Source organism: Pristiophorus japonicus, chromosome 7 (assembly GCF_044704955.1).
Source record: "Pristiophorus japonicus isolate sPriJap1 chromosome 7, sPriJap1.hap1, whole genome shotgun sequence".
NCBI classification, from domain to species: domain Eukaryota; kingdom Metazoa; phylum Chordata; class Chondrichthyes; family Pristiophoridae; genus Pristiophorus; species Pristiophorus japonicus.
In genome coordinates this window covers 122,849,369-122,993,547 of record NC_091983.1, presented here as the reverse complement: position 1 = coordinate 122,993,547, position 144,179 = coordinate 122,849,369, and the positions used below count along the sequence as shown (strand labels likewise).

Sequence of the window (144,179 nt, the reverse complement as noted above, 5' to 3'; positions counted from 1 at the left end):
ACCAGTAAGGTGTGTACAGTACAAGGATACATTCGATGTTGCATGACAGTGTTACAGACATCACACAATGAACAGGCATACCTACACAACAATACTCCCCCCTGAGCATTTTTCATATCCTAGTTGTCATGACCAGGGGAGGTGATCAGAGGTGGGCTATGGGAGGTTGTGGTGAGGGTTATGTGGTTGCCAGGTGTGACCCCTGTGCTTGAGGCTGGCCTCGTACGTTTCCCCTCCCTCACACACAGACCAAGTGGGTCTCACTGTTGTGGGATCCCTCAGGGAGGTAGCCACAGCAGCAGTGGGTGGTGTGTATACACGGTGATGTGGGTAGTTGTGGGGTGGTGGGCAGGGCCACAAGACTAGGTGGGCTCCTTGTCCACCAATGGGGATGAGGGTCAGGTCATCCCAGGGTTTGCCAGGGAAGCTGGAGGGTATTGGCCTCATGCTCCTGGTGTTGGCCCTGGTGGCCAGGGGGCTGTAGGGCTGGTCTGTTGCAGGTTGCCATTGGCTGCCCATTGACCACTGTCCCTGTCGTGGGTCTGCTCCCACTGCCTGTGTGTGTGTCCTGCAAGGGGCATCACATTCGTTCCAAAGGTCCAGCATACATGGTCAGGTAGCCTGCTGGATCTGGGGGTCTCCCGCAGGGGGATTCCATTGGGATTAGCATGGTCCCTGTAGGACCCAATGTCCTTTGGCAGTGTCCTACCGGTATACATGACACCTTGGCTCTGATCACACAAAGTCGAGCATTATACATTCTAGCACTTGCATCACTTTTGGGTGTCCTGGTTTCAACAGACATGGTTACATTAGGCATTTCAAAATCTCTATCATTATTGTTTAGCATAATAAACTTGCTCTTAACCTTACTGACATCTGCATTCATCTCATTAGTCACATTAGTTAAACCAACATCACAATTCATGGTAACATTGCATACATTTTCATACTTGCACCCTTTAATTGCATCTTTAGCTTTAAAGTCCGTGTACTCAAATAGTTGGAACTTCCCCTTTAAAATTTTTTAGTTACCGGTCTCCTTTGAGGGAGCCTTCAAATCCGATTGGCTGCTCGATGTCACATGATGCTCCTCCATGTTGACTCGTGGCATGGAGGAGGCCATTTTGAATGCAGGTCTGCTGCTTGTGGTGCTGCAGCCATTTTGTGATCTTGCTGCAGGCAGGCTGTGGTGCTCTTTTCTTCCACAGCACCACTTCGCCTGATGTGGACCTGGTTCATCCAATTCCTGCCCAGCAACGTGGGACCATCGCCAGCTACAATCCACAGGGGGAGTTTGTTCAACACGCCGCCCTGGGAGACCTGGATGTCTACACTGCCAACGATTTGGATTTTACCTTTGGTATAGGTGAGCAGCTTTGCCTGGACAGGAGACAGTTTTGGTCGAGTGGCAGGATTTCTCCAAATTTTTTCAAGGTCTTTTGGCTCATCACAGACTGGCTCGCCCTTGTGTCGATCTCCATGGAGACTGGGACCTCGTCTATGTCCACTTCCATCATTCACGGAGAACTTCTGGTGGAGTAGGTAAAGATTCCATACTCTTCTCCCAGGGTTAGAGCAGCTTCATCTTCATCTGTGTTGAAGCCCCGGTGATTAGCCAACTCATCAGAGACACAGTGAGTACAGCCTTTTCTGCACATTATCTGAAGGTGCTCTTTTTCTTTGCAGCCTTTGCATGCATAGTCTTTGTAGCAGCACTGGTGGGCCCTGTGGTTTCCTCCACAGCGCCAGCACGGGGCCATCCGGTTTGCCCCATGAGGCGGACTCAGGGTTGTGGGACTCGGGGCAGCATTTCTGCCTTTAGAAGTGTCCATGTCGTGCACTGCGCTTGCCGGTTTAGAGTCCTGGGTTAGTAATCGCCTGGAGTCGCTGGCCGAAACCATATAGGCCTGGCTCACTTGAATTGCTTTCTGCAGGGTGACCGTGATGTCAGTCGTGAGCAATTTGTATAGGAGGCCTCCGTGGCCGATTCCAATTACAAATATGTCACTTAGTGCTTCATTAAGGTGTTCACCAAACTCACACGGTGCAGCTAGTCTTCTTAACTGTGCAGCATACTTGGCAATTTCTTGGCCCTCGGGTCGCCGGTAAGTGTAGAACCGGTGCCTGGCTGTGAGGATGCTTTCTTTTGGTTTTAATTGTTCCTGTATGATTGTTACATAGCTCTTGGTGGTTGTCTTCTCCGGGGCTAGTACGTCCCTGACGAGACCGTAGATGGTGGGCCCACAACTGCTAAGCAGGATGGTCGTGCGTTTTTTCGGTAGTGTGGCCGGTGTGTCCCCGTCCAGGTCATTGGCGATAAAGATGTGTTCCAATCTTTCCACAAAAGCATCCCAATCTTCCCCCTTTGTAAAATGCAGAAAGTTGCTGAGGTTAGACATGTTGAGCATGTAGTTCGTGATCCCGTATTCCCGTCGCCAGTTGTGGTGTATGTAGGCACCTTTAGTAATGACTCCACGACACAGTGAATGGTATTTAAACTGTGCAAACTTGTAGTCCTTTATTAGCAGCTCCTGAGTGACAACAACAAGCTCTGTGTTCCTTTTTGTACTGGGTTACCTGCCGTGTGCAGGCAACCCCTGGGTCTCCTACAACAGCACCCTCTAGTGTACCGGTAAGGTGTGTACAGTACAAGGGTACATTCGATGTTGCATGACAGTGTTACAGACATCACACAGTGAACAGGCATGCCGACACAACAACAAGCCCCTCATATCCCTGTTCGCTGAAAACAAGGGGATAAATACTAATGCCTCAGCCCGCATACAAAGGTGGGCACTCGCGCTATCAGCGTAAAACTATACCATCCACCACAGGCCAGGCACCGAGAACTGTGCGGATGCTCTCAGTCGGCTACCATTTCCCACCACGGGGGTGGAAATGGCGCAGCCTGCAAACTTGTTGATGGTGGCGCAGCCCGCAGACTTGTTGATGGTCATGGAAGCATTTGAAAATTATAAATCATCTGTCACGGCCCGCCAGATTCGGACTTGGACCAGCCAACATCCTCTGCTGTCCCGAGTAAAAAAACTGTGTACTGCATGGGAGCTGGGCCAGCATCCCCGTGGAAATGCAAGAGCTAATCAAGCCGTTCCAGCAGCGAAAGGACGAGCTGTCCATTCAGGCAGACTGCCTGTTGTGGGGTAACCACGTAGTGCTACCCAAAAAGGGCAGTGATACATTCATCTCGGATCTCCACAGCACACACCCAGGTATAGTAATGATGAAAGCGAGAGCCAGATCCCACGTGTGGTGGCCCGGTATCGACTCTGACTTAAGAGTCCTGTGTACGGCAATGCAGCGTGTGTGCTCAGTTGAGCAACACGCCCAGAGAGGTACCACTAAGTTTGTGGTCCTGGCCCTCCAGACCACGGTCGAGGATCCATGTCGACTAGTCGGGCCCATTTCTCGGTAAAATGTTCCTGGTGGTGGTGGATGCTTTTTCAAAATGGATTGAATGTGAAATAATGTCGGGAAGCACTGCCACCGCCACCATTGAAAGCCTGAGGGCCATGTTTGCCACCCACGGTCTGCCTGACATACTGGTCAGTGACAACAGGCCATGTTTCACCAGTGCCGAATTTAAAGAATTCATGATCCGCAATGGGATCAAACATGTCACCTCGGCCCTGTTTAAACCAGCCTCCAATGGGCAGGCAGAGCGGGCAGTACAAACAATCAAACAGAGCCTTAAACGAGTGACAGAAGGCTCACTCCAAACCCGCCTGTCCCGAGTACTGCTCAGCTACCGCACGAGACCCCACTCGCTCACAGGGGTACCCCCGGCTGAGCTACTCATGAAAAGGACACTTAAAACCAGACTCTTGCTGGTTCACCCCAACCTGCATGATCAGGTAGAGAGCAGGCGGCAGCAACAAAATGTAAACGATGGTCGCGCCACTGTGTCACAGGGAATTGATCTGAATGATCCTGTGTATGTGCTAAACTATGGACATGGTCCCAAGTGGATCGCGGGCACGGTGACAGCTAAAGAAGGGACTAGGGTGTTTGTGGTCAAAGTAGACAATGGACAAATTTGCAGAAAGCAACTGGACCAAACGAGGCTTGGGTTCACAGACTGCCCTGAACAACCCACAGCAGACACCACCTTTTTCGAGCCCACAGCACACTCCCAAAGGATCAACGTCACCACCCCAGACCAGGAAATCAGAGAAACATAGAAAATAGGTGCAGGAGTAGGCCATTCGGCCCTTCGAGCCTGCACCACCATTCAATAAGAACATGGCTGATCATTCACCTCCGTACCCTTTTCCCGCTTTCTCTCCATAACCCTTGATCCCTTTAGCCATAAGGGCCATATATAATTCCCTCTTGAATACATCCAATGAACTGGCATCAACAACTCTCTGTGGCAGGGAATTCCACAGGTTAACAACTCTCTGAGTGAAGAAGTTTCTCCTCATCTCAATCCTAAATGGCTTACCACTTATCCTTAGACTATGTCCCCTGGTTCTGGACTTCCCCAACATTGGGAACATTCTTCCCGCATCTAACCTGTTCCGTCCCGTCAGAATTTTATACGTTTCTATCAGATCCCCTCTCATCCTTCTAAATTCCAGTGTATAAAGGCTCAGTTGATCCCTCCTCATATGTCAGTCCAACCATCCCTGGAATCAGTCTAGTGAACCGTCACTGCACTCTCTCAATAGCAAGAATGTCCTTCCTCAGATTAGGAGACCAAAACTGAACACAATATTCCAAGTGAGGCCTCACCAAGACCCTGTACAATTACAGTAAGATCTCCCTGCTCTTATACTCAAATCCCCTAGCTATGAAGGCCAAGGTGCCATTTACCTTCTTCACCGTCTACTGTACCTGCATGCCAACTTTCAATGACTGATGAACCATGACACCCAGGTCTCATTGCACCTCCCCTTTTCCTAATCTTCCGCCATTCAGATAATATTTTGCCTTCGTGTTTTTGCCACCAAAGTGGATAACCTCACATTTATCCACATTATACTGCATCTGCCGACTCACCTAATCTGTCCAAGTCACCCTGCAGCCTCTTAGCATCCTCCTCACAGCTCACACCGCCACCCAGTTTAATGTCATCTGCAAACTTGGAGATATTACACTCAATTCCTTCATCCAAATCATTGATGTATATTGTAAAGAGCTAGGGTCCCAGCACTGAGCCCTGCGGCACTCCACTAGTCACTGCCTGCAATTCCGAAAAGGACCCATTTATCTCGACTCTCTGCTTCCTGTCTGCCAACCAATTCTCTACCCACGCCAGTACATTACCCCCAATACCATGTGCTTTGATTTTGCACAAAAATCTCTTATGTGGGACCTTGTCAAAGGCCTTTTGAAAGTCCAAATACACCACATCCACTGGTTCTCCCTTGTCCACTCTACTAGTTACATCCTCAAAGAATTCCAGAAGATTTGTCAAGCATGATTTCCCTTTCATAAATCCATGCTGACTTGGACTGATCCTGTCACTGCTTTCCAAATGAACTGCTATTTCATCCTTAATAATTGATTCCAACATTTTCCCCACTACTGATGTCAGGCTAACCGGGCTATAATTACCCGTTTTCTCTCTCCCTCCTTTCTTAAAAAGTGGTGTTACATTAGCTACCCTCCAGTCCATAGGAACTGATCCAGAGTCGATAGACTATTGGAAAATGATCACCAATGCATCCAATATTTCTAGGGCCACTTCCTTAAGTACTCTGGGATGCAGACAATCAGGCGCTGGGGATTTATCGGCCTTCAATCCCATCAATTTCCCCAACACAATTTCCCGCCAAATAAGGATATCCTTCAGTTCCTCCTTCTCACTAGACCCTTGGTCCCCTAGTACATCCGGAAGGTTATTTGTGTCTTCCTTCGTATTTGTTCAATTGGTCTGCCATTTCTTTGTTCCCCATTATAAATTCACCTGCGTCCGACTGCAAGGGACCTACGTTTGTCTTCACTAATCTTTTTCTCTTCACATATCTATAGATGCTTTTGCAGTCAGTTTTTATGTTCCTGGCAAGCTTCTGCTCGTACTCTATTTTCCCCCTCCTAATTAAACCCTTTGTCCTCCTCTGGTGAATTCTAAATTTCTCCCAGTCCTCTGGTTTGCTGCTTTGTCTGGCCAATTTGTATGCCTCTTCCTTGGATCTAACACTATCCTTAATTGCCCTTGTTAGCCATGGTTGTGCCACCTTCCCTGTTTTATTTTTGCTCCAGACAGGGATGTACAATTGTTGAAGTTCATCCATGTGATCTATAAATGTTTGCGATTGCCTATCCACCGGCAACCCTTTAAGTATCATTTGCCAGTCTATTCTAGCCAATTCACACCTCATGCCGTCGAAGTTAGCTTTCCTTATGTTCAGGACCCTAGTTTCTGATTTAACTGTGTCACTCTCCATCTTAATAAAGAATTCTACCATATTATGGTCACTCTTCCCCAAGGGGCCTCGCACAACAAGATTGCTAATTCATCCCTTCTCATTACACATCACCCAGTCTAGGATGGCCAGCTCTCTAGTTGGTTCCTCGACATATTGGTCTAGAAAACCATCCCTAATACACTCCAGGAAATCCTCCTCCACCGCATTGCTACCAGTTTGGTTAGCCCAATCTATATGTAAATTAAAGTCGCCCATGATAACTGCTGTACCTTTATTGCACACATTCCTTCTTTCTTATTTGATGCTGTCCCCAACCTCACTACTACTGTTTGGTGGCCTATACACAACTCCCAGCAGCGTTTTCTGCCCTTTGGTATTCCGTAGCTCCACCCATACTGATTCCACATCATCCAAACCAATGTCCTTCCTTATTGTCGCATTAATTTCCTCTTTAACCAGCAATGCCACCCCGCCTCCTTTTCCTTTCTGTCTATCCTTCCTAAATGTTGAATACCCCTGGATGTTGTGTTTCCAGCCTTGGTCACTCTGGAGCCATGTCTCCATGATGCCAACTACATCATATCCATTAACTGCTATCTGAGCAGTTAATTCATTCATCTTATTCCGAATACTCCTCGCATTGAGACACAGAGCCTTCAGGATTGTCTTTTTAACACACTTTGCCCCTTTAGAATTTTGCTGTAATGTGGCCCTTTTTGTTTTTTGCCTTCGGTTTCTCTGCCCTCCACTTTTCCTATTCTCCTTTCTATCTTTTGTCTCTGTCTCCCTTTTATTTCCCTCTGCCTCCCTGCATAGGTTCCCATCCCCCTGCCGTATTAGTTTAACTCCTCCCCAACAGCACTAGCAAACACTCCCCCTAGGACATTGGTTCCGATCCTGCCCAGGTACAGACTGTCCGGTTTATACTGGTCCCACCTCCCCTAGAACCGGTTCCAATGTCCCAGGAATTTGAATCCATCCCTTCTGCACCACTCCTCAAGCCACGTAGTCATCTGAGCTATCCTGCGATTCCGACTCTGACTAGCACGTGGCACCAGTAGCAATCCTGAGATTATTACTTTTGGCGTCCTACTTTTTAATTTAGCTCTTAGCTCCCTAAATTTGTCTCGTAGGACCTCATCCCGTTTTTTACCTATATCGTTGGTAGCTAGATGCACCACGACAACTTGCTGTTCTCCCTCTCTTTTCAGAATGTCCTGCACCCGCTCCGAAACATCCTTGACCCTTGCATCAGGGAGGCAACATACCATCCTGGAGTCTCGGTTGCGGCCGCAGAAATGCCTATCTATTCTCCTTACAATTGAATCCCCTATCATTATCGCTCTCCTGTGCAGCAGAGTCACCCACAGTGCCATGAACTTGGCTGCTGCTGCCTTCCCCTGATGAGTCATCCCCCTCAACAGTACCCAAAGCGGTGCATCTGTTTTGCAGGCGGGTGACCGCAGGAGACCCCTGCACTACCTTCCTTGCACTGCTCTTCCTGTTGGTCACCCGTTCCCTATCTGGCTGTGTACTCTTTACCTGTGATGTGACCAACTCACTAAACGTGCTATTCACGTCATTCTCAGCATCGTGGATGCACCAGAGTGAATCCACCCGCAGCTTCAGTGCCGCAATGCGGTCTGTCAGGATCTGCAGGCGGCTGTACTTCCCACACACGTAGTCGTCAGGTACATCGGAAGTGTCTCTGAGTTCCCACATAGTACAGGAGGAACATAACACGTGTCTGAGCTCTCCTGCCATGAATTAACCCTTGGATTAACTTAATTGGGCAACAACAATGTTAAAAGGTTACTTATTGATAAAGAAAGAAAAAGAAAAACTACTTACCAATCACCAGCCAATCACTTATCCCCTTGGCTGTGACGTCACCTTTCGATTTCTTTCTACTTCTTTTTTGCCTTCTCCCTGTAGCTGCACCGGCTGGCCTCAGCGAAGCACCTCCCGAGCCTCTCCACGCACCTGGAACTCCCAAACCCATCACGCCCAACAGCCCCACAAGGCCAGGCTCACCCAGCAGCCCTGCAAGGCCAACAACATGCCAGCCCAATGAGGGCACAGCCAACACACCTGAACAGACATTTGTACTGAGGTGGTCCACCAGGGAAAGAAAGGCTCCCGACTACCTCACCTTGTAAATAGTTTTCACTTTGACTTTGGGGGGGGGGGGGGGGGGGCAGTGATGTTGTCTATCTGTAAAGCATGCACTCCCATGTTCCGCCACCAGGGAGTGCATCCCCTGAAGTCCCAAGGGATCCTAGCATCCCTTGGGAGCACTGTACATAAGCCGGCCCCTAAGGCCTGTTCCTCACTCTGGAGTGTCTTAATAAAGACTGAGGTCACTGTTACTTTAACCTCCCTGTGTGCAGTCTTATCTGTGTTAGGAACACAATACTTTGCCCCTTTAGAATTTTGCTGTAATGTGGCCCTTTTTGTTTTTTGCCTTAGGTTTCTCTACCCTCCACTTTTACTATTCTCCTTTCTATCTTTTGCTTCTGCCTCCATTTTATTTCCCTGTCTCCCTGCATAGGTTCCCATCCCCCTGCCATATTAGTTTAACTCCTCCCCAACAGCACTAGCAAACACTCCCCCTCGGACATTGGTTCCAGTCCTGCCCAGGTGCAGACCGTCCGGTTTGTACTGGTCCCACCTCCCCCAGAACCTGCTCCAATGTCCCAGGAATTTGAATCCCTCCCTTCTGCACCACTCCTCCTATTCATCTGAGCTATCCTGCGATTCCTACTCTAACTAGCATGTGCCACTGGTAGCAATCCTGAGATTACTACTTTTGAAGTCCTACTTTTTAATTTAGCTCCTAGCTCCCTAAATTCGTCTCATAGGACCTCATCCCTTTTTTTAACCTATAATCATTGGTATCTATATGCACCACGACAACTGGTTGTTCACTCTCCCTTTTCAGAATGTCCTGTACCCGCTCCGAGATAATCCTTGACCCTTGCACCAGGGAGGCAACATATCATCCTGGAGTCTCAGTTGTGGCTACAGAAACGCCTATCTATTCCCTTTACAATAGAATCCCCTATCACTATCGCTCTCCCACTCTTTTTCCTGCCCTCCTGTGCAGCAGAGCCACCCACGGTGCCATGAACTTGGCTGCTGCTGCTCTCCCCTGGTGAGTCATCCCCCTCAACAGTACCCAAAGTGATGTATCTGTTTTGCAGGAGGATGACTGCAGGGGACCCCTGCACTACCTTCCTTGCACTGCTCTTCCTGTTGGTCACCCATTCCCTATCTGGCTGTGTACCCTTTACCTGCGGTAAGACCAACTCGCTAAACGTGCTTTTCACGTCATTCTCAGCATTGTGGAGCAGACCGGCAAGACACTTGGGGCTGCGGGGAGGTGGGGTGGTGACGGGGAGTGGACCGGAAGGTAACTCAGCCAGGACTAGGGACGGCAAAGCAGACCGGCAAGCCACTCTTGGCTATGGGCGGGTGGGGGAATGGGCCAGGTGGCCCTTCGACCTGAGATAGGGTGGGGATCGGCACCGGCATCGGGAAGAGGGGTGACACTTTAATAATTGGAGGTAAGTTGCTGCAATGTATTTTAACGTATTTTTAAGTTGCTGCAATGTATTCTACTGTGTTATGAGAGGGCTGTATATTTCACTTTGCAGCCTCAGCCCGCACTGTGTCCTTGGTTACCGTGGCAACCCGATCTTTATGGCACCGATCAAGGCTCAATCCCCAAAATTAAAGGACAGGTTAGGCTGCGCCAAAATGAAGAAATCAAAAGGGGAAACTTAGAACATTTTTTTTGCCGTACTTGGACCCCAGAAAAATGGGCGTAACTCTTCAAGTACGGCAAAAAAAAGTTTTGGGGAAAATTGAGCCCAGTCTATTTTATCAATCACCAAGAGTGCCCATCCAGGATTTTGCACACCAGCAGAAACCTGCCATAAAGGTGGAAGGATAGGTTCCGTGCCTGTCCCATGGTTGTGCTCCAGATGGCGATTCATTTTCTGGGTTAAGTTTCATTGGAATTTTTTCAGCAGGCTCTCAGAGTGGGTCCCATCTCCAACTGGAAACCTGCTTTGAGGGGAAGTGATGATAAAACTGGTTTCTAGCAGATCTTGCAGAATGTGGCCGACTACCTCTGCAGTTGACTTAAAGGGGAAAGATATCAAGTTGACCTTTTAAATTTCATGGGGCTGGATTTTTGGCTTTGATGTTTTTGGGGCGATAATGATGGCAAGGTGGGAAAGTTAGCGCCCGGGAATAGTTTACGCCTCAGTAAGTAAGTTTGGGCAGCTGGGCCCTGATTCAGGGGGCGCAGAGCTAAGGGAGGCGTTGTACAACTCTCTTAGGATATTAGGGTGGGAAACTCCTGAGCTAAAGAGCTGGGCCGGGAGCACTCCGAGAGATGCCGTGCGGGGGGGGGGGGAACTAAAATAAGCCATAAAAACATTCACAAAACATTGCCCACGCCACCATAACATAAATCGCAAAAAAAAAATTAAAGAAAAAGCAATCACACTTACCTTGGGAATGCATAACTTACCTCTCCTCTGTCGGGATGGTTGGACTGCCTGATTTCCTAGGCGGTCAGTGTGAGGCGTGCTTTGTGGCGTACGGGTCGGGCTGAAGTTCAAACTTGCGCTGGTGTCGCAACCGGGCACATTGTACACTGGACGCAGCTCGACCGGGCGGTGCTGTTCCGCGCCGCCGCTAAACCGGACCCGAAAATTGCTGCGGGGTGCTGGAGGCTGACCACCCGGCCAAAACATCTCACCGCCGCCATTGCCGTCATTCTGGGGCAAAAAAAACGGAATGTAGAAGACCCGAAAATCCAGCCCTAATCCCTGTCTGCCACATAAAAATCTTACACACAATGAACATAATGATGGTGAAATTCTGCAACCCCTCTCACTTCGGGTGGAAAGTCCCTGAAGTGTCAGGATCCACGGGGAGTCAGCTTACTGACTCCGCACCCGATTTCTTGTCCCTGCCCACTTCTGCTATTGTAGGAAACAGCTAAAAACACCTCCTCCTATTTCCACCTCTGCAACACCATCCATCTTCACCCTACCGCTTTCACCACCACTGCTGAAATCCATATCCACCCCTTCTGCACCTCCAGGCTCTACTTCTTCAATTATCTACAGTGTTCGCCCCACCAGCCTCTGAGCAGTGTTACAAAGTTTGAGTCTACATTAAATGTACTCCTGCGCTCAGTGTCACTGGTCGCTCTAATAAATGGACCACACTTCCCCTATGCACCTTTGCTGCTAATATCTAGTTACATGATAGCACAACCTGGGGTCCATAAAATTAAGACCCCTCCTCGTGTGTACTGGATTCTGCAACCTCGTATGTGTGCATTTCTCCTATCTTCTGGAATACATGATTGAACTTGTCATGTATGTAGACCATGTATATTAACTGTATAGTCACATAAGATGTGCCACCAGAGGGCACTGCAGTGGGAGACCTGAGCATCACCTGCATAGGTGTGCAGGGCCCAGTATAAAAGGCTGCCCACCATGCTTGTGCCTCACTCTGAAGTTACAATAAATGGGACTAAGATCACAACAGCTCAAGTACAATACTAGACCTGATGGAGTCATTCATAAGAGCATTAAAGAGCAGGAAGGACAGACAGGAAGGAAAAGGAGGTGGGGTAGTGTTACTGGTTAAAGAGATTAACACAATAGTAAGGAAGGACATTAGTGTGGATGATGTGGATTCTATATGGGTAGAGCTGCGAAACACCAAAGGACAGAAAACATTAGTGGGAGTTGCATACAGACCACCAAACAGTAGTAGGGAGGTTGGGGATGGCATCAAACAGGAAATTAGGGACGCATGCAATGCAGTTATCATGGGTGACTTTAATCTACATATTGATTGGGCTAACCAAACTGGTAGCAATACTGTGAAGCAGGATTTCCTTGAGTGTACAAGGGATGGTTTTCAAGACCAATATGTCGAGGAACCAACTAAAGAGCAGGCCATCCTAGACTGGGTCTTGTGTAACGAGAGAGGATTAATTAGCAATCTGGTCGTGCGGGGCCCCTTGGGGAAGAGTGACCACAATATGGTAAAATTCTTCATTAAGATGGCCCCATGGCATCTTGCGCAAAACATGGGCTAAACCGGGATTGAAGTATATTACCCCATCTCGGCCAGTTCTTTACTTCTTTAGCGCCGAAGGTATTTGGCCAAAATCGCCCCTTAAAATTTTAATGCACACCCAATGGGTTGATCCTTCCCTGTGATACAAATCATCTTCAGGTCAACGTACAACAGTTAACATAGCTGTATGACAGCCTCTCTTCTAAAGTGGAGGTGGATAGGGCAAGCCTCCTTTGATGTGCAGGCAGCTTCATGGGATCTGCAACTGGGCAGCCTGGTGTTATGATAGATTCAGATAAAATGTCTCAGGTGTTATTGCACTCCCATTTGTTACCCTCTCCTGAACTTGTCTTCCACATCTAAATACATAGAAATGCATGGAAGTTACAACAAAGAAATAGGACATTTGGCCCATCCAGTGTTGCTGTTTACCCTACTCGTGAGCAAATAATACTAATTACATTTGCTCACCCTCTTCCCATATCTCTTCAGCTCCTTTTCCTTCACCAACCTATGCAATTTAATCTTGAATGTTACATAGGATTACATAGGATATATGGCATAGAAACAGGCCATTCGGTCCAGCCAGTTCATGCCGGCATTTATGCTCCACTCGAGCCTCCTCTCGTCTTTCCTCATCTAAATCTATCAGCATAACCCTTTATTCCCTTCTCCCTCATTTGCTTGTCTAGTCTCCCCTTAAATGCATCTTTACTATTCGCTTCAACCACTCCCTGTGGCAGCGAGTTCCACATTCTCACCACTCTTTGGGTAAAGAATTTTCTTCTGAATTCCCTATTGGATTTCTTGGTGACTATCTTATATTGATGGCCTCTAGTTATGCTACATTCAGTCCGTATCCACTCTATCAAAACCTTTCTTGATATCTATACACTCACATTTCATCCTCGTAAATCTTATAGAATCATAGAAATTTACAGCACAGAAGGAGGCCATTTTGGCCCATCGCGTCCGCGCTAGCCGATCAAGAACTATCCAGCTCTGCACCCTCTCCAGTGCCTCTATGTCCTTTTTATAATATGGTGACCAGAACTGCATGCAGTACTCCAAGTGTGGTCTAACCAAGGTTCAATACAGGTTAAGCATAACTTTCCTATTTTTCAATTTTATTCCTCTAGAAATAAACCCTAGTGCATGGTTTGCTTTTTTATGGCATTGCTAACCTTTGTCACAACTTTTAGTGATTTGTGTATTTGTACTCTGAGATCCCTTTGCTCCTCTACCCCACCTAGACTCGCACTATCCATATAATAAGCGACCTACCTATTCTTCCTTCAAAAATGTAATACCTCACATTTATCTATGTTGAACTTCATTTCCAATTATATGCCCATTCTGCAAGTTTATGAATGTCCTCCTGTAATTTGATACAGTCCTCCTCAGTATTGACTATTTCCGCCACCCTCCCCATCCCCCCCGCAATTTTGGGTCATCCACAAATTTAGAAATTGTGTTTTTGATTCCAAAGCCTAAATCATTAATATCAATTCTGAACAACAGTGGTCCCAGCACTGATCCTTGTGGAACACCACTTCCCACCTTCTGCCACTGTGAATAGCAACCTTTGACCCAACTCTCTGCTTTCTTTCTTGAAGCCAGCTAGCTATCCATTCTGCTGCTTGTCCCGTGACTCTGCATTCTCGGACCTTGTTTATCTATTATGGGGTACCTTATCGAAGGCCTTTTGAAATCTTGAATGTTGATATAGTTTCTGACTCAACCACGAACCCTGGGGATGATTTTCATCCTCCTTGATGGAATGGTACAGGTGTTTCAAAAAGCAGCATAGCATTTACAGCCACATTCCGGCTAATGTTATTTTGTTTGAGGCTTTGAAATGGGCATCTCAGGGACCAGCCAGAAACAGATGAGAGCCTCATTAGCCAATACAAATCAGGGTCCTATAATAACAATAAGATCCCAGTGAAATTTCGACGTACCAATGGGCAGAATGTGCACCACACACCACCATTGTTACTTAACATAAAGCCATCTCACAAATGCTCCGTAAAAGAAGTGCTGTAAGCTGCTCCACAAAGCTTAGAAAAAGTATTTTTTAAATGTTTCTTTTTGATCCCAGCTGCACATTTTGGAGTTTTGCATCTATAATTCTGGATTGGGTTCATTCATTGAACACAGCAGGAGTCCTAGCTAGTCACATAGTGTGGCTGATGTGCCACCCACACGAAGGGGTTGGGATGGAAGTTAAACCATTGGCTCTCTCCCTATCTGTGTTGAGAAAAAGCAGTCTGCAGGAAGTTTTGGTCCAAGAACAGTTTGAGATGGCAGATAAGTCTTGTTTTCTAAAGTTAGTGGCATTCTGTTCAGCAATACTGATTTGTAAAGTAAAGGTCAATATAAAGAGCAAAGTTTAAATCATTTATTATTTTTGATGTTATGAGGAGGGATAGGAAATAAGTAATCTCACTATGAAAGCAATATTCTGTTCTATTATAGAAATATAGAAACATAGAAAGAAGGTGCAGGAGTAGGCCATTCAGCCCTTCGAGCCTGCACCACCATTCAATAAGATCATGGATGATCTTGCAACTTCAGTACCCCATTCCTGCTTTCTCTCCATACCCCTTGAACCCTTTAGTCGTAAGTGCCACATCTAACTCCCTTTTGAATATATCTAACGAACTGGCCTCAACAACTTTCTGTGTTCCACAGAGAATTCCACAGGTTCACAATTCTCTGAGTGAAGAAGTTTCTCCTCATCTTGGTCTTAAATGGCTTACCCCTTATCCTTAGACTGTGACCTCTGATTCTGGACTTCCCCAACATCGGGAATATTCTTCCTGCATCTAACGTGTCCAATCCCATCAGAATTTTATATGTTTCTATGAGATCCCCTCTCATCCTTCTAAATTCCAGTGAATATAAGCCTAGTCGATCCAGTCTTTCTTCATATGTCAGTGCAGCCATCCCGGGAATCAGTCTGGTGAACTTTCGCTGACTCCCTCAATAGCAAGAATGTCCTTCCTCAGATTAGGAGACCAAAACTGCACACAATACTAAAGATGTGGTCTCATCAAGGTCCAGTACAACTGCAGTAAGACCTTCCTGCTCCTATACTCAAATCCCCTCGCTATGAAGGCCAGCATGCCATTTGCCTTCTTTACTACCTGCTGTACCTGCATGCCTACCTTCAATGACTGATGTACCATGACACCCAGGTCTCGTTGCACCTCCCCTTTTACTAATCTATCACCATTCAGAAAATAATCTGCCTTGCTGTTTTTGCAACCAAAGTGAATAACCTCACATTTATCTACATTATACTGCATCTGCCATGTATTTGCCCACTCACCTAACCTGTCCAAGTCCCCCTGCAGCCTCCTAGCATCCTCCTCACAGCTCACACCGCCACCCAGCTTAGTGGCATCTGCAAACTTGGAGATATTACATTCAATTCCTTCGTCTAAATCATTAATGTATATTGTACAATATAATAATGTATATTATACTGGACCTGCACAAGCCGGACAAGTTGCACCTCAACAGAGCCGGGACCAATATCCTTGCAGGGGGGTGGGGGGGGTTTGCTTGTGCTGTTGGGGATGGTTTAAACTAGCTTGGCAGGAGAATGGGAACCTGAAAATAGTTTCAGTCAGGAGGGAAGCTGGAATTAGAAAGCAAAAATAAAAAAAATGAGTTTGAAGATCCGAGGAAACAAGCAGGAAAAAAGTGAAAAAAAAACAAATGTAAAGGCTCCTTGTCTAAATGCACGTAGCATTCCTAACAAAATGGATGAGTTGACGGTACAAATAGATACAAATGGGTATTTTTATGTATTTAACCCCTTGTAACCTGTATGACACCTGACCACCAGAGGGCCCACCTGTTGGAGATCCAAGGGATCCCAACATCCCTTGGGGGCATGGTATATAAGCAGGCCACCCACGAGGTACCTGCACTCTGGAGTCTTATTAAAGGAGCTAAGGTCACACTGCTCATTGTACACAGTACTCAGTTTCATCCTTTATTATGAGTGTACCAATTGGCAATGAGGTAACGAACAACCGCGCGAAAATGCAAAGAACAGTTAGTATCCTGGAGAAGTTCTCAGATGGGGACCATTGGGAGGTCGTCGTGGAGAGACTCGACCAATACTTCATGGCCAACGAGCTGGAGGGGAACAAGAATGCTACCAAACAAAGGGCGATCCACCTAACTATCTGTGGGGCAACAACCTATGGCCTCATGAAGAATCTCCTGGCTCCGGCAAAACCAACAGAGAAATCCTACGAAGAATTGCGTATGCTGGTCCGGGAGCACCTAAATCCTAAGGAAAGCATTTTGATGGCGAGATATCGGTTCTATACATGTCAACAATCGAAGGGCCAGGAAGTGGCGAGCTATGTCGCCGAACTAATGCGCCTCGCAGGACATTGTGAGTTTGAAGGATTCCTAGAACAAATGCTCAGAGACTTTTTTGTACTGGGCATTGGACATGAGGTAATCCTTCGCAAACTGTTGACTGTAGAAACTCCGAATCTAAGTAAAGCCATAACGATAGCCCAGGCATTTATGTCCACCAGCGACAACACCAAACAGATTTCACAGAGTAAAGAAGTTTCGGCCAGTACTGTGCATAAAGTAACGTCAGTCTTGAGCAGAAATGTACATGGCAGAACGTACACGCCGGCCGCTGCTGCCCGACCTCAGTTGGCCCAGAGTCCGCCATCAATCGTTAATGCGAGGCAGTTAACACCTTGTTGGCATTGTGGAGGTGATCATCGGCCCCATCAATGCCGCTTCAAGCTCTATGCGTGCAACGGTTGCAGAACAATGGGACACCTCTAGCGAATGTGCAGGTGAGCTGCAAACCCTGCAAACCACCACGTTGTAGAGGAAGATCAATCCATCGATCCTAGATCAGGCTGAATTGGAGACTGGTACCGAGGAGGTAGAAGTGTATGGGGTACACACATTCACTACGAAATGTCCACCAATAATGTTGAAGGTTGAACTGAACAGTTTTTCAATATCTATGGAACTGGACACGGGTGCAAGTCAGTCCATAATGAATAAAAAGGCCTTCGACAGGCTGTGGGGAAAAAAGGCACACAGGCCCAAGCTCAGCCCCATTCACACCAAACTAAGGACTTACACCAAGGAACTAATCCCTGTAATTGGCAGTGCAGAAGTCAAAGTCTCCTATGACGGAGCAGTACACGAACTCCCACTGTGGATTGTGCCAGGGGATGGCCCCACGTTGTTTGGCAGAAGCTGGCTGGGAAAAATCCGCTGGAACTGGGATGACATCCGAGCGCTTTCGTCTCTCGATGACGCCAGGTTCTGAGCAAGTTCTCATCATTGTTCGAGCCAGGCATTGGAAGCTTCTCGGGGGCGAAAGTGCTGATCCATTTGGTTCCCGGTACGCGACCCATCCACCACAAGTCACGGGCAGTACCGTACCTGATGCGTGAAAAAGTGGAAATTGAGCTGGACAGACTACAGCAAGAAGGCATCATCGTGCCAGTGGAATTCAACAACGGGGCTAGTCCGATTGTCCCGGTACTTAAAGAGGATGGCATGGTTAGAATTTGTGGGGACTATAAAGTAATGATTAACCGTTTTTTGCTACAGGACCAGTACCCGCTACCCAAGGCAGACGACCTATTTGCGACCCTGGCTGGAGGAAAGACGTTCACCAAGCTGGACCTGATCTTGGCCTACATGACGCAGGAGCTGGAGGAGTCTTCGAAAGGCCTCACCTGCATCAACACGCACAAAGGTCTGTTCATCTATAACCGATGCCCGTTTGGGATTCGGTCAGCCGCGGCTATCTTCCAGCGGAACATGGAGAGCCTGCAAAAGTCAGTTCCTTTCACCTTGGTTTTCCAGGACGGCATACTGGTTACAGGTCGGGACATCATGGAGCACTTGAAGAATCTGGAGGAGGTTCTTAGTCGGTTGGATCGCGTGTGGCTCAGGTTGAAACGCTCGAAGTGTGTTTTCCTGGCGCAGGACATCGAGTTATTGGGAAGAAGAATCGCAGCAGACAGCATCAGACCCACCAAGACAGAGGCCATCAAGAACTAGCCGAGACCACAGAACGTGATGGAGCTGCGGTCGTTCCTGGGACTCCTTAACTATTTCTGTAATTTCCTACCTGGGTTAAGCACCCTGCTAGAACCCCTACATGCGCTACTGCGCAAAGGAGATGACTAGGTATGGGGGAATTTACAAGAGGCTTCCTTTAAGAAAGCCAGAAATCTGTTGTGTTCAAACAAACTGTTTGTCCTGTATAACCCTTGTAAATGATTAGTGCTAGCTTGCAATGCGTCGTCATATGGGGTTGGGTGTGTGTTACAAAAGGCTAACGAATCGGGGATTTTGCAACCGGTCGCTTATGCATCCAGGAGTTTGTCCAAGGCTGAAAGGGCCTACAGCATGGTTGAAAAAGAGGCTCTGGCATACGTTTACAGGGTAAAGAAAATGCACCAGTACTTATTTGGCCTCAAGTTTGATCTTGAAACTGACCATAAGCTGCTCATATCGCAGTTCTCTGAGAGCAAAGGGATTAACTCCAATGCCTCTGCCCGCATCCAAAGATGGGCGCTCACGCTATCGGCATACAACTATGTAATCCGCCACAGACCGGGCACAGAGAACTGCGCTGATGCTCTCAGTCGGCTGCCATTGCCCACCACCGAGGTGGAAATGGCACAGCCAGCGGACTTGCTCATGGTCATGGAAGCATTCGAGAACGAGAAGTCCCCCGTTATGGCCCGCCAGATCAGGACCTGGACAAGCCAGGATCCCTTACTGTGCTTGGTAAAAAACTGTGTCCTCCATGGGAGCTGGTCCAGTGTCCCAGCGGAAATGCAGGAGGCGATTAAGCCTTTTCACAGACGCAAAGATGAGTTGTCCCTGCAGGCGGACTGTCTATTGTGGGGCAATCGCGTGGTCTTGCCCAAGAAAGACAGAGATACATTCATATATGAACTGCACAGCATCCACCCAGGCATTGTAATGATGAAAGCCATAGCCAGATCCCATGTGTGGTGGCCTGGCATCTACTCAGATTTAGAGTCATGCGTGCGCCAGTGCAACACTTGCTCTCAGCTGAGCAATGCACCCAGAGAGAAACCGTTAAGTTTGTGGTCATAACCCTCCAAACCGTGGTCGAGGATCCACGTGGACTATGCGGGCCCATTTCTAGGCAAAATGTTTTTGGTTGTTATGGACGTTTACTCAAAATGGATTGAATATGCAATAATGTCTGTAAGCACGTCCATGGCCACTATTGGAAGCCTACGAGCCATGTTTGTCATGCACGGCTTGCCTGATGTCCTAATCAGCGACAATGGGCCGTGCTTCACCAGTGATGAATTCAAGGAATTCATGACCCACAACGGGATCAAACACGTCACATTTGCCCCGTTCAAGCCCGCATCCAACGGCCAGGCAGAACGGACAGTTCAGACCATTAAGCAAAGCTTGAAACGAGTGTCGGAAGGCTCCCTGCAGACGCGGCTGCTCAGCTAATGCACCAGACCCTTTTTGCTACAGTTATACAGGATATTGGTGAGGCCACACCAGGAATACTGCGTACAATTTTGGTTTCCATATTTAGAAACTTAGAAACGTAGAAAATAGATGCAGGAGTATGCCATTCGGCCCTTCGAGCCTGCACCACCATTCAATAAGATCATGGCTGATCATTAAGAAAGGATATACTTGCTTTGGAGGCAGTTCAGAGAAGATTCACTAGGTTGATTCTGGAGATGAGGGGGTTGACTTATGAGGAAAGGTTGAGTAGGTTGGGCCTCTATTTATTGGAATTCAGAAGAATGAGAGGTGATCTTATTGAAACGTATAAGATTATGAGGGGTCTTGACAAGGTGGATGCAGAGAGGGTGTTTCCACTGACAGGGGAGACTAGAACTTGGGGGCGTAATCTTAGAATAAGAGGCCACCCATTTAAAACTGAGACGAGGAGGAATTTCTTCTCTCAGAAGATTGTAAATCTGTGGAATTCGCTGCCTCAGAGAGCTGTGGAAGCTGGTTCAATGAATAGATTTAAGACCGAGATAGACAGTATCTTAACCAATAAGGGAATAAAGGGTTATGTGGAGCGGCCCGGGAAGTGGACCCGAGTCCATGATCAGATCAGCCATGATCGTATTAAATGGCGAGCAGGCTCAAGGGGCCATATGGCCTACTCCTGCTCCTATTTCTTATGTTCTTATGTAACAATTGTGCCAGAGGGTCAAGCTCAGCAGCCACAAGAGTAGGAGGAGGAGGAGGAAGAGAAAAAAGAGGAGTAAGAGGAGGAGGAGCACCACAGATTCACAGGTTGACATAACACACCTGGGAGGGACACTCGCCGTCATCTAATTGAAGAGCGCTTTTGAGAGACGTGCTCCACCATCAGACTCTGGACCACTGTGGTGACATGATGTACCTTCACGACTTGACTTAGGATCCATCAGGCAGTCCATCATCTGCACTCAATCCTTTCAAAAGATCATGATAAAAAAGATCACCAATTCCAACAATACCCTACAATAATCATTGTTTCTATTCATCAAAAACAAACAATGTAAACATGACACAGAATTTACAAATATCACATTTTCACCCTGGTGCTTACCCTTAGTGGCTATCTATAAGTCCTCTAGTGTAATCTAGTGCTTGTACAAATCATAGAATCATAGAAATTTACAGCACGGAAGAAGGCCATTGGGCTCATCATATCTGTGCCGGCCGACAAAGAGCTATCCAGCTTAATTCCACTTTCCAGCTCTTAGTCCATAGCCTTGTAGGTTACAGCACTTCAAGTACATAGCCAAGTCATTTTTAAATGTGGCAAGGGTTTCTGCCTCTACCATCCTTTCAGGCAGTGAGTTCCAGACCCCTACCATCATCTGGGTGAAAAGATTTCCCCTCAAATCCCCTCTAAACCTCCTACTAATTACTTTGATAGGTCCTTCCTATCCACTCTATCTAGGCCCCTCATAATTTTAAACACCTCACTAAGTTCTCCCCTCGGCCTCGTCCGTCCAAAGAAAATAGCCGATCCAATCTTTCCTCATAGCTAAAATTCAACAGTCCAGGCAACATGGTTGCAATTCTCCTCTGTACTCTCTCTAGTACAATTAAATCTTTCCTGCAATGTGGTGACTAGAACTGCATGCAGTACTCTAGCTGTGGCCTAACTAGTAATTTAAACAGTTCAAGCATAACCTCCCTGCTCTTATATTCTATTCCACGGCTAATAAAGGCAAGTATTCCGTATGCCTTCTCAACCAACTTATCTCCCTGGCCTGCTACCTCCAAGTCCCTCTGTTCCTCTACACTTCTCAGTGTCCTACCATTTAATGTGTATTCCATTGTGTTGTTAGCCCTCCCCAAATGGATTACCTCACACTTCTCTGCATTGAATTCCATTTACCATTGTTCAGACCGCCTGGCCAATTCATTGATATATTCCTCCAGTCTACAGCTTTCTTTTTCATTATCAACCACACAGCCAATTTTTGTATCATCTGCAAACTTCTTAATCACACTCCCTACATTCAAGTCTAAATCATTGACATATACCACAAAAAGCAAGGGACCTAGAACTGAGCCCTGTGGAACCCCACTGGAAGCAGCCTTCCAGTCACAAAAATACCATCAAACATTACCCTTTGCTTCCTGCCTCTGAGCCAATTTTGGATCCAACTTGCAACTTTGCCCTTGATTCCATGGGCTTTTACTTTCATAACCAGTCTGCCAAATGGGACCTTATCATAAGCTTTGCTAAAATCCATATACACTACATCAAATGCACTACCCTCATCAGCCCTCCTTGTTACCTCCTCAAAAAACTCTATCGTTAGTCAGATACGACCTTCCCTTAACAAATCCATGCTGACTGTCCTTGATTAATCTGTGTCTTTCAAAATGAAGATTTATCCTGTCTTTCAGAATTTTTTCCAATCATTTTCCCACCACAAAGGTTAGGCTGACTGGCCTGTAATTATGTGGTCTATCCTTTTCTCCCTTTTTAAACAACAGTACAACGTTAGCAGTCCTCCAGTCTCCAGCACCACACCTGCAGCCAGAGAGAATGGTAACAGCCTCTGCTATTTCCTCTCTTGCTTCTCTTAATAGCCTGGGATATATTTCATCCCGGCCTAGGGATTTATCCACTTTCAAAGATGCTAAACTCCTTAATGCTTCCTCCCTCACTATGTTTATTTAATCTCATATTTCACACTCCTCCTCCCTGATAGCAATGCTGCATCACCCCTCTCTTTTGTGAAAACATGCAAAATATTCAGGAAGAACCATACCTACATCTTCCACCTCTACACACAGATTACCTTTATGGTAACTCCACACGCAGATTACCATTATGGCAACTCCAACAGCGACAGGCCGGAACGCTGCACCGCCATAGTTGCCTGGGAATTTAGACGCTTTGATATCGACATCGCCACCCTAAGCGAGACCCGGTGGGCAGGAGAGGGCCAGCTCAAGGAACAAGGTGGAGGTTACACCTTCTTCTGGAAAAGGAAACCAGAGGAAGAACGCCGCCTTCACGGAGTCGGCTTCACCATCAAAAACGAGCTGGTCAACCGCCTCAAAGACTCCACCTGCAGGGTTAATGAATGCCTCATGACTCTTTGACTCACCCTATCCCAGAATCAATGTGCCACAGTCATCAGTGCGTATGCCCCAACACTCGATGGAACAGACAAGACCAAAGAGGGTTTTTACTCAAACCTCGAAAAATCCCTGTCCCGCATCCCCGCGGACGACAAACTGATCCTCCTTGGTGACTTTAACACCAGGGTTGGCAAAGACACAGCCCTCTGGGGAGGCGTGATTGGCAGAGAGGAGGTAGGGAAAGCCAACTCCAGCGGTACCCTACACCTGACAAAATGTCTAGAACATGAACTTGTTATCACCAACACCTTGTTCCGCCAGAGGGACAAATAGAAGGCATTGTGGCAAGACCCTCGCTCCAAACACTGGCACCTGCTCGACTATATCATCGTCCGAGCCAGGGATCGCAAGGATGTGCGCATCACCCGCACCATGACAGGAACTGATTACTGCTGGACGGACCACCACCTAATCCGATCCATCATTGACATTAACATAGCCCAAAAGCGAATGGGGCAACAGAAGCAATGTCACAAAAAAGTCAATTCCGGGGCACTTAGAGACCCAGCTAAGAGAGCTCTATACAGTCAGCGCTGTCATGTATCTTACATCTTATATATAACTGTATCCTAACATGCTATACATGACTGTAATAAGATATGACCTGTAACCACCAGCATACCTTACCACCAGGGGTGCACTTGCAAGAGACAGGTATATAAGGATAGGTCTCAGGCAAGTGCAGCATTCCAGAGCTGTGAAATAAAGGTGCAGGTCCAGAGTGACCTTGACTTCACTACATGCCTCGTGTGAATCTGTACTGAGGGGACAGGACTTTACAGTGGTGACGAGTTACGGGATTACAGAATCCACAAAACGGATCAGATGAAAAGTACAATGCGGGAGACAATTGGGAGGATTTTATAGAAAGGCTCCAGCAAAGCTTTGTAACCAAAGACTGGTTAGGCGATGATAAGGCAGACAAGAGAAGAGCCCATCTCTTGACCAGCTGTGGCTCGAAAACATACGCTTTAATGAAGGATCTGTTGGCACCCGAGAAACCAGCAAGCAAGTCGTTTGAAGAATTGAGCACACTGGTAAGAGACCATCTGAATCCAGCGAGCAGCCTACACATGGCCAGACACAGGTTCTACAAGTACAGACGCTGTGTGGGCCAGAGCATACCCGACTTCGTGGCGGAACTTCGGAGGTTGGCTAATTTATGTGAGTTCTCCGATGAACTGAGGAGAGAAATGTTGAGAGACTTTTTCATTGAAGGAATAGGCCATGCAGGCATATTCCGAAAGCTCACAGAGACCAAGAACCTGACCTTAGAGGCAGCAGCACTGGTTGCACAGACATTCTTGGTAGGGGAAGAAGAAACAAGGTTGATTTACAATGCAGGTACGACAACTAACAAAATATCGGAACAAGAAGTTCACAGCACTAAACAAGCTGCTACCCCCACACACAGACAAAACCAGGAGAACAGGCTCTTGACAGCAGGCAGAAGCCATCAAGGGCCACAGGAACGGCCGTTCACACCTCATCAATGCGAGCAATCAACTACAAACTGAGAGAAGCTCAAGAGAGATCAGCCAGACGCAGCTCATTCTTTGGGAACACTTTGAACAATGGAACAGGTCTGTGCTGGAGGTGTGGGGGTGGGCACTCGTCAAGGGGATGTCGATTTCAGCAGGCTGTTTGCAGAAATTGTGAATATACAGGGCATTTGACCCACATGTGCAAAAAAACGGCAGCTTGGCTGGTTTACGAATCGGATGGGTCGGAAAGCGGACCAGAAGATGGTGGGGACAGTACCCGGGACACCGATGTACAGCGGGTCAACACGATCAATGGCCGCTGCTCCTACAACAGGACACCTCCTACAATGATGAGGGTCCTACTCAACGGGATATCTGTCAACATGGAGCTGGATACGGGAGCGAGTCAATCTCTCACGAGCGCTCAACAATTTGAACTGTGGCCGCATAAAAGAGACAGACCAAAACTCACAAGGGTCGACACCAAACTAAGGACCTATACCAAAAAAATCGTACCAGTCCTCGGCAGCGTCATGCTCTCTGTCACACACAAAGGGACAGTGAACTGACTTCCCCTGTGGATTGTCCCCGGAAACCCCCCAGCACTGCTGGGAAGAAGCTGGCTGGCAAAACTAAACTGGAAATGGGATGATGTCCATGCCATGTCAACAGTTATAAAGCGAACCTCCTGCTCAACAGTTATAAAGCGATTTAAACATCTCTTTCAGCCAGGTGTGGGCACTTTCAAAGCGGCCAAAGTCAAAATCTACATCACACAGGATGCTAGACCGGTCCATCACAAGGCCAGAGCTGCACCCTATGTGATGAGGGAAAAGATTGAACACGAACTAGACAGGCTTCTGTGGGAAGGCATTATATCACCTGTGGAATTTAGCGACTGGGCAAGTCCCATCGTCCCAGTCATGAAGCCTGATGGATCCGTACGAATCTGTGGGGACTACAAATCTACCATAAACAGAGTTTCCCTGCAGGACCAGTACCCGCTGCCCAGAGCAGAGGACTTATTTGCCACATTGGCTGGAGGTAAACTTTTCAAAAATTAGTCCTCACATCTGCGTATATGACGCAAGAATTGACCGAGGAATCTAAGCTACTCACCACCATCAACATACATCGAGGCCTTTTCATGTACAATCGATGCCCATTTGGCATCAGCTGCCATATTCCAGCGCAACATGGAGAGTCTGCTCCAGTCCATCCCGGGGACGGTTGTATTTCAAGACTTATCACGGGCAGGGACACCGACTCCCATCGCCGTAATTTGGAGGAAGTACTAAAGTGGTTGGATCGGGTAGGCCTACGAGTCAAGAAATCCAAGTGCCTGTTTCTCGCACCCGAGGTTGAATTTTTGGGCAGAAGGATTGCTGCTGATGGAATCCGCCCAACAGAGTCCAAAACAGAAGCAATTCGCCTGGCATCCAGGCCCCGGAATGTCTCAGAACTGCGCGCCTTTCTCGGGCTACTCAATTACTTTGGGAACTTTATGCAGAACTTAAGCACGCTGCTGGAGCCTCTCCAGGTGCTACTCAGGAAGGGATGCGATTGGTTTTGGGGGGAGGCCCAGCAACGCGCCTTCAATAAGGCACGCAACCTTCTGTGTTCCAACAGTGTTTTGACTTTCTTTGACCCAGGTAAGAAGCTAGTTCTCACATGCGATGCGTCAGCGTATGGGGTCGGGTGCGTTTTGCAACATGTCAATAGTGCGGGCAAATTACAACCCATAGCTTATGCCTCCAGGTTCTTTCGCGGGCGGAGCGCGGGTACGGAATGGTAGAGAAGGAGGCGCTCGCGTGCATGTACGGTGTCAAAAAGATGCACCAATACCTTTTCGGGGCCAAGTTCGCGTTAGAAACATACCACAAGCCCCTCACGTCACTCCTATCCGAGAGCAAGGCAATAAACGCCAACGCCTCGGCGTGAATTCAACGATGGGAACTCATGCTGGCGTCCTACGACTGTACCATAAGGCTCAGACCAGGCACAGGCAACTGTGCCGACGCGCTCAGCAGGCTACCCCTGGCGACCACGGAAGGGTCTGACGAACAGGACTGTGAGATAGTCATGGCAATCAATGCCTTTGAGTCCACAGGTTCGCCCATGACGGCTCACCAAATCAGAGCCTGGACGGCCAGTGACCCCACGTTATCCTTAGTAAAAAGATGTGTCCTAACCGGTGACTGGGCAGAGGCTCGCGATGCCTGCCCCGAGGAATTAAAACCCTTTCATAGGCGCATGCATGAGCTATCACTACAAGCAGACTGCCTGATGTGGGGCAGCCGAGTAATCATGCCTCTGCGAGGCAGAGAGGCATTTGTCCGGGAGCTCCACCGCGAGCAGCCGGGGATCATTCTCATGAAGGCCATAGCCAGATCCCACGTCTGGTGGCCTGGTATTGACGTGGACTTGGAGCTCTGCGTCCGAAGGTGCACCATTTGTGCCCAACTCAGCAATGCTCCCAGGGAGGCTCCATTGAGCCCCTGGTCCTAGCCTACCAAACCGTGGTCGCGGGTGCACGTCGACTATGTGGGCCCATTCATGGGCAAAATGTTCCTCGTAGTTGTAGATGCATTTTCAAAGTGGATCGAATGCACCATTTTAAACTCAAGCACAACCTCCACCACTGTGGAGAGCCTCACAACCATGTTTGCAACGCACGGAATCCCTGACATATTGATCAGTGACAATGGTTCGTGCTTCACCAGCGCAGAATTCCAAGACTTTATAATTGACCACGGCATAAATCACGCCAAGACGGCACCGTTCAAGCCAGCCTCCAACGGCCAGGCGGAGCAGTGCAAATCATTAAACAAGGCATGCTTAAAATCCAAGGTCCCACGCTGCAGGGTCGCCTGTCGTGACTGCTGCTGGCTTATAGGTCTCGTCCGCACTCACTAACTGGGATCCCCCCCGCGCAACTGTTGATGAAAAGGACTTTAAAAACAAGGCCCTTATTAATCTTCCCAGACATGCACAAAATCGTTGAGGCAAAGCGCCGTAAGCTGACTGAGTACCATGACAGAAATTTGAGGGGGAGATGGAATGAGATCGGGGACAAAGTGTTTGTACTAAACTATGGCAGGGGTCCCAAATGGCTTGCAGGGACAGTAACGGGCAAGGAAGGAAACAGGCTACTGGTAGTACAAATGGACAATGGTAAAACCTGCTGGAGGCATGTAGACCAAGTCAAAAGCAGATTTACCAACAACACTGCGGAACCAGAGGCAGACTACAATGTGGAACTCGCACCACACCTGGTGGACAGACAGAGGGAACAACCTGAGGAAAGGGCAATCCCAACAGACAGCCCAGGCGAGTCAACAACAATCACACCAATCGAAACAAACAGCCCAGGCGAGATACCAGCAACCACACCCAAAGAAAAACTGACACCAAGGCAAACAACTGAACACAACTCAGATGCTCCACGCGAGAGCGTAGACCACCTGAGAGACTGAACCTATAAAGACAATAAGACCTTGGGGGAGGGTGATGTCATGTATCTTACATTATTATAGATAACTGTATCCTAACATGCTATACATGACTGTAATAAGATATGATCTGTAACCACCAGCATACCTTACCACCAGGGGTGCACTTGCAAGAGACAGGTATATAAGGACAGGTCTCAGGCAAGTGCAGTATTCCAGAGCTGTGAAATAAAGGTGCAGGTCCAGAGTGACCTTGACTTCACTACATGCCTCGTGTGAATCTGTACTGAGGGGACAGGACTTTACAGTTGCTGTGGTACATTTTTACAGACCGAAGCTGCCAGCCAATATGTCCCCTAAATTGCCTTTCATTATGTATGAGTCATGACAGTGAATGTTGGCAGACTATTCAATCATAGAAGGAACACGTAGGAACCTGAATCTGTCCTTGTTCATCACCTACACATACGCTTTCCAACAAGGCTCACTAATGATCAAAAACAGCAAATCTGTACTGAGGGGTTAGGACTTTACAAGCACTTCACAACTAACCTGGCGTGCTTTGATGACCCTGAGATGCAGAATGCCCACAGCACTTGGTCTGCCCTCTGGGCCTCTATAACCAGTGCCTGCGAAGAGACACTCGTCACTCAACCAGGAAATACCAGGACTGGTTTGATGAGAATGATCAAGAGATCGAAGAGCTAATAGATCACAAGTGCAGAGCATTTCTGAGCCTTAAGCAACAACCCAACTCGGGAGCAGCAAAGCAGCATTACTGACGGCTCAAGGCTGAGGTCCAACAAAAAACCTGGGACCTAAAGAACAGATGGTGGATGGAGAAAGCACAGGAGATACAGCAGCTGGCCGACAGCCATGATGTGTGAGGATTCTTCATCGCAGTCAAGGCCACCTATGGTCCAAACTCCCAAGGCCCCACCCCACTGCTGGCCAAGAATGGAGAAACACTCATCAAGGACACCGAGGCAGTCGGGGCCCACTGGAAGGAGCACTTCGAAGATCTCCTCAATTGAGACTCTGCCTTTGACTCGAGTGTTCTCGACTCCATCCCGCAGCATGCGACTCGCTACCACCTCAGTAAAACCCCAGCACTGCACGAGGTAGAAAAAGCCATAAGTAGACTTAAGAACCACAAGGCTACGGGAGCGGATGGAATCCTTGCTGAGGCACTAAAGTATGGCGGAGAGGCGCTGTTGGTGCAAGTACATGACCTCATCTCTCTCATCTGGATGGAGGAGAGCATGCTGCGAGATCTCAGAGATGCAGTGATCAAAAGCATCTTTAAAAAAGGGGACAAGTCTGACTGCGGCAACTACAGAGGAATCTCCCTGCTATCAGCAACTGGGAAAGTTGTCGCTTAGAGTCCTCCTCAAATGTCTTCTCCCTGTGGCCGAGAAGCTGCTCCCGGAGCCACTGTGCGGATTTCATCCCCTACGGGGCACAACGGACATGATATTTGCAGCGCGACAGCTGCAGAAAAAATGCAGGGAGCAGCACCAGCCCTTATACATGGCCTTCTTCGACCTTACAAAGGCCTTCAACACTGTCAAACGCGAGGGTATGGATCGTCCTCCTCCATTTTGGATGCCCCCAAAAGTTTGTCAACATCCTCCGCCTGCTCCACGATTACATGCAGGCCGTGATCATTACCAATGGATCCATTACAGAACAGGGTAAAACAGGGCTGTGTCATTGCTCCAACCCTCGTCTCAATCTTTCTCGCTGCCACGCTCCACCTCACAGTTAACAAGTTCCCCACTGGAGTGGAGCTAAACTACAGAACCAGTGCGAACCTGTTCAACCTTCGCCGTCTCCAGGCCAGGTTCAAGACCACCCCAAAGTCTATTGTCGAGCTACAGTATGCGGATGACGCCTGCGTCTGCGCACATTGAGGCTGAACTGCAGGATATAGTCAATAACTGTGAGGTGGAGCGTGGCAGCGAGAAAGATTGAGAAGAGGATTGGAGCAATGACACAGCCCTGTTTTACCCCGTTCTGTAATGGATCCGTTGGTAATGATCACGGCCTGCATGTAATCGTGGAGCAGGCGGAGGATGTTGACAAACTTTTGGGGGCATCCAAAATGGAGGACGATCCATACCCTCGCGTTTGACAGTGTCGAAGGCCTTTGTAAGGTGGAAGAAGGCCATGTATAAGGGCTGGTACTGCTCCAAGGCATATGAAAGCACGGGCCTTACACTAAACATCTGAAAGACAAACGTCCTCCACCAACCTGTCCTCACCACATAGCACTGCCCCTCAGACATCAAGATCCCCGGGACAACGTGGACCATTTCCCATACCTCGGGAGCCTCTTATCAACAAGAGCAGACATTGATGACGAGGTTCAACACTGCCTCCAGTGCGCCAGTGCAGCCTTCAGCCGCCTGAGGAAAAGAGTGTTTGAAGACCAAGCCCTCAAATCTACCACGAAGCTCATGGTCTAGAGAGCTGTAGTAATACCCGCCCTCCTGTATGGCCATGTACAGTAGACACCTCAAGTCGCTGGAGAAATACTCTGCAAGATCCTACAAATCCCCTGGGAGGGAAGACGCATCAACATTAGCATCCTTGACCAGGCCAATATCCCCAGCATTGAGTCACTGATCACACTTGATCAGCTCCGCTGGGCAGGCCACATTATCCGCATGCCAGACACAAGACTCCCAAAGCAAGCGCTCTACTTGGAACTCCTTCACGCAAATGAGCCAAAGGTGGGCAGAGGAAACATTACAAGGACACCCTCAAAGCCTTCCCGATAAAGTGCAACATCCCCACTGACACCTGGGAGTCCCTGGCCAAAGACCGCCCTAAGTGGAGAAAGTGCATCGGGAAGGCGCTGAGCACCTCGAGTCTCATCGCCGAGAGCATACAGAAATCAAGCGCAGGCAGCGGAAAGAGCGTGCGGCAAATCTGTCCCACCCTCCCTTACCCTCAACGACTATCTGTCCCACCTGTGACAGGGTCTGTGGTTCTCGTATTGGACAGTTCAGCCATCTAAGGATTCATTTTAAGAGTGGAAGCAAATCTTCCTCGATTCCGAGGGACTGCCTATGATGATGATGACCTTTATGGTCTCTAATAGGCCCTAATCTTTCTTTAGTTATACTCTTGCTCTTAATATATTTATAAAACAGCTTTAGATTTTCCTTGATTTTACTTACCAAAATGTTTTCATGCTCTCTCTTTGCTTTCCTAATTTCCTTTTTAATTTCACCCCTGCACTTTCTATGCTCCTTTTGGATTTTTGCAGTATTGAGCCCTCGGTATCTGTCATAAGCCTCCCTTTTTTTCTTTATCCTACCTTGTATACTTGCTCTGTACCCTCCTTATGATCTCCTCCTTAAATGCCTCCCACTGCTGCGACACTGATTTACCTTCAAGTAGCTGTTTCCAGTCCACTTTGGCTAAATTGCATCTCAGCTTAATAAAATTGGCTTTTCCCCAATTGATAACTTATATTCCTGTTCTATTTTTATCCTTTTCCATAACTACCCCAAATCTTACTGAATTATGATCACTACCACCAAAATGCTCTCGCACTGGTACCCCTTCCGCCTGCCGAGCTTCATTCCCTAAAACAAAGTGCAACCCCAGTGCTAGCAGCAGGCAAGATTGATGGCTGCTGAAAATCTGAAGAGGGCATGTCAGATGTCCTCTTGGGGCACCGTCGAGAGGCTGTGGGCCTTGATGGCTCCGCCTCAGGCTGCACCATCTCAGCATGGGCTTCAGTAGCCACCTGGCTGACAAGCAACGGCAAGAGCAATGGTGGAAACATAGAAACACAGAAACATAGAAAATAGGTGCAGGAGTAGGCCATCCGGCCCTTCGAGCCTGCACCACCGTTCAATAAGATCATGGATGATCATTCCTTCAGTACCCCTTTCCTGCTTTCTCTCCATACCCCTTGATCCCTTGAGCCACAAGGGCCATATCTAACTCCCTGTTAAATATATCCAATGAACTGGCATCAACAACTCTCTGCAGCAGGGAATTCTACAGGCTAGCAACTCTCTGAGTGAAGAAGTTTCTCCTCATCTCAGTCCTAAACGGCCTGCCCCTTATCCTAAGACTATGTCCCCTGGTTCTGGACTTCCCCAACATCAGGAACATTCTTCCCGCATCTAACCTGCCCAGTCCCGTCAGAATCCTATATGTTTCTATGAGATCCCCTCTCATCCTTCTAAACTCCAGTGTATAAAGGCCCAGTTGATCCAGTCTCTCCTCATATGTCAGTCCAGCCATCCCTGGAATCAGTCTGGTGAACCTTTGCTGCACTCCCTCAATAGCAAGAACGTCCTTCCTCAGATTAGGAGACCAAAACTGAACACAATATTCCAGGTGGGACCTCACCAAGTCCCTGTACAATTGCAGTAAGACTTCCCTGCTCCTATACTGTATTCAAAAAGGAGTTGGATGTAGTCCTTACTACTAGGGGGATCAAGGGGTATGGCGAAAAAGCAGGAATGGGGTACTGAAGTTGTATGTTCAGCCATGAACTCATTGAATGGCGGTGCAGGCTCGAAGGGCCGAATGGCCTACTCCTGCACCTATTTTCTATGTTTCTATACTCAAATCCCCTTGCTATGAACGCCAACAAACCATTTGCCTTCTTCACCGCCTGCTGTACCTGCATGCCAACTTTCAATGACTGATGAACCATGACACCCAGGTTTCGCTGCACCTCCCCTTTTCCTAATCTGCCGCCATTCAGATAATATTCTGCCTTTGTGTTTTTGCCCCCAAAGTGGATAACCTCACATTTATCCACATTATACTGCATCTGCCATATATTTGCCCACTCACCTAACCTGTCCAAATCACCCTGCAGCCTCTTAGCATCCTCCTCACAGCTCACAGCACCATCCAGTTTAGTGTCATCTGCAAACTTGGAGATATTACACTCAATTCCATCATCTAAATCATTAATATATATTGTAAAGAGCTGGGGTCCCAGCAGTGAGCCCTGTGGCACTCCACTAGTCACTGCCTGCCATTCTGAAAAGGACCCGTTAATCCCGACTCTCTGCTTCCTGTCTGCCAACCAGTTCTCTATCCATGTCAGTACATTACCCCCATTACCATGTGCTTTGATTTTGCACACCAATCTCTTGTGTGGGATCTTGTCAAAAGCCTTTTGAAAGTCCAAATATACCACATCCACCAGTTCTCCCTTGCCCACTCTACTAGTTACACCCTTAAAAAATTCCAGAAGATTTGTCAAGTATGATTTCCCTTTCATAAATCCATGCTGATTTGGACCAATCCTATCACTGCTTTCCAAATGTGTTGCTATTTCATCCTTAATAATTGTTCCAACATTTTCCCCATCACTGATGTCAGGCTAACCGGTCTATAATTACCCATTTTCTCCCTCCCACCTTTTTTTAAACGTGGTGTTACATGAGCTACCCTCCAGTCCATAGGAACTGATCCAGAGTTGATAGACTGTTGGAAAATGATCACCAATGCATCCACTATTTCTAGGGCCACTTCCTTAAGAACTCTGGGATGCAGACTATCAGGCCCTGGGGATTTATCGGCCTTCAATCCCGTCAATTTCCCCAACACAATTTCCCGCCTAATAAGGATATCCTTCAGTTCCTCCTTCTCACTCGACCTTCGGTCCCCTAGTACATCGGGTAGGTTATTTGTGTCTTCCTTTGTGAAGACAGAACCAAAGTACTTGTTCAATTGGTCTGCCATTTCTTTGTTCCCCATTTATAAATTCACCCGAATCCGACTGCAAGGGCCCTTGGGATGGTGGGAGTGGGAGCTGTAATGCTGGCACCTGGAAAGAGGCCAATAGGTTCCTGCTCTGTGATTCCCACGCCACTACCTCAGGGCGTTTGTTCAGCCAGCCTATTAATCTGCTCGACGACAGATCTCTGGGCAACTGAGACACTCTGCAAGCTCCTTTTAACCAAGGAACCCAGAGCCACCATGGCAGCTGCCTGAGCTTCCTTTGCAGCTGTTCGCTGTTCCATGCAAGCTGCAATGACTGAGCTAAAAGCTGTGACCTCAGTCATCAGACACTGCATGATGTTGAGCTCCACAGGTCGCTGGATAGAATTGGCTAGCCTCTCCATGCTGGACAGGATGGGCTCCAGGCTCTGCGTCAAGCCACAAACCAAGGTGGAGACAGACTCCTCCATCTCCTTAGCCATGTCCCATAAGCTTTCCATTGCATGAAGCATTTGGTTTTTCGCACCAATCAACATTCTTCTGAAGCTTGTCTCTGCGAGGTCCTCATCTGACTCCTCTACAGCAGAACTAGTATGTGACCTTTGTCCCCTGGCAAGATGGCACCTGCGGTGTCCCTTCCACCCTGCGTGGCTGCTGCCCACTAGTGTCCCATGTGCGACACTGTGAGGATCCCTCTTCTAAGCTAGCCTATAAGTTATGCATGGTGCTGTTCTCTGAGCTGGTGCCTCCGACAGTGGTAGCCACTGACATAGTGCATTCTTCCTTGCTCTCCTCCTCCTCTGGGGGTCGAGATGGCTGTTGTTCATCTTGAACTTGCTCCGGGTGATGAGGTAGATCCTGCAATGCTAAGGCTGGAAGGGCTAGAGTGTAGCGCATGTGGCCACCTGGATGTGTGTAATGAGACCATATGGGACTTGGGAGTGAGGATAGTTTTGGGTGATTTGGGATCAGGAATAGCTGTGCTTCTGTAAGGAGTGACTGCATACCTTTAGTCAATATGTCTCCTTCTCTGCCTCTGGCCACAGTATCTCCCACTCCTTTCCCGATCATGGCCAGCACTACCTCCTCAAGAGGAATGATGTCATGCAGATGTGGTTGACCTCCTCAGCTCAGGTCTTGCTGCCGCCTGTTATGTGCTATTTTTCGTGGAAGTGATAGAGTGCTGATTGTAAAGGAGTGTATTGGCAGGAGTATTTGTGTGTTTGTGAAGCCTCACATGGTTGAAGAGCTGTGAGATGTGTCTGAGGAGAGAGTAGTGCCTGTGGAGGATGCAATAGTGTGGGTTGTGTGAATGTCAGTGTATAGTTAGATGATGGATGATGTGTGTTGAGATTGTGATGCTGGTGGTAGTGGTGCGGTTATTGAGAAATGTGTTTGTGAGATGCGGATCTTACCTTGACGACTCGTATCAAGTCATTCAATTTCTTCCAGCACTGGAGCCATGTCCTGGGGCCAGGGCTCCTGTCTGTAACCTCCCGGTGATTTCCTCCCACATACAGCATATCAGCTGCCTCTGTGGGCTCCTTCCACCCTGCAGGTAGAGGACATCCCTCCTCCTCTCTACCTCGGAGAACCTGTGAGCCCTCTCTCTTGCCCCTTGAGATATCCTTCCACTCCCAGCCACCACACTCCACACCTTCTATCGAAATGGGTGAGTGCAGACTACATATACAGCTCCAAGAAAATTACATCTAATCAGCGGTTGAGTGCTAAACCTACAGTTGTCAGTTTCAGCGCCTGAAGGCACGTTCAAATCATGATAATCATCAATTAGCCTGAAATTTGTGTGCTACATCTGGACTTTCAACCAGGCATTTCTTATTAGCACAACACCCACTTAGAGTCTGTGTTCGCCCTTTGGCCAAAATAACCCCCTGATTCTACTGGACCCATCTGAGCCTACACTGGTGAAATATGCTGCTTTAGCCAGTCAGTTAATTAAACACTTGCAAGAGGCATGGCTGCTCGATTTTTGTGCACTGTTGTAAGTCAGATTTAACTAGATGAGATCTGGTACAAATCTAATAGCACTGAGTTTTCAGAGTGACTGCAATTGCATAATTATTGCTCGCTACAGCTACAGATTTGTGAGGGTGCTTGGAGGCTGCCTGGTGGTGGGACTGAGAAATTACATGATATTACACAGAAATTACAACATGAAACAGGCTCAACCACTTTGTATTGGTCTTTATCCTCCACACGAACAATACTACTCAGCCATGTGCCTGCCCTGTTCCCCTATCCCTTTATCCTGACTTCCTTCCTCCACCTCTGTAATCCTGGCAAAGCATTTCACTGCTTCAATGCCTGCCTTAATTAAGATATTTTTTGGATTATTACGTGGCCAGTGCTCTCCAGCATTGTGAGACAGTAAACTTCCAGTACTGCCTGATCAGAAATCAACAAGCAACACACTCTGGCCAATTTTCAGCAGGCCATCTCAAGGGGTCGATTTTCCTCGCCTCCCCTCCCCCACCCCCCCCACCTACCTTGTGCCTGTCAAGCACCACCAACAAAAGGAGGTGAAAATATCTGCTATAATTCTGCTAATGTTCAGATGCTGTGTGATTATCACAATTCCTTGGATGTGCTCACAATTTCTTCACTGAAAACAAAAAGATGTGTCCAGTATGTTTAAAGAGAAAGGAAGGATTGACGTCGTCTTTTGGGAGGTATGGTTACCATTTACAAGCTTGGCTCATGACTCTCTTACACAGACCTCACAGCAAGGCTATAATTATGCCTATGCCACAACTGTGGCGATCATAGAACAAACATTTGAATAATGCTTGAACCAATAGGGGGAGCGAAGGACCTTAATCTACTCAGAGAGGGTGAAATTCATTATCACCCCGTTTGGGGATGGTAACATCAGGGAGGCACGAGACTTAACTCAAGGCGCAGAAGTCCCGCCCCGCTCAAGAAATTCGGGTTACCGCCCCTAAAGAAGTGGAACACTAAATCAAACGGTTCACTTCCTTCCTGGGGTGCTAACAAGGTGGCCGCCTCAGCAGCACTGCTCACTGAGCCATGCAGCACTGTGCATCCGAGAGGCTCTTCCCTCACTCAAAGAGAAGGGCTCACATTGCATACTCTGTAAAGATAAATGGCACCTACCTGGACCACTGGAGAGCGGGGGTGCCGCGGGATCAGCCCGACACATAATCAGTGCCAGGCTGAGCGATCGCGGCCAGGACCCCGCAAAGAAAATGGAGCAGCAGTGGGAAGCACAAGATAAGATTTTTTTTCTCCCAGCCATCTCGCTTTTCATTTCCACCCCGGTAGCGGCTGGCCGCCCGATCTGCATCCCCTCCATCTGTCGGTGCTTTCGTCCGACGCTGCTGCAGGGGGCAAAAGTGAATTTTGGGGCCAAGGTGCTAACAGAACGATACACACGGCAATGACATCACAAACCTTTGGTGCAGGAGATCAGGGCGCTACGCTAAACTTCCGCCCAATATGGCAGGAGTCATTACTAGCATTGCGCCCAGGTGGTAAGACATATGTGCCTCATTAGCGCCCCCAGGGGTGCTAACAAGAGGCGCAAATGCACCGAATTTCTAGCCCTAGAATCATAGAATTATACAGCGCAGAAGGAGGCGATTCAAACCATCATGCTGTGCTGGCTCTTTGAAAGAGCTATCCAATTAGTTCCACTCCCCTGTTCTTTCCCCATAGTCTTGCAAATTTTCCCCTTTCAAGTATTTATCTAAGTCCTTTTTTGAAAGTTATTATTGAATCTGCTTTCACAAACCTTTCAGGCAGTGCATTCTAGATCATAACAACTCGCTGCTCAATAATGTTTCCTCATGTTGTCTCTTGTTCTTTTGCAAATTACCATCAATCTGTGTCCTATGGACACCAACTCTTCTGCCACAGGATACAGTTTCTCCTTAGTTTTTCTATCAAAGCCATTCATGATTTTAATCACCGCTATCAAATCTCCACTTTATCTTCTCTGCTCTAAAGAGAACAACCCCAGTTTGCCCTCAGGGGTTTGAGATTCTAAGTAAAATGTTACATCTCACCCAATCCCAACCCACCCATTTTGGGGCGTTAACATTACCCCTATGCCTCTATTTATAAAGCCAATGATCCTGTATGCCATTTTAACAGCCTTCTTAACTTGTCCTGCCATCTTCAAAGACTTGTGTATGTACATAACAGGTCTCACTATTCCTGCAGCCACTTTAAAATTGTACCTCCTCATTCTTCCTACCAAAAGGAATCAGCAGAAGGAGTGGACCAGAGCAGGAGCGGAGCAAGAGCAGAGCAGCATATATAAATCGGCGACAGGAGGTCGGAGAGCAGAAGAAACAGATCAGAGTGGAAGTGGAGCGAGAGCTGAACAACTCAACACAGACAGAATTTGAAAGAGTGATGTCAGAGTAAAAGAATCTAAAGTGATGTCAGCACAAGGGAAGGAGCTGATTAAGTGTTTTTTTTAAGTCTTAAGTTTATTTCTGCTAAGTTAGTTAATAGTCTATTAAATAGAAGCATGGCAGGGCAGCTCAGTCCCATGGAATTCACATCTTGTGCCATGTGAGAAATCCAGGACACTTCCCATGGCCTGGACAACTACATGTGCAGGAAATGTTGTCAGCTGGAGGAGCTTGAGCTCCAGGTTTGGAGTTTGAGCAGCAGCTGGCATCACAGCAGTGCATCTGTGGGTTGAGAGCTACATAGATAGCATGTTTCAGGAGGTAGTCACCTTGCAGCTTAAGAATGTGCAGGCAGAGAGGGAATGGATAACCATCAGACAGAAAAGGAAGACAGGGCAGGTAGTGCAGTAGTCCCCTGAATGCATCTTGCTCTCCAACCAGTATTCGGTTCCGAGTACTGGTGAAAGCAATGGTTTCTCTGGGAAATACAGCCAGAGCCAAGGCACCACAGGTGGCTCAGCTATACAGGGGAGGAAGATGATCGGGAAAGCAATAGCGATAGGGGATTCAACAGTTAGGGGAACAGACAGGCGTTTCTACGGCCGCAGATGTGATTCCACAATGGTATGTTGACTCCCTGGTGCCATGGTCAAGGAGGGTTGCTAGTGCTGCTGGGGAGGGTTTAAACTAATTTGGCTGGGGGAGGGGCACCAGGATGTAGCATTAGAAAGGAGAAACATGGTGCACAAAAGAGATAGTATGGTATTAAGTGGGGTCAGACTGACAAAATACAAGAAGGTTTAAAGTGCATTTACGTAAACACACAAGGCATGGTAAATAAGGTTGGTGAGCTGTAGGCACAAATTGCCACATGGGAATGTTATGTTGTGGCAAGAACGGAGACCTGGCTCAAAAAAGGGCATGATTGGGTACTAAATATTCCTGGATATAAGGGGGGTGAAATTCGGTAACACCCCATTTGGGGACGGTAACCACGGTGAGGTGGGACTTCCTGTGCCTGGCGCGGAAGTCCCGCCACTGCCGTGAACTTGGGGTTACTGTTCCCGAGAGGAAGTGGAGAGCAATGTTGGATGTTCCACTTCCTGTCGGGGTGGGACCGGAGTGGTAAGTGCGCGATCTTTCCAGTGCTACGGGGGACACAGATTTAAGGTGATTGGCAGAAGATCCAAAGGCGACATGAGAAAATTTTGTTTTACGCATTGAGTGGTTATGATCTGGAATGCACTGCCTGAGAGCGTGATGGAGGCAGATTCAATCATGGCTTTCAAAAGGGAATTAGGTAAGTATCTGAAAGAAAAAGATTTCCAGGGCTACGGGGTAAGGGCGGGGGATTCGAACTAGCTGAAGTGCTCTTACAGAGAGCTGGCATGGGCTGAATGGGTCAAATGGCCTCCTACTGTGCGGAAATGATTCTATGATTCTACTTCATACTTCTCTGCATTTAATTTCATCTGCCATGTGTCTGTCCATTTCACCAGTCTGTTATGTCCTCCTGAATTCTGTTGCTATCCTCCTCACTAGTTACTACATTTCTGAGTTTTGTGTCATCTGCAAACATTGAAATTATGCCCTGTATACCCAAGTTCAGGTCATTAATATATATCAAAAAAGTGGTGGCCCAAATACTGACCCCTGGGGGGCACAGTCCCTCCAGTCTTCAAAACAATCCTTCAGCACTACTGTGCTTTCTGCCCCTTGGCCAATTTTGTATCCATGCAGCCACTGTCCCTTTAATCACATGGGCTTCAATTTTGCTAACAAGTCTATTATGTGGCACTTTACCAAATACCTTTAGTAAATCCATACAATCATCAACTGCACTACCCTCATCCACCCTCTGTTATTTCTTCAAAGAATTCAATCAAATTAGTCAAACGTGATTTGCCTTTAACAAATCTGTGCTGGTTTTCATTTAATAACCCATATTTTTCCAAGTGCCTATTAATTTTGTCCTGGATTAATATCTCTCAAAGCTTCCCCACTACTGACATTATGCTGACTGGCCTGTAATTGTTGGGTTTATCCCTCCATCTTTTTTGAACAGGGGTGTAACATTTGCAATCCTTCTGTCCTCTGGCACCATTCCGAATCTAAGGAGGATTGGATAATTGTGGCCAGAGCCTCTGCAACTTCTACCCTCACTTCTCTCAGCAACCTAGGATGTATCCCATCCGGACTGGGTGACTTTTCTACTTTGAACACTGCCAACCGACTCACTTGACAAATTAGGATTGCATACTCCATTATTTATAAAACAGTACCAGAGTTCTCCCAATATTCACAACGATACAAACTCAGGAAGATGCAGAGGATTGGATTGTCTTCTTCTTGCCACTCGGTTTTTGACGAGTGTTCCAGCAGGCAAGGGTTGGGGATCTGCTACAGTGGATCACTGCACATTTTTTTGCCCACCATTTCCACCAATGATGAAACCACTCACCTGGGATGCTAAAGAAAATTTGAAATTAAATTATAAAGCCAAATAAAGGTGTTCTGAATCTTTGCAGAATTCTTATTTCTTTTCCGATTTTTGGGAAAATAAGTATTTTTTTTTGCTCCTGCCATCTAGTTACCATCTGCCTCACTGCTCTCTGCTGTGGGTCTCCCTTCCTCCATCCTGCAGGACACAAACTGGGAATTCCCTTCCACCAATGCTTCCTGGGATACCAGAGGTAAGACTACACTGAAGATGCAGGCAACCCACATACTGGTACCCCCTCATCTGAAGTTACAAGCAGAGACACTCTGATCATAATTTGTCTCAGGAAGGGCAGCGGGACCCTGGGGAAGATGAAGAGGGTAACCTTTACCTGGTTGCCAGGCATCTGTGCACCACACTGATACAGGAGACCACCACGTCTGGCCACTGCACATACCTTCCTCCCTTCCCACCTTGGCCAGAATATTATCTGCATGCACAACAGCCTTGGTGCAATCGTTATTGTAATCAAAATTGGTACTAGTGTGTGCACATGCCAAACATCAATGTTTCACCTTGATAACCACTATTTTGTGCTGCCAGTGTTTGTGGCAGCATTTGCTGAGAACATTTTGTACAAACTGGACTCCTCTCCTCACTGCAGCTTTTTCGGACTCTTTCACCATCTTTCCGATGAAACGTTAAACCGAGGCCCTATCTGCTCCCTCAAGTGGACGTAAAACATCCCATGGCACTATTTTGAAGAAGAGCGGGATAGTTATCCCCAGTGGCCTGGACAATATTTATCCCTCAATCAACATAACAAAAACAGATTATCTGGTTATTAGCACATGGCCGTTTGTGGGAGTTTGCTTGTGCGCAAATTGGCTGCTGCGTTTCCCACACTACAATGACTACACTCCAAAAGTACTTCATTGGCTTTAATGCACTTTGAGACATCCGGTGGTCGTGAAAGGCACTATATAAATCCAAGTCTGTCTTTCTTTTCCTCAATCCTCCTACAATGTGACTCTTATTGCCGCACACTGTAGGCGGAAATTCTCAGGAGAACAGAAGTTGCTGTCTACAGTATTCAGTTGCTGGAATCATTATCATTAACAACAGCACTGAGGAAAGAGCAGCGCGAAGGGGAGATGGAAAGGAAATAGATAGCAATGGCGGGAAAAGAGAAGGGAGAAATGGATAGTGCCCCTTTATAGGGCGAAATTGTGCAAGACACTACAGATTACAATAAACTGTGACACTTTGCACAATCTGTATTGCAGCACTCCAGATATCTAGCCTTCCGAGTTGTTGCTTTAAGATGCTGATAGTGTGATCGGCTAAGACCATGATGGAAATGCGGATCATGCCTGTCCCTCTAAGCTGCTGCAGGCTTTTAAATCCTGCTGTAGCACCTGATTCCCCACTCTTTAATGGGTGAAGCCCCATTCACAGACATTTGCCATGTCGGGAGCTTGCCCATGTCATAAGGAGGCTGACCCTGGAAATGCAGTTAGTCGAAGCACTGGAGACTGTTGTGCTGAGGTTCGAGCATCACCCCACTTTTGTTTGAGCTTGTCTGATCAGAAAATTTAGATTACCATGTTGATTTCAACGTGTTAGAAAAGACTGAAGTCGTGCTTAACTAATGTAAGATATAGTAAGGAAAAAGGTACAGACCATATGCATGAAAATTCCTGAGAAATGCTTGACATAAAGAATGTTGAACTCAATGATGTTTTATTAGTACGACCGTTTTTACAGCGCTCACTTCTGATTCAATTTCTGTTTAATGGAATTAGAATGGGAAACAGGCCGTGAGCATAACTATTCACTGGCATTTCAAAGGTCCCTTCAGTCGATGTCGGTGTTTTCTGTAAAGTGAACAACAGGTGCCGCCTGTACTACCACCAGCAGTCTACAGGGCTCATATTTATTCATGGCATTCCCCTGCTTGATTTATCGCTATTTGCTGAGATTCACTCGTTCCCGAATTTTAAAAATCACCTGGGAGACAAGCAACCGAATGCTGTCGTTGTAAATAAGAAATGACGCACTTAACTGTTTGAATTAAATGTCATCCAAAATATTACTTTAGAAAACAAGTGCATCACACAATCATTGAAGTGTAGAAGTGGGCTTGAATACTAGCTCTGAGATTTACTCACGCTAACTGGACTAAAATGTTCACGAATAAAGTATAGATCTTTCCAGGAAGGAGAGAAAAGTTTATATCGGTTGCTTTAATTTCCAGTCAGAACGACGACTAGTGAAAAGCAATCATTTGCGACGGGTTACCAAACGCTGTAATTCGTAAATGCAACGGAGACTACATTAGGGGAACGGGTCTTCGTTCCTTATTTTAATTACAATCTCTCTACTTTTGTCCTTTTCACTGTTCTTTATTCCCATTTTTTTCCCTCGAATTCCTTTCTGTGAAACTTTCCATTGCTTCCATCAGCCGATGGGAGACAATTGATCTCCGCTCTCGGGCATGCTCGGCCGTGACTCCGCCCACCCAGGGCTGTATTTAGGGGCTGCCGCGCCGAGCTGGAGCACGAGCTTTGCACTTCCACCGTCAACAGGGTCTGCTGTCCCACCTTCACCGCCAGTGAAATCGCTTCTCTTTCTCCCACTTTCTACAATTTCCGGCACCGTCACCATGGTCGATGCTTTTATTGGAACCTGGAAGCTGACTGAAAGCGAGAATTTCGATGCGTACATGAAAGCTCTGGGTAAGCAGCGCACTGCTAACCTGCAGAAACACTTCGGGTCCAATTTAAACCTGCAATCTGGAGTGGGAGCCCAAAAAGGATGGCCAAATCTTGTACGGAAATATATGCTTGAATTAAATGTGGCTAGGCTTTCATTACAGCACAGGATATCTATAGGCATGTCTTGATTTTGTTAAACCTAAATAATGTCTCACATTTTTTGCACAAGTAGAACTAGTCTTTATTTATAGCTGAGAGCAGCAACTCGTGCAATATCTATTTTTGGCAGGTGTGAGTTTCGCGACTCGACAAGTTGGGAATGTTACTAAACCGACGATTGTCATCAGTAAAGAGGAGGATAAGGTGGTGTTGAAGACTCAGAGCACCTTTAAAAACACCGAAATCAGCTTCAAACTTGGAGAAGAGTTCGACGAGACCACACCAGATGACCGAAATTGCAAAGTAAGTTCAGGAAATGGCTGTGCAATTTATTTTTCGCTGTGTGCATTAGGAGGAGATGCAGGCGCCGTGGATAATAAAAGTGCCCCAAAAGAATTAGAATTTTTTCCTGGTCAGTCTCTAGGTTGCGAGGTGGTATTCAAGTGTTGCACATTCCAGTGTGGTGTCACACCGTTCATGGGAATTCCTGCTCTAACCCGGATTTAAATATTTACAGCTATATGAACAATTGTGATGGTTGGCAATCGATGCCCAACTCATTGTTTACTATCATTAGGTAGGTTTACCGATCGATAACTCGTGTTGTTGTTGTTGTTGTCAACAGACAACGGTGACGTTGGACGGTGAAAAGCTTGTCCATGTCCAGAAATGGGACGGAAAGGAAACTAGTTTTGCCAGGGAGATCAAGGATGGCAACATGGTTATGGTACGTTAAGCTGCCGCTACATTTCTGGTGTATTGCTCTGTGTGTGAGTTGTATTATTGAATTCTTTTTATGTTTAAACAGACTCTCACATTTGATGATATTGTTGCCGTTCGTACCTACGAGAAGGCATAACGTTCGCGGGGAGTCCCGTGCCGCTGTCAGAGCAATCGGGTCCGCTTTATTGGACTCAATGACAGTATTTGAAACCGGGAGCGGTTCTTCCTCTGGCAGTACTGTACCTTGCAGGGATTTCCATTGGGGGAGCCAATCCAACAACCTCTTTTGTAACAAGATCCGAAATACTGCATTTTATGTTGTAAAGTTTAACAGAATAACAATTTTGTAATATCTGTACATCACTTATCCACGTTTTTATTTTTTATAAAGCGGAGTTCAGTTGTGGAAGGTCTGTGTTTTAGTCACAGATAAGTTGAAACGGTTAATAAAAGTGTTGCTCTGGAACTGACCGTTGTGGTGTTTCTTATGCTAACAATAGATTTGCTTCTATATAAAATTTGTCATCAACCTTAATACTCAACCACTACGCGTGGCTTTAAATTATATATATTGTTTGGTTATCAGTTACCTTTTCATGAGGTGAGTATAACTTATGTTATACTGTAAGGCGCTTACACTACATTGGCACATTTTTAAAAGCACATAGTATCCTTCACTCAGTTCCTTGATGCCTTCCTCAGGGTAACTGAATGTGCATCTATGGCCTGTATGCTGTAATTATACCAAACGTAAGTGGTCTGGGTGCAGGTGGCTCCAATAAACCCCACAGCTGCAGTAAGTTCACATTCAATATTATGACCCTAGTGGGCAGCAGCAGTAGAATTCGTGTTTCTTTAAAGGTTATTATTCGACAAAATGTTGACAGAACATTAATACTAATGATTCGGAGGTTAATTAAGAAATTCTACTCAATTAAAAAGGCAGGTTAAACAGTAATACGAAGTGATGAAAACAGCTTTTGAATATTTACATGAAAGCAATAAATGATTTGCTCGGACGATTCTGTAATGCATATTATGGAAGATCGAACATAGGTCACAGAGACTATAGGCATTCCAATGTGTATAAGAAAGCCGCAAATTTGGTTTGCAGAGAGATAACTTCTTCAACTCTACTTCGCCGCTGGTGTGGGGTCAGTCCTCTCTGGGTGGAAGCATTCGAACTGGAGAACACTTGGCCGTACGTAACCCAGAAGGGTGGTGGGGATTTTCAATTTGAATTATTGGAAATGTAACTTGCTCTAAATCAGTTTTTAGTAGCACCACAATTTCGAGCTTTCCATACGTTTTTTTAAAAATAATACATTTTTAACAGCACAAAGGGGAAATGTCTATTTGTGAGCACACAGCAAATAGCCAGGGCAAGTACAAATACCAATTACAGGAATAGAAAAAGCCTTTACATTTACATACCTGTGGATTCCGTACGTGCGAAATTCAAAACTGGAAGGAAAAGCGAAAGGTCTCTCTAATTTCAGAATACAAAATGTAATCTATGCTTCTGCATTTTATACTTAAAAAAAAAGAATAATGCTTAAATGGATCTGAAGCTCCGATATTTTGCTCAGTGCACACTCTCTCACTGGCGCGCTGTGTGCTTATTGCACACTCTCCCACTGGCTACGGTCGGGAGTTGCGCCGGTCACGTGGCGCTCGCTGCGCGGAGAGGCAGCGATGGAGGCAAGGCTCCGAGCTTTGTGGTGGTGGCTCGCCTGCAGTGTGTGTGCCTTCACTCCAAGTACGTCTGTGTTCACTGCCGCACTACACCCTCAAAGTACAGGAGTGCAGGCCGTAGGTGAGGAGAGTGTGTGTGTGAGAGTTGCTGCTGCTGGCCCGGACGCTGCGATGTAAAGAAATGGAGGAAGGGTTTATTTGCTTGTTTTTGGACTGAAGGTGAACATTTGCTGCTCCCCCCGAGTTCACTGCTGATTCACTGTGGCAAGAACAGTGATATCAAAGAATCAATTCTACCGAGTGTTATTGTTTTGATTTAAAGTCACGTTTGCAGAGCAGTGCTGATTGTTTCGGGTTGTTAATTTCGAAGATAGGCTTTAGTTTTGGAAAGAAAGGACAAATTGGAATTTTGCAGATTGCAGTCTGATTTGTTGCAAAATAACCCGAAGCTATTTCCGTGAAATTGGTTTTAGTGTCATATAGAAACTTTAAAAAGTTGTTGTTCAATGGCTAATCCGGAAATAACAACAGTAGGGAAAGAGATACGCCAATATGGCAGAAATAATAGACAAGCAAATTGTAATTTAAATGGATTAAAATTGCAAAGTGCTGCAATACAGAGGGACCTGGAGGTCCTTGTGCATGAAACACAATAAGTGAGTATGCAGGTACAGCAAGTGATCAGGAAGGCAAATGGAATGTTGGTCTTTATTGAAAGGGGGATGGAGTATAAAAGCAGGGACGTTCTGCTACAACTGTACAGGGTAAGGCCACACCTGGAGTACTGTGTACAGTTTTCTGTGAAATTCTCTACCACAGAAAGTTGAGGCCGGTTTGTTAGATATATTCAAAAGGGAGTTAGATGTGGCCCTTATGGCTAAAGGGATCAAGGGGTATGGAGAGAAAGTAGGAATGGGGTACTGAGGGAATGATCAGCCATGATCATATTGAATGGTGGTGCAGGCTCGAAGGGCCAAATGGCCTACTCCTACACCTATTTTCTATGTTTTGGTCTCTGTATTTAAGGAAGGATACATTTGCATTGGAGACTGTTCAGAGAAGGTTTACTAGGTTGATTCTGGAGATGAGGGGGTTGACTTATGAAGATAGATTGAGTAGGTTGGGCCTATACACATTGGAGTTCGGAAGAATGAGAGGTGATCTTATTGAAACATATAAGATAATCAGGGGGCTCGACAAGATGGATGCAGAGAGGATGTTTCCACATAGGGGAAACTAAAACTAGGGGACATAGTCTCAGAATAAGGGGCCACCCATTTAAAACTGAGATGAGGAGGGTTGTAAATCTATGGAATTCTCTGCCCCAGAGAGCTGTGGAGGCTGCGTCATTGAATATATTTAAGGCGGAGAGAGACAGATTTTTGAGCGATTAAAGGGTTATGGAGAGTGGGCAGGGAAGTGGAGTTGAGTCCATGATCAGATCAGCCATGATATTGAATGGTGGAGCAGGCTCAAGGGGCCAAAAGGTCTAATCCTGCTCCTATTTCTTATGTTATGTATATTGGAGTGATGAAGGGGAGTTTGGAGAGGGGTGGAAAATATTGACACGGATGTACTACACTCGTTTATTGTAGTGGCAATTTTTGAACAGAAGAATTGCTAGATGATAAACTACCAAGGGCTATCTAGTTTGCCTTCTAACCACACGATACAATGATAATGGAGTTGACCAACCATGGCAATCAATCTCCATCAAATCTATAAGAAGTCTATAACAGACTCAGCTATGAGGGTAGGAAAACCACAGTGGTGGAATTCTTTGGGAATCATAGATCTAAAATCACCTGTTTCTGCCCAAGCATGTCTTAAATTACTCATGTACTGTATCCTAAAATGTTATTTTCCAACAGAAAAAGATCTAATTTGCACTTGAATGAATCAGTGCGATCTGCCACCACTATCTCCCTCGGGCGACTGTTCCATAGATTGACCACTGGCTCACTGAAATTGGCCTGTAATTTGTGGTCAGTGGTGTAGCCAAGCATAGGCATTCAACACTGACCTCGAAGAAAGCTGCCCACAAAGATCTTGCGATCTCTGTGGTGAAAATGTTGTCTTTCCCGACGCGTGATTGATTGCAGCGCTCTGTAATGGGGATGCCCAGCAAAGGGCTGCAGTGAAGTCAATAAGCTGTCTAAGCAGCCAATCACATTGAAGAATTCTCACAGACAGCAAACCAGGAAATGGAAAGCAGCTTTCATCTCGACTTTAAAAAAATGTTAGTGAAATGAAATGTGGGACTTTCGCATGGGGATAAGGTAGAAAGCTGAAATATCATAAACAAGCTTTAATTTTTAATTTAAAATTTTTATCAAGATGGAGAAATTTGACAGTCCCCAAACATAGAAATTAGCTTTTCAGGATGAGAACAGTTGTATAGCGGTCAATACGCTGTTAACACCCCATTTACACCTATTCCAACAAGACTTAACTTGGGCTTTTCTGCTTGTTTTCATCAGTTTCACTGATTTCACTGATTGCATGCTGTGGTGGTGGTGGGGGTAGGGGTGCAGGTCGGTGGTCCACAGCACAGCCAGTGTTGGAACAGGGAATGACTGATTGCAACCTCAGGATTTCTGTGTTTATCGGCCCAAGCGCTAAATCCTAAAGTTGCGGTTAGTTTCAGATAAGTAACGACGGCAAATGCTCACAGTTCGCTGTCATAATAGAATCATAGAAATTTACAGCACAGAAGGAGGCCATTTTGGCCCATGGTGTCTGTGTCGGCCGACCAAGAGCTATCCAGCCCAATCCCACTATCCAGTTCTTGGTCCATAGCCCTGTAGGTTACGGCACTTTTAAGTGCACATCCAAGTATTTTCTTGGGTTTCTGCCTCTACCACCCTTTCAGGCAGTGAGTTCCAGACCCCCACTACCCTCTGAGTGAAGAAATTTCCCCTCATATCTCCTCTAAACCTCCCCTCAATTACTTTAAATCGATGTCCCCCGGTTGTTGACCCCTCTGCCAAGGGAAACAGGTCCTTCCTATCCACTCTCTCCAGGCTCCTCATAATTTTATGCACCTCAATCAGGTCTCCCCTCAGCCTCCTCTGTTTCAAAGAAAACAGACCCAGCATCTCCAAACTTTCCTCATAACCAAAATTCTCCAGTCCAGGCAACATTCTTGTAAATCTCTTCTGCACCCTTTCCAGTGCAATCACATCTTTCCTGTAATGTGGTGACCAGAACTGCATACAGTGCTCCAGCTGCAGCCCAACCAGTGTTTTATGCAGTTCAAGCATAACCTTCTTGCTCTTGTATTCCATGCCTCGACTTATAAATGCAAGTATTCCATATGCCTTCTTAACCACCTTATCTACTTGGCCTGCTACCTTCAGGGATCTGTGGACCTGCACTCCAAGATCCTTTTTGTTCCTCTGCACTTTTCAGTGTTGTACCATTTTAATGTGTATTTCCTTGCCTTGTTAGACCTCCCCAAATGCATTACCTCACACTTCTCAGGATTAAATTCCATTTGCCACAGTTCCACCCACCTGACCAGTACACTGATATCTTCCTGCAATCCGCAGCTTTCTTCTTCATTATCAACCACACAGCCTATTTTAGTGTCATCTGCAAACTTCTTAATCATATCCCCAACATTCAAGTCCAAATCATTGATATGTACCACAAAAAGCAAGGGACCCAGCACTGAGCCCTGTGGAACCCCACTGGATACAGCCTTCCAGTCACAAAATCACCCATCAGCCATTACCCTTTGCTTCCAGCCTCTGAGCCAATTTTGGGTCCAACTTGCCACTTTGCCCTGGATCCCATGGGCTTTTACTTTTGTGACCAGTCTACCATGTGGGACCTTATCAAAAGCTTTGCTAAAATCCATATACACTGCATCATACGTACTGCCTTCATCGACTCTCCTGGTTTCCTCCTCGCAAAATTCAATCAAGTTAGTCAGACACGACCTTCCCTTAACATAGGACGCTACCCAATGCTGAGCCTGCGGCCAACATCTTGCCGTAGGCAACTAGGCCTATTTTGCAGTGCCTGGTCTCCAGTCGTCTTGGGGATCGAGACCTTGCTCAGCTAAGCCTGTGTGGTAGCTGGTGTGCAATGATCACCCCACGTTAAAATAACTCATGCACAGGCATCTTCCACTCCTCTAACATGAAGTTCTGGTCCTGGAATGTCGGGACCCTCCTGGCCAACTCCATCAGTGACAGGCCGGAACACCGCAAACGACTATCTGTCCCACCTGTGACCGGGACTGTGGCTCTCGTATCGGACTATTCAGCCACCTAAGAACTCATTTTAAGAGTGGAAGCAAGTCTTCCTCAATTCCGAGGGACTGCCTATGATTAAGAAATCCATGCTGATTGCCCTTGATTGATCCATTTCTTTTCAAATTAAGATTTATCCTGTCCTTCAGGATTTTTTTCCCAGTAATTTCCCCACCACCACAGTTAGGCTGACTGGCCTGTAATTACTCGATCTATTCCTTTCTCTCTTTTTAAACAAAGGTACAACATTAGCAGTTCTCCAGTCCTCTGACACCACACTTGTAGCCAGAGTGGATTGGAAAATGATGGTCAGACCCTCTGCTATTTCCTCTTTTGTTTCTTTTTACAGCCTGGGATACATTTCATCCAGGCTTGGGGATTTATCCACTTTCAAAGCTGCTAAGCCCCTTAATACTTCCTCTCTCACTATGTTTATCTCATCTAATATTTCACACTCCTCCCTCATTGCAAAGTCTGCATCGCCCCTCTCTTTTGTGAAAACAGATGCAAATTATTCATTAAGAATTCTTCTGCCTCCACACACACATTTCCTTTGTGGTATCAAAGGCCCAACTCTTTCTCTAGTTATCCTCTTGCTCTTAATGTATTGATAAATATCTTTGGGTTTTCCCTGATTTTACTTGCCAACGTTCTTTCATTACACCTGCAAAATCTGGGCCAATGTTTCCACAGATTAATTTTCAAGCAGAGGCCATGTCCTCTAGTTCTACTGTTGTGGACATGGTCTTCACTATCTATTCCCTTTAGAATCTTAAAAACAGCAATCATATCACCTCTCAATCTTCTCTCTCCCAGTGAGAACATGTCCAATTTACATAATCTCTCATCATAACCCAATCCCTCCATCCCCTCAATCCTCCTGGTTGCTTTCTTATGTAATTTTTCAATATCTGCAATCTCCTTTTTGTCCTGTGGCAACTATGAGTGTTTAGAGTATTGTGGTCGCACCAATGATTTATAAAGTGGCAGGATTACCTCGCTATTTCAGCTCAATATGTACCTTTTAATACATAGCCTTTAGAAGTGGGTATACTGTAAAGCAGAGTAGGGTCAGGGAGTATGTTCTCCAGATAATCACTTTTGACACTTGGTTTGGTGCATTTTATAGGTTTTTTGCAATAGAATATATTACATTTATTAGTGACTTTTGTAGAAGTGGGTGAACTCCAAAATGTAATATGTTATACAGGTGCGCCGACCAAAATCCGGAGTTCCGGAATCCGGACACCAGGCTGATCCGTGGCAGGGTCATCCGGAAAATGTTCTGAAATCCGGACTCCCCTGCCTCGGCCCGACCTGACCCTCGGCCCAACCGCCCCCCCCCCCCGCCCCCCCCAGGTCTCTGCCTGGCTGACCTCTCTCCCAGCCTTGGCTCGGCCCAACCTCCCCGGCCTGACCGAACTCCCCCCGACCCCCCTGTCTTGGCCCGACCTTCCCGGCCCTCCCCCCCCCCCCCTCCACCGAAAAGAGACCCAGCCTGTTCATCCTTTCCTGATATGTATACCCTCACATTTCTGGTATCATCCTTGTAAATCGTCTCTGCACCCTCTCTGTGTCCTTTTTATAATATGACAAACTGTATGCAGTACTCTAACTGTGGTCTAATCAAGGTTCGATACAGGTTTAGCATAACTTCCCTACTTTTCAATTCTATACCTCCTAGAAATAAACCCGAGTGCTTGGTTTGCTTTTTTTATGGCCTTGCTAACCTGTGTCGCAACTTTTAGTGATTCGTGTATTTGTACTCCGCGATCCCTTTGTTCCTCTACCCAACCTGGACTCACACCCTCCCAAGTAACTTGTAACCTCCCTAATCTTCCTACCAAAATGTAATACCTCACATTTATCTGTGTTGAACTTCATTTGCCAATTATATGCCCATTCTGCAAGTTTATGAATGTCCTCCTGTAACTTGTTGCAGTCCTCCTCAGTATTGACTCTTCACCTTCCCCCCCCCCCCCCCCCCCCCCCGCCCCAAATTTGGTGTCATCCACAAATTTGGAAATTGTGTTTTTGATTCCAAAGTCTAAATCATTAATATATACTGTGAACAATAGTGGTCCCAGCACTGACCATTGTGGAATACCACCACCCACCTTCTGCCACTGTGAATAGCTTTTACCCCTATTCTTTGCTTTCTGTGTTGAAGCCAGCTAGCTATCCATTCTGCTACTTGTCCCCTGACTCTGCATACAATTAGATTATATCAAATTTGTACAACATCTTGCTTGGGCCACAGTTTTATGCACCGTATTGAAGAAAGGACAATAAAAAGAAAATGTGTAACATAGATTCACCAGGATGATGCCAGGGATGGGAAACTGTCGTTATGAGGAATTAATAGGATTAGCTGCAGCGCAAAAATCCTCGGAAAATCTGGAGTTATAATTCACGTCACATACTCCATCATTTCCTCTTTTTGTTGTGCTGTGCAAGGCTCCCTATGGCATAGATGTGCCATTGCAAAGCCCCCAGGAAAATCTGGACCAATATATCTGTATACAGCACAGAATTCAGTACTAGCTTTTTATTGGGGATTTATCCTGTTTAAGTGCAAAAAAAGAGTAGAAATGAGAACTGCCATAATTTCAATGGTGACCTCTAACTAGAATAGTTCATTCATAACCTATAGAAAAACATATAGTCGTGCCTACTGTATTATAAGGCGGGATAGATCAGATTCAATGGCCTGGAGTTTCCTGCGTGCGTAACTCAAGAAGTTGCGCCTGAGGCTGCACCTATTTTGCTGATGTGGAAAAACGTCCAAGTATCCTCTGAATATTATTAGAATACGCCCAAAATCAAAATGAGTGTAAATTGGCATAAATCAACGTAAAGAATCTGGGCCCAAGAAAACACCAGAAACGCCAAACCCACACTAATATATTTATTTCTTGAGTCGTAAAATGTAAGTTTCAACTCATTTCACCATCATTCACGCAGATCAGGTACAGCATGTTTAACAACCCACAGTCTGGGTAGCTTTTCAATTTTTAATGTGACATAAAAATACATTGAAAGAAACCGAAAATACAGAGCAGGTCTCCGTGAGGATAGATTTTTTTTTTAAAAGCTCAAAAAATTCCAATGAATAGACCAGAAAAATGATTTTCATTGCATCCATATTTTCAGGAATGTTATATATCTCCCCCGCCCCCGCCCCCCCAAACAAGTATAATTGGAGGATACACGCATTTAAGAGTTGCGTGTGTGGCCAGTTTGTGGGTAGAGATTTGTTCAGATGGAGGGTTTGATAGACGGATGTAAAAGATCGAGGAGCCTAGGGCATATTATTGTTACATGGATAACTCATTTATGTCCAAAATTCTGCGATCTTTTAAGCCACGTAATTAGTTTGCACTCAATTACATGTGTCTCTAGGTGCAAATGCCGAGGAAACTGCATGCCAGTATAATTCTGTTGTTCGTTTGATAAAGTTAAGACTGACTAGGCCTTAGCTTTCAATGGGACTACATAGAACCTTTCTTCAGGTGAGTATTAGAAAGCATGTAGGGGAACAGCAATGTTTTAAATGTCTCATTATTTATATGGGCATGTGAACGACCAAGATCATCCTACAAATCTGAATGTATTTGCAGCTATTTAAGAAAAATACAAGCCGAGTTTCCAAGATGTGACACCCATTTTGTGTTAAAATGGGAGTCAAGGAATGAAATCCAGGGCGGTCAGTTTTGGGGCCACTGTTTATAATGATAAATCACTTGAAGGACAGAATGTTAAAAAGATGTCTAAACTTACAGATGGAACTAAAGAAGGGATCTGTACAGGCTAACACAACACTTAGAGAAGTAGCAGATGGAATTCAATACAGATAAATGTAAAGTCATGAGATTAAGTAAAAGTGAGATTGCATGTTAGATGATGATGTGCTTGAGAAAACAGAACAGCAAAGAAATCTGGATGATTTGATGTATAGGTTGTTAAAACTATTGGTTGTGTTTGCAGGCAATGAAGAAAGCAAATCAAATGTTGGAATATTTAGCTAAGTGTGTGACTTAGGAGGTGATGTTGAATTAGTATCTGGCCTTGTTGAGGCCATGTCTTGGGAGTACTGTGTTCAGTTAGGTCTCAGTATTACAGAAAAGATGTGGAGTTATTTGAGGAGAGCTGTCGAGGGTCGAGTTATTAGCAAAGATTGTCTATCCTGTGATTTTACTCACTGGTGAAGACAAGGATAAAGGTGGATTTAAGAGAGGTCTTTTAAGATTTCCACAGACATGGAGAATTTTGATCAAAGAAAGTTCCTTTGTTGGGCACAAAATTCATGGACTAGGGAACACAATTTAATTCGAGTGTCAAGCAAAATAAGAAATGTAGGTAGCATGTTTTTTTAGTAAATGGTGATAGAATTGATGATTAGATTGCTAATGGGGATTGTGTAACAGAAAACTAAGATCTAGTCAGGTTTTTTAAAAAAGGACTTGATGAATTCCCGTTAGTAAATAACATATATGGCTATTGGTTCTAGAATCCTTTTTGGAAGTCTAGTCTAGTTGGACTTCTGTCCAAAGCATTTCTTGGTTGCTTATTATGTGCTGGGAACATGCTGGTTTAAAAAGGAGCGAAGCGAAGTAGCAATGGGTAATCTTGGTGACACTATGTTCGTCTTGAGAAAATTATTGGGTAATTGCTTGAAGGGGCAGTGGTCTCTATTTCTGTCATCTGATTGGTTGAAAGTACTCTACAAACACTACATTGCACATACTTTCAACTTTCAGTTCATAAATATTGTTTTAGTTTGTATCGTATTTTTCTGTTGAGTGATGTTTTGCCATCTGTATTTTATTAGCATCAATATTTGAGCTTTTACAACAACAACAAAAACAACTTGTATTTATATAGCGCCTTTAACATAGTAAAACATCCCAAGGTGCTTCACAGGAGTATTATAAGACAAAAATTTGACACCGAGCCATGTAAGGAGAAATTAGGGCAGATGACCAAAAGCTTGGTCGTAGAAACATAGAAACATAGAAAATAGGTGCAGGAGTAGGCCATTCGGCCCTTTGAGCCTGCACCACCATTCAATCGGATCGTGGCTGATCATGCCCTCAGTACCCCTTTCCTGCTTTCTCTCCATACCCCTTGATCCCTTTAGCCGTAAGGGCCATATCTAACTCCCTCTTGAATATATCCAATGAACTGGCATCACCACTCTCTGCGGTAGGGAATTCCACAGGTTAACAACTCTCTGAGTGAAGAAGTTTCTCCTCATCTCAGTCCTAAGTGGCCTACCCCTTATGCTTAAACTGTGACCCCTGGTTCTGGACTTCCCCAACATTGAGAACATTCTTCCCGCATCTAACCTGTCCAGTCCCGTTAGAATCTTATATGTTTCTATGAGATCCCTTCTCATCCTTCTAAACTCCAGTGTATAAAGGCCCAGTTGATCCAGTCTCTCCTCATATGTCAGTCCCGCCATCCCGGGAATCAGTCTGGTGAACCTTCGCTGCACTCCCTCCATAGCAAGAACGTCCTTCCTCCGATTAGGAAACCAAAATTGAACACAATATTCCAGGTGAGGCCTCACCAAGGTCCTGTACAACTGCAGTAAGACCTCCCTGCTCCTATACTCAAAACCCCTAGCTATGAAGGTCAACATACCATTTGCCTTCTTCACCGCCTGCTGTACCTGCATGCCAACTTTCAATGACTGATGTACCATGACACCCAGATCTCGTTGCACCTCCCCTTTTCCTAATCTGCCATTCAGATAATATTCTGCCTTCGTGTTTTGCCCCCAAACTGGATAACCTCTCATTTATCCACATTATACTGCATCTGCCATGCATTTGCCCATGCACCTAACCTGTCCAAGTCGCCCTGCAGCCTTTTAGCATCCTCCTCACAGCTCACACCGTCACCCAGTTTAGTGTCATCTGAAAACTTGGAGACATTACACTCAATTCTTTCATCTAAATCGTTAATGTATATTGTAAATAGCTGGGGTCCCAGCACTGAGCCTGCGGCACCCCACTAGTCACTGCCTGCCATTCTGAAAAGGACCCGTTTATCCCGACTCTCTGCTTCCTATCTGCCAACCAGTTCTCTATCCACTTCAGTACATTACTCCCAATCCCATATGCTTTAATTTTGCACACCAATCTCTCCACTGGTTCTCCCTTGTCCACTCTACTAGTTACATCCTCAAAAAATGCCAGAAGATTTGTCAAGCATGATTTCCCTTTCATAAATCCATGCTGACTTGGACCGATCCTGTCACTGCTTTCCAAATGCGCTGTTATTTCATCTTTAAGAATTGATTCAAACATTTTCCCCACTACTGATGTCAAGCTAACCGGTCTATAATTACCCGTTTTCTCTCTCCCTCCTTTTTTAAAAAAGTGGTGTTACATTAGCTACCCTCCAGTCTATAGGAACTGATCCAGAGTCGATAGACTGTTGGAAAATGATCACCAATGTATCCACTATTTCTCGGGCCACTTCCTTAAGTACTCTGGGATGCAGACTTTCAGGCCCCAGGGATTTATCAGCCTTCAATCCCATAAATTTCCCTAACACAATTTCCCGCCGAATAAGGATATCCTTCAGTTCCTCCTTCTCACTCGACCCTCGGTCCCCAAGTACTTCCAGAAGGTTATTTGTGTCTTCCTTCGTGAAGACAGAACCAAAGTATTTGTTCAACTGGTCTGCCATTTCTTTGTTCCCCATTATAAATTCACCTGAATTTGACTGCAAGGGACCTACGTTTGTCTTCACTAATCTTTTTCTCTTCACATATCTATAAAAGCTTTTGCAGTCAGTTTTTATGTTCCCGGCAGGCTTCTTCTCATACTCTATTTTCCCCCTCCTAATTAAACCCTTTGTCCTCCCCTGCTGAATTCTAAATTTCTCCCAGTCCTCAGGTTTGCTGCTTTTTCTGGCCAATTTATATGCCTCTTCCTTGGATTTAACACTATCCTTAATTTCCCTTGTTAGCCACGGTTGAGCCACCTTCCCTGTTTTATTTTTACTCCAGACAGGGATGTACAATTGTTGAAGTTCATACATGTGATCTTTAAATGTTTGCCATTGCCTATCCACCGTCAACCCTCGAAGTATCATTTGCCAGTCTATTCTAGCCAAATCACATCTCATGCCATCGAAGTTACCTTTCCTTAAGTTCAGGACCGTAGTCTCTGAATTAACTGTGTCACTCTCCATCTTAATAAGGAATTCTACCATATTATGGTCACTCTTCCCCAAGGGGCCTCGCACAACAAGATTGCTAATTAGTCCTTTCTCATTACACATCACCCAGTTTAGAATGGCCAGCTCTCTAGTTGGTTCCTCGATATATTGGTCCAGAAAACCATCTCTAATACACTCCAGGAAATCCACCTCCATCGTATTGCTATCAGTTTGGTTGGCCCAATCGATATGTAGATTAAAGTCGCCCATGATAACTGCTGTACCTTTATTGCACACATCCCTAATTTCTTGTTTGATGCTGTCCCCAACCTCACTACTACTGTTTAGCGTTTTCTGCCCTTTGGTATTCCGCAGCTCCACCCATACAGATTCCACATCCTCCAAGCTAATGCCCTTCCTTACTATTGCGTTAATTAGGTAGGTATTAAGGAGTGTCTTAGAAGAGGCGGAGAGGTTTAGGATGGAAATTCCAGATCTTGGGGCCAAAGCAACAGAGGGCACGGCCACCAATGGTTGATAATTGGGGTTGCTGCTCATGAGGCAGTGATGAGTGCCATGGTGGGTCTATCGGAGGATGCCAAGAGAGGCACAGAGAGAAGCTGCAAGCTTATCTAGGAGGGAATCAAGCCTGGGACAGTGGGAGGGGAGCAGGAAGGTCGAAGAGTAATGAAGGATTGGGATAGGGATTTGGGAGGGCAGAGTATCCGAGAGAGGAGAGATGAAAGGAGGCATGACGACAGGAGACAGCGGTCAGGGAGAGATAAAGAGAAAAGGAAAAGGGGGAGTGGAGAAATTGGAAATAGAAGTGAACGGCTCGGGCACGGAGCGGCAGCCAAAGTGCGCACGCAAATGGACACGGAAAAACTCAGGTTACATAGGCCTGGTAATGTAGTAATTAATGGGATACATATTTCCTGGTAGTAGCAGGGAATAGGTTGGGAACATAGTAGGAAGACCAGAGTTAAAGTCAGAGGTCCCATGTAGGGATAAAGTTGATGTAAGTCAGATGGTGTCGGCATGGAACATCAACAAACTGTTGCCCAAGTTCTGAGACGGGTGTAGCGGGCGAATGAAATTCAAAAACAATTTGAAGGGTAGAGAATTGGAGAATGGAGGTTATTGTCGTGGGAATAATAATCGGTTGCAGAGCAGAAAGATGATGGCGAAATTAGCGCAAGTTGGAGATCACGGTAGATCAAAAGTGGCAGAGAAAATGTAAAACCACCAGCCAGCGACCAGCAAAGCTGAAAAACCAGTCGAACGAGTCACCGACTCTGTTCTTGCTATCTACATACGTCATTGGAGTGTGCTTTGTGCTTTGTGCTTGTTCGAGTGCAAAGCACAGGAATTGGGTTTCCCCGCTCTTTATGTTGCATTAGGATTTGTGGGGCCTCCTGCCTCATAAGTGGGTAGGAGTACCTGTGTCAACAGTAGGCACAGACTAATGCAGGGATGTAAATAAGGCAAGCGCAGGCATTCCCAGCCCCCCGCCTCATTTTCCTGTTTGTTCACTGGTGGCGCACCCATTTTGAGGAGCATCCGAATGAACTAGGCTTTATTCTCTGTTACTGCAATTCCAGACAAGTTCAGATCTGGTCAGGTGCAGCACAGTGTGCAGTGCCTGACTAGCACCGGGGTGCAGAGAGCACGACTGGTCCTGTATCCTCCCAAATCCATGCCCGCCTTTACTGCAACTCCATGTTTGAACCCTCCACAGCACTGAAACGGCCTCATTAAAGTCTCAAATGACATCCTATGTGACTGTGACCATGGTAACCTATTCCTTCTCTTCCTTCTCGACTTGTTTGCGACCTTTGACAGGGTTGACCACACCATCCTCCTCCATTGCCTCTCCTCCGTTGTTCTGCTGGGTGGGACTGTCCTCGCCTGATTCCATTCTTATATAAGAACAGAAGGACAGAAGAAATAGGAGCAGGAGTAGGCCATTTGGCCTCTTGAGCCTGCTCTGCCATTCAATAAGATCATGGCTGATCTGATCATGGACTCAGCTCCACTTCCCTGCCCGCTCCCCATAACCCTGTACTCCCTTGTATCCAGTTGTAGCCAGAAAATCACCTGCAGTGGCATCTCTTTTCACTCCTGCACTATTACCTCTGGAATCCACCAAGAATCTATCCTTGGCCCCCTCCTATTTCTCATGTACATGCTGCCCCTCGGTGACATCATCCCTCCCTCAAACCTCTCTGCCTCTCTATCTCGCTCTCTTTCTTTAAGATGCTCTATAAAACCTACCTGATTGACCAAGCATTTGGTCATATGTCCTAATACCGCTTTAAAGTTTTGTTTGATAATTGCTCCTGTGAAGTGCGTTGGGATGTTTTACTACGTTAGAGACGCTACATAAATGCGAGTTGTTGTATCTTTTACATTATGTTTCAGTTTTGTATTACAGCTGCTGAGTTATTTTTTGTTGAATCAGATAAAGTGGCAAGAAAGGATGTTCCATTACTGTGGAGAAGGACGCTACTGTGACACAATCTTCTTTTATTTCTTTCTGCATAATTATATCATGTGTATGTTAATGGAAGCTGTAATGTACATTGTACATTAATGATTTAGACGAGGGGATTAAATGTAGTATCTCCAAATTTGCGGATGACACTAAGTTGGGTGGCAGTGTGCGCTGCGAGGAGGATGCTATGAGGCTGCAGAGTGACTTGGATAGGTTAGGTGAGTGGGCAAATGCACGGCAGATGAAGTATAATGTGGATAAATGTGAGGTTATCCATTTTGGTGGTAAAAACAGAGAGACAGACTATTATCTGAATGGTGACAGATTAGGAAAAGGGGAGGTGCAACGAGACCTGGGTGTCATGGTACATCAGTCATTGAAGGTTGGCATGCAGGTACAGCAGGTGGTTAAGAAAGCAAATAGCATGTTGGCCTTCATAGCGAGGGGATTTGAGTATAGGGGCAGGGAGGTGTTACTACATTTGGACAGGGCCTTGGTGAGGCCACACCTGGAGTATTGTGTACAGTTTTGGTCTCCTAACTTGAGGAAGGACATTCTTGCTATTGAGGGAGTGCAGCGAAGGTTCACCAGAGTTGATTCCCGGGATGGCAGGACTGACCTATCAAGAAAGACTGGATCAACTGGGCTTGTATTCACTGGAGTTCAGAAGAATGAGAGGGGATCTCATAGAAACGTTTAAAATTCTGACGGGTTTAGACAGGTTAGATGCAGGAAGAATGTTCCCAATGTTGGGGAAGTCCAGAACCAGGGATCACAGTCTAAGGATAAGGCGTAAGCCATTTAGGACCGAGATGAGAAGAAACTTCTTCACCCAGAGAGTGGTGAACCTGTGGAATTCTCTACCACAGGAAGTTGTTGAGGCCAATTCACTATATATATATATATATTCAAAAAGGAGTTAGATGTAGTCCTTACTACTAGGGGGATCAAGGGGTATGGCGAGAAAGCAGGAATGGGGTACTGAAGTTGCATGTTCAGCCATGAACTCATTGAATGGCGGTGCAGGCTCGAAGGGCCGAATGGCCTACTCCTGCAACTATTTTCTATGTTTCTATGTAAGCAAGGCACCTACCATCAGACTGCATGGTCTGTAATTCAGTTAGACTTTGACATTTGAGTGAGTACCACAAATTGAAGGAACAGCACGGGCCAGCCCACACTGCAATGTGTGCGCACTAGGTCCGTGCAGCAGAGCAGGTCTCCACTCGTCTTGGTTAATCCTTGTCACTGGACCAAGACCCAGCTCTGTCAAGCCCGTGTGGTGGCTGGTGTGCAACGGTCAGCACACGTTTTTAAAAAAAATCCACGCACAGGCATCTTCCACCCTACAGGATGTAGTTCAGGGCCTGGAATTTTAGGTCCTTCATTGGAACACCTGTGAACTTATCCTTTTTTGGCGTGGAAGCAAGTCAGCCTCGTTTCGAGGGACTGCCTATGAAGATGATGACAAATTGAATTGTAGTACAGTGACATGTCTGTTCCTCCAGGTTCTATCAATAGTGAAGCGGAAAGAGCCACTATAGATGGACAGATGTATGGAGCATAGGAACAACCTTGCTGGCGAATAATGAATAGTGCCCTGGAGTATTGTAGACTTGCCTTGTTCAAATATTGGATTACTAAGTTTGGCGCAGAGAATCACTTCAGTTCTAATCTCCCATGTTGCCTTGCATCCAACTTGATCCCAGAGGGACTTTTTCCACCCCCTTGCTTCCTTTCACTCGAGGAGGAGAGTGACTAGTTGGGTCTTGTCTTCAGTGTACTTTTCATGAAGCTCTGCACCTTGTACCTTTCTTTTTGATGATTCCTGTGACATCTCTTGTGCAAATGAGTGAGTGTGGCAGACTATTGTCCAGCCTGCTTTTAGCTCCAAATATTTTGATGCACTCAGTTGTCTGGTTAGACATCCACGTATCTTTGTGCCCATTTGTCACATAAGTGAGCATCTTAATCAGAAGTGTTGAAATAAAAATTAACACACAACAGAGTTTCTGGAAACTAACCCACCTGCGTGACACACTTACTAATACAGGGCTGTCTTTCAGCTTCAGGTAAAGTAATCTCATACAGTCTGATACAAAAACAGTCCTGCAGAGAAAAACACCTAGACAGAGGTTTATCAACCTTGTGTTGTGGTCCTAATTTCTAAGTTACTTCTGTAATTTCTATGATCAGTTACATTTTAAGGGATTTGATCTAATTTGTTTTTAAATGTGGAGGTACCACTGTACATATTAGGGGCCACCTCAACTGAGAAAGCCAATTAACAGTAAGGAGAAAAAAGCCACAACAGGTAATTGAAGAGGGTCAGATGTATGGAGGACAAGAACAAGCTGGAACAGAAGCAGAATGTCAGAAAGCAAGGGGATTTTGGCTCACAGGTGCAAAGTGTGTGCTGAGGAATGGACAGTAACATTTCAAAATGGGTCCAGCAGCGATATAAACGTCAATGAGCAACTGCTAGTAAACATACACAAGTAGTTCTTAAAAAAAAAAACATGAATTTTTTTTTTAGCTTGATTCAATATTTGAAGTTTTATTGGAATTTGACATTTGTGCAGTACAGATCTTTGTATGACAAATTGCTAATCTTGCATTTTATTTTCTAGTAGGACAATTCTGGCAAGTGACTGACTTGCATTTAGATCCTACATATCACTTGACAGATGATCCTACCAAAGTTTGCTTATCGTCAAAGGGTCATCCAGCAAAACATGCAGGACCTTATGGAGACTATTTGTGTGATTCACCGTATAATCTTATCCAGTCTGCTTTTAAGTTCATGAAAGATGCTAAAGTTCAACCCTCCTTTGTGATATGGACAGGGTAAGTGTTGGCATAACATAGAACTGAGCTAAATGAATGATATTGCCAAATACTAGCAGAATGTAAAAGCTCCAATCATATCTAAAATTATATCTCTTTCAGTACAGAGGGAGTGCTGCACTGTCGGAGGTGCCCTCTTTTGGATGAGACATTAAACAGAGGCCCCATCTGCGCTCTCAAGTGGACGTAAAAGATCCTATGAAACGTTTTAAAGAAGAGCAGTGGAGTTCTCACTGTATCCTCGTCAACATTTATCCCTCACCCAACACCACTGAAGCAGTTTAATTGGTCATTTATCTTATTGAAGTTTGTGGGTGCTTGCTGTGCACTAATTGGCTGCTATGTTTCCTTGCCTTACAATAATGACTACATTTCAAAGGTACTTAATTGGCTGTGAAGTGCTTTGGGATGTCTTGAGGTTGTGAAAGAAAGAAATACTTGCCTTTATATAGTGCCTTTCACGACCACTGGATGTCTCAAAGCGATTTACAGCCAATGAAGTACTTTTGGAGTGTAGTCACTGTTATAATGTATGAATGCAAGTTCTTTCTTTTCTCCTTATCCTGAGAGAAATGGGAGAAGAAATAGCAGAGGCCCTAGCAATTGTATTTCAGGATTCTATTGAGAGTGTGTGTGTGTGCTAGAGAGTGACCAAGGTAATACCCTTTTTCAAAAAGGGAGTCAGGCTTAATCCAGGTAGTTACAGATTAACATCTGTGGTGGGGAGGATTTTGGATTCTTTAATTAAAGTAGAAATTACTAAATATATAAAATAATAATTAGAAACAATCAACATGGATTTCAGAAAGGAAGATCTTGCTTGACAAACCTGGACTTTCGGAAAGGCTTTGACAAGGTACCACAAGAGACTGTTGGAGAAGATTAAGTGTTATGGAATTAGGGAGAAGGTATAAAGTTGTACTCAAAACGGTTAGAAGGGAGGCAACAGAGAGTAGGGGTTAAGGACAATTTCTCAAAAGTGGTTGGAAGTGGGTAGGGGTGTACCACATGGTTCTGTTCTGGGATTAGAATATAAAAGTTGATGTGTAATGGTAAATCTATATTAAAACCTAAGTAAGACTACAGTTGGAGTACTGTGCGCAGTTTTGGGCATCGAATATAGGAAGGATTCAGTACAGATTCACTAGTATGCTGCCTGGTCTGAGGAAATACAAATAAAATTTGGGCTGTTTTTGGTAGAACAGAGGAGATTGTGGCGTTATTTGATAGGGATATTTAAAATGATGAAGGGTTGTGACAAGATATAGATAGAAATAAACTCCAGTAGTTGAAGGGGTTTAGAACTGAGAATGTGGTTATAACAAATGTGAGAATTAAGATAGAGCGCAGAAGGAATTTTTACACAGATGCTGTGGAATGTACTATTGGAATTGGTGGTTGAAGCAGAGACCATGTCACCATTTAAGAATAGGTTAGATAGATGGTTGAAAGAAAGGGACCTAAAGGGATATGGGAACAGGATGGGTACATGGGCTACTGCTCATATGGTAGATAACCAACACGGACTAGTTTGTCTGAACAGCCTGTTTCCATGTTGTAATTTTATGCAATTCTACTTTTATAGACTACTAGTCAATCACCCATGGTGTTAAACATGGGGAGTCAGGACTAAGTGCAATATTCAGCTCAAGGAGAGTAGGAGAGTGGGTGGATAATTGAACCTGGGTGGAAGGATGATAACGACAAGGGGCGGGGGGGGTGGGGGAGAAATGCTCAGCTGGGCTTTGCGATCACAAGGTCAGATTTGTCCCATAGCCAAAGTTGCTGCTCATTTGGGGGGGCGAATGGGGAGAAAGCGTGTTGGAGGCTGTGGCTCACATTGCTGCTCAGTTGGGGGGGAGAAGGGTGTCATCGATTCAACGTCTCTCCTCCCATTCCCATTCCCCTGGGAGTTCCGTTCAATTGTTCCGTACAATGACTCTGTGTTTAGAGCTGACAGCACAGAGGTGGCTACTTAAGCACTTGGGCACAGTATATATTATAGCCAAATAATTCACTTTGAAGAGATCTAGGCTCAGGGCTGGAGGGGCTAGGCTAGGCTTGTTGGGAACTGAGCCTAGTGCCACATGTAGGGACCGGTACATGATGGGACAGGATGGGAAATAGCGGGCAACAAATATATCTCTGGGGGCTGGTTCATCAAAGAGTTGCCCATCTGGGGGAAGTAGAAAAAAACTAAAATATATGTTTTAAACACTTTAAATTTTACACAAATGTTGCAGAATAATTTGCCTTTTGCTGACCTGAAACCAGAAAAACAATATAATAACCATTCCCTAAGCAACAGACTGCTGTTTATGCCACACCACAACCCAGTGGATAGACCCTGCAACTGCAGGCAGACTAAAAACACTTGTTTTAATATATTGCCATTTATTCTCTATATAAATCCAATAAAAAGAGTTAGCTTTTCAAGTTATGTTAAGAAAGGAAAAGGAAAGAACTTGCATTTATATAGAGACTTGCGACCTCAGGATAGCCCAAAGCACTTTACAGCCAATGAAATACTAGGAAATGTGACAGCTAATTTGCACACAGCAAGGTCCCACAAACAGCAATGAGATAATGACCGGATAATCTGTTTTTAGTGATTGGGTATAAATATTGGCCAGGTCACTGGGGAGAACTTCCCTGCTCTTCTTTGAATAGTGCCATGAGACCTTTTACGTTCACCTGAGAGGTCAAAAGGAGCTGCAGTTTCTCATCTGAATGACGACCTCTCCGACAGTGCCGCATAATTAGTACTACACTGAATTGTCAGCCGAGATTATGTGCTTTGACTCAGAGGCGGGAGTGCTACCACTGAGACAAGGCTGGCGTTACTTTGCACTAAGAATACAATGGGCTCAGTTTTACTCTTTGTTGATTTTTGGCACCCATGAGGATTAACGACTGATTTTTTTTTGTGCCCGGTTGCGCTGAAAAAAAAAAGTTGCAACTTGCGGCAAAGTTAAATTTCATTTTGGCGCTGGGGATGGAGCGTCAAGTCTGCGCCAAAAGCTGAGGTTGCCAGGGTAACAAGAGACACATTGAGGGCTGAAGCTCCCCCTCCGAGTTGAAGTTTCACGGCCAGGACTTGCAGGGGAGCAGGAGGGGGGAGGGGGGAGGGAGGGGGCCATTCGGCCCGGGGCTGGGAGCGGGATCCTTTCGGCCCGGGATTGCAGCGGGGCTGGGAGCGGGGGGCCAATACCAAAACAAGTAATCTTTAATGTAAAGAGATGAAAAAAGAACCGACTTGTAACATGATCATTAGAAAGTATCTTTATGAGCAAGACTAAACAGTAAAGAAACAGCTCCGATACAGACCTGAGTGCCGATTTCTTAAGTTAACGTAGGGTTTTTTGAACGGTATTTAACGCCACTCTGCACCGTCCTTAAAAAAAAAAAATCAAATCAAAAAAAAAAATCGGTGTTGGGGAAAATCGCTTAAAGGGCTAAAAACGGCGAGGAATCCAGTTTTCAATCAGACTTGCACCCAAAAATCTGGCGTACAAAAAGTCCAGCGCTGACAGTCGCCACGGTGTACAAACTTTGAGGAAAGCTGCAAATTCACGATTACTCCAAAAGAATCAGCAGACGGCAAAAAAACAGTAACCAATGGTGGCGAAAATAGAGCCCATGATTACTTTGGAAAATATATTTGCCATTGACAGAGCCAGACACAGGAATTTTCAAAGCATTTTGCAATGGAATGTTGCAACCCACTGTATTTTCAGTATGTTATATATTAGTCCTGTAAATGATTAAGGAAAAGGATATTTCCCTTAACAGCTTAACTCTTTTCGCAGTGTGATTTTCAAAATATTGAGCAGTGAGTCTTGTGGCTACTTACTGTCATCATTGCTTTTGGTTTTCTTTTGTTATTGCAGAGATAGTCCTCCCCATGTATCAGCTGAAAAGCTCTCGACAAAAATTGTGATTGACATCCTCCATAATATGACACAGACTATCCAGGAATACTTCAAAGATCTACAGGTTTTTCCTACATTGGGAAACCATGACTATTGGCCACAGGTAGTAGTTTAATTCAAATTTGTAATGAAAGAAAAATCATAATATATAATATAGTACTTTGCATGAACATATACATCTATTTTCAATGTATTTATATACACATGAGGGGTATTCTAGAAGCCCTAGCAGCTGTAGTGGGTAAAATCAAATGCATAGTTCAAACCAGCCTCAACATGTTCAAATTTACCTGCCGTCATTAGGCAGAATCGTTCAAAATAAAAGTATTAGGAATGGAAAAAAAATGCCCTTGTTCGATTTACAAGTCAACAAAATACACAACTGAAATTACTGAGCAGGTAATTTTGGATTCATGATTGACAACTTTAAAGGATGCTAATGACACATTTTTATGTATGATTTTGAAAAAAAATTAATTTTCAGGAGCATTGATAAAGTAATAATTTATGTTTATTGAAGGAAAATAATTAGCCAGACTTCAGTATAGCGAAAATTCCACCTTCTCTGCCAACAAGGATTATTCAATATGGTAAATACAGTAAGGTGAAGCTTCTGGTGCAAAGCCTCACTCAACAGTGTAGATCAGGAAATTGATCAAAGAGATCAGTGCATCTGATTCACTCTGCTTCCAATTTCTGGTGATTAAAATGAATCACTGAAAAATCGCGAGTGCTGCAAGTCAGGCATACTAATCTCCAAGCCCAATTATCCAGTCCACATCCCTGTCAAGCAGGCTCTTCATCCGGCAATCTTTACACAGGCAGGTGGTTGAGGCTGAGGGTAAGGCACATTGTTGGTCAAAGTAGAGGGAGCATTACTCTGCTTCCAGCTGTGCTATATCTGAGCTGATTGATGCTGAAACTGGACATTTGAAATAGAAAAGTGTTCCAGTCCCTAATGCTATCATCCCTTGCTTTGATGAACAGATAAATCAACTGATAAGAAAAATTGACTTGTTAAAGTAGCAGAAAACTATTCTGCTTGTAATTATTGATTTGAATCACAATGGTATTTGTTCCTCTGATGGACAATTGGATGAAGATCCCTCCAGCATAGTACCAAGCCACACAGACCAGAAGGCCCCAGGTTTGATCCATTTGTGCTTTATATAGGTAGACTTGGACTGTCCCAATTGGGACAGGAGTTAGAATGCTATAATTGACATAGTGAAACTTTTGGACTGGGATAATTATAAGTTGGGAGTTTCCTCCCCTGATTCCTATTCACTGACTCTTGCTGAAAAGCACCGATGTGTGGACATTGGTTGAAAATAGGATTGTACTTGGCTGTGATGTCCTCCACACATTTTGTGTCGGCTCACAAGAAGAATGGCTGCTTGACAGAACTGTGGGACGGATTTTTGAGAAGTTTGCGACCGGGTTTTCGGCGCAATTTGACCCTCCACGCTGAAAACCCGGTCGCAAAGCCCAGGTGGGATCCTCGGCTCGTTATTTGCAGTGGCGATGGGACGTACCACCAGGGAGAGGTGCACCAACGTGCAACGCCACAGATTGCATTACCATCGAACTTTCGACTCTCTCCTGATCCAAATGCCATGCCCAGAATACCAACCGGTCAAACTTGTCGGTGCAGCCCTGCCAGCAGCGGTAAGTATGAAAACCTGCAAAAAAGATAAGTTAAGTGTCTTGCAAATGTTTTTTGGAAATTTTTTCTCCCCCCCCCCCCCCCCCCCCCCTCCCAAGGTGCTACTTGCAGCACTCCCGACCCCGGACTAAATTTGGTGAAACTCACGTTTCCTCGCGAATCCTCGTGCAATGCCTGCCTTACCGAACCTGAAAATTCGGCCTAAATATGGTAGCACAGCGAAAACGTTAAGTTTCATGTATCACTGTCGTTTTCGCCAAAAAAAAAACGAAAGCCAAAAATCCTGCCCTATATCCCTCCAAAAGTCAGTTTCTTAAGAAGAGCTGAGGAACAGAGGAGAAAATAAAACAAAAATGTCAATAATATTTACATTGAAAGTACTCCTTGATATAGTACATACATTTTGAAGAGAATTATAGAATGGTCTGTGTTTTCCTTATTTTATTAGGACCAGCTTCCTGTTAATGTGAGTGACGTTTACAATGCCGCAGCTGATATGTGGAAACAGTGGTTGACAAGCGATGCACGTAGGACCCTGCAAAAAGGTAACATTTGATATCCATTGCTTATAATGTGATTTAAATTGAAAAGGGAAATTCTATTCAACAGTAAAACATAATTTAATAGTTGCTTTTTAAAGTCACTTATGTGTTTTCTTCTTCAAAATATCTTGTATCAAAAGTAACTTGATCATGCATACTTGCAAAACCAACCCAATAAAGTGCATATGAAACATTCAGGTTAATTAAAAAAAAAATCAAAACCAAACAACAGCATAAGTCCAAATCAGTTCATTTGTACCAATGATGTGTGTGCCTTAGTGAAGTGGCTGAAGGCACTTAGTATCACAATGTACAGTAGATAGTGGAGCATATTTGTATAATGATACTGGAATGCATGTGAGTTCGATTGGTAAAAAGAAGCTGAATCGATAGGATAACCATTTGCACCTCCCTGTACAGTCCCCTGATTCATTTATGTGTATAAGACTGCATCTATATTGTATGCTTTGGGACTCCCAACCACCTGAGGTGGCATGGCGCAGGGATGTCTCACTTGAGGGCTTTAGTACACTTGGTTCTATTCTGAGTTATATCCCATTTTTATATTGATGTACATTCAAAACACCTTGTGTAGAAACAGTAGTGTAGTACGAATGCAGCTTAAAGGTACACTGTGCCAACAGTCTCTGTGGACAAATATAGAATGAAAACCCAGTCATGTTGAATTCATTAAGACCCCTTATGCTCGTTACAACTTGGAATTAAACTGCTTATAATGTACCAACTGATTTCCATTCAGTGCAACATAAGCACCACTATTAATTAAATCATATCAGACAAACAGTTGTTTGTTAACTGGGTAGCATTTTTTTTTAAATGCATGAAGACCATTTTCAGAATTGATATTTCAGAAATGGTAACATTTCTGGACCAAAAGTCACCTTGTTTTTTTAATGTTTTCTCAAATTTGCTGTTGGTTGAGAAATGTATTCTTATAGTTCCTCTCTGTAGTGTTTTCTGTCTTACAAATTCTTCAATTCTACCACTTTAATGGCAAACAGATATAAAACACCTTAGCAAAAGGGTCAGCGACCTGAAACGTTAACTTTGTTTTTCTCTCCACAGACGCTGCCTGACCCGCTGAGATTTCCAGCATTCTGTTTTTATTTCCAATTCCATGTTGTTATTTCAGATTCCAGCATCCACAGTAATTTGCTTTTGCATTAGCAAAAGGTTATTGGCTTGACTTCCAGAAACATGTCGTAGAAGGGGAGCATGAATACTTCAAAATTAATTGTATCTGTCTGTGTGCAATCGTTCTTCCAATTCCTCCAGTTTGTTTCCTAATGAACAATAATTTCCCATTCTGAATTGATTTTAATCAAAATCACAATAATGGTATTTATGCTACCATTTTTTTTTGTTTTATGTTCAAAAGTCAAGCTATAGTGAGGTTTCTGGATTCTTTCTATTTAAAATAATGCTTCATCTGTCAATTGATCTAGTTTTGGAAGTTTTTACTAAATCCTATTGTTACATAAACTGCACATTCCTGATTATGCTTTCTCTTTGCTGTAGGTGGGTTCTACACCCAGGTCTTTGATTGTAGTGTTACCCAGCAGACCCTCCGGATAATCAGCCTGAACACAAACTTGTACTACAGTCCCAATAAAGTGACTGAGAGAATTCCAGACCCTGCAGGACAGTTTGTGTGGCTTGAATATACATTGAAGAAAGCTCAACAAAACAAAGAGAAGGTAAATCTATGCAATAACAAGAGATGTGCATTTAAAATAGTTAAAGCAGATTTTATATTGAGTGCAAAAGACCATATAATCTGACAATTCTCGTGATTTCAATGCTGTTTTAATATAATTAAAAATGTTAAATTCTTTGTAAGTTAATTCACTGCAATAATTTAACAGCTTAGCTCAGTTGGTGGCACACTCACTTCTCAAAGTTGAGCGTTCAAACTCTATTATAAATTCAAGCATATAGTCTACCGTTGACATTTCCTTGCTGTACAGGAGGCACTGTCTTTCAGATGAGACTTTAATAGAGTCTGTCAGCTTGTTGAAATGAATGTGAATGATCCTGTATCTTAAGAACAGTATCTACTCTTCAAAAAGTTATCCATTAGTTATACAGTACTTTGGGATGTTCTGATATATAAATGCAAGTTTGTTTTTGACCATTTTAGCATGTTAAGAGTTACAAATTCAGCTTGTAACTTTTTTTTTCATTTACATGTATCCATGTACCACCAGTTTGGTGGGAAAATCAAGCTGGTATTACTTTTTCTAAAACTTTTTCAGCTCAGGAGCCCACATGATCTTCCCTATTGTGTCTATAAGACCTTGGCCTTCATGCATGAGCTTCCGTTCTTTTCTCTCGCTTTGGGAATGAGTCACAACACAAGATGTTCCACAGTAGAAGAGAAATAAACTTTCCAAAAACACTGCATTCCTAGATTTTGTTTTGTAAATTTCCACAATTCAAGTTTTTGGAGGTTTCACTAATTTTATTAATTTTTTTAATAGAATAAATGGTATAATGCCTTTTTGAATGGCAGTCATGGAATGTTGAAGTTTGCAACATTTACCAAGTGCTTTAAAGAATGAAATTCAGTGTTACTTTATTGGCTAATGTGGGCAACAAATTTAATCGAAAATAGCTTGAAGAGGACTTGGCATCAGGTCCAAGTTCTGGCACCTATTTAATGAAATACATGTATCCTTTTAACAAGAAAGTCAAATGCCCTGCAAAATGCAGTTTTTGGGGAGGAGTTAGACATGTTGCAGAGTGAGCTGACATATTTGTATCTGATGCTGTGAAATAGAATCTTTTATCACGTTGGGAAGCGATGGTGATCATTGGCATTGAATGAAAACTGAGCTGTTGGAAATAACAGCATGTTCGTTTTCACCATCTTCCAGAAAAAATGGTTACTATATTAAATTTGCAGACTGTTTGCAATCTCGGTGTCGTATTTGAGCTTCCGACCACATATCCGTGCCATCACACAGACCGCCTATTTCCATCTCCGTAACATCGCCCAACTCCGCCCCTACCTCAGCTCATCTGCTGCTGAAACCCTCATCCATGCTTTCGTTACCTCTAGACTTGACTGTACCAATGCACTCCTGGCCGGCTACCCATCTTCCACCCTCCATAAAGTTAAGTTCATCCAAAGCTCTCCTGCCCATATCTTAACTCGCACCAAGTACCGTTCACCATCTCACTGACCTACATTGGCCTCAATTTTAAAATTAAGCAATGCCTCAATTTTAAAATTCTCATTCTTGTTTTCAAATCCCTCCATGACCTTGCCCCTTCCCATCTCTAACCTCCTCCAGCCCTTCAACCCTCTAAGATATCTGTAATCCAATTCTCGCCTCTTGTGCATCCCTGATTTTAATAGCTCCACCATTGGCAGCCATGCCTTCAGCTGCCTAGGCTTGAAACTCTAATTTCTGCTCTAAACCTCTCCGCCTCTCTACCTCTTTTTATTCCTTCAAGACACTTTTTAGAACCTCCCCCTTTTTTGGTTATCTGTATGAATATCCCCTTGTGTGGCACGGTGTCAAATTTTGTTTGATAATGTTCCATGAGAAACTATTTGGGACATTTTACTCTGTTACAGGCGCGATATAAATGCAAATTGTTTTTGTTGCCCAGTTTCCTTAAATGCTAGCATTGGTAGTGATGTCTAGAGCTGAATGGGGAGAATAGTTAATCAGGAATAGGAATCCCAGGCTTGGATTGAGGGGTAATTTTCCCACTTCGAATTGTACCAGTTGTGAGTTCATATTGGAACATCATGTACAGTGCTTCCCTGAATTTATGATCTGTGTTAACTGGCAGGTGAAGTTGCCACCGGCAGTGCAAAATCAGAAAGTTAACCTTAAAAACTGACGTAGTGTTACTACCTGCTTAGACAGTCAAATCCTGTCTTAACTTTGGTACATTAACCTAGATTTTCTGATGGCAGCCATTTGATGTTGTGATTTAAATTAAGTGGCTGAAAAGGGTGTCATATATGTACTTTTGGGATCACTAGCCACTAGATGGCGTCACTGTTGGAGGCCATTGGGCTGCACGCACGTATGTAAGTTCGGGGCTGTGTTGGCAGACATTCTTTGTAATCGGCATCAACCACGAGGTGATCCTGCGTAAACTACTGGCGGTAGAGACTTGAACAGGGCCATCACGATCGCTCAGTTATGCATGACGACAGATAGAAGTCAAAAGCAGATATCAGTGAAAAATCGAAACTTGGCAAGTACTGTAAATATGATTGATTCGGAGTTCGGCCGAGTGGCACATGGCAGGGCCTACCCAACTGCGTACGTGAAACCTGTGGCTGCCCAAAGTCCGCCAGCGGGAATGCATCCGATTTCTCCGTGTTGGTGTTGTGGGGGAAATCACCGGCATCAGCAGTGTCGATTTAAGCAATAAAGTTGCAAAGGCTGTCTGAGAGTGGGGCATCTCCAGCGCAAGTATCTGCAGATGAGCAAGCGTGCTATGACACACCACGTGGAGGATGATGGTCAGACAAGCGCAGATCCGGATATGCAATCAGAGATACCAGAGGAGGAAGTGTATGGACTGTACTCGTTCCTAACTAAGAGCAAACCGATAATGATCAACGTGAAATTTAATGGGGTGCCGGTATCGATGGAACTGGACATTATCAATCGATAATGAGCCAGAGGTCATTCGACAAGCTGTGCAATACTAAGGTTGTGAGACCCAGGCTGAGTCCAGTCAATGCCAAGTTGTGCATGTACACCAAAGAACTCTCAACGGTGATTGGCAGTGCCACAATTAAAGTGTCGTATGACAGTGCAGTTCACGAGTTACCGGTATGGATTGTCCCAGGCAATGGCCCAATGCTGTTCGGCAGGAACTGGCTTGAAAAAATCAGATGCGATTGGAACGACATCAAGGCGTTGTCATCGGAGAAAGATACATGTGCCCAAGTACTGAGCAAGTTCTCCTCGCTGTTCGAACCAGGCATCGGCAACTTCACTGGAGCCAAGGTGTAGATCCACATGGACTCGGATGCAAGACCCATCCATCATAAAGCTCGGGCAGTTCCGTATATGATGAGCGAGAAGGTCGAAATCGAACTGAACAGACTCTAGGGTGAAGGGATCATATCACCGGTTAAGTTTAATGAATGGGCCAGCCCCATTGCTCCTGTGCTGAAAAGTGATGGTACAGTCAGAATCTGTGGAGACTACAAGGCTACGATCAACAGGGTTTCGAAACAGGATCAGTACCTGTTACCGAAGGCTGATGACTTGTTTGCAACGGTAGCCGGGGTGGGGGGGGAAGTAGTTCACCAAACTGGACTTGATGTCGGCCTACATGACACAGGAGCTGGTTGAGACGTCGAAGTGACTTACGTGCATGAACACGCATAAAGGACTGTTTATTTATCACAGGTGCCCTTTTGGAATTCGTTCGGCTGCAGCAATATTTCAGAGGAAAATGGAGAGTCTACTGAAGTCTGTTCCCAGAACCGTCGTGTTCCAAGATGACATCCTGATCACAGGTCATGACTCCAAGGAACATCTGAACAACCTGAAAGAGGTTCTACATCGTCTGGACAAAGTGGGACTCAGACTGAAATGCTCGAAGCGCGTTTTCATGGCACCAGAGGTTGAATTCCTGGGGAGGAAAATTGCTGCTGACGGCATCAGGCCCACGGACATGAAAACCAAGGCCATCAAGAATGCACCCAAGCCGCAGAATGTGACGGAGCTGCGTTCGTTCCTGGGTCTACTCAACTACTTCGGTAACTTCCTACCTAAATTGAGCACCTTATTAGAATCACTGCACATGCTGCTAAGAAAAGGTGACAACTGGGTGTGGGGTGCGTCTCAAGACAGAGCTTTTGAGAAAGCCACTAATCTGCTTTGCTCTAACAAGCTGCTGGGACATTATGACCTATGTAAACGTTTAGTATTGGCCTGTGATGCTTAGTCATATGGAATTGGTTGCGTACTCCAACAAGCTAATGAGTTGGGTAAACTTCAACCAGTCGCGTATGCTTCAAAATTTTTTTCTAAAGCTGAAAGAGCCTACAGCATGGTAAAGAAAGAAGCACTAGCCTGTGTGTATGGGGTTAAAAAGATGCATTAGTACCTGTTTGGTCTTCGGTTTGAACTGGAGACAGATCACAAGCCGCTCATTTCACTGTTCTCTGAAAACAAAGGTATCAATACCAATGCTTCATCCCGCATCCAGAGATGGGCGCTGACATTATCCGCTTACGATTGTCATTCGCCATAGAGCTGGCACCAAGCTTTGAGCCGTCTGCCATTGCCCACACCAGAAATGGAAATGTCACAACTGGCGGACCAATTGTTAGTTATGGAGGCTTTTGAGAGTAAAGGAACCCCTGTCACGGCTCAACAAGTTAAGACCTGGACCAGCCAGGACCCGATTTTATCGGTGGTGAAGAGTTGCATTCTCAAAGGTGATTGGTCTGCCAAACCCAAGCAAATATGCGAGGAGACCAAACCTTACATTCGTCGCAAAGACGAACTGTCTATTCAGTTGGATTGTATACTGTGGGGCAATCGTGTTGTTATGCCCAAGAAAGGGAGAGAGAAATTTGTATGAGAGCTACATAACACATATCCCGGCATTGTAATGATGAAAGTCATCGCCAGGTCTCCTGTATGGTGGCCGGGAATTGACTCTGAGCTGGAATCATGTGTGCATCAGTGCAACACTTGCATGCAGCTCAGCAAAGCACCAGCAGAATTGCCGCTGAGTCTGTGGTCGTGGCCGTCCAAACCATGGTCCAGTATCCACATAGACTTTGCAGGTTCCTTCCTGGGGAAGATGTTTTTAGTTGTGGTGGATGCATATTCGAAGTGGATAGAGTGTATAATCATGTCATCCAGCACAGCCACAGCTGCCATTGAGAATCTGTGTCATGTTCACGACACATGGTCTGCCTGACATCATTGTTAGCGACAATGGATCGTGTTTCACCAGTCGGGAGTTTCAAGAGTTCATGAAACTCAATGGTTTCAAAAAGAAGAGTATGAAGCGAGTAATCCAAGGGCCACTGCAGACCCGCCTGTCATGCATACTGCTGAGTTACAGGACATGACCACACACGCTTACTGGGGTCTCGCCTGCTGAACTAATGGAGAGGTCTTAAGACCAAGCTATCTCTTGTACACCCTGACTTGAATAATCATGTTGAATATAGAAGACAAAGTCAGTAAGGGTATCACGATCACGCAGCTGTGTCACGCAATATTTCTGTAAATGATCCTGTATATGTTCTGAATTATGATCAGGGTCCCAAGTGGAACGCTGATACTGTCATGGCCAAGGAGGGCAATAGAGTATTTATTGTCAAGCTCAAGATGGTATGTAAATTGGAGGGGAACTTGCAGGTGGTGGTGTCCCCATATGCCTGCTACCCATGTCCATCTAGGTGGTAGAGGTTGCAGGTTTGGGAGGTGCTGTCGAAGAAGCCTTGGCGAGTTATTGCAGTACATCTTATAGATGGTGCACACTGCAGCCACGGTGCGCCGGTGGTGGAGGGAGTGAATGTTTAAGGTGGTGAATGGGGTGCCAATCAAGTGGGCTGCTTTGTTCTGAATGATGTCGAGCTTCTTGAGTGTTGTTGGAGCTGCACTCATCCAAGCAGGTGGAGAGTATTCCATCACACTCCTGACTTGTGCCTTGTAGATGGTGGAAAGGTTTTGGGGTGTCAGTAGGTGAGACACTTGCTGCAGAATACCCAGCCTCTGACCCGCTCTTGTAGCCACAGTATTTATGTGAGTGGTCCAGTAAAGTTTCTGGTCAATCCCAGAATGTTGATGGGGCATTTGGTGATGGTAATTCCATTGAATGTCAAGGGGCGGTGGTTAGATTCTAGTTTATTGGAGATCGTCACTGCCTGGCACTTGTGTGACACAAATGCTACTTACCACTATCAACCCAAGTCTGAATGTCATCCAGATCTTGCTGCATGCGGGCATGGACCGCTTCATTAGCTGAGGAGTTGCGAGTGGAACTGAACACTGCAATGATCAGCAAACATTCCCACTTCTGACCTTATGGAGGGAACGTCATTGATGAAGCAGCTGAAGATGGTTGGGCTGAGGACACTGCCCTGAGGAGCTCCTGCAGCGATGTCCTGGGACTGGAATGATTGACTTCCAGCAACCACAACCATCTTCCTTTGTGCTAGGTATGACTCCAGCCTGTGGAGAGTTTTCCACCTGATTTCTATTGACTTCAGTTTTACTAGGGTTCCTTGATGCCACACTCGGTCAAATGCTGCCTTGATGTCGATGCTAGTCATTCTCACCTCACTTCTGGAATTCAGCTATTTTGTCCATATTTGGACCAAGGCTATAATGAGGTCTAGAGACGAGTGATCCAGATGGACCCAAACTGGGCATCTGTGAGCAGGGTATTGGTGAGTAAGTACCGCTTGGTAGCATTGTCGACGACACCTTTAATCAATTTGCTGATGATTGATAGTAGACTAATGGGGCGATAATTGGCCGGATTGAATTTGTCCTGCTTTTTGTGGACAGGACATACCTGGGCAGTTTTCCACATTGTCGGATAGTTGCCAGTGTTGTAGCTGTACTAGAACAGCTTGGCTAGAGGCGCGGCTAGTTCTGGAGCACAACTCTTCAGCACTGCAGTCGGGATGTTGTCAGGGCCCGTAGCCTTTGCTGCATACAGTGCGATCAGCCGTTTCTTGATATCATGTGGAGTGAATTGAATTGGCTGAAGACTGGCTTCTGTGATGGTGGGATCCTGTGGATGAGGCTGAGATGGATCATCCACTCGGCACTTCTGGTTGAAGATGATTGCAAAATGCTTCAGCCTTGTCTTTTGCACTTGCGTGCTGGGCGCCGCCATCATTGAAGATGGGGATGTTCATGGAACAACCTCCTCTGTTAGTTGTTCAATTGTCCACCACCATTTACACTGTTTCTCCAGGGATCCATTGAAGTCGAGGCTGGACTTGGGAGAACCCGTGCATAAAATCCAGGCAATTGTAAATTCAAAATAAAATAACCAGATTAGCTGATGATACTCCAGTTATGCAGTGGGTTCAAATTTTTATATTGCAGTTTTTCAACAAAAATCATACAAGAGAAATGCGGATGGAACCAGAACAAGTCTGACTTCTCTTGGTTGTGGGGGGCAGGGGGAGAATTGGAGAAAACATCATCTCGAAAGATTCAACTCTTGGGATGGAAATGCTTCCTATGTATTGGAAGATGAGGAGGGTTAAATAAAGAAATGGTGCCCAAAGGGATCTGATTTCTGACCAATTAGTTTATGACCATAAAGTAATTAATGTTCTTTCTCCCAGGTTTATCTCATAGCACATGTTCCTCCAGGCTACTTGCCAGATTCTATGAGCACCACTGCGATCAGGGAGAAGGACAATGAGAGGCTGATGCAAATTCTTCGCAAATACAGTGATATCATTGTTGGACAGTTTTTTGGCCACACTCACAAGGACAGCATAATGGTCCTTCTGGATGATCAAGGTAATACATTCCTTTCGCCTCTCTTTTCCCACCTCCCACCCCCCACCCCCCCGCCTGTTTGCTGCCAATTTTCTCCCCAATTCTCCTCTTCTAAGGAAAGCATCAATTCCTTGCTGTAATATAGTTCCAGAGATGCTGCTGATCCTCTGTTGCCTTGTTCAAGTGGCTATTCTTTACGTATAAGCACAGAAAATGAAACTTCAGCTGACTATTCTGCTGTGGGGAGCAATAAAGCTGAATCCAATCATGTTACACTTGGCATCCACAAACATGCACTTGCATCAAGGGTTTCTGAAAATGGAAATCAAGACTGTGAATGTTTAACTTGGGATGTTCAGGCTCATTTGAGTTTCCTATCTGAGATCAGCTAACATAATACCACGATTTGTGGCTTTCTTGCTCTGAATGGCTTAGTATTCTCTATGTTAACCAATTGAGACATGGCAGATAAAAGCATTCTTCTTGAAATGAGATATGTATTTTTGCATTCTTCTTTAAAGGAGCTATAAGCTTTTAATAAGTTATTTTTTAAATTTATTGTATTTCATGCACTTTTGTTCCTCCATGAGGGTACAGGTTGTACCTCCCTTATCCAGCCCCCTCGGGACCTGGTCTGTTCCAAATCAGGGATTTTTCCGGATAAGGAGAAGTCACGTGTTTGGGTGGACTGCGCCTTTAAGCGCTGTTGCTGGGCTGGGCTAGGGTGCTACTGCGGTCAGTGTGTGTGTGTGTGTGTGAGAGTCAGTCAGTCAGTCTGTCTGCAGGGGGCTGAGAAGAGTCGGCGGGACCCTCTGGAGGCAGCGCCGGCCCGAGGACTGTGGCTGCAGGAGTTCCAGCAGGGCCATGAGGACGAGGCAGCCCATCGAGGAGAAAGATTATATTGCTGTGTAGGATTTTGACGGGCTGTGTTCTGCGCATGCGCCACCCGATGGCCAGGAATGGTTCCGGACAAGGGGTGATGCCAGATAAGGGAGTCCCGGATAAGAGAGGTTCAACCTGTATTGCTTTATTTTATAATTAAAATCTATCCTATACATCACTAAGGCTGTTTACTTCCACCTCATAACTTTACCCATTCTACCAGTAGCTGACCCCTGTTGATGATCATTATCTACCCTTTTATCACCTCTTTCCCTATTGCCTTCCTTGCCAGTCTCCTGTACACCTTCATCTAAAACTTCCAACTAATTGAAAACTGAGGCGTCCATGTTCTGCTCACCCATCACTAATGTTCCCTCTAAATGTTTTTGTACTGAGTGGGCCACAAACTTCTTCGAGCATGACCTTTTTGTCCGTGAGCAAAATTTAAAACAACAACTTTTACAAGGACAGTACCAGCAACCATTTAAAAGCATATATACAGTATTGCCACCCCGCCATCTTGATCAGACATGGTTCTATACAAGTGTAACATAACTTCTCTGCTTTCGAATTCTGTTCCTCTAGAAATGAACCCCAGTGCTTTATTTGCACTTTTATGGCTTTTTTAACCTGCATTACTATTTTTAATGATTTGTGCCTCTATACCCCAGATCCCTTTGCACCTCTACTCCATTTAGACTCTTTTCCAAGGAGTAGGTAGACTCCTTATTCCTCCTACCAAAATGCATCACCTCACACTTATCTATATTGAAATTCATTTGTAATTTACATGCCTATTCTGCAAGTTGTTTATAGTAGAATTAATTAAAAGCTTTTAGTTCGTCATGTACAAACTCTGCATAATAATGCATTAACACTTCAGAAATGTCACTCAGCTACATGGTTATGCATTGATAAACAATCCAAAAGCCCAGGTGAGCTGAAAGAGGCATATCTATTTGTGCAATTTGTATTAATGTCACGATAGCAATGGCTGCACAAGCAGCAGGAGCAGTAGCTTTCCTATGGCGCTGACGTACTCTACGTCCATATAAGTAATTAGAATATTAATCTCTGCAACCAGACAACCAACAAATATAAATTGTTATAGTTCTTTACTTCACAGTATTAAAAAGAATTGAACAAAAACCGGTATCCGTATTTTCAACTTCAATCACTTCCATTAATAAACATTGTCATCTTGAACCATCACACGCCCCATGTAACGTCAGAAATGCAGCACTTATTCACAAATGCTGGAAAACACAAACAATTTGCATCTCCGAATTAAAAACAAAAAGCAGGAAAAGCTGTGATTGAACAGAAATAAACATTCATCTTTCTTCCAGGACAGGAGAACCAATCAGACTGACTTGGAAATGTTTACTAATATGTTGATGTAAAATATTAATTTATGAATTTTGCTTCTAATGTGTTTTTCTCAAAACATTCTCCAATATTAATCTCTGCTCATCACACAATGTTGAATTATTTTACATACATCCCGATTTAAATAGTGGGAAACAAACTTCATTGTACTTTCAATTTTTAATCTCCTATTTCAAAATTTATACCAAATCAAAATAGTACATTATCAGTTTAATCAAAGTATTTTTTGTGCTTTCTCAATAAACAAGTAGTAGTTTCTTCTACAGTAGCTTCCTGCAATTTTTATACATCATTACATAACTCGTGTTTCTATTAACACTCCGCTAAACATTTAAAAGGAAATCTATATTTACATTATTCCTGGGACTTGTAAGGACTATAGAATGACAGACAAAATAAAATGGTTTGTGTTTTTCTCCTTTTTTGGTTCTCTTCCTAAACGTCTTAATATATTTTTTTTAAGTCAATGAAAGGTAATATGTAACGCCTACAAATCCTCCCCGCCCACCCCTCTTCAATGTCTGTGTAAAACTACTTCAGTCAATTGTTCAGAATCAAATATTGAGAAATTTCAATTTTAAAATGTTTTAAGCATTTCAGACCCTCCGCAACAGCACAAAAGCAACATACTGCGGATGCTGGAATCTGAAATAAAAACAGAAAATGCTGGAAATCTCAGCAGTCAGGCAGCATCTGTGGAGAGAGAAACAGAGTTAACGTTTCAGGTTGAAGACCCTTCATCAGAACTGGAAAGGTTTGAGATATGACAGATTGTTAAGGAAGTGCAGGGGTAGTGGAAGGGGGAGGGGAGGAAAGAACAAAAGGGAAGCTCTGTGATAGGGTGGATGAGGGAAGAGATTTAAGAGACAAAAGGGATGATGGGGAAAAAATGAGATGGTAAAAGCACAAGTTAGAAAACAAAAGATGGGTGTCAATGAGGTGTGAATGGCAGAATCATCACCGGCTGCCATGGGAAACAGGAAAAAAAAGGGGGGAGTTAGTGCAAAAAAAAAAGGAAGAAAGGGAAAAAAAATATGGGCCGAGGTTACGGTCTGAAATTGTTGAACTTGATGTTGAGTGCAGAAGGCTGTAAAGTGCCTAAACAAAAGATGAGGTGCTGTTCCTCGAGCTTGTGTTGAGCTTCATTGGAACAGTGGAGGAGACCGAGGATGGAGAGGTCACAGTGGGAGTGGAGCGGAGAATTAAAGTGACAAGCGACCGGAAGCTCGGGGTCACACTTACGGACTGAACAAAGGTGCTCTGCAAAGTGGTCCCCAATCTACGCTTGGTCTTCCCAATGTAGAGGAGACCACATCGTGAGCAGTGAATACAGTATACTAAATTGAAAGTAGTACAAGTAAATCGCTGTTTCACCTGGAAGGAGTATTTGGGGCCCTGGACAGTGGGAAGGGAGGAGGTAAAAGGGCAGGTGTTGCATCTCCTGCACTTGCACGGGAAGGTTCTGTGGGAAGGGGAGGGGGTGCTGGGGGTGACTGCGGAATGGACCAGGGTGTCGCGGTGGGGCGGTCCCTTCGGAATGCTGAGAGGGGTGAGGAGGGGCAGGTGTGACCATGCTGGAGGTAGCGGAGGATGATCCATTGAACGTGGAGACTAGTGGGGTGAAAGTTGAGGACAAGGGGACAAGAGAGGAAGGGGTGAGAGCAGAAGAATTGGAAATAGAATGGACACGGTCAAGGGCCATGTTAAACATGACAGAGGGGAATCTGCGGTTGAGGAAAAAGGATGACATATTGGGCACTAGTGTGGAAGGTGATGTCGTCCGAACCGATGCGACGGAGATAGAGAAACTGGGAGAATGGAATAGAATCCTTACAGGAGGCATCGTAGCACCACTACTGGCAGAAGGGTGCACCATTTACATCAACAATTACATTATAAATGTGAATACAGACATTTAGAATGGGGAATTCTGACAGGAAGTATGTGCAGACACAACATATTTTATATATTATAGATAAATAATCTAAAATGAATACATATTCAGTCCCCATTTTAAAATCATATTCTATCTTATTTTAATGGGTTATTATATATTAATCAATCTCCTGTGGTATTGTACATGGTAAATTGGAGAATATGGGCTCTATCTCCTGCAACTTCATGTTATTTCTCTGTTTGCTTCTCTTCTGCTCTATCCCTTTCCTGCTCTGTCTCTCTCTCTCACTCCTGCCTCTCTCTTTTTGTTTGTCTACACCTAAATCTTTTGCTCCCCTCTCTATTTTTTTTCCTTTACATGGGAAAAGGTTCACCAATGGCTGCATTTGAGGTGAAGATTATGCGGAAAGTATGATTCTCAGCTGTAGCCTTTGCATACGCTCTCCTATTCAACCATGCTTCTCGCCCATGGGACACGTGCTGCACGTCCACCTGTGCTGTTCCAAAGTGCGACCGTCGCTCAGTCCCCGGGAATGCACGACACGAGTCTGGATCCTTGCACCTCTCTCTCCCTCTTTTGCTGTTGCTCTTTGTCCCTCTCTCTCTGATTCTCTCCCTCCCTCTCCACACGACCTGTCTCTCCGCACCCCCCCCCGTCTCCCTCTGCACACCCCCCCCGTCTCCCTCTGCACACCCCCCCCGTCTCCCTCTGCACACCCCCCCCCGTCTCCCTCTGCACCCCCCCCGTCTCCCTCTGCACCCCCCCCGTCTCCCTCTGCACCCCCCCCGTCTCCCTCTGCACCCCCCCCGTCTCCCTCTGCACCCCCCCCGTCTCCCTCTGCACCCCCCCCGTCTCCCTCTGCACCCCCCCCGTCTCCCTCTGCACCCCCCCCGTCTCCCTCTGCACCCCCCCCGTCTCCCTCTGCACCCCCCCCGTCTCCCTCTGCACCCCCCCCCGTCTCCCTCTGCACCCCCCCCGTCTCCCTCTGCACCCCCCCGTCTCCCTCTGCACCCCCCCCGTCTCCCTCTGCACCCCCCCCGTCTCCCTCTGCACCCCCCCCCGTCTCCCTCTGCACCCCCCCCCGTCTCCCTCTGCACCCCCCCCGTCTCCCTCTGCACCCCCCCCGTCTCCCTCTGCACCCCCCCCGTCTCCCTCTGCACCCCCCCCGTCTCCCTCTGCACCCCCCCCGTCTCCCTCTGCACCCCCCCCGTCTCCCTCTGCACCCCCCCCGTCTCCCTCTGCACCCCCCCCGTCTCCCTCTGCACCCCCCCCCGTCTCCCTCTGCACCCCCCCCCGTCTCCCTCTGCACCCCCCCGTCTCCCTCTGCACCCCCCCGTCTCCCTCTGCACCCCCCCCGTCTCCCTCTGCACCCCCCCCGTCTCCCTCTGCACCCCCCCCGTCTCCCTCTGCACCCCCCCCGTCTCCCTCTGCACCCCCCCCGTCTCCCTCTGCACCCCCCCCCGTCTCCCTCTGCACCCCCCCCGTCTCCCTCTGCACCCCCCCCGTCTCCCTCTGCACCCCCCCGTCTCCCTCTGCACCCCCCCCGTCTCCCTCTGCACCCCCCCCGTCTCCCTCTGCACCCCCCCCGTCTCCCTCTGCACCCCCCCCGTCTCCCTCTGCACCCCCCCCGTCTCCCTCTGCACCCCCCCCGTCTCCCTCTGCACCCCCCCCGTCTCCCTCTGCACCCCCCCCCCGTCTCCCTCTGCACCCCCCCCCGTCTCCCTCTGCACCCCCCCCCGTCTCCCTCTGCACCCCCCCCCGTCTCCCTCTGCACCCCCCCCGTCTCCCTCTGCACCCCCCCCGTCTCCCTCTGCACCCCCCCCATGTCTCCCTCTGCACCCCCCCCAGTCTCTCTCTGCACCCCCCCCCGTCTCTGCACCCCCCCCCCCGTCTCTCTCTGCACCCCCCCATGTCTCTCTCTGCACCCCCCCCCGTCTCCCTCTGCACCCCCCCCCTCTTTCCCCAAGCCCCGGCCTCACGCGCGCCCTCTCTGACCGTCCCCCCCTGGGCGCGCGTGCGCTCTCCCCCTCCACCTCGCCCACCCAGCCCCTGCGCGCCGCACGCTCTCCCCCTCGCCCTCGCTCTCTCCCTCCCCCGGACAGTCGCTCGTGCGTGCACCCTCGCCCGGCCGGTCGCTCGCGCGCGCGCTCTCTCCCTCTCGCTCTCCGGTCGCGCGCGCACGCGCTCTCTCCCTCTCTCTCCCTCTCGCTCCCCGGTCGCTCGCGCTCTCCCTCTCGCTTCCCGGTCGCTTACGCGCTCTCTCCCTATCGCTCCCCGGTGGCGCTCTCTCCCTATCGCTCCCCGGTCGCGCTCTCTCCCTCTCGCTCCCCGGTCGCTCGCGCGCGCGTGCTCTCTCCCTCTCGCTCCCCGGTCGCTCGCGCGCGCGCACATGTGAGCTCTCTCCCTCTCGCTCCCCGGTCGCTCGCGCGCACGCGCGCGCTCTCTCCCTCTCGCTCCCCGGTAGCTCGCGCGCGCACGTGCGCTCTCTCTCTCTCGCTCCCCGGTCGCTCGCTCCCCGATCGCTCGCGCGCTCTCTCCCTCTCGCTCCCCGATCGCTCGCACGCTCTCTCCCTCTCGCTCCCCGGTCGCTCGCGCGCGCGCGCTCTCTCCCTCTCGCTCCCCGGTCGCTCAAGGGTGCTATATACATTTATTTTGTTTTCTGACTATAATAATTAGGAAATCAATTTGGTAATTGTAATGTCTGTAAGCTTGTTACGTTGTAGCTCCACAGTGTGGATGTGGACATAGAAAATAGGTGTGGAGCAGGCCATTCGGCCCTTCGAGCCTGCACCATTATTCAATATGATCATGGCTGATTATGCAACTTCAGTACCCTACTCCTGCCTTCTCTCCAAACCCCCTGATCCCTTTAGCCATAAGGGCCACATCTAACTCCCTTTTGAATATATCCAACGAACTGGACTCAACAACTTTCTGTGGTAGAGAATTCCACAGGTTCACAATTCTCTGGGTGAAGAAGTTTCTCCTCATGTCGGTCCGAAATGGCTTACCTCTTATCCTTAGACTGTGGCCCCTGGTTCTGGACTTCCACTACATTGGGAACATTCTTCCTGCATCTAACCTGTCCAATCAGAATTTTATATGCTTCTATGAGATCCCCTCTCATTCTTCTAAATTCCAATGAATATAAGCCTAGTCGATCCACTCTTTCGTCATATGTCAATCCTGCCATCCCAGGAATCAGTCTGATGAACCTTCGCTGCACTCCCTCAAAATAGCAAGAATGTCCTTCCTCAGATTAGGAGACTAAAACTGCACATAATACTCAAGGTGTGGTCTCACCAAGGCGTATTATGTTACTGCAACTAAAGGTGAATAAATGAGTCAGCTGACCAGAAGCTTCTGGAACTTCTAAGATGCTGTCTGCCATTATAGAAAGTGGTGTGTGCTGTGCTCTGTGAATATATCACATTTGGCGACGAGATGGGATTTTTCGGGTGATATAAAGCTGAAATGTTGTTGAAGGATTCAGCCAGCTGACAGAGAGACTTTGGAAGCTTCTCTGTCTTTGGAAATAGCTACAAAATCTGAGGTAAAAAAAACGAGCACACTGTCTGCACCGCAGAGACAAAATGGCGGCAGCTATAGCAGTAATGGGTCATTTAGGTGGATATAAAAGTTTTAAGGCATATGTGGACCGGCTAGAAATGTATTTCACTGCAAATAATATAATCGAAGTTCCAGAGAATGCAGATCAGAACCGGGCTGTGTTGGAACGTAAGAGAGTGATGATCTTATCTGAAGCTTGTCCAGAATTGTATGAAATGCTGATAAATTTGATTGTGCCTGACGAGCCAAAGGACACAACGTTTAAAGAGATTTTAATGAAGCTTGGAGCAGCACTACAACCCCAAACCGTTAGAAATTGCTGAAAGCTATCGTTTCGGTATACAAAATCAAAAGATTGATGGAAATATCAGAGAGTACATTGTAGTATTAAAAAAGCTATCTGTTCACTGTAATTTTGGAAACTTTCAAAACCGAGCATTGCAGGATCGTTTTATTTGTGGGAAGAAAAATGATGCGATCAGAAGAAAGTTATTGACAACAGATGACTTGACTTTTGAGACTGCTTGTCAGGCAGCGAGGTCGATGAGCATGGCAGACCAATATTCCCGAGAATTTCATAATAATTGCAGTCGTCAGACAACCGAGGTGAATTGCCTGCAGGTTCAAATTAAAAGGCGGTGGGGGCCCAAAGTCTCAGAAACTGGAAATTCTAACAGAGCGTCGAAGTCGTGCTATAGGTGTCTGGGAGAACACATTGCTCAAAGTTGTCCATACGTGAAGGCAGAGTGTTTCTTCTGCAGAAAGACTGGGCATCTTGCAAAGGCATGCCGACTGAAGGGTAAACCAGGTTTCAAAGCTATGAGTCCAGTTTTCAAAGCTATGAGTAGAAATCCCAAGAGACTACATAGCATGGAAGAACAACAGCAGGACGTGGAGATATTAGAGTTGCACGTCATCAGGAGCACGAGGTTAACGGACAGCGATTCGAAAAGTATCAAAATCCAAATAGATGTTGCGGGATTCAAGATACTAATGGAAATTGACACAGGTGCATCCGTGAGTGTAGTACCGGAGTCACTATATCGCGACAAATTGCGTGATTTCCAACTGGAGAAATCCAAGATAGAGCTGCGAGGCTACATGGGAGAGAAAATTCCTGTGGTAGGTCGTATCACCATACCGGTGAAATATAGAGATCAATTTCAGAACTTGCCTCTAATAGTAGTGAAAGGAGACAAGCCGGCCTCACTGGAGAGAAATTGGTTGAGATCACTGAAGCTGGATTGGAGTGAAATTTTTCGAGTTGAAACGAGATTTGCATTAACGGATGATATCAAGAGTTATCTGAAGGTGTTCTGCGAAACGGGGAGTCTGATCCAAGGCTTCAAGGCGAGTGTCAGGGTACAGAAGGACGCTAGATCGGTTTACTGCAAGCCACGTTCCGTACCATGTGCAAGGAGAATGTTGAGCAAGAACTCAAAAGACTAGAGACTGAGAATATTATCTCTAAGATAGCTCTATGTAATTGGGCCACACCCATTGTTGTTGTACCTAAGTCCGATGGTAAGATAAGATTGTGTGGTGATTATAAAGTAACCGTAAACCAGGTTATAGAGGGTAATGTCCCCAATACATTGCCGAATATAGAAGATTTATTCACAACACTGACAGGTGGTCTGATTTTCTCAAAACTGGATCTTATGAATGCCTACTTACAGCTTGAACTAGATGAGAAGTCATGTTTGACTATAAATACTCATCTAGGCCTATATCAATTTAATAGGCTCCGTTTGGAGTGTTTTCTGCCCCTACCATGTTCCAAGAGGTGATGAACCAGATTTTGCAAGGTATTGAAGGGGTAGTATGTTATTTGGATGACATACTAATTTCAGCACCAAATAGGAAAATTCATCATAACATATTGAATTAAGTCATCAAATGGCCAGAGAAGCATAGAAAATAGGTGCAGGAGTAGGCCATTCGGCCCTTCTAGCCTGCACCGCCATTCAATGAGTTCATGGAGGAACATGCAACTTCAGTACCCCATTCCTGCTTTCTCACCATATCCCTTGATCCCCCTAGTACTAAGGACTTCATCTAACTCCTTTTTGAATATATTTAGTGAATTGGCCTCAACAACTTTCTGTGGTAGAGAATTCCACAGGTTCCCCACTCTCTGGGTGAAGACGTTTCTCCTCATCTCAGTCCTAAATGGCTTACCCCTTATCCTTAGACTGTGACCCCTGGTTCTGGACTTCCCCAACATTGGGAACATTCTTCCTGCATCTAACCTGTCTAAACCCATCAGAATTTTAAACGTTTCTATGAGGTCCCTTCTCATTCTTCTGAACTCCAGTGAATACAAGCCCAATTGATCCAGTCTTTCTTGATAGGTCAGTCCCGCCATCCCGGGAATCGGTCTGGTGAACCTTCGCTGCACTCCCTCAATAGCAAGAATGTCCTTCCTCAGGTTAGGAGACCAAAACTGTACACAATACTCCAGGTGTGGCCTCACCAAGGCCCTGTACAACTGTAGCAACACCTCCCTGCCCCTGTACTCAAATCCCCTCGCTATGAAGGCCAACATGCCATTTGCTTTCTTAACCGCCTGCTGTACCTGCATGCCAACCTTCAATGACTGATGAACCATGACACCCAGGTCTCATTGCACCTCCCCTTTTCCTAATCTGTCACCATTCAGATAATAGTCTATCTCTCTGTTTTTACCACCAAATATCCACATTATACTTCACATAACCTCACTTATATCCACATTATACTTCATCTGCCATGCATTTGCCCACTCACCTAACCTATCCAAGTCGCTCTGCAGCCTCATAGCATCCTCCTCGCAGCTCACACTGCCACCCAACTTAGTGTCATCCGCAAATTTGGAGATACTACATTTAATCCCTTCGTCTAGATCACTAATGAAGCACAGAGTACGAGTGCCTTCTCGTAAGTGTGAGTTATTTCAAAACTCAGTTGAGTACTTAGGGTACAGAATAGACAAAGATGGTTTACATCCAACCAAGGGAAAGCTGGATGCAATCAGAGAAGCACCCACTCCCAAGAATATCACTGAACTTTGATCATTTTTGGGTCTTTTGAACTACTTTGGGAAGTTCCTACCAAATTTGGCTACAGTATTACATCCACTGAATGAACTATTGAAAAAAACAGATACATTGGAAGTGGTCAGAAGAATGCAATACAGACTTCAAGGAATGCAAAAGCCAATTGGTAGAGAGCACCATGTTAGTTCACTATGACATATCTAAGGAGATTAAGCTAGCATGTGATGCCTCTCCATATGGAGTTGGGGCATTGATCTCTCATGTATTAAATAGCGGGGAGGAGAGACCAATTGCTTTTGCTTCACGCACTCTCAGTGCCAGTGAGAGTAATTATGCGTAAATCGAAAGGGAAGCTTTGGCATTAATTTTTGGGGTGAAGAAGTTTCACAAATACTTGTATGGTCATAAGTTTACCATCGTTATGGACCATAAGCCCCTAACAGCAATCCTCCATCCAAAGTCCCCAGTTCCAACATTAACTGCAGCCCAAATGCAGAGATGGCCTTTGACTTTGTCAGCATATACCATTTAATATCGAATACAGACGATCAGCTGAACACAGTAATGCTGATGCAATGTCTAGATTGCCTTCCCCATCACAAGTTACACCGATAGGGAAGAAGCGTTCTATTTTTCATACATCGATGAACTGCCAGTCACAGCTGAAGAGATTGGTAGAGCAACCAAAAGTGACCCAGTGATGTCAAAGGTGTATGATTATATTGCAAATGGATGGCCAAACCAGGTAACAGACAAAGATATTCATCCATTCCTCATTTATAGGAATGAATTATCAGTCGATAAAGATTATATGATGTGGGATGCAAGAGTGGTTATACCAAAGAAATTCAGGTCCAAATTATTAGGAGACCTCCATAACCAGCACCTGGGAATGTGCTTGACCAAGAGTTTTGCACGCAGTTATTTATGGTGGTCAGGTCTTGATAAAGATATAGAGTACATCATGAGTCAGTGTACGAAATGTAAATCGGTAAGCCAGCAACCACTATTACAGCCAGGGTGTGGCAAAGGCTACATATTGATTTTGCTGAGCTAGAAGGACAACAATTGTTCATTGTGATTGATAGCCATTCGAAGTGGGTTGAGTTGTTTCCAATGTGGAAAATAACAAGTAAAACATTAGACATTTTGCAAAATTTATTTTCTTCATTTGGCCTCACAGAAGAAATTGTTTCGAATAATGGACCACAATTTTGTTCAGAAGAATTTGCACAGTTCACGAGCAAAAATGGTGTGAAACATACCAAGGTTCCACTGTACCACCCTGCCTCAAATGGTGCAGCAGGGCGCACTGTACAAATTGTAAAACGTGCCCTCATAAAACAAATGTTGGATCCAAATCCAAAGAAACGACAGTTGTCATTGAATCACAAATTGGCTAATTTTTTGATTACATATCGAAATACTCCTCATACAACTTCTGGTAGAACACCAGCAGAGTTGTTTCTCAAACGACAGCCACGAACCAGATTCTCGTTGTTAAAACCAAATTTGGCACAGTCCGTAGAAGAGACACAATTAAGACAGAAAGAGAATCAGGATAGAAGTAGAGTAAAAGAGAGAAGTGTGAAATTAAATCAGAAGGTGAGAGTGAAGAACCATCACCATAAATGGTTAAAGTGGTTACTCGGAAAAGTAATGAAGATATGTGGTCCTCGCACATATTTGGTCAAGTTGTTTGATAATGGACAGGTTAGGTTTGTTCACATTGATATTTTATCTACAGACATGGAAGGAGTTGAAGTGGGAATGATTCAATTATTTCTGACTCATCAGATAGTTTTGATACACCAGTAGCATATCCTACATCTAATGTACTGGAAACAAATCCAAGAGAAAATCAGAATTTAAGTCCGAGTCCGAGTCAGGAAAACAGTCTGAAGTTAGAGTGAATTCAAATGAAAATCAAGGAAATCCCTTGGATGAATACGTTCCTCAGGATCAGCCTCGAATGAGTTTAAATTCAACACCAAGTTTGGAAGGTTCTGTTTGAGAGCGAAGGTATCCTCTCTCAAACAGAAAACAAGTGGTTAAGTTAAATTTGTAAACATGGCAAAATAAGTCCATATCCTTTGTTATGTATAAACATGCAAGTTATGTATGATGTTTGTTATAATAACTTCTTCATTAAGGAGGGAGAAGTGTAATGTCTGTAAGCTTGTAATGTTGTAACACCACACTGTGGATGTGGACGTAATGTGTTACTGCAACTAAAAGTGTATAAATGAGTCCGCTGATCAGAAGCCTCCGGAACTTCTGAGATGCTGTCTGCCGTTATAGAAAGCTGTGTGTGCTGTGCTCTATAAAAATATCACAGTAATACAGCAAATCTCGCCTCCTGTCTACAGATCCACTGCAGTGACAGAAGAATACATCCACCACATTATTTCAGTGCACAGTATAATGCCTGGAATATTGGAATAAGATGTAGATGGGTGTGATTGTGCAGTTGCAATCTGATTGCCTTACACATGGAGTGCAGAGGTAATTGTACCTGTAAATTGGACTATTGATTTGCTAAGTACAAGGAAACCTTAACTTCTCTCTGACGTTTTTCAACTTTGATGGCATCGTTCATCACTTTTTTAAATGAAGAAATGTAATTGAGCAGCTATAATCAAGAACCTATTCTGGGATTCTTGCTGTTTGTAATATTTCCCAATGTATTCAGAGTAGTATGCACATGAAGAATGCTCACTTGGGCAAGGACCAAGAATACCAGTTGCCAAATGAATAGTGTAATCAAACAATACCTATTCACCAACACCCTGCTTGCCAGTATTTGATTCCAGTTTCAGAAGAATGACTCCACACCAAATCTCAGCATACCCTTGATCTAGACATGGGCACAAGAGCTGAATGCCAGAGGAGAGTGGCTTCACTTCCAGACAGTAAAAGTGTGAAGATTCCTAGTGGAAGGAAATGCAAAGAGAAGTATCATGTTTCAGTTTAGTGATTCTGGGAAAGAATGATTACTCCGAGTCTTGATTTCAAATCACTGAGAATGTTAGGAAGACCATATAAAGTGGTATGTTTGTAGCTTGAGAGGAACGCAGACAGAAGTTGAAATGGGGGAAAAGAGATTGGAAACAAGAGGAGAAGGAGGAATCATCAGTCAGATGAATAGCCTGGTCTTGTTTGTTGTCGGTGTGCAATATTCATGTCTTGGATGGTCTTGGGCATCATAGAGAATTGAGTTATTGAGGTGAAAAGAAGTGTTTCACAGAAAAGAAGAAACCAAGCTTCTTGGAGGCAGCTCTAGCAATGGAGATGTGAAACGTTCATTTGAAAGACAAACTTGTATTAATATAAGCATCTTTCATGTCCTCTGATGTCCCAAGCACGTCACAGCCAATAAAATACATATATAGTGTACTCACTGCTGTTTTTATAGACACATACAGCAGCCAATTTGTTCACAGCAAAGTCTTGCAAACAGTTGTGAGATGAATTACCAGTGTATCTGTTTTGGAGGTGTTGGTTGTGGGGTGGATGTTGTATACTAGGAAAACACCCTGACCTCTTAAAAAGATATCCACCTGAACAGACAGATGGGGTCTTATTTTAACATCTCAGCCGAATGATGGTACCTTCAGTACTGCACTGACATGTCAGTGTTCCATTCCTGCGTTGGAGTTTAAAGATAAGGATACATGTGTTGACAACAGAAACATAGAAAATAGATGCAGGAGTAGGCCATTCGTCCCTCCAAGCCTGCACCACCATTCAATAAGATCATGGTTGATCATGCCCTCAGTACCCCTTTCCTGCTTTCTCTCCATACCCCTTGATCCCTTTAGCTCTAAGGACCATATCTAACTCCCTCTTGAATATATCCAATGAACTGGCATCACAACTCTCTGCAGTAAGGAATTCTACAGGTTAACCACTCTGAGTGAAGAAGTTTCTCCTCATCTCGGTCCTAAATGGCTTACCCCTTATCCTTAGACTGTGACCCCTGGTTCTGGACTTCCCCAACATTGGGAACATTCTTCCCGCATCTAACCTGTCCAGTCCCGTCAGAATCTTATATGTTTCTATAAGATCCCCTCTCATCCTTCTAAACTCCAGTGTATAAAGGCCCAGTTGATCCAGTCTCCCCTCATATGTCAGTCCCGCCATCCCGGGAATCAGTCTGGTGAACCGTCGCTGCACTCCCTCAATAGCAAGAACGTCCTTCCTCAGATTAGGAGACCAAAACTAAACACAATATTCCAGGTGAGGCCTCACCAAGGCCCTGTACTGCAGCAAGACCTCCCGCTCCTATACTCACATCCCCTAGCTATGAAGGTCAACATACCATTTGCCTTCTTCACCGCCTGCTGTACCTGCATGCCAACTTTCAATGACTGATGTACCATGACACCCAGAAGAGATGGGCTAAAAATGTTGATTTAATTAGTCGCTGTAAATGTTCTGGGTTATGAATGTTGTGATTTTCTCTGTTGTATTGACACCTAATTTTATTAGATTAAACATGCATTGTTTTAGATTTCTAAAAAATATGCTGATAAATTACCAAAGAAATATATTTTAGAAGTTTAAGTGTTAATATCATAATTTTTGAATGATTAAATTCTTTTATTTCCTGATCTTGTTCTCCTCTACCAGGAAATCCTATCAACTCTTTATTTGTGGGACCAGCTGTAACTCCACAAAGAGGATTTTTGAACCGTGTATCCAATAATCCAGGATTACGCTTGTACAAATATGACACAAATGACTACAGCTTGCTGGTAAGTGTCTGTTGCATACAAGAATGTGGCCATCAGTGGGCCCAAAGCCCTACCCCAATCAGGAAATTGTACCTAAAATACGGTTGAAATTGCACTAGTTAGATTTGGCTTCAAGTTTCCGCTAAAATTAATTTACATAAACACAAAGGTAAAAATCCTTCATGAACCAACACAATTGAGCAGTGTAATAGAACGTAATTGATTTTTTTTTCCATTAAAGTATTCCTGAATACAGCTGGAAATGGGTTTATCAGCAAAAATAAGCATTTTTAGTAAGGATATTCAGCCCCCCAACCTGGTTTCATCAGTTTCTTGGTAAATTTAATATTTTTTCATATAAGAATGTTTTTAAAACATGTCTGTGCGCCTAAGAAAATGAGTGCAATTTAAAGAGCCTTCCCGAACCAGCGCAGTCGGCAGAATCTTACAATTGTAATCTGGAGGTGTGGCCAGTTTTCTGTGCAGGGCCTGAAACTTTGAACCAGCGTAAAAGATCACGGAAAACACAAATGTAAATGGTTTTGGTTGTAACTCACTTGCATTTAAAATTCTCCGAACTTATGCACTGGTTTGGCCGATTCTGATCAGATTGTGCTGATAAAAGTGGAAACTCGACCTCTGGTGATTAAGAATGGTAGCTAGATGTAATAGCTCTCCGCCTAAAGAACAAGTGTCTTTGATTCACTATGATCTGTAATCAACTCCATCATGGACTAGTATATGATATAGCTGGACTCTTTTTATATATTGGGGGTCCCTTTTCTGAAATCATAACATTTTGTAACCCCCCCCCCCCCCCTCTTTTCCTATAACTATATTAATTCATGATTGAATATATGCCAAAAGGTCCCAACTCTCTATATTTTGCTTTTTACTATCACTCTACATATAGAGGCACTGCTGCAATTTTGGGTCTGCTATAGATACCTTCTCTGTTTCAGTGGAGTCAATTAATCCAGTAAGTGGCCTGAGCATTTTATTTTTGTGTAGTTGACTCGCACTACACTCTGTTTAGTTGATGGTATAACCAAAGGATGTAGCATAAGTAACTCTTTGCATTTTGGCTGTATAGTCCTGATTCTTGCACGAATGCTGCATCAATCTCACTGAAGGCAGATCAAGTAAACACTTGAAGTGAGGTTTGCCACAATTCATTAAGCTGTTTTATTTCACCTGAGTGAACAAAACAATACAAAAACTATAATCAATTTCACTTTGTTCAATCAGTACAACTTATCTTCATGTAATGATACAAAATAAAGACTGTCATACCTCCCCATATCAGTGGGTCACCTTACATGACTGAAGCAATGGCTGGGAATTTGCGGTCAGCAGCGTAGCAAAGACGTTTGCTGCTGGCCCCGAAGTACACTTTGCATAAGGATCACGCGATCCCTGTGTCAAGAACTTTGGGTTTTCCAACATTCAATTCAAATATTCAAATCAACAAAGTATAGTGGGGATTTCCTTGTGTGAACTGCTGTAACATCAACAAGCTGTCTGACCAGCCAATCAAAACACACAACACTCAGACAGCGAACAAGGAAGTCAGTAACCTCTTAAAATTCTAACTTTTAAAAAATGCCAGGGAGATCAAAACAAAGGTTGAGGCTCTCACATGGGGAAAAGGCAAACCTGAAATAAAGATGAACAAACTTAAAAAAATGTTTTTACAATTAAAGTTTCTTAATTTAAATTTTTATTAAAATGGACAAATTTTACACTGCATGAATTTAACATTAGTTTTTCAAGCCCTTAACCTTTGTTCAGCAGTCAATAGCTGTTAATATCCCAGTTACACCTAATTCCTTTGGGTCTAACTTTTAGTGGAGAATTTAACAGCGTATTTACTCCAGAAGAGTCAAAGTTGTCGCGAGTTTCACTGATTTGGGTGATCACACAGACTGCCAGCTCTGTGGTAGTGCACAGCGCAGCCTGCTTCGGAGCTGTGAACGACAGACCGCAACTTTAGCATTTACGCATGTCCCAAATCCCGAAGTTGCGGTCAGTTTCAAAGACAGAATGACAGCAAACACTGCCAGTTCACAATTCCAGGCCATTATGTCTTCTAACTTCCTCCAGAATTTCAAAGTTTCAACTTGCCTAAAGCTTTTTTTGTAGCTCTGTTTAAAATCCAACTTGACCTCTTGGTCTTTTTTGTTTAAAAACATTCTTCCTTTTTTTTTTCTCAGCGAAATATTTTTTGCAGCTCAATTGCCTAGGTTATAGGCTAAGATATCTGTATAGATTAACAGAAGCTGTACTGAATATTATTGAACAGGAACTTTATTGGTACGATCCAGTCCTTTGTGTCAGCTTGACACATTTCATAGCGTTATGTATGTAAATTTTACTAATGTGTAAGACTTGCCACCAGGGGGCGCCCCAAGTGTCACCTGCACAACCTGGGCAAGCAGGTATAAAAGGCAGTCTACCTGCTGCTTCTCACTCTGGAGTTACATTAAAGCGACCAAGATCACAACAGTTTGAGCTTACAGCGCACAGTCTTGTGGGGTTATTCTGAACATAACAATTGGCGACGAGTAACAGATCACAAACTTTCACGCAGTTATGGCTGCCGTTGCTATTCTTGAGAGATTTGTTGAGGGTGATGATTGGGAAGCCTTCGTTGAGCGTCTTGACCAGTACTTCGTGGCCAACGAGCTGGATACGGAAGAGACCACAGTCAAGTGCAGGGCGATTCTCCTCACCGTTTGTGGGTCCACGATATATGACCTCATCAAAAATCTGCTAGCGCCGACGAACCAACGGAGAAGACATATGCAGCGTTCTGCACACTGGTTCAGGAACACCTCAAGCTGAAGGAGAGCATCTTAATGGCCAGGTATCGTTTTTATATGCACCATCGCTCCGAGGGCCAGGACATGGCGAGCTATGTCGCCGACCTAAGATGCCTTGCGGAACCGTGCATATTTGCTGGATTTTTGAGGGAAATGTTAAGTGACTTTTTTGTGCTTAGAATCGGTCACGAGGTCATTCTTCACAAACTGCTGTCTGCTGAATCCCTAGATCTGAGCAAGGCCATCATGATAGCCCAGGCTTTCATGTCCACGAACGATAATATCTTTGCAGCATCGAAGCTCACTGGCAAGTACTGTGCATAAAATAATGCCTTCAGCAGGCAGAACTGTACATGGCAGGGCCTACACGCCTGCAGAGGTCAGACCTAGGATGACTCAGAGTCCGCTGTGGAGCGTGAATGTGAATCCATTAGCACTGTGTTGGCGCTGCGGGGGTAATCATCGAACCCATCAATGTCGATTCAAGCATTACGTGCGCAAAGGCTGCGGAACAATGGGGCACCTTCAGCGAATATGCAGACGTGCTGTGACTCACCACGTGGCAGAGTCGGCAGAAGATGACCGATACGGTGCAGATCACGCTGAACGAATAAGAGAGGCAACTCAACCCGAGGCTGAAGAGGAAGTATATGGGGTACACATCTTCACCACCAAAAGCCCTCCGATAATGTTGAAAGTCAAATTAAACGGCATTCCAGTTTCCATGGAATTGGACTCGGGGGTGAATCAGTCAATTATGAGCCAGAAGGCTTTTGAAAAACTGTGGGGCAACAAGGCACAAAGGCCAAAACTAAGCCTAATCCATACCAAGCTACGTACTTACACCAAAGAGCTCATACCACTCATTGGCAGTACGATGGAGCTGTGCATGATTTACCACTATGGATTGTACCAGGCGATGGCCCAACGCTGTTCGACAGAAGCTGGCTATGAAAGATCCGATGGAACTGGGACGAGATCAAAGCACTGTCTTCGGAGGATGACACCTCGTGCGCCCCAAGTGCTAAACAAATTCCCGTCGTTATTCGAGCCAGGCATCAGCAACTTCACAGGTGCCAAAGTGCAGATCCATCTAGTCCCTGATGCACGACCCATTCATCACAAGGCCCGAGCGGTTCCATACATGATGCGAGAGAAAGTCGAGATCGAGCTGGACAGAGGGGATCATAATGCCAGTCGAGTTAAACGAGTGGGCCAGTCCAATTGTTCTGGTGTTGAAAAGCGATGGGACATTCAGAATCTGCGGGGTATACAAGTTAACGATCAACCGAATCTTGTTACAGGACCAGTACCCGCTGCCCAGCTACCCAGTTCGCAACGCTAGCTGGAAGGAAGTCATTCACCAAGCTGGATCTAATCTCTACTTACATGACACAGGAGCTGGCTGAACCTTTGAAAAAATTGACGTGCATCAACACGCACAAAGGACTGTTTATACACCACAGATGCCCCTTTGGGATTCGCTCGGCTGCGGCCATCTTCCAGAGGAGCATGGAGAGTCTGCTGAAATCGGTTCCGCGCACCGTGGTGTTCCAAGATGACATCCTGATCACTGGTCGCAACACCACTGAACACTTGCACAACCTGGAAGAGGTTCTCAAGTGACTGGGCAGAGTGGGACTCAGGCTGAATCGCTCCAAGTGTGTTTTCCTGGCGCCAGAGGTCGAATTTCTGGGGAGAAAGATTGCTGGCGGACGGTATCAGACCCACGGACGCCATCAAGAATGCACCCAGACCACAGAATGTGACGGAGCTGCATTCGTTCCTGGGACTCCTCAACTATTTTGGTAATTTTCTACCAGGGTTGAGCACTTTGCTAGAATCTTTGCATTTATTGCTACGCAAGAGTGACAACTGGGTTTGGGGTAAATCTCAAGAGACAGCCTTTAATAAGGCCAGAAACCTGCTATGTTCTAACAAGTTACTTGTATCACCCGTGTAAACGTTTAATACTAGCTTGTGATGCACCTTCGTACGAGGCCGGTTGTGTGTTACAGCAAGCCAATGGGTCAGGCAAACTGCAACCCGTTGCATATGTGTCCAGAAGTTTATCTAAGGCTGAAAGAGCCTACAGCATGGTTGAGAAAGAAGCATTAGCATGCGTATATGAGGTTAAGAAAATGCAAAAATTATCTATTTGGACTCGAAACCGACCACAAGCCGCTCATTTCGCTGTTCTCAGAAAGCAAAGGTATTAACACCAATGCTTCGTCCCGCATCCAAAGATGGGCACTAACATTATCTGCGTATGACTATGTAATCCGCCACAGACCAGGCACGGAGAACTGTGCTAATGCCCTCAGTCGACTACCATTGCCCACCACCGGGGTGGAAATGGCGCAACCCGCAGACTTGCTTCTTGTAATGGATGCTTTTGAGAGCGAGGGGTCACCCATCATGGCTCACCAGATCAGGACCTGGACTAGCCAGGACCCTGTGCAATCACTATTAAAAAGCTGCGTCCTCAATGGGAACTGGTGGGCGGTTCCTGGGGAAATGCAAGACGAAAGTAAGCCGTTCCACCGACGCAAGGATGAAATGTCCATCCATTCAGATTGTCTCCTATGGGGGAATCGCGTAGTTTTGCCAAAAAAAGGCAGGAAAACGTTTATACGCGACCTACACAGTACCCACCCAGGCATAGTCATGATGAAGGCTATCGCCAGGTCGCACGTTTGGTGGCCCGGCATTGACTCGGAATTGGAGTCATGCGTACACCAATGCAACACTTGCTCACAGTTGAGCAACGCTCAAGGGAGGCCCCACTGAGCCTGTGGTCATGGCCTCCAAACCGTGGTCCAGATTTCGCTGGCCCCTTTCTAGGAAAGATGTTCCTAGTAACAGTGGACGCTTACTCTAAATGGATTGAATGTATAATAATGTCGTCATGTACGTCCACTGCCACCATTGAAAGCCCCCGGGCCATGTTCGCCAGCCATGGTTTGCCCGACGTCCTTATTAGTGACAATTGACCATGCTTCACCAGCTCGGAATTCAACGAGTTCATGACCCGCAATGGCATCAAGCATGTCAAGTCTGCCCTGTTTAAGCCCACATCCAATGGTCAAGCGGAATGGGCAGTCCAAACCATCAAACAGAGCTTGAAACAGGTGACGGATGGTTCCCTGCAGACTCGGTTATCTCGGATTCTGCTCAGCTACCGGACGTGTCCTCACTCGCTCACCGGGGTTCTCCCTGCAGTATTGTTAATGAAGAGAGCACTCAACACCAGGCTCTCCTTAGTCCACCCGGATCTTAATGATCATGTAGGAACCCAGCATCACCAGCATAACATGTACCATGATCGCGCGGCTGTATCACGTGACATTGAGGTTAATGACTCTGTATTTGTTCTTAATTACGGTTATGGTCCCAAATAGATTGCTGGCACTGTTTTAGCCAAGGAGGGGAATAGAGCGTTTGTTGTCAAACTTTTGAATGGGCAAACGTGCAGAAAGCATTTGGATCAGACCAAACTGCGATTCACTGACAACCTAGAACAGTTTGAAGAGGACATTATCAACATTGATCCACCTACACACGCCCAACCAGCAATCGACCTCACGGTCAACCACGAGGATGAACCCACCATGCCCGTCGGTCCAATCAGACCAACCGCGCTGCTGTGCAGCAATAATCCGACCAACTCACCCATGCCAGGACTTCAACTCAGGCGATCGACCTGGGAACGTAGAGTCCTGGATCGCCTCAACTTGTAAATAATTTGTATCCAAGATCTTGGGGGGCGGGGGGAGTGATATTATGTATGTAAACTTTACTAATGTGTAAGACTTGCCACCAGGGGACGCACCTGTGGGAGTCCCAAGGGTCAGCTGCGCACCCTGGGCAAGCAGGTATAAAAGGCAGTCTACCATGCTGCTTCCTCATTCTGGAGTTACATTAAAGAGACCAAGGTCACAACAGTTTGAGCTTTTACAGTGCACAGTCTTGTGGAGTTATTCTGAACATAACACATAGCACTTTCACCTCTGAGCCAGTAGGTTGCGGATTCAAACCCTGATATGACTTTAACTACGTAATCTAGGTTGATGCAATAGTACAACACTGTGAATGCTGTATTGCCAAAGTTGCGAGCTTTTGGATAGAATATTGAAGCAAAGTCCTATCTGTCTGCTCAGGAAAATGCAGACTCGTAGCCACACATTGAAGGATGCTTTATACTGACTGCATTTACTCCAGATCAGGCGACAATTCTGTTTTGTAAGAGGGCCCTGTGAGGCTCTGACGCTGATGATAAGCTATCTGGTGTCTCTAGCCAGCACGTTTCCACACTACATTTTCTCCTCTTCATGCATCCACTAAGATTCACCCTGGGCTACCTTCTCAACCTCACAATCAAAATTCACGGGTGATGAGTGTTGCAGGTTGCTGAGAGATGCAGCTTGCCCCTCGGCCCTTAGACTGCTGACTGGCTCTTAAAAACAGAAATGGAACACATGTTTCAATGCTGACTGCAAGCATGCAATTCAAACCATGTTTACATGGCAATACGCTGTGTCACATGGTGGTCTGTATCAGTGTGCCCTTTGTGGGAGTGAGTAGAAGATGATGTAATAAAAAGAATATTAGCCCATAGCTTGGGGGTGTTTTTAGGTTTAATCTCTCTTTTCCCTCTATACTTACAGTGCCAGTAATGACCAGTGTAGCCTCTTTGAAAGCTGTCGGAGAAAGTTAGCCATCCACATTTATTCATTCATGTTCTAGGCTAACTTGTCTTGCAAGCAGAGTAGTGTTGAGATGTTAGAAGCTTCAAGAGCATATATAATGAGTCTAAATACCCATCCAAAATGCTCATGTTTGAATATGTAAAATGCAACTAGATTGTATTAAATGAATTTTGATGTGAAGCTCTATTAAGATGTCAGTCTTGTAAGTGTTTCATAAATTGTAACTTGAATGCATGCTTTGCTGTAATTTGGTGTTGCATGGCAAGCATCAGACAAGCTCTAAGATTGTCTAAGTGTTTTATAATGAGTAGCAATAAATGTATAACAGAGTTACAGGCAACATTTAGGCCATCTATCTAGAATATGGTATTGTTGAGTAGACTTGCCTTGGCATATCTCTTAGGTTTGCCATCTTGTGGTCCCCAGTGTACTTAACAGGTGACTTAACTGCACCACCTCTGCCTGCCCATTACACATGTGGGGGTGACAGGACTGAGTAAGGGGAAGGGTGTCTCTATGCTGTGAATTCTTTCTAGTGTAACTCATTCAGGAGCCAACATAGCTCTGGAGACTGTATGGCCAATGATTTGAAGTGCATCAGCATCCGAGTGAGCAAAAGTGGGCCAGCCACTCCAGAAGAAAGAGAGTATTTAAAAAAGAAAATAATTCCGATTGGCTGCCTTACACATGAGGCCAACAGAGACGTGGCAGGAGTCAGGGGAAGTTTGAGAAGGTGCACTTGCATCGGTGCTTGTGCACATCTGCCTTATGCAACTTACGAGCCCTTCCACTGGCCCTGCAAACTGCCACATCGCATCCCAAGAACTTTTAGGACCAGGAAGTCAGAAGTGATGGCATCTCTTGGATGTTTCTGTCATCTTTGTATTGTTTCTGTCATCTTTGTCTGTTTCTTTCCTTTTGAGTTTGTTTACACTTCTTTTTACTTCTCCATGCACATCTAACCTATAAACATATGAAAAACAGACCGGAAAAGACCAGCTGGTCCTTCAAGCCTATCTCAAACAATCATGACACAACTAAGCATCATGTTTCTCCGTATAGTCAGGCATTCTCCAGGGAGAGGCGAAAAAACAGATTTTAAACAAATCTAGACCAATTCAGGGAATAAAATTGGAGACAATCCTTTTCCAGTCTTCTGTTCTTGAAAGGCAATCAAAATAAGTTCCAGGAGATCAGTGACGAAGTATATACCCAATATCCCACCTACCTTTTGCACATAGTGATGTATGCTACAGCCAGGAACTCGTATAGCTCCTTTTTGAACTTTTGCAACAAATTCACGATCTGCTAATTTATTCCAATTGTCGGTATTCCTCTGTGTAAATAAATAACCTACTCCAAAGCTTGCATAGCTTATACGCATGACTCCTCGTTTTCCCTAGTTCAAGTAGTCTGTCCGGATAGACGCGGTCTAGTCTAAACTAACTTTTCAAATTTAAAAACTTTTTACTTAGGTATATACCAGGCAATACAATGGCAAAATATTCTTTTTCTTGCAGGATTTCTGGCAGTATTACTTGAACCTTACAGAAGCCAATGAGGAGAAAAGGCCTGACTGGAAGCTGGAATACATCATGACAGTAGCTTATGGCATAAAAGATATACAACCACAGTGTTTGTATGATTTAACTAATCAGTTCATGGTGTCACACAGTAAAGAATTCCAAATGTATTATAATCGTTACTTAGTCAGTTATAATACTAGTGTGGAATGTGTTGAGCTTTGTAAGGTGAAACAAGTATGTGCTATAAGATATTTAGATCATACTTCATACACTAACTGCATTCTAAAGGGGCTAAAGTAGAGTTGTTTCAAGGAAAAGGTTTGTATTGAGCCCTAAGAGGCAAGTATTCTTTCTCTTTTATTTCTTGGCAAACTATTTCTTTTTTGCTCATTTTAACTTCATTTTCTTTCTCTCTCTTGATCCCTTGTAATCTGCTGATTCTGTTTTGCTTTTAGTTTTCCATTATTCTGCTTTCCTACTTTCTGTTTTACTGCAACACACTTTTTGCTGCTTGGGTAGAATGTTATGCTTTCGAGCTTCAGCGGGTATTTCCCTATTCTGAGGCGTCAAAGGCCACATAGAATACAGCAGAGAAAGAGGCCATTCGGCCCATCGTGCCTGTGCCGGCTCTTTGAAAGTGCTTTCCAATTAGCCCCACTCACCTGGTCTTTCCCCATAGCCCTGCCAATTTTCCCACTTCAAGCATTTATCCAGTTTCCTTTTAAAAGTTATTATTGAATCTGCTTTCAGCTCCCTTTCAGGCAGTGCACTCCAGATCCATGACAACTCGCTACGTAAATTATTTTTTCCTCATGTCGCCTGATTCTTTTGCTACTTACCTTACATCTGTGTTCTCTGGTTACTGACCCTTCTGCCACTGGAAACAGTGTTTCCTTATTTACTCTATTAAAACCCTTCAACAATTTTGAACACCTCTGTCAAATGTCCCCATAACCTTCTCTGCTCCAAGGAGAACAATCACAGTTTCTCCAGTCTCTCCACATAACTAAAGATTTTCATCCCTAGCACCATTCTAGTAAAGATCTTCTGCACTCTTTCTAAGGCCTTGACATCCTTAAAGTGTGGTGCCAAGAATTGAACACAATACTCCAGCTGGGGCCTAACCAGTGTTTTATTAAGGTTTAGCTGACTTCTTGCTTTTATACTCTTGTACATCTATTTATAAAGCCAAAGATTCCATATGCCATTTTTAACGGTCTTCTCAACATCTGCAAGAAAGCCTTCTTTCCTGACACTGCAGACAATCATGTTATATGGTTTCTACTTGCTTTGCAATCAAAATGTATTTGCATATGATTAATGCCTTACCTCCTGAGTGTATATGAAAGACACTGAATATAGTCTATCTAGACAGCAGGGTTCATCTGCACATCAACAACAACAACAACTTGTATTTATATAGCAGGGAGTTCCAGAGCTTGGGGGCCTAGGCAACAGAAGGCACAGTCACCAATGGTTGAGCGATTATAATCAGGGATGCTCAAGAAGAAGATTTAGAGTGCAGAATTTGGGGGGGGATGGGGGGAGTGGGGGTTGTGAGGCTGGAGGTGATTACAGAGATAGGGAAGGGCGAGGCCATGGAGGGATTTGAAAATAAGAATGAGAATTTTGAAATTAAAGCATTGATTAACCGTCAGCGAGCACAGGCGTGATGGGTGAGGGGGACTTGGTGCGAGTTAGGGGGAAGCCTAGTTTTGGATCACCTCGTTTAGGTAGATTAGAATGTGGAAGGCCAGCCAGGAATAGTCGTCTAGAGGTAACAAAGGCATGGATGAGGGCTTTAGCAGCGGATGAGCTGAGGCAAGGGCGGAGACGGGCGATGTTATGGAGGTGGAAATAGGCGGTCTTAGTTATGCTGCGGATATGTATTCAAAAGCTCATTTCAGCATCAGACAACAATGAACATTCTCTTCAAACGAGATAACTAGTTAGCAGAAACACAGAGAAATTCTCATCAAGCGTGTAGGAATTATTTTTAAATTGTTCAGCCATACCGCATTAATAGCTTTTTAAAATATATAGTCCCAACATTTCATTTGTGAGTGTGTGCCAGCTCAGAGACTGAGACTGAGGGTGAGTTATGTGGATAACAGTTTATGTCTACGGTGAGCCATTTTGGACAGAGGTTGACCCTCCTTTCAGGGCTCGTGAGTCTTGGGATGGAACCATGGCAGAGTGCGTTTCTGGGCTTGATTCTTCAGCTGCCTATGCCTGCATAATTTATCCCACTTGTGTTGTGAAGGCTTCTGAGAGGACAGTCCAAAGAGTTTTCCTAGTGTTGCTGTCATGAAGGGGCACAGGTTCCCCAGAGCACACTCCTATCATACAGCATGCAAGGTTAGGATCACTGATCTGTGGGAGAGCAGACCTAATGGAATCACTCCGATCCTTAAACCTCCGAGAGGAAGCGTGTCTGATATCCTCTAAGCCTTCTGAGATGCTGCTGTGGAGAAATCCAGTATTCATCAATATCTGGTTGGTCTCCTAAGGCTTGCGAGCCATTAGTAAATGCTTCCATGTTAGTGTTAGTGATTTGGAGGCCTCCCTGCTGTGGGAGATGGATACAGCTGTTCCTGCAGTTGCCAACTGATCCAGGATGCATTGCCTCTCATGCTCCCCAGATGACAGTTAGCTATGATCGCAGCCATGTCCCGCACCTTATGCGCGATAGAACACAGAGCCATCATCGCTGTGCGATGTTTGGCTAGCATCCTTTCCTTCCTTGCAGGATGCCTGAGATTATCGTCTGCATGCTCCAGAGGAGGGTCTGACTGTTCCTGGGCCTCTTCTCAGGAACTTCAGGTTCCTCATCCACTCTCTCATCTTCTGGATTTCTTTTGTTCTGTGCCTCAATCAGTGACAATTTTTCATCCATACTATTTAATTTATCCCACGTGTCTCTCTTTGGGCTGGTGAGTACTAGTGAGGGGTGAATGACTGAGGGAGAGGATTTCTTGTGGTGTTGCCTGTTGTTGAAGGGCTAGGTAGCTTATCCTTTTTGCTTTCTTGCAGTCTTTGACCTCTTGTTCCATTTATGGCGATTAAAAAAAAAAAAAATCACGTTAAAGTTATTGGTATCCATTTGCTTTTCTGCTCCGTTTGGGGTCACAAGACAATAAAAGCAACAGATATGATGGATGTTAAGTTGGTTTCAATTGCAACACGTTGATTTGCTGTGAACGAACCCACTACAGCTACAGGACCACCAACATCTCCAGATCAGGCAGCAGCGGTGGAGAGAGAACAGACAAGTTAATATTTTATGTACGGATCCTTTGTCAAAACTGGAAGAAATTCACCTGGAATTTGTGGGCAGAGGTGAAGGAACTGCACTCGCCATTCATTACACTTAAAGCTGCCCGCAGATCTTTAGTGGCATTTTGCACAGCAACTTACGGTCTTTAGAGCCATTTCAGCATGGCACCTCTACAAGGGATCTGGGACTTGTGAGAGTAGGCCAAGCAACAGCGTGTCTTTTCAACCAATCATATTGTCGCATCCTTACTGGGACCTGCAGAATCGAAATCAGGATGTATATGTTAGGATATTTAATTCAATGTAAAATCAAGTATAGCAAGTGATATAAAGAGAGAGAAAGAAAGATGGAATTAAGAGAGCGAGATAAAGGAGTCAAAGAAAAAGTAAAAACAAAATTTTTATTTTGATTTAAAAAAAAAAATCTCCAACAATAATTAAATCTGGAAGAATTGAGACTGCGCACTAGTAGAAGTAAATTTTCAGGGCCAGAGAGGTATTTTGGCATTAATTAAGATTTATCACACCATTAACAATTCACTTACATTTGAATGGACAAGTAAAAACTTTTTCTAACGTGTTTAGTAGGTATCTAAGGGCTTCATGCCTTTCATGTGTTTTAATACCGAGTCACTCGGTGAGATACCAGCATAGTGAAGCTTGTGGAGGAGCAGGGCAGGTTGGACAGCAACTTCCAGATTTCTGCATTTAACTGCACATGTGCGGCGCTAGAAGTTGTTGTCTGAATTCCTCCATAATAACGGTGAGCGCTGGTAGCCTCACCATTATTCTTACCATAAAATCTGGGCCATTACCAATGAACAGCATTTAAAAAGGAATAGAACAAAGGGAGGGGGCAGGGAGAGTGAAAAACACATGCACATGGGAAAAGAAAAAATGGCCAATAATAGGGGGCCTAATGAGTGAAGTAAAAGACATACGAGAGACACAACATTGAATAGGTGAAAGAGGAGGGGAATGAGGCAGGTAGAAAGGGAAATGATAAAGTGGAGCAGAATATAGTTATGGTCTAAAGTTATTAAGATCAATATAGATTGGCAAGGTGCTGTCCTTGAGCTTGCAATGAGGTTTATTAGCACAGTGTAGAAGGCCAGAGACAGAGAAGTTATAGTGGGGCAGAGAATTGAAGTGGCAAATGGCAAACCGGGAGCTCAGGGTTGCCAATTATGGATGTTGGGCCAAGTTACACTTAATCTGCATTTGGCCTCCCCGGATGTAGAGGACACCGCACCATGAAGTATACTAGGTTAGAAGTACATATAAATTGCTTTCTCATGTGGAAAAAGTGTATGGGGCCCTGGACAGGGGTATGGGAGGAGGTAAATGGATCGGTGTTGCATCACCTCTTTCATCTAGTCTCACATTTTATATGTCTCTTATTTATTTGATTTCTTTCACTATGTCTTCTATTTATTCATGTTAATTTTACTGCCACTTAACTATTGCCTGTTTTCCACTTAAACACTTTACAGGTTGTCTTGTGAATGGTATTTCTCACCCCCTCACTTTGTGTGTTGCTTTTAAATGTTGTTCATCTGTAATATCTTCCAGTTTTGACAAAGGGACCGTACACCCGAAATGTTGACTTGTCGTTCTCTCCACAGATACTGCCTGATCTGCAGTGTTTCCAGCATCTTTTGTTTTCTTTTACTACGAAGCTGCAACTTACTGTGAAGGATTATTGCAACAACAGCTTGCATTTATATAGCATATTAACGTAGAAAAACCTCCCAAGGTGCTTCACAGGACATTTTTATCATAGGAGATATAAGAATGTGATTAAAAGCTTTGTCAAAGAGATCAGTTTTAAGGAGGGTATTGAAGGAGGAGGTGGAGAGATATATACATAAAGTTACATTGAGTACCGCACAGAAGCAGGCCATTTGGCCCAGTTTGTCTATACTGGCGTTTATGCTCCCACTGCTCTTCAGCTAACACTATTAGCATATCATTCTATTCCCTTAGCTTCCTCTAAAATGCATCTATGCTATTTGCTTCAACTACTTGTGGTAGTTTGAGAATTAAGGAAATTCCAGCGCTTATGGCCTAGACTGTTGAAGGCACGACTGCCAATGATGGAATGAAGGGAGTGGAGAATGCACAAGAGTTGGAGGAATGCAGGATTTTTGGAGGGTTGTAGGGTTGGAGAAGTTTACAGAGCTGGGGAGCAGAGAGGCCATGGAGGGATTTGAACACAAGGATGAAGATTTTAAAGTTGAGACATTGGTGGACTGGGAGCCAATGTAGGTCAGTGAGCACAGGAGTGATTGGTGAGTGGGACTTGGTGCAGGTTAGAATACAGGCAGCAGAGTTTTGGGTGGTGGAAGATGGGAGGCTGGCCAGGAGCTTGGATAGTCGAGCTTGGAGGTAACAAAAGCATGGGTGAGGGTTGAGCACAGCTAAGCTGAGGCAGGGTCAGAGACAGATAACGATATAGAGTTGGAAGTAGGCGGTCTTTGGGATGGAGAGGATATGTGCTCAGAAGTTCAGCTCAAGGATGCTGAGGTTGCAAACAATCTGGTTCAACCTGAGACAGTGGCCAGAGAGGGAGATGGAATTGGTGGTGCGGGAAGAGAGTATGTGGCGGGGGCCCAAAGGTGATGGTTTTGGTCTTCCCAATTTTAATTGGAAAAAATTGCAGCTCATCCAACACTGGATGTGGGACATGCAGTTTGATAATGCAGAGGCAATGGAGGGGTCGAGGGCGGTCATAGTGAGGGTATCATCAGGGTATTTGTAGAACCTGATGTCATATTTTCAAATTATGCCAGTAAGGGGTCGCATGTAGATGAGAATTAGAAGGTAACCATGACTAGATGCTTGAGGCATTCCCGACGTAATTGAGCGGCGTGAGAAGATAATCTATTGCAGGAGATTCTCTGGCTACAACTGGATCGGTATAGGTAGAACCAGGCAAGGGCAGTCTCACTTAATTAGATAACGGAGGAATTGGAAGATGATGGTGTGATGAAACATGCCAAAGGTTGCTGCGAAGTCGAGAAGGATGAGGATGGGTGGTGCCCTATGGTCACAGTCTAAGGATGTAATTTGTGATTCTAATTAGGGCCATTTTAGTACTGTGATAGCGGAAAAAAACTTGATTGGAAAGTTTCAAACATGGAGTTGCGGGAAAGATGGGCACAGATTTGGGAGGCGACAACATGTACGGGGACTTTGAATAGGAAAGGGAGTTTGGAAAGGGGGCAGGAATTTGCAAGGACAATGCACAAGTCACCTGCTTAAAGCAGCTGTGGACTGCAGGCTGACTGATGGTGCTGGTAACTGCTGCAGCAGTATGGAAAGAACGGAGGTGATAAAATTTAGTGCTGAAGTGACCTTGATGACCACGAATTTGGCTGGAGCTCCGATTGAAGCACGTGGCAAAACACGTGTCGCTACCTCCATGGTTAATCTAAACCTTAGCATGTGTTGTTCCTCAGAACAATTGGGTAACTTTTCTGTTACCATCTCAACTTTTACTTAACAATGATCTACAGCCTTTTCAGAGCTTCCAGCTGCCAAATGTGATGATTCTCCAACTATACGTGCAGCAGGCCAGGCACATTAGGCAAGCTTTTCCTGTGCATGTAGTCCACGTGGCCTGCCCTAGCACTACGGCTATGGGTGTGTCCATATAGACATACATACCCTCATTTTCCAATATCACAGCATAAAGGCTCTTGTTTCATTACCTTTTAATCTTTACTCCGCTCCTTCACAGGAGCATTACAAGACAAAATGTTGACACTGAGCCACATAAGGAGAAATTGAGGAAGATGACCAAATGTTTGGTCAACGAGGTAGGTTTTAAGGAGTGTCTTAAAGGAGGAAATAGAAGTGGAGAGGTTTAGGGAGGGAATTCCAGAGCTTAGGGCCTGGGCAACAGAAGGTATGGCCGCCAATGGTTGAGTGATTTCAGCTTAAAGATAAAAGGAAAAACAAATATGGAAAAGCACTGATTATTTACTGGCATTATTTACCTACATCACAATGCAAGAAGACACAAAACATTCCAGCCTTTGCTGTATCTTGTGCAAAACATGGAGATTAGCATATTGTCCTGATAAACCTACATACAAATGAAACAAAACACAGAATACTATCCTAGTCAACTCAGATAAAAATAGAAATTGAATAGTGTCCTGGTAAAGTTGAATAAAAATTAAACAAAATATGGAGAACAGCATCTGTCTTAGAAAGCTTGGGTAAAACGGAACTATTGTAGTGTTAAAAGTTGTGTTTTAGTGAAGGTTTCATCATTGTTGTGTCTACATGACTGATGCTGTGAATTGCAACACATTTTTTGTCTGTGTGAATCCCGTATCTTTCAGGTTGTTTCCAATTTTTTTATTCTGTTACTTTTTACTGCCCTTTTTCAATAAAAATGGACTGGATAAAATAATTGATTTTTTTTTTAAAGTCAAAATCATATTTGGAACAAAAATACTCAGCAGAATTAGTGGTCCTGAGATGCAAGTCAGGCACACGAGGTCCAGCAGAGTCAGGAATTTAGGCGGGATCCAGGAACACCAGGTCACTGCTTAGAATATCACTTGCTGATGAGTTTCTGATGGGGTTTGAGGCAGCAGAACTTCAATTCACCATAGACATGGCCTGTAATATAATCAGAAGGAGCAGTGTCAAGGGAAGGGACCTACCGTGCCAGGGATTTACTCCCCCAGCCTGCCTATCATACAGCCACCCGGACGTCAGGATAAACCTGATCTGGGTGATGGCCTGGTGGACCTCAGAAATACTAAAGTTGCTGCCTGAAATGTCCCTCTGTCAAGGGTGCTGACCTGCCTTGCCAGTATTTCACCACCCCCTACCCTGCCTCCCCAATATGTTAATCCGTCGACCCATTTCCTGCTCCCTTCTCCGGATAATGTTATCATCCGCTGGCAGTATCAAATCCCATTGTATCCTGGATACTCCAGCTGGATCAGGAGCAGAAGTAACCAGCCTTTGTGATGGCTAAGGGTCCGTCATCACACATATCCCTGGCCATGCGCAAGAGGTGGCCAGCAGCTAGAGCATGGCTGAAGAAGAGTTGAATGAGGACTGAGGTTTCTCGCCATCCACTTTTAGCTAGGCCCGTCCGAGAGCTGCAAGAGAGACAGGTAGGGGACAGCAGCAGCCATCCAGTCAAGGGAGACTCTGAAATGCTGTCAATGGTGGCAGGCCCATCTCACCACCCAGCAAAAACAGAGCATTCACCACAGACAATTTATGGGAATCCCTTGGTGGACCATCATCGTGCTATGCACTTGCTTCTCCCACAGCAGTTAGAAAGAGCTGGGCGGCGGGGAAATTCAGGAGCCCCCCTTTTAGGGCGCTAACTTTTAAAAATCGAAAAAATTAAGGCACTAATGTTTTTTTCAACTTAAAAAAAATTCAGGGTTTGCGCTCTAGGAAGGAAGTGGAGCACTAAATCAAGTGCTCCACTTCCTTTCTGGAGTGCAGTAGGCGCGGCAATAGGTGTGTAGCTGCTGCACAATGGGCCGTGCAACGCTGCCGCTTTGGAAGGCTCCTTCCCTCCCTTAAAGGGAAGGGCCATCGCTACTGGCTCTGCAAAGGAAAAATGTACCTGGTTCCCAACAGCAGCCATGGTACGGCTCGTTCAGCCCGATGCACTGCAAAGGGCCGTGCTGATCGAACGCAGGTGAAAAGGATCAAATAAAATTGACGAGAGAGCATTTTAGAAATTTTGATCACTTACCTCAGCCACCTTGCCTTTAATTATCGCCCCTGATGTGCCCGGCCTCCCGATGAATGCCTCCTGCAACTGTCGGTGTTTTCACCTGCCGATTCTGCAGGGGCAGAATCGAAGTTCAGGTCCAGGACGTTACCGGGACGATGCACACGGTGATGATTTCCAGCCGAAAGAGATCATGGTGCAGCATCCTACCACCGCCGCAAACCTCCTGCCGAAGTTAGCGGGAGTCGATCATTTCGCCGCACCCGGTCGTAAGTGATTAGCACCCCATTATCACCCCCTGGAGGCGATAATGGGAGGCGCTAAGTGTGATATATTCTAACAACATCACTAACAAACACACACACAAGATGGCTCCAGCTGTTATCATGTGAATATATTTGTTATCTACAGCAGTAGTTGCATTACAACAGTAGTCCACTAGGAGGAGCTCTATATTACACTTCTCCCTCCTCAATGAAGAAGTAATCATAACAAAATAAACATGATACATAACTTGCATGGTTATACACAATAAAAGATATGGACTTATTTTTACACATTTACAAATCAAACTTAACCACTGGTTTTCTGTTTCAAAGAGCATACCTTTGCTCTCAAACAGACCTTCCCAAGCTTGGTGTCGAACTTAGACTCATTCTAGGCAGAGCCTGAGGAGAGTTTTTCTCCAAGGGCAACCGTTGATCTACATTTTGACGCTACCACTTCAGACAGTTTGTCTGCCAGACTCAGACTTAAATTCTGATTTTCTCTTGGACTTGTTTCTAGTACATCTGATGTAGGATTTGCTACTAGTACTCTACTTGTAACAAGACTATCTGACTCATCAGAAATGTTGAAATCGTTCCAATTTTCAGCTCCTTCCACATCTGTAGGTAAAATATGATCAATGTGAATAAACCTAACCTTCCCATGATCAAACATCTTGAACAAATATGTGTGAGGGCCACATACCTTCACTACTCTTCCCAGTAAGCACTTTAACCATTTATGGTGACGGTTCTTCATTCTCACATTCAATTTCACACCTCGCTCTTACTCTCTTAATCTCTTACGCTACCTCTATCATGATTCTCTTTCTGTTTTAATTGTTTCTCTTCTACTGATTGTGCCAGGTTTGGCTTTAACAATGAGAACCTGGTTCATGGCTGTTGTTTGAGAAACAACTCTGCTGGTGTTCTACCAGTAATTGCATGAGGAGTATTACGATAAGTAATTAGAAAATTTGCTAATTTGTGGTCCAACGACAACTGCCGTTTCTTTGGATTTGGACCCAACATTTGCTTGATGTGGGCACGTTTTCCAATTCATACCATGCGCTCTGCTGCACCATTTGAAGCAGGGTGGCACGGTGGAACCTTGGTATGTTTTACACCATTTTTGCTCATGAACTGTGCAAATTCTTCTGAACAAAATTGTGGCCCATTATCAGATAGCATTTCTTCTGGGAGGCCACATGAAGAAAACAATCTTCACAAATTGTCCAGTGTTTTACCTGTTATTTTCTGCATCAGGAACACCTCTACCCACTTCGAATGACTATCAATCACTATGAACAATTGTTGTCCTTCTAGCTCAGCAAAATCTACATGTAACCTTTGCCACACCCTGGGAAGCTATTTCCATGGCTATAATGGTAATAATGGTGGTTTCTTGCTTACTGATTAACATGTTAGATACTGACTAATTATGTACTTTATATCTTTATCTAAACCTGACCACCATAAGTAACTGCATGCAAAACTCTTGGTCAATCACATTCCCAGGTGCTGGTCATGAAGATCTCCTAATAATTTGGACCTGAACTTATTTGGAATAACCATTCTTGCACCCCACGTGATACAACCTTTATCCACTGATAATTCATTCCTACAAATGAAGTATGCATGAATATCTTCCTCTAATACCTGGTTTGGCCAGCCATTTGCTATGTAATCATACACCTTTGACATAACTGGGTCATGTTTGGTTGCTCTACCAATCTCTTCAGCTGTGACTGGCAGATCATCAATGTACGAAAAATAGTACATTTCTTCTACCTTAGAGATAATGTTCTCAGTCTCGAGTCTTTTGAGTTCTTGCTCAATTTTCTCCTTGAGTGCATATGGTACAGTACATGGCTTGCAATAAACTGGTCTAGCATTCTTCTGTACTCTGACACTCGCCTTGAAATCTTGGATTGAACTGCCTGTTTCACGGAACACCTTCGGATACTAAAGCAAAATACTGCGGATGCTGGAATCTGGAATGAAAACAGAAAATGCTGGAAATCTCAGCAGGTCAGGCAGCATCTGTGGAGAGAAAGCACTGTTAACGTTTCGGGTCAATGACCCTTCATTAGAACCGGAGAGTGTTAAAAAAAAACCAGATTCTTAACAAGCACTGAAAGGGGGATGGGGGTGGGGGGAGAAGAAAGAACAAAAGGAAAGGCCTGTGGTAGTTTGGAAGACAAGAGAGATAAGAGAGATAAAAGGGATGATGGCCCAAATTCAAATGGTAATGCCAGGAGTTAGAAAAACATTAGTCAAGATCGGGTGTGAATGGCGGGATAATGACCAACTGCAATTAGAGACAGGGAGAAAAAAAGAAAGAAAGAAACAGGCTCTGTTAGGGGTGGAAAAGGGAGCCAAAGATTGGCAGCGGTTACGCTCTGAAATTTTTGAACTTGATGTTGAGTCCAGAGGCTGCAAAGTGCCTAAACGAAAGATGAGGTACTGTTCCTCGAGCTTGTGTTGAGCCTCATTGGAATAGTGTAGGAGTCCGAGGACAGAGAGGTCAGAGTGGGAATACAGTGGAGATTGGAAGCTCAAGGTCACACTTGTGGACTGAACGGAGGTGCTCCGCAAAGCGGTCACCGAATCTACGCTTGGTCTCCCCAATGTAGAGGAGACCACAGCAGTGAATACAGTATACTAAATTGAAAGAAGTACAAGTAAATCACTGTTTCACCTGGAAGGAGTATTTGGGGTCCTATATAGTGGGAAGGGAGGAGGTAAAAGGGCAGGTGTTGCATCTCCTGCGCTTGCACGGAAAGGTGCCTTAGGAAGGGGAGAGGGTGCTGGGGGTGACTGCGGAATGGACCAGGGTGTCGCGGTGGGGGCGGTCCCTTCAGAATGCTGAGAGGGGAGAGGAGGGGAAGATGTGATTGGTGGTGGGATCACGCTGGAGGTGGCGGAAATGGCGGAGGATGATCCGTTGAACATGGATACTGGTGGGGTGAAAGGTGAGGACAAGGGGAGCCCTGTCATGGTTCTGAGAGGGAGGGGAAGGGGTAAGAGCAGAGGTGCGGGAAATAGAACAGACATGGTCGAGGGCCATGTTAACCATGGCGGAGGGGAATGCTCTGTTGAAGAAAAAAGAAGACATGTCAGAGACACTGGTGTGGAAGGTGGCGTCGTCAGAGCAAATCCGACAGAGAAACTGGGAGAATGCAATGGAGTCCTTACAGGATGTGGGGTGGGAGGAAATGTAGTCCAGTTAGCTGTGAGAGTCAGTGGGCTTATAGTGAATACTGGTCAAAAGCTTATCCCCAGAGATGGAGACGGTGAAGTGGAGGAAGGGAAGGTAAGAGTCGGAGGCAGACCATGTGAAGATGATGGAAGGGTGGAAATTGGATGCCAAGTGAATTAAATTTTCAAGTTCAGGGTGAGAGCAGGAAACGGCACCAATACAGTCATCAATGTACCGGAAAAGGAGGTGAGGGAGGGGACCCAGGTAGGACTGGAACAAAGAATGTTCCGACTCATATCCCATGATAAGGCGGGCATAGCAAGAACCCATGTGGGTTCCCATAGCAACACCTTTAATTTGGAGGAAGTGAGTGGAGTTGAAGGAGAAGTTGTTCAATGTGAAGTTGTTCAGCCAGGTGGAGGCCACCTTCGGATACTGCTTGATGGCATCAGCTATCGATGCAAAGCTCGTTTCCACACGAAAAATCTCATTCCAATCCAGCTTCAGTGATCCCAACCAATTTATACCTATCAAGGCAAGTTTGTCTCCTGCAACTACTAAGAGAGACAAGCTCTGAAACTGATCCTTGTATTTCACCGGTACAGTGATATATCCTACCACAGGGATTTGCTCTCCTGAATATCCTCGCAGCTCTAACGTCGACTTTTCCACTCAAGTTGTTTAGATATAGCGATTCCAGTACTACACTCATGGATGCACTAGTGTCAATTTCCATGGGTATCCTGGTTCCTGCAAAGCCTACTTGGATGAAGATACATTGTGTATCGTTGTTAGATACCCTCGTGCCCCTGATGACGTGTATCTCCAGAACCTCCTCCTCCTGTTGCTTCTCTTCAATGCTATGGAGTCTCAGGTGATTTCAACTTATAGCCTTGAAAGTTGGTTTACTCTTCAGTCGGCACGCTTTCGCAAGATGCCCAGTTTTCTTGCAGAAGAAACACTCTGCTTTCACATATGGACAACTTTGAACAATGTGTTGTCCCAGGCACCGATAGCACGACTTCAAAGTATTGTTACCTTGGCCAGTTGCTGAGGCCTTGTGGCCCAATTGCCTTTTACTTTTAACCTGCAGGTGATTCACCTCAGTTGTCTGATGACTGGAAATGGCACGAAATTCTCGGGAGTATTGGTTGGCCATGTCCATCGACATAGCTGTCTGACAAGCTAAATCAGAGGTCAAGTTAGGGGTTGTCAATAACTTTCTTCTGATTGCTTCATTTTTCATCCCACAAACAAAGTGGTCACGCAATGCTCGGTCCTGAAAGTTTCCAAAATGACAGTGAATAGGATAGCTTTTTTAAACGCTACAATGTACTCACTGATACTCTCATCAATTAATTGATCTTGTATTCAAAAATGCTAACTTTCAGCAATTTCCAAGTGCTAAGGACTGTTAGTGCTATTCTAACTTGCTTAAAATCTCTGACAATGGCATGTCCTTCGGCTTGATGGGAACAAGCAAATTTTTCAGGGTTTGATACACCTCGGGGCCTGCTTCAGTCAAGAAAATAGCCCATTACCTATCTAAAGTCACCCAGTTACGGTTTTCGCCATCGGGGAATTCGACGATACTATTCGCGGTGAAAAACATGTCTAACCATTCCACATATGCGCCGAATGTCTCTTTGTCGCGATGGAACTCACCCAAGTACCCTATTATTCCCATAGACATGGCCATCTGGACTCTGACAGTTCAGATAAGTGTGCTTGTAATTTGCCTTGGATTTTTCGCTGTTCTGCAAAAGAAAGAACCTCTCAACGTTGCTCTATTGGTTGGCAGAAACATCCACCAACAAGAATTTCAGCTAGGGAATGCGATTATCCTATCCTCATCGCTAATGTGATATATTCTTACGACATCATTAACAAACACACACACAAGCTGTTATCATGTAACTATATCACTATATATCTACAGCAGTAGTTGTATTACCACAGTAGTCCTCTAGGGGGAGCTCTATATGACACTAAGGAGGCCAATTTCTAGGCCGTGGTTTTTAACAGGAATCGCAAAGAATACGACCCAACTGCATCCTCTTTATTATTTGACAGATTAAAGACCAATAGAGAAGGGGGTGCAAAACCAAAATTCCTGGAGTAAAATCTAAGCATGATAGAAAATCAGGAAGCCTAATGTTAAAAGGTTAAAGTTTCTGGGTACAATGATGTGTGAATAATTATTTGTTTCAGTAAGTGAAAAGATTCTGCATGAGAGTGTAATTATAGTACAGGATTGATAACGTGTGTGAATAGAAAAATAATATAGGAACCGCTTACTTGTAAATGTGTAAATGTTACATTTTTTTTATTGTTCCTGGGATGTGGGCGACACTGGCAAGGCCAGCATTTATTGCCCTGCCCTAATTGCCACTTTCTTGAACCACTGCAGTCCTTGTGGTGAACGTACTCCCATAGAGCTATTAGGGAGGGAGTTGCAGGATTTTGACCCAGAGCGATGAAGGATAGGCAATATATTTCCAAGTCAGGATGTTGTGTGACTTGGAGGGGAACATGGAGGTGGTGCTCCCATGTGCCTACTGCCCTGTCCTTCTAGGTGGTGGAGGTCGCAGGTTTGGCAGATGCTGTCGAAGAAGCCTTGGTGAGTTATTGCAGAGCATCTTGTAGATGGTACACACTGCAGCCACGGTGCACCGGTGGTGGAGGGAGTGAATGTTTAAGTTGCTGGATGGGGTGCCAATCAATCAGGCTGCTTTATCCTGGATGGTATTGAGGTTCTTGAGTGTTGTTGGAGCTGCACTCATCCAGGCAAGTGGAGAATATTCCATCACAGTCCTGACTTGTGCCTTGTAGATGGTGGAAAGGCTTTGGGGAATCAGGAGATGAGTCAATCGCCACGGAATACCCAGCCTCTGACCTGCTCCTGTTGCCACAGTAATTATGTGGCTGGTCCAGTTAAGTTTCTGGTCAATGGTAATCTCCAGGTTGTTGCTGGTGAGGGATTTGGCGATGGTAATGCCGTTGAATGTCAAGAGGTGGTGGTTAGACTCTCACTTTTGGAGATAGTCATTGCCTGGCACTTGCGTGGTGCAAATGTTACTTGTCACTGAACAGCCCAAGCCTGAATGTTGCCCAAGCCTAGCTGCATGCAGGCATGGGCAGGTTCATTATCTGAGGAACTCAACAGTGTGCAATGATCAGCGAACATTTTAATGAAGGAAAGCCCGATGAAACATTTGTTTAAGAATGAACATTTGGGGATGTTCCTTTAGCATCGTTGGGGTAAATGTTTGTCTTTAGTGCTCCTGACACACAGCAAAGCACATAACAGCAATTTGTGTATGTGCTCCCAGGAATTTCCATCCATTATTTTTAATGAATGGAATATCGTGGGGGGCGTATGCAAAATTCTCACTCCGCCTCCCAGCACATGAAGCTTAGCACCAGGAGCATTACAATGAAAATTTTCCATGGCATGCACTTCATCATGTTGCAGTTAGGCAGCTAATTATATCAAGAGTGGGCACATGAGTCAGTTTTCAAGATGGAGTTTGTAAGGAAGCTGCTGAAGATTCCCTATGTGTGAAACTAGGTAGTCCTTTATCTTGGACCATTGACAATCCCGGCAACAATACAAGAACGACCCAAGTGTAGGTCATAAAATAAGACCATACTGATTAACATTTTGTTACCCACAATCATAATATTAGTAAGGAGGTTACTTATTATTCAGTCAATGCCAGTTAGGAATTTGTCCATGAAAAAATGTAAAACCTAGTCCTTATATATGCTGTACGTGCTGCTAGGAAAATCTTGATGGTGATGAAAACATTGTAATTCGTAAATCTCTTGTGTGCTTTCAGCATTTTCCAGTGTATTAAAACCAAGGACTTAAGTTAATTTCATCACCAAGGAGATTTTCTAGCCATGTACAAAGGACTGGTGTGGTGTTTTTCATGATTTCTTTTTACTTAGGATTTCAGTATTTTATCTTGCTCAAAAGTTTACCCAGTTTTTACTAAAAGAGGAAATGTCTTGTTTGAAACCATAAAGGAAAACCGTTTTGATGTTAAAAAAACATATCTTAAATATTTTCAGGCATCAGTGGATTTTCCACATTCTGATTGTAGTCTTTTGGTGCCCATTCGTGGAGAGAACACCCATCATGTAGTTGCTAACCTTGTTTGAGGGATTAACATTTCTAATCTATTTGTAACACATTTCTGCAGCGCACATTTCTTCTTTGAAAAAAGGTCATGCAGAAAAGTTTTTTTTAGAGATTTAGCGGAAGGAATGAACATGCTTCTTTAAACAATTAGTCTGAGAATGATGATGCATACAACAGGACCTGCCAATTCTGCAAGTTGTGATTCCCTGGTTCTCATCTCATGGATTTGAGGAGTGGAACACATTTGACATGTTAGGTATCTTAAGAGGATTCTATTGCAGTTGTCTTCCATGACTATGTTTTAATATATTAAAACATATATATTCATGTTATACTTCTGCATATGATCACAAGATAATCATGAAGGACCTAACGTTATTAATGGTCTCCCATTTTATTGTTTGTGAGTGAATAGCATTTAAGAAAAAATATAACATTGGTCCTTTTTTATACCAGAGATAATTAATTTGTATGTGAAACATGATGGTTCCTGATTTAATGGGAGCAAAGAAAATCATGTCAGGACAACAAGTGGTTTAGAATGAATCATGTAGAATGTAAGGCTCGGCAAGGGTTCCGGAATTTTATTTCACTTAACTTTAGAAACAGAGAAAAACTTTATCTTTTCTTGGGAAATTGACGAGTTGAATTCATGATGGATCAGGTTGTCTACAACCTTGTTCCATGTCGGAGTGCAGCGGCAGGTCAGAGTGCAAAGGTAAGAGTTTGGTAAGTGGGAGAGTTCAAGCAAGTGGGAGCGTGAGGTGTTGCTTTGTCTTGTTTTCCCCACCAGTGCTGACTCCCCGACCTGGGAGGAAAAGAAAACAAAGTGTTATGTCATAGCAAGAGGTTCGGGGACGTCGGAGCGGCCTATAAAGGCCAGCTGGTGCAGCTGCAGCAGGAAGAGAAGGCAAAAAAGAAGGAGAAAGAAATCGAAAGGTGACATCATAGACAAAAGTGTAAGTGATTGGCTGGTGATTGGTGAGTAGTTTTTTCTTTTTCTTTTTTTTATCAGTAAGTAACCTTTAACATTATTGTTGCCAAATTAAGTTAATCTAGGGGTTAAGTCATGGCAGGAGAGCTCAGACATGTTATGCTCTTCCTGTACTATGTGGGAAGTCAGGGACGCTTCCAGTGTCCCTGACGACTACATATGTGGGAAGTGTATCCGGCTGCAGCTCCTGACAGACCGCATTACAGCACTGGAGCTGCGGGTGGATTCACTCTGGGGCATCCACGATGCTGAGAATTACATGAATAGTATGTTTAGTGAGTTGGCCACACCGCAGGTAAAGGTTAAACAATCAGATAGGGGATGGGTGACCAACAGGAAGAGCAGTTTTTCAGGGGTCCCCTGTGGTCATCCCCCTGAAAAACAGATACATTGCTTTGGGTACTGTTGAGGGGGATGAATCATCAGGGGAGAGCAGCAGCATCCAAGTTCATGGCACCGTGGGTGGCTCTGCTGCACAGGAGGGCAGGAAAAAGAATGGGAGAGCTATAGTGATAGGGGATTCTATTGTAAGGGGAATAGATAGATGTTTCTGCGGCCGCAACCGAGACTCCAGGATGGTATGTTGCCTCCCAGGTGCAAGGGTCAAGGATGTCTTGGAGCGGGTGCAGGACATTTTGAAGGGGGAGGGTAAACAGCCAGTTGTCGTGGTGCATATAGGTACCAACGATATAGGTAAAAAATGGTATGAGGTCCTACAAGACAAATTTAGGGAGCTAGGAGCTAAATTAAAAAGTAGGACCTCAAAAGTAGTAATCTCAGGATTGCTACCAGTGCCACGTGCTAGTCAGAGTAGGAATCGCAGGATAGCTTAGATGAATACGTGGCTTGAGGAGTGGTGCAGTAGGGAGGGACTCAAATTACTGGGACATTGGAACTGGTTCTGGGGGAGGTGGGACCAGTACAAAGTGGATGGTCTGCACCTGCGCAGGACCGGAACCAAAGTCCGAGGGGGAGTGTTTGCTAGTGCTGTTGGGGAGGGGTTAAACTAATATGGCAGGGGGATGGGAACCTATGCAAGGAGACAGAGGGAAGTAAAATGGGGGCAGGAGCAAAAGATAGAAAGAAGAAAACTAAAAGTGGAGGGCAGAGAAACCCAAGGCAAAAAGCAAAATGGGCCACATAACAGCAAAATCCTAAAGGGGCAAAGGGTGTTAAAAAGACAAGCCTGAAGGCTCTGTGCCTCAATGCGAGAAGTATTCAGAATAAAGTGGATGAATTAACTGCGCAGATAGCAGTTAACAGATATGATGTAATTGGCATCACGAAGACATGGCTCCAGGTTGACCAAGGCTGGGAATTCAACATCCAGGTGTATTCAACATTTAGGAAGGATAGACAGAAAGGAAAAGGAGGTGGGGTGGCGTTGCTGGTTAAAGAGGAAATAAATGCAATAGTAAGGAAGGACATTAGCTTGGATGATGTGGAATCTGTACGGGTGAAGCTATGGAATACCAAAGGGCAGAAAATGCTAGTGGGTGTTGTGAACAGAACATCAAATAGTAGTAGTGAGGATGGGGACAGCATCAAATAAGAAATTAGGGATGCATGCAAATAAGGTACAGCAGTTATCATGGGTGACTTCAATCTACATATTGACTGGGCTAACCAAACTGGTAGCAATGCACTGGAGGAGGATTTCCTGGAGTGTATTAGGGATGGTTTTCTAACCAATATGTCGAGGAACCAACTAGAGGGCTGGCCATCCTCGACTGGGTGATGTGTAATGAGAAAGGACTAATTAACAATCTTGTTGTGCAAGGCCACTTGGGGAAGAGTGACCATAATATGATAGAATTCTTTATTAAGATGGAGAGCGACACAGTTAATTCAGAGACTAGGGTCCTGAACTTGGGGAAAGATAACTTAGGTGGTATGAGACGTGAAGTGGCTAGAATAGACTGGCGAGTGATACTTAAAGGGTTGACGGTGGATAGGCAATAGCAAACATTTAAAGATCACATGGATGAACTTCAACAATTGTACATCCCTTTTTGGAGTAAAAATAAAATGGGGAAGATGGCTAACAAGGGAAATTAAGTATCATGTTAAATCCAAGGAAGAGGCATATAAATTGGCCAGAAAAAGCAGCAAACTTGAGGACTGGGAGAATTTTCGAATACAGCAGAGGAGGACAAAGGGTTTAATTAGGAGGGGGAAAATAGAGTATGAGAGGAAGCTTGCTGGGAACATAAAAACTGACTGTAAAAGCTTCTATAGATATGTGAAGAGAAAAAGATTTGTGAAAACAAACGTAGGTCCCTTGCAGTCAGATTCAGGTGAATTTATAATGGGGAACAAAGAAATGGCGGACCAGTTAAACAAATACTTTGCTTCTGTTTTCACGAAGGAATACCCAAATAACCTTCCGGAAATACGAGGTGACTGAGGGTCCAGTGAGAAGGAGGAACTGAAGGATATCCTTATAAAGCGGGAAATTTTGTTAGGGAAATTGATGGGATTGAAGGCCGATAAACCTCCGGGGCCTGATAGTCTGCATCCCAGAGTATTAAGGAAGTGGCCATAGAAATAGTGGTGATCATTTTCCAACAGCCTATTGAATCTGGATCAGTTCCTATGGACTGGAGGGTAGCTAATGTAACACCACTGTTTAAAAAAGGAGGGAGAGAGAAAATGGGTAATTATAGACCAGTTAGCCTGATATCAGTAGTGGGGAAAATGTTGGAATCAATTATTAAAGATGAAATAGCAGCGCATTTGAAAAGCAGTGACAGGATTTTCTAGAATTTTTTGAGGTTGTAACTCGTAGAGTGGACAAGGGAGAACCAGTGGATGTGGTGTATTTGGACTTTCAAAAGGTTTTTGACAAAGTCCCACACAAGAGATTGGTGTGCAAAATTAAAGCACATGGTATTGGGGTAATGTACTGACGTGGATAGAGAACTGGTTGCCAGACAGGAAGCAGAGAGTCGGGATAAACGGGCCCTTTTCAGAATGGCAGGCAGTGACTAGTCGGGTGCCACAGGGCTCAGTACTGGGACCCCAGCTATTTACAATATACATTCATGATTTGGATGAAGGAATTGAATGTAATATCTCCAAGTTTGCAGATGACATTAAACTGGGTGGCGGTGTGAGCTGTGAGAAGGACGCTAAAAGGCTGCAGGGTGACTTGGTGAGTGGGCAAATGCATGGCAGATGCAATATAATGTGGATAAATGTGAGGTTATCCACTTTGGGGACAAAAACACGAAGGCAGAATATTATCCGAATGGTGGCAGATTAGGAAAGGGGGAGGTGCAATGAGACCTGGGGAATCATGGTTCATCAGTCATTGAAAGTTGGCATGCAGGTACAGCAGGCGGTGAAGAAGGCAACTGGTATGTTGGCCTTCATAGCTAGGGGATTTGAGTATAGGAGCAGGGAGGTCTTACTGCAGTTGTACGGGGCCTTGGTGAGGCCTCACCTGGAATATTGTGTTCAGTTTTGGTCTCCTAATCTGAGGAAGGACGTTCTTGCTATTGAGGGAGTGCAGCGACGGTTCACCAGACTGATTCCTGGGATGGCGGGACTGACATATGAGGAGAGACTGGATCAACTGGGCCTTTATACACTGGAGTTTAGAAGGGTGAGAGGGGATCTCATAGAAACTTATAAGATTCTGACGGGACTGGATAGGTTAGATGCGGGAAGAATGTTCCCGATGATGGGGAAGTCCAGAACCAGGGGACACAGTCTTAGAATAAGGGGTAGGCCAATTAGGACTGAGATGAGGAGAAACTTCTTCACTCAGAGAGTTGTTAACCTGTGGAATTCCCTGCCGCAGAGAGTTGTTGATGCCAGTTCATTGGATATATTCAAGAGGGAGTTAGATATGGCCCTTACTGCTAAAGGGATCAAGGATTATGGCGAGAAAGCAGGAAAGGGGTACTGAGGGAATGATCAGCCATGATCTTATTGAATGGTGGTGCAGGCTCGGAGGGCTGAAGGGCCTACTCCTGCACCTATTTTCTATGTTTCTATGTTTTTATATCTCCTTATATTCTTGTATTAGTTCCAGTGGAAGAATTATGGAGGTGGCATCAATTCTGCACTGTATTACGTATCTTCTGAGGATGTTTTAGTGTTGGATTCAAGGAGACCTAGGACTAGTTATTTAACCCACCTTGTTTGCAGTTGGATGGGGAAAAGGGAAAAAAATAGATTTATATGCTTATAAACAGAGAGTCAGGGTAAATGGGTCATTTTCCGGTTGGCAAACAGTGACTGGTGGGGTGCCGCAGGGATCGGTGCTGGATCCTCAACTATTTACAATCTATATTAATATCTTGGATGAAGGGACCAAGTGTAATGTAGTCAAGTTTGCTGATGATACAAAGATGGATGGGAAAGCAAATTGTGTGGACACAAAAAATCTACAAGGGAATATAGACAGGCTAAGTGAGTGGGCAAATATTTGGCAGATGGATGACAATGTGGGAAAATGTGAAGTTATCTGGTCCTGTGTAATGAGTCAGGAATAATAAATGATCTCCTTGTAAAAGATCCTCTCGGAATGAGTGATCATAGTATGGTTAAATTTGTAATACAGATTGAGGGTGAGGAAGTAGTGTCTCAAATGAGCGTACTATGCTTAAACAAATGGGACTACAGTGGGATGAGGGCAGAGTTGGCTAAAGTTGACTGGGAACACAGACTAAACGGTGGCACAATTGAGGAACAGTGGAGGACTTTTAAGGAGCTGTTTCATAGTGCTCAACAAAAATATATTCCAGTGAAAAAGAAGGGCAGTAAGAGAAAGGATAACAGCCGTGGATAACCAAGTAAATAAAGGAGAGTATCAAATTAAAAACCAATGCGTATAAGGTGGCCAAGTTTAGTGGGAAACTAGAAGATTGGGAAAATTTTAAACGACAGCAAAGAATGGCTAAGAAAGCAATAAATAAAGGAAAGATAGATTACGAAAGTAAACTTGCGCAAAACATAAAAACAGATAGTAAAAGCTTTTACCGATATATAAAACGGAAGAGAGTGACTAAAGTAAATGTTGGTCCCTTAGAAGATGAGAAGGGGGATTTAATAATGGGAAATGTGGAAATGGCTGAGACCGTAAACAATTATTTTGCTTCGGTCTTCACAGTGGAAGACACAAAAACCATGCCAAAAATTTCTGGTCACGGGAATGTGGGAAGGGAGGACCTTGAGGCAATCACTATCAAAAGGGGGGTAGTGCTGGACAGGCTAATGGGACTCAAGGTAGACAAGTCCCCTGGTCCTGATGAAATGCATCCCAGGGTATTAAAACAGATGGCGGAAGTTATAGCAGATGCATTCGTTATAATCTACCAAAATTCTCTGGACTCTGGGGAGGTACCAGCGGATTGGAAAGCAGCTAATGTAACACCTCTGTTTAAAAAAGGGGGCAGACAAAAGGCAGGTAACGATAGGCTGGTTAGTTTAACATCTGTAGTGGGGAAAATGCTTGAAGCTCTCATTAAGGAAGAAATAGTGGGACATCTAGATAGGAATAGTGCAATCAAGCAGACGCAACATGGATTCATGAAGGGGAAATCACGTTTAACTAATTTACTGGAATTCTTTGAGGATATAACGAGCATGGTGGATAGAGGTGTACCGATGGATGTGGTGTATTTAGATTTCCAAAAGGCATTCGATAAGGTGCCACACAAAAGATTACTGCAGAAGATAAAGGTACGCGGAGTCAGAGGAACTGTATTAGCATGGATCGAGAATTGGCTGGCAAACAGAAAGCAGAGAGTCGGGATAAATGGGTCCTTTTCGGGTTGGAAATCAGTGGTTAGTAGTGTGCCACAAGGATCGGTGCTGGGACCACAACTGTTTACAATATACATAGATGACCTGGAAGAGGGGACAGAGTGTAGTGTAACAAAATTTGCAGATGACACAAAGATTAGTGGGAAAGCGGGTTGTGTAGAAGACACAGAGAGGCTGCAAAGAGATTTAGATAGGTTAAACGAATGGGCTAAGGTTTAGCAGCTGGAATAAAATGTTGGAAAATGTGAGGTTATCCACCTTGGAAAAAAAAACAGTAAAAGGGAATATTATTTGAATGGGGCGAAATTACAACATGCTGCGGTGCAGAGGGACCTGGGGGTCCTTATGCATGAATCCCAAAAAATTAATTTGCAGGTGCAGCAGGTAATCAGGAAGGCGAATGGAATATTGGCCTTCATTTCGAGAGGGATGGAATACAAAAGCAGGGAGGTCCTGCTGCAACTGTACAGGGTATTGGTGAGGCCGCACCTGGAGTACTGCGTGCAGTTTTGGTCACCTTACTTAAGGAAGGATATACTAGTCTTGGAGGGGGTACAGAGATGATTCACTAGGCTGCTTCCGGAGATGAGGGGGTTACCTTATGATGATAGATTGAGTAGACTGGGTCTTTACTCATTGGAGTTCAGAAGGATGAGGGGTGATCTTATAGAAACATTTAAAATAATGAAAGGGATAGACAAGATAGAGGCAGTGAGGTTGTTTCCACTGGTAAGGGAGACTAGAACTAGGGGCACAGCCTCAAAATACGGGGGAGCCAATTTAAAACCGAGTTGAGAAGAATTTCATCTCCCAGAGGGTTGTGAATCTGTGGAATTCTCTGCCCAAGGAAGCAGTTGAGGCTAGCTCATTGAATGTATTCAAATCACAGATAGATAGATTTTTAACCAATAAGGGAATTAAGGGTTATGGGGAGCGGGCGGGTAAGTTGGGCTGAGTCCACGGCCAGATCAGCCATGATCTTGTTGAATGGCGGAGCAGGCTCGAGGGGCTAGATGGCCTACTCCTGTTCCTAATTCTTATGTTCTTATGTTCTTATCCACTTTGGCAGAAATAATAGAAAAACAAATTATAATTTAAATGGAGAAAAATCGCAAAGTGCTGCAGTACAGAGAGACCTGGGGGTCTTTGTGCATGAAACACAAAAAGTTAGTATGCAGGTGCAGCAAGTAATCAGGAAGGCAAATTGAATGTTGGCCTTTATTGCAAAGGGGATAGAGTATAAAAGCAGAGAAGTCCTGCTTCAATTGTACAGGCTACACACCTGGAGTACGGTGTACAGTTTTGGTGTCCGTAGTTAAGGAAGGATATAATTGCATTGGAGGCTGTTCAGAGAAGGTTCACTACGCCCACCAGTGACTTTTTCCCCTTACTATCTCTAATCTCCACCCACAATGATTCAACATTTTGTTCATTAGAGCCAATATCGTCTCTCACAACTGCCTCCTTTCCCTTCTTGTCTATCTTTCTGAATTGTCAGATACCTCTGTATGTTTAATTCCCAGTCATGTCCACCCTGCAACCACGTTTCTGTAATGGCCACCAAATCATACCCATTTGTAATGATTTGTGCCGTCAACTCATTTACTTTATTTCGAATGCTGCGTGCGTTTAGGTAGAGTGTTTTAATACTAGTTTTTAGATTTTTAGTTTTTACCCCTCCTGCAGCCCCTATATATTCAGTGGCTCTTTTTGTTTTTTGCCTTGGGTTTCTCTGCCCTCCACTTTTACTCATCTCCTTTCTGTCTTTTGCTTTTGTCTCCTTTTTGTTTTCCTCTGTCTCCCTGCATTGGTTCCCATCCCCCTGCCATATTAGTTTAACTCCTCCCCAACAGCACTCGCAAACACTCCCCCAAGGACACTGGTTCCGGTCCTGCCTCGGTGCAGACCATCCGGTTTGTACTGGTCCCACCTCCCCCAGAACCGGTTCCAATGCCCCAGGAATTTGAATCCCTCCCTGCTGCACCACTGCTCAAGCCACATATTCATCTGAGCTATCCTGCGATTCCTACTCTGACTAGCACGTGGCACTGGTAGCAATCCCGAGATTACTACTTTTGAGATCCTACGCTTTAATTTCGCTCCTAGCTTCTTAAATTCGTCTCTTAGGACCTCATCCATTTTTTTACCTATATCGTTGGTACCAATGTGCACCACGACAACTGGCTATTCACCCTCCCTTTTCAGAATGTCCTGCACCCGCTCCGAGACATCCTTGACCCTTGCATCCTGGAGTCTCGGTTGCGGCCGCAGAAACGCCTATCTATTCCCCTTACAATCGAATCCCCTATCACTATTGCTCTCCCACTCTTTTTCCTGACTTCTGTGCAGCAAAGCCAGCCATGGTGCCATGAGCTTGGCTGCTGCTGCCCTCCCCTGATGAGTCATCCCCCTCAACATTACTCAAAACGGTGTATCTGTTTTGCAGGGGCATGACCGCAGGGGACCCCTGCACTACCTTCCTTGCACTGCTCTTCCTGCTGGTCTTCCATTCCCTTGCTGGCTGTGGACCCTTCACCTGCGGTAAGACCAACTCACTACACGTGCTACTCACGTCATTCTCAGCATCGTGGATGCTCCAGAGTGAATCCACCCTCAGCTCCAATTCCGCAACGTGGTCCGTCAGGAGCTGGAGGCAGATACACTTCCCGCACACCTAGTCGTCAGGGACACCGGAAGTGTCCCTGAGTTCCCACATGGTACAGGAGGAGCATATCACGAGACCGAGCTCTCCTGCCATGACTTAACCCTTAGATACACTTAAATTGGCAACAACAATGCTAAAGTTTATTCACTGTTATAGAAGAGAAAAAAGAAAAACTACTCACCAATCACCAACCAATCACTTACCCCCTTGGCTGTGACGTCACCTTTCTATTTCTTTCTGCTTCTTTTTTGCCTTCTCTCTGCAGCTGCACAAGCACGCCTCTCCATGCACCTCCTCGACGCTGCTCCCGACTCAGCGACGCACCGCCCGACCTTGCTGCCTTTTATAGGTCTCTCCACGCACCTCCTCGATGCTGCTCCCGACTCAGCTAGGTTGATTCCGGAGATGAGAGGGTTGACTTATGAGGATAGGTTGAGTAGGTTGGGCCTATACACATTAGAATTCAGAAGAATGAGAGTTGATCTTATTGAAACTTATAAGATAATGAGGGGGCTTGACAAGATGGATGCAGAGAGGATATTTCCACTCATAGGGGAAACTAAAACTAGGGGACATAGGGCTATAATCTCCACTTTTGTGCTTATCACCCAAAAATGGGCATTATTTCTGGCGTGGGCAGCAAAAAAGAGTTTTCAGATTGCCCTTTTCTCGCAAATTCTCAAAGCACCTAGTTTACATTTTTGAAAACGGGCATTACCGTGAGCGCTATCAAATGGTCGGTAGCGTTAAATTTTTTTGACCTTCTACTATAAAGTGTGGCCATCCTTAGCAACGGTATGGCAACACTCAATTCCCGTAATTCTGGAGGTCAAGGGTCATCATGACATGTGCAGAAGAGTAGACAGAGAGAAATGGAGCTCAGAGGGACTGAAGGCGTGGCTGGGTGTGGTGTGGCTACTTTGGGAGGAAGGAGGGAGTTTTTAGAGCTTCACAGCAAGTAGGCAAACAAAAAGTATCTGTTACCAGCCACATATTTGACCGAATTTGCCCTATAATGGAGAGAGAGGAGGAGGCATCACAGCATGCTGTGGAGACTGACGCTGGAGAGAGCAGTGAGGTGGGAGAGGAGCACATTGGAGGCCGCAAAAGAGCCAGGAGGTTCTCGGACGAGGCAAATGCCTCCCTTCTGCAGGAGGTCGAGTCACGCTGGGGTGATTTGACACAGGGAGGGCGTGGGAAGCCCACCCCAAAGGCCTACCAGAGGATATGGACCGAGATAGCAGAGGTGGTCTCGTCAGCAACCAACGAGGTGCGTGAGGGCAACCAATGCCGCAAACGATAGAACGACCTTGTGGGATCCGTAAGAGTAAGTATTACATTGATTTACATGTACTTATGTATTTATATAATTTGATTTGTGACAGTTATGAGTGACTATCAGCAGATGTGAGGTCTTGCACTTTTACCGGGAATGTTTTACTCAAAGCCTGCGGTCACGGTGTACGTCTTTAGGTAAAGAATGATAATAATCATAATAATCATGATTACGTCTGTCAGTTATGTGTTGTATCAGTCTCTGTGACAGTACCTAGCAATGATATCACGCAATGATCTCATGCCATGTCGTCCTGTCACCTTTTACAGAAGAAACTGTCGACAGTGAGGTCCATGCAAAGGCGAACGTGTGAGGGGGGCCCCCAGTCCCCAGCAATATCACAGAGATGGAGGAGCGAGTGGAGAAGCACCCCCGGACAACCACGGATGCATCTGCAGACCCGGAAGTGATGCCACGTGAGTAAAACTTACACCATTGCGTGATGTAATGTCAATAGATACCACACCAATTCATATCCGACCAATCATATATGATAAATGATTTCTAAAAGTGACATAGAAATAATGCTGGCCTAATGAAAATCATTGCAATGCACATTGTAATGATGGTCATGAAATGTGATGTCTGCGATGCTTTTGAGAGTGGTGTGCTGTTGTCGTGCATATGCTGTGTGTAGTGCTGGACTCACCTTGTCACCCTAGCATCCCCTTCTCCTCTAACAACCTAATTTGCGTCTTGCAGCTCAGCCAGCAGCGCTGCCCCAGGCAAGGCCACAGAGGCCAGAGGGTGGGGGTGCGGGCAGGAGACTACTACATTTGGTGCTGAGGAGTTCCGATTCTCGCCCGTCAATCCACTGGGTCTGTTTTTGATGGATGAGAGCGCAGACTTCGAAGAATCTGCATCGCCACGCTCCAGAACCCATTCCACCCGAAGGCCATCTATTGGTCCTCCGATCATTCCTGCCTCCACTCTGAGGTGCCGGCCCCAAGCACCTCTCCACAGGGCACCCCATTTGTCCCCAGGATGGCACCAACCCCACGGAGGTCTTGTGGACGCGGCAGGTCTGTTCCACGAGCGCGACATGACAGCGGAGAGACGGTACAGTTGTCCAGGAGGACTGTGGACATTGGTGACCAGCTCATTGAAGCTTTGGGGAGCATATCCCGACACCTGGCCACAATGACTGAGTACATTCCATGCATGGTGGAGTCCCTGGATGTGACAGCCAGGAATACTGCTGCCACAGCCCTCTAAGTGGTCCCAGAGTGCGGCACTCCACCCCTATGTTCCGCACCACCACTGCGAACGACAGTTGAGAGCAAGGACCAAGATCCTGCTTCTGCATCAGAGAATGTTGCCCCCTCGGCACCCCCCGCTCCCATACCCGTGCAACCAACGCATCTGCCTTCATCCCCCCCAATGAGGCATCGCCTGAGGAGCTCCGTGGAGCGAGGAGGGGAAGGGGTAGAGGTGGGGAGAAGAAGGAGAGGGGGGAGGGAGGTACATGTGTGCAGGTGATGGCTGTGTTATATCTTCATCTGGGTGTATGCAATTTGTTGCAACGTATGGGGGCTGGGGACCACGCTCCTGCTTTGCCTTTCTATTCTGTGTTATTGGACATGTTGAACATGTGATTTATGTAAATGGTGAAAAAAGGGGGGGGTGGGCAGGGTTTGGGTGTTATTGGCTGTGATACTTACGATTTCAGACCAATGTTGGTATTAAACTTTTGTTATTGAACATAACCTTGTTGCGCATCTGTTGCGCAGACAGCTGGACCATTACACACTGGTGATTCCTTACCATGAAAGGGTTAAACACAACTTAACATCAATCAACATAAACTTTTCTTGGTACCAAGGTGATGGGCACCATTGATGTCTGACCTGCACACACACAGCAGTGTGTCAGCGTTCTTTCAGTGCTCTTTCAGTCAAATCTTTCTGATATCAGCTCCTCACGCAATAGTGGGATTTAACAAATGCCAGCCATGCGGCTGGTGTTCATTCCGGTTAGTTCCACTTTTTGTGGGCATTTTTTTGACCGAGTGGTATTATGGGCAATATGTGTGCGATGTGGTGAAATTGACGATGGGCGATCTCCATGGTCGCTAGTTTGGGTAAATATGCTCTTTGCAACAAAAAACAGTCGCCGGGTGGTAATATTGAATCTCGCCGTTAATTCCGTTTGGAAAGTAACGCTGGCCGATATTATGGGCGTTGATTTTGCCCATCCTGCTGATTCCGCCCCAAAAAAATGGGCAGGCGGTGATATTTTTTCTCGTCATTAAGCCCATTGGGAAAATAACACTCAGCGATAAGTAAGTCTCCTAAAAAGTCCATCAGTTTCAATTTTGTGCCAGAATGGCGATATCTAGGCGTTATATGTCATTTCAGTGGTAAAATGGGCATTAAGTGGGCGTTAAGCAAGCAAAAAAAGTGGAGGTTCTAGCCCATAGTCTTAAAATAAGGGGCAGCTCATTTAAAACTGAGATGAGGAGAAATTTATTCTCTCAGAAGGTTGTAAATCTGTGGAATTCTCTGCCCCAGAGAGCTGAGGAGGCTGGGTCATTGAATATATTTAAGGCAGAGATAGACCGATTGTTGAGCGATAAGTGAGTAAAGGTTTATGGGGAGGGGGCGGGAAAGTGGAGCTGAGTCCATGATCAGATCAGCCATGATCTTATTAAATGGCGGAGCAGGCTTGAGGGGCCGAGTGGCCTACTCCTGCTCCTATTTCTTATGTTCTTATGTTCTTAAACCAAATGCAATTTGTATAATAGACAATTTGGGGCATATATTATACTCGGGTTTCTCTAGCTTTTTTGTTGGAAATTGGTGTTTGTTTCTTGAGACAGAAAATGACTGAGCAAGAAACAAATAGACATTCATAAAAGCACATGAGCCAGCAAAAAGGGGCGTGGGGGAGGTGGTGGGGTGGTGGCAGAGGGAGTGCGCATGGGACCACATCACAGGGAATCATGGGAGCTGTGTGCTTTCATTGAGTTGTACTTCCTGCTGGGAGTGTGGAATTGGCCCCGTAATATTCAGCAATATTGTGCGTTGTCATTGTGGTACAACTGAGACCATTGATTCAGTGTATGGAATTTTATGTGTGATAACCCAAACCCTACCACTCTGTAACACATTGCACTGGTGCTCCAGATAGAATTTAAGAAAGGTTGAGGAAAGGCCATCAGACTCACTAAAGCTTATCTCTCCCGTACATGAATTCTCCAACTGTGGGAACTAATTGTATTTTGATAAAGAAAGAAAAGAAAGACTTGCATTTATGTAGTGCCTTTCATGACCACCGGATTTCTCAAAGCGCTTTACAGTCAATGAAGTACTTTTGAAATGTAGTCACTGTTGTAATGTGGGAAATGCGGCAGCCCATTTGTGCACAGCAAGCTCCCACAAACAGCAATGTGTTAATGACCAAATAATCTGTTTTTGTTGTGTTGATAAGGACTAAAATAATTCACAATCTTCCAATTCATATATTTTAGACTGGTAACCAGCCTTCTCCTGTCTCTCTCGTTCTGTCTTTTTTCAACCGCATTAAAAAAAACCTGAAATCCCTATAAAAAGTTTTCTTTTCAATCTCAGCAATGAACCAAAGGATGGATGATTCTTATGGTGGGCATAATGCAAACTTTCATTCATGTCTCATATGCGGCATTATTACTTCACTTCCATATTAGTGTTTTGGGGACTTCACCAGCCTCCAAATCATTGTAGCTTCCTTGTATTTTTTATGAATTTGTACAAAAGAGAAAATATTAAGTATATGCTGTAGCAAGATGATCTTTTATTAAATTTGACGAAGATCTGGTTATTTTTCTATTGTTAGTTCTATGTTCATTAAATAGCTTATACAAATGCTCGGTAGCAACAGTTTGGTGAAGTACAATCATTTTCACAGCCAAGTAGCTCTGCATTTAATTTGTATGCACGGCACTGGTTTTTGTCTGAGCTTTATAAAGATTAAGCTGTGGGAGAGGTTAGACCGAGACCTTTGATAAAAGAAAATGCCACAAAACTGTACAAATCCTACTACTCACACTGCCCTGCAGACAGAACAACTGAGTCCTTCACTCGTATGAACACAAAATGCCTTCATGTCTTCTGTCTACAAGGAATAAAGTCATTTCCTTATTTTAAAAGGAAGTATCTATGTCACAATTTCAATCTGAATTGGTAAACTGAAGCTGAACAGATCAGAGCTTCATATAGTGCAGCTAGTTTTCTTAAGGAATTAAAGTATATGCTGAGCAAAGAAATATCATTGCAGTGGCAAGGAAAAACCCATAGCAACTGAACAAAGAAAATTCCCTCCATTATGCATTTTGATACTGTTGTGGAGAAAATGTTTAATCAGAACTACAGTATTTTCAGACATCGAATTAGAAAGGGTATGATTAGACAGGTCTCCTAGTCATGGGCAGACTGCTAAATTGTAAGACAAACTACTATTTAATTAGTGTCTTGATGTGGGCATTTAAATACAGCCTATTAGTCTATTTCACCTATTAACTAATACCATACCACTTGAAGCTTAGCAGAGCAACATTATTTTGGACAAATTGAACAGACCATTCGGGAAACAAGAATAAATATAATAGTATCTAACTTTATCGCACATTCAATCGCTTAATTATTTCAGTGCCACACTTAACAGCATCAAATACGTTTAAGGTCATTTTTGAAAGCAAAGAACACTTTATTTAATCTATAATTAGTATTCTAGACAGAAATCTAATTTTATTTGCTGTTTTGTTAGTATTTGGAATAAGAAATTACCCTCATTCAGCACTATTGCTTCCAAAATACAATATTCCTATTGTCCGCACTTTGGGCCAAAAAGCAACTATTGGAGTATGAATAACAGCTGCCTGTTGTGCTGCAAACTGATTAATCTTCATTCAAGTCCGCCAAAGGAGTTCACAATGCTCTTAATGAGACAGCTTGAACTATAATAACCTCTTGGCTCAGCTGAGTAAGCTTGGTTACTCATGGGGATGGAGATGGTTGTAGTGAGCAGTCATAAATGATAAAACATTGGCTGATAAAAAGATTTTACTCCAGGACAAAGCTTCATAGTTCAGAAAATGCCACATTAGCTTAAACTGTTGTGTGTCTTCATTTACTGTTCTATATATGCTGCACCTGCCAGTTGAGTTCCCAACACTTTGTGCTCACAGAACTGGTACATTTATCATTGAAGATATTACAGATTGCCACTAACATAATATTAAGTACTGTTTAAGGGAAATCTGCATAAAATATGGGGTGTCCATTCATCCCCTCTGTTGCTCACTTAATTCAACCACAAAATTGTATCGTTTTGCAGGTTGTTATTAACATTTTATTTAGTAGTTGGCTTAGCTATAATTTTAATTATAAATGTAATTTTATAATGATATTATAATTTCCTACATTACAACAATGACTACACTCCAAAAGTACTTCATTATAAAGTACTTTGAGACATGAAAGGCACTATATAAATGCAAGTCTTCCAAGTTTTTTTATAAATGTTGTTTGTGATATAATCACAGAGCACAAGCACACACAGCTTCCTACATGGCAGGCAGCTCTCTTGGAAGCCTCCGGAAATCTGCCTGGTTCTGTTTAATTATTAACTGTGCAATTGCAGTACACAATACGTCCACATCCATAGTGTGGAGCTACAAACATGACAAGCTTATAGACATTACACTTCTCCCTCCTTAATGAAGTTATTATAACAAACATCATACATAACTTTCATGTTTATATATAACACAGGATATAAACTTATTTTTTTTCCATATTTACAAATTTAACTTTACCATTTGCTTTCTGTTTCGAAGAGGATACCTTCGCTCTTGAACAGAACCTTCCAAACATGGTGTCGAATCTAAACACATTCGAGGCTCATCCTGAGGAACATTTTCCTCCACGGAATTTCCTTGATTTTCATTTGAACTCACTCTAACTTCAGGCTTTTTGTTTTCCTGACTAGGACTCAGACTTTCATTCTGATTCTCTCCTGGATTTGTTTCCAGTACATTGGATTTAGGATTTGCTACTGGTGTATCAAAACTATCTAATGAGTCAGAAATAATTGAATCATTCCCACCTTCAACTCCTTCCATGTCTGTCGGTAAAATATGATCAATATGAACAAACCTAACCTGTCCATTGTCAAACATCTTTACCAAATATGTGCTAGGACCACATATCTTCACCACTCTTCCTGGTAACCACTTTAACCATTTATGGTGATGGTTCTTCACTTACACCTTCTGGTTTAATTTCACACTTCTCCCTTTTACTCTACCTCTATCATGATTCTCTTTCTGACTTAATTGTGTCTCTTCTATGGACTGTGCCAAATTTGGCTTTAACAACGAGAATCTGGTTTGTGGCTGTCGTTTGAGAAACAACTCTGCTGGTGTTCTATCAGTAATTGTATGAGAAGTATTTCGATATGTAATCAAAAAATTAGCCAATTTGTGATCCAATGACAACTGTCGTTTTCTTGGATTTGGCTCTAACATTTGTTTTATGAGGGCACGTTTTACAATTTGTACAGTGCGCTCTGCTGCACCATTCGAAGCAGGATGGTATGGTGGAACCTTGGTATGTTTCACACCATTTTTGCTCGTGAATTGTGCAAATTCTTCTGAACAAAATTGTGGTCCATTATCCGAAACAATTTCTTCAGGGAGGCCAAATGAAGAAAATAATTTTTGTAAAATGTCCAATGTTTTACTTGTTGTTATTTTCCACATTGGAAACAGCTCAATCCACTTCGAATGGCTATCAATCACAATGAACAGTCGTTGTCCTTCTAACTCAGCAAAATCAATATGTAGCCTTTGCTACACCCTGGGAGGCTATTTCCATGGCTGTAATGGTACTGGTGGTGGTTGCTTGCTTACCGATTGACATGTCGTACACTGACTCACGATGTACTCTATACCTTTATCAAGACCTGGCCACCATAAATAACTGTGTGCAAAACTCTTGGTCAAGCACATTCCCAGGTACTGGTCATGGAGGTCTCCTAATAATTTGGACCTGAATTTATTTGGTATAACCAATCTTGCACCCCACATGATATAATCTTTATCGACTGATAATTAATTCCAACGAATGAAGAATGGATGCATATCTTTGTCTGTTACCTGGTTTGGCCATCCATTTGCAATATACTCATACACCTCTGACATCACTGGGTCACGTTTGGTTGCTCTACCAATCTCTTCAGCTGTGACTGGCAGTTCATCAATGTATGAATAATAAAACACTTCTTCCTTATCGGGTGTAACTTGTGATGGGAAGGGCAATCTAGACATTGTATCAGCATTACTGTGATCAGTTGATTGTCTATATTCAATATCATATGTATATGCTGACAAAATCAAAGCCCATCTCTGCATTTGGGTTGCAGCTAATGTTGGAACTGGGGACTTTGGATGGAGGATTGCTGTTAGGGGTTTATGGTCCATAACAATGGTAAACTTACGATCATACAAGTATTTGTGAAACTTCTTGACCCCAAAAATTAATGGCAAAGCTTCCCTTTCAATTTGCGCATAATTACTCTCACTGGCACTGAGAGTGCGTGAAGCAAAAACAATTGGTCTCTCCTCCTCACTATGTGATACATGAGAGATCACTGCCCCAATTCCATATGGAGAGGCATCACATGCGAACTTAATCTCCTTAGATATGTCATAGTGAACTAACATGGTGCTCTCTACCAATTGGCTTTTACACTCCTTGAATGCTGTATGTCATTCTTTTGACCACTTCCAATGGACCTGTTTTTTCAAAAGTTCATTCAGTGGATGTAATACTGTAGCCAAATTTGGTAGGAACTTCCCATAATAGTTCAAAAGACCCAAGAATGAACGAAGTGACATTCCTGGGAGTGGGTGCATTTCTGATTGCATCCCATTTTTCCATGATTGGATGTAAACCATCTTTGTCTGCTCTGTACCCTAAGTACTCCACTGAGTTTTTAAATAACTCACACTTACGAGCTGACACTCGTACTCTGTGCTTTTCTAGCCGTTTGAGGACTTCATTCAATATGTTATTATGAATTTGCCTATTTGGTGCTGAAATTAGTATGTCATCCAAATAACATACTACCCCTTCAATACCTTGCAAAATCTGGTTCATCACCCCTTGGAATATGGCAGGGGCGGAAGACATTCCATATTAAATTGATATAGGCCTAGATGAGTATTTATAGTCAAACATGACTTGGACTCCTCATCTAGGTCAAGCTGTAAGTAGGCATTCGTAAGATCCAGTTTTGAGAAGATCTGACCACCTGTCAGTGTTGTGAACAAGTCTTCTATATTCGGCAATGTATTGGGGACATTACCCTCTCGAACCTGGTTTATGGTTACTTTATAATCACCACACAATCGGACTTAGGTACAACAACAATGGGTGTAGCCCAATTACATCGACCTATCTTACAAATAATGTTCTCAGTCTCTAGTCTTTTGAGTTCTTGCTCAACTTTCTCCTTGAGTGCATATGGTACGGAATGTGGCTTGTAGTAAACTGATCTAGCGTCCTTCTGTACCCTGACACTCGCCTTGAAGCCTTGGATCGGATTGCCCATTTCGCAGAACACCTTTGGATACTTCTTGATAACCTCATCCTTTGATGAAAATCTCGCTTCCACACAGAAAATCTTACTCCAATCCAGCTTCAGTGAGCTCAACCAATTCCTTCCTAGTAAGGCAGACTTGTCTACCTTCACTACTATTAGAGGCAAGTTCTGAAATTGATCTCTATATTTCACCGGTACAGTGATATGACCTACCACAGGAATTTTCTCTCCCGAGTAGCCTCGCAGCCCTATCTTGGATTTCTCCAGTTGGAAATCACGCAATTTGTCGAGGTACAGCGACTCCAGTACTACACTCATGGATGCACCCGTGTCGATTTCCATTGGTATCTTAAATCCCGCAACATCTATGGATTTTGATGCTTTCCGAATCGCTGTCCGTTAACCTTGTGCTCCTGATGACGTGTAACTCTAACATCTCCTCGTCCTGTTGTTGTTCTTCCATGCTATGTAGTCTCTTAGGATTTCTACTCATAGTTTTGAATGCTGGACTCATAGCTTTAAAAGCTGGTTTACTTTTCAGTCGGCATGCCTTCGCAAGATGCCCAGTCTTTCTGCAGAAGAAACACTCTGCCTTCACGTATGGACAACTTTGAGCAATGTGTTGTCCCAGGCACCTATAGCACGACTTCGACGCTCTGTTAGAATTTCCAGTTTCTGAGACTTTGGGCCCCCACTGTCTTTTACTTTGAACCTGCAGGTGATTTACCTCGGTTGACTGATGACCGTAATTATTATTTAATTCTCGGGAATATTGTTCGGCCATGCCCACTGTCTGACAAGCAATCTCAAAAGTCAAATCATCTGTTGTCAATAACTTCCTTCTGATCGCATCATTTTTCACCCCACAAACAAAACGATCCCATAATGCTCGGTTTTGAATGTTTCCAAAATTACAGTGCATCAATAGCTTCTTTAATGCTACAATGTAATCACTGATATGTTCATCAGCCTTTTGATTCCAAATCCCGAAACGATAGCTTTCAGCAATTTCTAACGGTTTTCGGTTATAGTGCTGCTCCAGCTTCGTTAAAATCTCTTTAAGCGTTGTGTCCTTTGGCTCGTCAGGCACAAGCAGATTTACAAGAGTGTCATACAATGCCGGACCTGCCTCCGATAAGAAGATCACTCTCTTATGTTCCAACACAGCCCGGTTCTGATCTGCATTGTCTGGAACTTCGATTATGTTATTTGCAGTGAAATATATTTCTAGCCAATCCACATACACTTTAAAACGTTTCCAGTCGTGTCTATATTCCCCCAAATGTCCGATTACACCTGTCATTTTATTCTCTAGCTGTTCACACTGTGTGCTGTATTTTACCTCGGATTTTGTAGCTTTTTTCGAAAGACAGAAATTTCCAAAGTCTCTCTGTCGGCTGGCTGAATCCTTCACCAACAAAATGTAAGCTTTAAATCATCCTAAAAATCCCATTTCGCCGCCAAATGTGATATAATCACAGAGCACAGCACACACAGCTTCCTACATGGCAGGCAGTTCTCTCGGAAGCCTCCGGAAATCTGCCTGGTTCTGTTTAATTATTAACTGTGCAATTGCAGTACACAATACGTCCACATCCATAGTGTGAAGCTACAAACATTACAAGCTTACAGACATTACATTGTTAAGTCTATTTCACATCAAAAATTTCTTGGGTAAAGTGAGCTAACAGCAGTGTGAATGGATTTTTGTTGCTTCATTGTAGCTTACGAAAAATGCCATTAGATTTGCTTCAATTAAGTGTTCTGATGTTATTTGTGTCATTTTTACTATCAATTGCAGCAAAGTTATGGGTTTCAAATATTAATATTTTGATACTTAGGTTATAAAATCAATTTCAATTTTGTTTTTGGTTCTTCTGCAGGATTTTTGCTTTATTCAATCTTACAGAACACCTTCAATTCCAAGTACTTTGTAGGTCAATAATCAGAGGCAATAATGCACTTTGTGTGAAATGTCACTTTTAAATAACTTTCATGCAAAAAATAACCTTGTACACATATAGAAGTGTGAATAAAGGTTTTCTTTTGGAAAAAGTTTGACTTAAAACCAAAACAAAATGTACTACTGCAGTACATGGATCTGCAGTCAAAGAAGATGTCAATCAAGAAAACAGTTGTTTATGTGAATGAAATAACTCATTTCTGCATGTTCAGAAATAAATGGGTCAAAGATTTTGATCCTGGGGTCCTTTGTATTCATACTCATTGTTGAGCCGAACTGATGGACACTGAACATTTTGTTCATCAGGTAATTCAAAATGTTAATGAAATACCATTTTCTGTCACAGCAACTGCATGTGAATAAACGCCCCCCCCCCACCCCCAACACCACCACTGCCTCAAAGCCCAGCTCGATGCTGTCAATGAACTAATATAACCCCAACTGGCCATGTACGGTAATCCTCATTAACAAAGATTGCTGTAGATTTGTTCTGTTGTAAATCCTGATTAATTAAATGCTGAAGAGTCAAATTTTGATTCTTATTTTAAATTCAGACAATCCAGTATAGTTCAGGGAAACATCAGTGAAAGGACTGAGTACACATTAACCAGCCAAAATGTTCACAGTCAGAATTATTCTAATGTGCTGTCTAATTTCCTTTAGTACTTTTTACACTATTCCTCACCAGTCTAAGAAGTGAAAACAGTTTGATGAATTGAATGTTTTAGTCCATTGTAACTATGTACACAAGGATTGTTGATTTGTTTCCCACATGATGTCATTGAAGAGTGGGAAAAGACTGCACACTTGGTGGGATATCCTTCAGTCTCATGCTTCACTGCAGATCTGACAGTCCATGAATACATTCCTTGATCTTGCTTTGTGTGCAAGGCCTTTAGCTGGGCTCTGATTTAGTCCTAAGCGGATTGTGGCTTGAGTGGACTGAGCATGACCAGTTTGGTTGCAGCCACTCAGTGTGTGGTTTGCCAGTTACATCACCATCAGACGATGGATGCTATACAGTAGTAGCAACCTCTTTATTCTTTACGATTAGCGCTGAGGAAGCCTGGGAAAAATGCAGTCTTGGCAACTTTGAGACTGCTTTGTACATGGGGTGCATTCTAATGAACACATCTGAAAGCGCACTTTCTCCAAGATAGCAATGTAGTGAAGCACACAGGCCTATCCACTTGAAGTGCTTGGACAATATATTTGTTACTGGTTAAGATGCAGGACTAAATACTCTGTAAATTTTAAAACATTACAATGTCTGGGAAGGAAATCATTAAAGCATCAATTTATAAAAATAATATTTATTTGATTTTGATCTTTTACTTTAGCATCATCGTTTTACATGTGGGAAAAACTTGGGCAGGTTTTTATTTTTTTAGCTGGTAAAGTAGGCAAAGGGCAAACATCGCAACAGAAAGAAGAGTAAATTTAATTAAAAGTCGTGCAGGAATGAAAATTTAATCGGTGCTGAAATATACTTTACAAGAACAAAAGGAATTCCTAATACCTGTAATTATTTGGATTAGTTCTGTTTCCCTTTTTGTAAATGGGTATCACGTTGGCCATTTCCAGTCCTCCAGCATGAATCCACTCTCAACAGAACCCTGAAATATAATTTTCAGGGCCTCTTTTATTTCCTTCAGGATCCTTGGAATGTATCCCATCAGCTCTCAGCACTTAGTCCTTTATCTTTATTAACTTCTCTAATATTTTTATTTTATTTATTATAAAATCTCACTTTTAATCAATTCAGAACATACTTTCTCCCTAATCTCCTTCTCTTTTATAAACACCGTGCAAACTACTTGTTAAGTATTCTTGTCAATTTCCATTTATCTTCCACGAACTCACTGTTCTTATTTCAGGGTTTTCATCTCACAGTTAACAATCCTCACAGGTGGCTACATTTTTGTTTTGTTTATAAAAAGTACAGCAACTGTTCAGAAGTGAAATGGGTGTCTGTCATCTTATCAATACCCTTACAGTGTTGTCATTCAGAATCCAGCTCTGCTATCAATGCTGGCATTTTAAAGGTATCACTCTCTGGATTCCTGAAAAGAGTAAACAGGACTTTTTGTAATTAGGGAACTTTGTAATCTTTAACATGACCCATTTTCCGAATAAAGGAACCATTTTTATAGCTGCTTGTAATCCTTTCACGACAGCCATTGGAGGTGCTGTAGATATTTATTCTGGAATTCTGGGAGTGCCAGTATCCCATTCTACATGCTTCATTCAGCTCAATATACTGGGGTAACTGCAATTCTTTGAGGAGGTTAAAGATCTGGTGAATAAGGGTGAGAGAAAGTGGATGTTAAGTACCTTGATTTCAGGAAAGCATTTTACACTATTCACTATAACAGACTGACTTACAAGGTGCATGCCCATTGGATAGATAGCAAAATATTAAAAGTATTAATATCCATGGAGAGAACAGAGAGTATGTCTCAACTGAAAAAGAGTAGAATTTTCCCATAGGATAGCCCATTTAACGCACAGTTACTGCCCGTTTTGGTCAAAAATGTAAATTACCACCCTGTACCGCCCATTTCACCTCCCAGTTATGGCTGGCAATAATTTCGGCCGGTGTTGCTGCAAATCACCTGCCTACATTTGCCGCCAGAAATCGCCCCAAATTCTTCCCAGCACTAATTTCCACCAAAAAGTATTTTTTAAGGCCCGTTACCACCTGTTATTGTTCCAATCACAACCACCCATTTTTAAAGTACCTACCTGACTTGGGCCCAGCGTTATGCACGATTAAGTGTTGGCAGCTGGGATACAAACTTCATTCAGAGTGGAGATAACTAAAAACTTTTCACCATCATAACAGGCTGTGTAGCAGTATGCGCAGACCCCATGGATTTTTAGATATACCCTTATTAAAAACTGGACAGGCTGTTTGGGGGAAGCAATGGATAAACCAGGTTGCATTCATATGGTAACGGACTGTCCTTGAGAACAATGGCCCGAGAGGCCCATTCCGGAGCCATGGATAACAAGGCTGGTGACTCACTGTTTCTGAGAAGATGAACTCATTAAGTTAAATCGGCTGCGAAATCAAAACGATATCGAAGACATCACCGACCATTAAGGACATTAAAACCTATCAAGAAGACATCAAACCTGAAACACCTTTTATTACCACGGAAGCAAGATCCAGGAAGGCAGGAAGAGGCTACAAAGCACTTGAGTGGATGACCCATCCAAACCTGGGAGGAAGCCTGGAAACCATACCCAGGTTTCTGCGTCCATTAAAACATAAACAGCGGTCTGTGTATTGGA

The 144,179-nt window shown here is 44.6% G+C and overlaps 2 protein-coding genes across 2 annotated transcripts; both read left to right on the top strand.

Annotated features, from left to right (window-relative positions):
- Nucleotides 1-43,345: 43,345 nt before the first annotated feature.
- On the top strand, nt 43,346-44,576 carry fabp7b (fatty acid binding protein 7, brain, b). Its single transcript, XM_070884457.1, has 4 exons — nt 43,346-43,424; nt 43,693-43,865; nt 44,188-44,289; nt 44,371-44,576. Exons 1-4 carry the CDS (start codon nt 43,352-43,354, stop codon nt 44,419-44,421), a joined length of 399 nt encoding a protein of 132 aa, XP_070740558.1. The 5' UTR covers nt 43,346-43,351; the 3' UTR covers nt 44,422-44,576.
- Nucleotides 44,577-45,980: 1,404 nt separating this feature from the next.
- Nucleotides 45,981-104,474, top strand: smpdl3a (sphingomyelin phosphodiesterase acid like 3A). Its single transcript, XM_070884456.1, has 8 exons — nt 45,981-46,101; nt 62,537-62,753; nt 66,644-66,788; nt 68,800-68,896; nt 70,433-70,611; nt 78,228-78,408; nt 93,796-93,920; nt 102,951-104,474. The coding sequence occupies exons 1-8, from the start codon at nt 45,981-45,983 to the stop codon at nt 103,254-103,256; spliced, it is 1,371 nt and encodes a 456-aa protein (XP_070740557.1). The 3' UTR covers nt 103,257-104,474.
- Nucleotides 104,475-144,179: the final 39,705 nt, after the last annotated feature.

Bases quoted from the DNA above. Each gene is read 5' to 3' on its own strand.
- smpdl3a (XM_070884456.1), top strand. From the start codon at position 45,981: ATGGAGGCAAGGCTCCGAGCTTTGTGGTGGTGGCTCGCCTGCAGTGTG. The intron at 66,789-68,799 runs GTAGTAGTTTAA...TTATTTTATTAG, and splicing joins ACCATGACTATTGGCCACAG to GACCAGCTTCCTGTTAATGT. The intron at 78,409-93,795 runs GTAATACATTCC...CTCCTCTACCAG, and splicing joins GGTCCTTCTGGATGATCAAG to GAAATCCTATCAACTCTTTA.
- fabp7b (XM_070884457.1), top strand. From the start codon at position 43,352: ATGGTCGATGCTTTTATTGGAACCTGGAAGCTGACTGAAAGCGAGAAT. The intron at 43,425-43,692 runs GTAAGCAGCGCA...TATTTTTGGCAG, and splicing joins TGCGTACATGAAAGCTCTGG to GTGTGAGTTTCGCGACTCGA. The intron at 44,290-44,370 runs GTACGTTAAGCT...ATGTTTAAACAG, and splicing joins AGGATGGCAACATGGTTATG to ACTCTCACATTTGATGATAT.